At 42.8% G+C, this 137,159-nt stretch overlaps 7 protein-coding genes across 21 annotated transcripts in view; 3 read left to right on the plus strand and 4 right to left on the minus strand.

Moving 5' to 3' along the window:
• The window catches only part of cd99 (CD99 molecule), a 14,341-nt gene extending 9,863 nt beyond the window's left edge, over window positions 1-4,478 (minus strand). For 2 of the 10 annotated variants that reach the window (XM_041878666.2, XM_041878665.2), the window contains exons 1-2: window positions 4,198-4,458; window positions 1-20 (exon numbers count right to left, since the gene is read on the minus strand). The exon at window positions 1-20 is cut by the window's left edge and continues 10 nt beyond it. In XM_041878666.2, coding sequence (XP_041734600.1) covers window positions 1-20; window positions 4,198-4,258 — 81 coding nt within the window. In that variant the 5' untranslated portion in view covers window positions 4,259-4,458. Of the gene's footprint in view, window positions 21-4,197 lie in introns of all 10 variants that reach the window. The other 8 variants (XM_041878668.2, XM_041878667.2, XM_041878671.2 and 5 more) reach the window with 6 other exon arrangements.
• Window positions 4,479-6,788: 2,310 nt separating this feature from the next.
• Window positions 6,789-42,234, plus strand: dhrsx (dehydrogenase/reductase (SDR family) X-linked). 3 transcript variants are annotated; one of them, XM_041878660.2, is made up of 7 exons: window positions 6,789-7,098; window positions 25,141-25,248; window positions 25,673-25,741; window positions 32,511-32,612; window positions 34,189-34,396; window positions 35,431-35,638; window positions 40,107-42,234. In XM_041878660.2, exons 2-7 carry the CDS (start codon window positions 25,194-25,196, stop codon window positions 40,287-40,289), a joined length of 825 nt encoding a protein of 274 aa, XP_041734594.2. In that variant the 5' UTR covers window positions 6,789-7,098; window positions 25,141-25,193; the 3' UTR covers window positions 40,290-42,234. The 3 variants fall into 3 exon arrangements, with proteins under 3 accessions (XP_041734594.2, XP_041734593.2, XP_041734592.2); XM_041878659.2 differs by having other exon boundaries at window positions 6,789-7,053; XM_041878658.2 differs by lacking the exon at window positions 6,789-7,098 and adding an exon at window positions 20,431-20,642.
• On the plus strand, window positions 20,556-24,425 carry LOC121568080 (E3 SUMO-protein ligase ZBED1-like). The gene is made up of 2 exons (XM_041878657.2): window positions 20,556-20,642; window positions 21,959-24,425. Exon 2 carries the CDS (start codon window positions 22,011-22,013, stop codon window positions 24,090-24,092), a length of 2,082 nt encoding a protein of 693 aa, XP_041734591.2. The 5' UTR covers window positions 20,556-20,642; window positions 21,959-22,010; the 3' UTR covers window positions 24,093-24,425.
• A 14,009-nt stretch (window positions 42,235-56,243) lies between the features above and the next one.
• Window positions 56,244-58,776, minus strand: LOC121568079 (ankyrin repeat domain-containing protein SOWAHC-like). The gene has a single exon (XM_041878656.2). The coding sequence runs from the start codon at window positions 58,382-58,384 to the stop codon at window positions 56,654-56,656; it is 1,731 nt and encodes a 576-aa protein (XP_041734590.1). The 5' UTR covers window positions 58,385-58,776; the 3' UTR covers window positions 56,244-56,653.
• Window positions 58,777-60,168: 1,392 nt separating this feature from the next.
• On the plus strand, window positions 60,169-67,658 carry sept10 (septin 10). 2 transcript variants are annotated; one of them, XM_041878653.2, is made up of 11 exons: window positions 60,169-60,321; window positions 60,604-60,660; window positions 60,866-60,980; window positions 61,248-61,443; window positions 61,730-61,916; window positions 62,424-62,585; window positions 64,712-64,808; window positions 64,932-65,100; window positions 65,246-65,378; window positions 65,637-65,821; window positions 66,461-67,658. In XM_041878653.2, exons 1-11 carry the CDS (start codon window positions 60,295-60,297, stop codon window positions 66,474-66,476), a joined length of 1,344 nt encoding a protein of 447 aa, XP_041734587.1. In that variant the 5' UTR covers window positions 60,169-60,294; the 3' UTR covers window positions 66,477-67,658. The 2 variants fall into 2 exon arrangements, with proteins under 2 accessions (XP_041734587.1, XP_041734588.1); XM_041878654.2 differs by lacking the exon at window positions 60,604-60,660.
• Window positions 67,659-67,713: 55 nt separating this feature from the next.
• cep70 (centrosomal protein 70) lies at window positions 67,714-75,485 on the minus strand. Of its 3 annotated transcripts, XM_041878651.2 has the most exons (16): window positions 75,395-75,485; window positions 74,809-75,185; window positions 74,580-74,679; window positions 73,989-74,112; window positions 71,231-71,411; window positions 70,793-70,968; window positions 70,617-70,676; window positions 70,388-70,490; window positions 70,085-70,248; window positions 69,850-69,940; window positions 69,571-69,741; window positions 69,174-69,323; window positions 68,810-68,978; window positions 68,181-68,295; window positions 67,993-68,072; window positions 67,714-67,900 (listed from the first exon to the last, which is right to left on the minus strand). In XM_041878651.2, exons 2-16 carry the CDS (start codon window positions 74,887-74,889, stop codon window positions 67,839-67,841), a joined length of 1,827 nt encoding a protein of 608 aa, XP_041734585.2. In that variant the 5' UTR covers window positions 74,890-75,185; window positions 75,395-75,485; the 3' UTR covers window positions 67,714-67,838. The 3 variants fall into 3 exon arrangements, with proteins under 3 accessions (XP_041734585.2, XP_041734586.2, XP_045076853.1); XM_041878652.2 differs by lacking the exon at window positions 74,809-75,185; XM_045220918.1 differs by lacking the exon at window positions 74,809-75,185 and having other exon boundaries at window positions 74,580-74,682.
• Window positions 75,486-81,869: 6,384 nt separating this feature from the next.
• Window positions 81,870-105,655, minus strand: LOC121568076 (double-stranded RNA-specific editase 1). The gene is given in 12 exon segments (XM_041878650.2): window positions 81,870-84,085; window positions 84,272-84,450; window positions 84,573-84,754; window positions 85,660-85,828; window positions 85,938-86,092; window positions 86,254-86,422; window positions 86,738-86,852; window positions 88,002-88,543; window positions 88,546-88,974; window positions 91,081-91,155; window positions 98,432-98,458; window positions 105,278-105,655. Coding segments are annotated over 12 exon segments (2,328 nt in total). The 5' UTR covers window positions 105,387-105,655; the 3' UTR covers window positions 81,870-83,908.
• Between the last annotated feature and the right edge of the window lie 31,504 nt (window positions 105,656-137,159).

A 137,159-nucleotide genomic window follows, 5' to 3' on the forward strand; every position in this document is an offset into this window, starting at 1 on the left:
GGCATCAGAAAGATCAAAGTCTGTGGGACAAAGATGAATTACTATTGGTCAGCCACAATGTCCAAGACAATGCCAACACACCCACAACAATAGCTGTCAACCCATCTTAATTAGCACCACCTTGTACTCAACTTTAACTGTGTGCTAAAAAAGTTCAATGGAACCACCAGTTGCTATGTGTGTGACTTTGATATTGTGATAGTGTTTGTGCTACTTGACAGCAGGTAGTACATCCTGTATTGGTTGCCTGGTGAGGTTTTGTTATGAGGGAACTGGCCTTGCCTGGCATGCAGTCTGGTGCCACTGCAGACAGTTGCGGTTTGAAGGTTTGAATGACTCATAGGCAGCTGAAACCGGAGAGCTGTCTCCTAGAACACTCTACTTTCTCTACTCTGCCTTTGCTGTAGTTAAACCGTTGGGAATTAACCAAGCTAAGACTGAACTAGCACACTAACTAATTAACTAATTACCTAATTATTCAACCCACTTAAAATAGAGGCCTCCCAGTTTGAATACATTTGCTTACTGCGTCTGAACCTTTGACTGTATAAGAATAAGGTCTCAAGTGAAACTGAGCAGAAAACTCAGATAGTTGCTTATTACACTGTAAAACCAAGTGTTTAGGATCTGAACACATAACTAAACTAACACTTTTCTGAAAAACGTTTTAACACGCGTCAAGGCATTTAGACTTTCAATGAAAACACGTCACAGTGTTTAGATTGTAAATACCAGAACATGTTTATTCTTTGTAACACTTTTTAAACACATGAACACGTTTATTCAGCACAAGGCGTTTAGGTTTAAACACTAAACACTGGGGGTGTACGGAAAATGTATGCACTCACTAACTGTAAGTCGCTCTGGATCAGAGCGTCTGCTAAATGACTAAAATGTAAATGTCAAATGTGTTGTTTTAACACTAGGGAGTAAAGCTGTATTTGCATATTTCCCAGCATGCCTTTCGAGTGAATGTGAGAAATGCCCACCCATGACTGTGTTTGTTAGTGACAGAGACATAGTTGTTGCAATCATTTCTAATCCTGAAACCTTCACCAAGTGATTGCCTAAATTAATGCGTTTCAATTACAATTCAACCCTTTATGACCACATATTATACATTGAGTGTACAAAACATTAGGAACACCTGCTCTTTCCATGACATAGATTGACCAGGTGAATTCAGGTGAAAACTATGATCCCTTATTGATGTCACATATTCAATCCACTTCAATCAGTGTAGATGAAGGGGAGGAGAACTGTTAAAGAAGGGTTTTTAAGCCTTGAAACAATTGAGACATGGATTATGTATGTGTGCCATTCAGAGGGTGAAATGGCAAGACAAAATATTAAAGTGCCTTTGAACGGGGTATGGTAGTAGGTGAACTGCAACGCTGCTGGGTTTTTGACACGCAACAGTTTCCCGTGTGTATCAAGAATGGTCCACCACCTAAAGGACATCCAGTCAACTTGACACAACTGTGGGAAGCATTCGAGTCAACATGGGCCAGCATTCCTGTGGAATGCTTTTGAGACCTTGTAGACTCCATGCCCCAACAAATTGAGGCTGTTCTGAGGGCAAAAGGGGGTCCAACTCAATAGTACGAAGGTGCTCCTAATGTTTTGTACACTCAGTGTACATTTCATAAGACCTTTAGTTATGACCTAGTTATCTTCAACATTGTAGTCTGAAAATCTTGGCTTATGTGCCACATCAGACCTGCAAGGCACAATACGCTGGTTTGTAATGTGATTAGTAATTCCTATCAGAATCCAGCCAGAGGGAGGATATCCAAGAATTTGAATATTTTATCACCCACAACCTGCACTCAGAATGACTGCTACGGTGAAGGACTTCATAAACAAGACAACCTAAACCAGTGGTTCCCAACCAGGGGTACTAGGACCTACTTGGCCTATCCACAGGGGGTACTTGAGAAGACTCATGAGACCATCGGCCTACTGGTAAAATACTCTTGAGGGCTAATCAGGGCTACTCCTGGCAGAGCAAATTCTGTTGATGGTACAGTAACCAAAAATTACTGAGAACCACTGACCTAAACCATCTAAACTAGAACAACCATCTCAGTAACGGGTGGAATAAATCCAACCCCTCACAGATTGGATTAGTTATTTTTTTTATTAAGTTATTTATCTTTGTATAGTATAACAAAAATCAATGTGTATGAGGAAACAGATTTTTAAACAAACTATTCTAAAAATCAACCTGCAACAAAGCATGCTGGTAAATATGATAATGAGGCCCCTCCCATGTCTTTTTCACTCAGAGCAAGTTAACAGAAATGAACTCAACACAGTCAAGTAACAACAACACCACGTGATTGAAAAGATTTCTTGAATCAAATGTCCTGTCCAGTATGGTGAAAGACATTCCTAACACTGATCTGAATAAAAGGCATGGAAAGACACATCAATTTCTAATTACTAAATGCACTCTAAACAGGATGATGGGAAAGTAAACAGTAGTGTTTAAAATCAGAAGACTTAAGAGATTGATGCGTTCTCCTGGTTGGAAACTGACTGGAAAAAGCTGACTATCATGTTTAATCTTGCATTCTAAATGCCTTTGTTTAAGATGAGAAACCTTATTCGCTAATCTAAATGCCTAATGTTTAAGTTGTAAACACTGACATTTAGGTTATAAACGTGTCAAGGTTTTACAGTGTACTTTCAGAAGAAAGACCAACAAACTATTAACTGTATCAACTAAGTAAATATAACCCACTCGTACTAATTATTTTCACTGTGTACTGGGCACTTGAGGCAATGATGGGGTAGTATAAAACAGTCTTTCATCAGTTCAGTCTGGCTTTTAAATCTAGGCATCACATGTCATCATGAAGACAGCGTGCCCATCTGGGTAGGGGTTTGGGGCTGCATGCCTGTCTCAAAACAGGAAGCCAAGCGACACAGCCAGTCACAGGACTGGAAATATATTTAGAATGTTATGTTTATTGGGTGTTGAGTATAACTCACAGAGGAGCTATAAGGCTAAAAAGTGTTTCAAAGTCCAATATCTTATAGGCCTACATATGTATGATCTTAATTTGAGCCAGTTTTCTACAGCAGGAAAATAATCCTGCAGCAACAGGAAATTTGAATTATTATGTGGATTATCATTAATGGATATTTTTGTAGGGGTTTATACATTTTTCGTAAAGGAAAATAAAGTCTGAAATTTCAAAGTGGAAATTACAAACTTCAGAATACTTTTTTAAACCTTAAATACACTACAAGTTTAACATTTCCTGCATTGCAGTTGAGGTTTTAAAAGGCTTATTGGAGCTACTTTTTATCTGTATTATTTTTCAACTGACACACAACTACAGAGAGCCTACAAAGAAAATAAGGTTGGCAGAGGGGGCCTTGGCTTGAAAGTGTCTTTAAAGAAGAAAAACTTCAGCGAGAAGAGTTGTTAGTATGCAGTACAGGGAACTGTGTTCTGCAAACCACCCTTACCTTTCAGCAATTAAATCCTGCTAGAAAACAAAACACTCTCTCTGTGCCTTTCACACTTGCTTTTCAAAGTTGTGCCCAGTTGTGCCAGTTAGCATTGCATGCACATGTGCTTCCCTATGAGCCAAAGACACTACCCTGACTATAAAGGGCAGACTAGACACACCCTTGAGTCATATACTACCACACTAAGATGAGTCAGAACTCTTCTGAGAGCTGTGATTATAAAACTGTACAAGAAGTACACACGCGTTGTAGTAGCCTACACGTTTGTAACAGTGTTATACTGCCTTGCTGTTACGGTAACCGCATGTCATTCTCAGCTGTGCAACTAAAAACTGCACGGATGAGTGGGATGGGAAACAAATGCATGCAACAGGCACGTGCCCTAACCCAAATAGACATAGCACATAACATGGGGGAGGGGGGCGCTGACATGGGAGTTTCCCAGTCTATTTTCTTGTCTAAATCTATAAACGTATTACTACTACTTCTAGGCCAATCTTGTGTGTACCTTGTCCAAAGGATAGGCCTAAGCTAGACGTATAACTTTAAATAGGCCTACGTTAACATCAACATAACAACAACAAAAACAACAAGTAAACAACAACAATAGTCCTGATCGTTATTATCATCATATTATTATCATTATCATAATAGCTATTCATAATAGGCCTAATAATGGGTTAGTTATGTATCTTGAGTGGAAAAAAACCTTACCTTGTGTTTTCGTCCCTATAGCCAGAGTTACAAGCAAGGCAATCCATAAGCAAGATTTCATGTCTGCTGAATAGGAAAAAACAGTTTTCCTGAATTATCCGATGCTGGATCGATATGGCTATTTTGTCAAAATAAATCGGTAACTTTAGGGTGTGTCAATGTGCGGTGCTGTCCCGTCCTTCTTGCCTACCAGAACTCGAGTGTTCTCCAGTTACAAATTGGCAGTCAACTTTCCAACACGAATGAAAGAGCAGTCAGGGTGGGTGTGGTGTGGTAACTTCAAAAAATAAAGGCGTTACCCTGGCCGCTCATGAGGTCACATCCTCCATAACTTACTACATTCGCACACACTGTATATATATTTTCTGTTGTATTTTTGACTTTATGTTTTCTTTAGCCCATATGTAACTCTGTGTTGTTGTTTTTATCGCACTGCTTTGCTTTATCTTGGTCGCAGTTGTAAATGAGAACTTGTTCTCAACTGGTTTACCTGGTTAAATAAAGGAGAAATAAAAAATTTAAAAATACTTTCAAAATCTTAGCTAGCAGTCATCATCATGAATCAAGTTAACAATCTACTGGTAAATCCTTTTTAATCCTTGTCATATGAAGATAAATAATGAAGAGAATGTATAGATAAAACGTATCCGTGTTCATCGGCCAATGGACATAAACATTACACAACAAATTGGAAATCACAAATTCAACAGTGAGTGGTTTGGAAGGAATCAGTGGCTAACTGTAAGCATTGCAAAGCAATCACTAGCCTGCTATTCAGTGGAGTGGCTGCGTGGTCCCACATCTGGGATTAAGGGTCTCTTTTCCAAGTTTAAAATGATAAACATTCAACATTGGCCATGCTGTCAATGAAGCATGATTTGTGCCCCGCTCAAAACAACTATTAACTTGAAACTGTGGAGTCTTGAACTCACTAAAGTCAAGTTAACTGGGAACTCGGGAAAAACGAGCTCCGACTGGGAAAATACATTTTGAACAGTCATCCAACTCGGAATTGTAAATCTGGAACTCGGGCCTCTTTCTAGAGCTACTACCTGAAGATCACTGACCTCATCATGATTCGACCTTGTTTTTTCCGAGTTCCCAGTTGTCTTGAAAGCATCATAAATCCAGAGAACGCCAGACTTTGATGACTACATTTTCCCACGAAGGACCGCCACGCCACCTTCCTGTTCAAGTGAGCACAGCACAACAAGGTGAGTCCAAAAATGTATTGTATGCTGCTGCATAAATTATGTAATATGCCAGGGAGATACTGTAGCTAAGAAAGTATTACTAAGTGTATGTTGTGTAGTAAGCTGTTAGTAGCCCATGTGCCTCACCCTAATAATTTGGAATATTTTCCCCTCTTAATGTCGCCTACTCTTCTGACTTGGTGGTGCACATGTAGCCTATAACGTATTTTAGATAAATATAATCATCAAATATTGTAAGAGCTTTCATTGTCTGCTTATATGCCCCCTTTATTTATCCTACGGTTCTGGCTTGGTGTACAGGGATAACACTGTAAGAACGGCCCATGTTCTGAATTCTGTCACTGTACATTTCAAAAGTGCTAAACAAATAGTTATATTGATTACGTCCGTCTTAGCTCGCTCATTAATGTCTTAATCGAAATTATGGATTGCCTCTTATCCGCTTGTCGTCGCCTTATGCCATAGTTTGTACATCTCAGTTGTCATTAGAAACCACATTTGTTTAAGCAAGTCAGCCATATCAGCAAAAAAAAAATTAAAGGCAGTACATGAGGCTGAATGAATTGTTTCGCTGCCAGACAAGGCTCCGCTGATAGCCAGGCGTAGCAGTGGTAAAATGTTGGGACTGCTGTTGGGACTCTGCAGTAGGGACAGCTTTATGTAGGCCCTAACAGTTTGTGGGCACCGTTTGTCACCGTTATAGTGCAGTTCATGTATTGTTTAGTGTTGTGTTGTGTAGTGGCTTTGCTGGCATTCATCCCACATTTTTGTTTTTGTTTGCCCCAACAAGATTTACAAGCTAAAATAGCCACTGCTCTGATAACACCTTGGCTATTTGAACCGGGCGATTGTGCCATCTAGCGAGATGTCATGGGTTTCACTTGAATTTGTAAGGTGCCTTTCCATATTGTGCGGTGCGCGTAAAAGCGAAGAGAATGTGGCAACAAGCCATGGTGAAAATGGTATTGAGAAATAATGTAGTTGGCAGCTATACTACAACCTCTCATCTTGTGAAAGAGTGTGTAGTAGGCTATGGCCTAATCGATGTAATGCATAGTCTATAATAGGAAAATAACCAACATCGAATAACAGAGCACGATATTGAAATAATTGTTGCCTTATTATTTAAAAAATGAATGAGATTTGAAATCGTCTCAGTTTATCAACATCTGAGGATTATGGAATCATGGCCAGTGTAGTCTATCTATAATGATTTATAATCATATTTGTGTTGCTTCAGTGAATGTTGAGGTCTCTAAGGACAAATGTATAGGCCAGTGGATGCCTGCCAGTCTGACTCTTCAAGTTGGCACGCATCAATGCAGATGCCAAGGAGGACTAGGTCGGGTGCTGTAGAGTGCAGAGAACGTGTCCATCATTTCATTCATAAGAGCCGGAGCAACAGAGCCCGTTTATTCCCCCTCTCTTGCCTCGCTGCTGACATGCAGTCTTTCTTGTCTCCATTTAACAAGGCGATCTTAGTGGCTTTGTTTATTTTTGCCATCTTACTCATTCTTTATGTAATACTATGGTATATATGCCGAGACGTGGATTGCGACCACGGAATCTGACGCTTATCGTGAGAAAAGCAGACGATACCCCGACTTTAGCTTATACGGAGACGCGCCAGGGTGACCCTTTGGTAAGTCCAGCGGCGCGTCTTGAGTGCTCTGACCATAAGCTCAAGGTGCGTCATTTAACCAACCGTAACATGGAAATCGTTTGTATATATTGCTCATGTGGAGTAAAATATGTGCAGTTCCTTTTATGTGTATCGTGTAGGCTGAATAGCCTATTGCATTTTATCTCCAACGTGTTGCGCCACATTCGTGTTAGCATGAGGTAGGCTATTGCAAAGCAGGGGAAATGTTTCCCTTAATTTCTATTGGCATTCATTCTAGGAAATTGTCATAATAATATTTTATAATTCAGTAAAACGTATATTAGTGGGCAAGCTGCTATCGTGTGACAAAGAAGGCGGGAAGGAGGATCAGGCTACACGGTTTTGAAGCATCCTTGTCACCCTTATCCCCCTCGCAAATGTCCCGTTATTGGTCATCCAACAAAAAACACCGTTGACAATTCATAGAGACATGAGGAGGCATCGATAACATTTGAAATTCTATTTAATCCTTCTGGTTCTGATTCTGATTTTGGTTCATCCACAATTGGAAAGTGTGATGGGAATATATGGGACTGATTTTATTCTATGAATATTTCAATTCTGCGGAATGTCCTGTAAATTCTTACCTTTAAAACAGCTCTGCTTTGATATTTTAGTTCATTTGACCTTATACGGTGTCTTGTGTATCCAACATTAGATGTAATAACGCTGCAATAACAAAATCCCAACCGTCTCTATAAATATTTGCATTGAATTCAAAGAGAAAGCATTTTGATGCAGACACTCAGCATATAGCCTATTAATATTGTTGGATAATAATTTAGGCCTACTACCCCCAGTAGTCTATTCTACAATAAATAAAAAGTATCATTTAATAATTCCACGCAGTCTGAACTTCCCACCCACACTGAAAAAAAGAAGGTTCGTAAAAGGTTCTTCCTCAGCTCTTAAGGTTCCTTGGATAACTCTTGCCTGGATAAAGAACCGTTGACTTAAGTGTGGGGTTCTTGATGTGGATCTACTGTTCTTCAGAAGTCTAAAAGCTTCTTGAAATAAATGGAGGCCTGCATACATTTAAATTAGAGTTAAATGAACACTCAGCTGTGTAAAATAACCCCAATGTTGGTGTTAATAACCAGAGTTGAACCAAAACCATGCAATACAGGACCAGAAGTATGTGGACACCTTCTCGTCGAACATCTCATTCCAAAATCATGGGCATTAATATGGAGTTGGTCCCCCCTTTGCTGCTACAACAGCCTCCACTCTTCTGGGAAGGCTTTCCACTAGATGTTGGAAGATTGCTGCGGACACTTCCATTCAGCCACAAGAGCATTAGTGAGGTCGGGCACTGATGTTGGGCGATTAGGCCTGGCTCGCAGTTGGTGTTCCAATTCATCCCAAAGGTGTTCGATGGGGTTAAGGTCATGTCGGCAAGCTTTACACCACTCCAGCCAACGCTTGGCATTGCGCATGGTGATCTTAGGCTTGTGTGTGGCTGCTTGGCCATGGAAACCCATTTCATGTAGCTCCCGACTAACAGTTATTGTGCTGACGTTGCTTCCAGAGGCAGTTTGGAACTCGGTAGTGAGTGTTGCAACTGAGGACAGACGATTTTTACGCACTACGCGCTTCAGCACTCGGCGGTCCTGTTCTGTGAGCTTGTGTGGCCTACCACTTCGTGTCTGAACCGTTGTTGCTCCTAGACGTTTCCACTTCACAATAACAGCACTTACAGTTGACCGGGGCAGCTCTAGCAGGGCAGAAATTTGACGAGCGGACTTGTTGGAAAGTTGGCATCCTATGACGGTGCCACATTGAAAGTGACTGAGCTCTTCTGTTTCCTATGGAGATTGCATGGCTGTCTGCTTGATTTTATACACCTGTCAGCAACAGGTGTGGCTGAAATAGCCGAATCCACTAATTTGAAGGGGTGCCCACATACTTTTGTATATATAGTGTATTTCCCAGCATGCTCTATTGCTGGTTGAGTTTTAGAATTGTTTGTTTCAATATCTATGTTCTTGCATGTATGTTGATAACTAGTTAATCTTATGCTACTCAAATATAAATAACATACATTTTTCGAAACTATTCCAATATGTTACTTGGACTTATCGCACCCTTTACTGAAATGGTTGTTCCAGTTTAGATGCTTTAGGTAGTCTCATATGTTATTCTTCCCAACCCTCGCAGTCATTCTGAATGCAGGTTACGGGTGAATAAAAATTCAAAATGTTGGATATCCCCACTCTGGCTGGATTCCAATAGGAATTTATACATAACTTTGCAAGCCAGCATAATGTGACTTGAAAGCCTGATGTGGCCTGTAAACTATGAGTTTCAGGCCACTGTATTTGGGTAAAACTAGGCCCTCAAAAGAAGGCCTAATGAAATATGTATTGTATCGTCTTAAAGCTGCAATATATAACTATTTGGGCGACCTGACCAAATTCACATAGAAATCTGAGTTACAGATCTGTAATTCTCATTGAAAGCAAGTCTAAGAAGTGGTTGATCTGTTCTATGTGCACTATTTCTTTGCTTCCCGTTCTTAAGTTTAGTTTTTGCAGATTTTACATTCAGTTATGTACACCAGCTTCAAACAGCTGAAAATACAATATTTTTGGTTATGGAAAATATATTTCACAGCGATTTAGATGGTACAATGATTCTCTACAATATACTTGCTTGTTTTGTCACATAAACTGAAATTAGGCTAATTATTCCAATTTTATCAACCTGGAAATGGCGAAGCGATTTCTGCATAGTGCATCTTTAAAGTATTTAATTGTAATGACAAGATATTCACTTAGGATCTCACTTTGTGAAGGCCACATGACTTAATATGAAAGAATGCAACAACTATGTCTCTGTCACTAGCAAAAAAAAATCACTGGAAAGGCACCCTGGGAAATATGTAGATCTGCATATTTCCCAGGGTGCCTTTCGAGTTATTTTTTTGTTTCTTAAAACCATACAGCAGCGCTATTCAATTCTGGTCCTGGAGGGCCGAGTTCTTCAGAGACCCTACAATGGTTCCCCTATGGCATCGCTCTCAAGAACCTTATTTGGTTCCAACTTGCACCTTTATTTTTAAGAGTGCAGTCTGAACTGACTTTCTGCATCCAAAATGGCACCCTATTCCCTATGTAGACGCAGTTGATACTCCTCACAGGAGACCTCTAAATAGAGAGAAATGTGTTTACATAACACTTTAAAGGGGGAGCTTACCCACCTGCTCTGCTCTAGCCTACCGCTCTATTAATTCCAGCAAAGGTAAACCTGAAGTTTGTCAATCCCTCAGGGGGCCTTCATGGAATGAGCTCCCTGCTGTTTGACAGACCACAAAGACAGTGCACTTTCCTGACAGTGGAAGCAACATCATCGAAACACACAACAATGGGTTGACTTGACAGACTATGTCTGTCATTGATGCTGTCTTGTAACTTTTCAAGGACAGTCTTTAATAACCAACATCTGAGTCATTCTATCACTATGAGGCCAGTGAGTCAGTCACACTACAATGCTATTTGGAGAACAGCAAAAACATGCAAAAATGACCCAAGCCATTATCACCTTGGCTGCTGTAGCTTCATGTAGCCGATCTACAAATACATAGCTTATTAGCTATACAATTAGCCCCTACACATTAACTCACATTAACTCAGCACCGGGATTAAAAACTATAATTTAATATAGAAGGATTTGTTAGCAAAACAAGTATTTTATAAACAAAAGGTAAACAAATATGTTTCCTTTACAGAAAAAATAGTTTGTGCAGTTGTACAGCTAATTTCCTGCAATTCACATTTTGCCAGTACTTATGCCATGTTAATATGATATCTGAGTGAAAGTGACTAACAAAATCAATGGGGGTCCCCTGGAGGTCAGAGCCCCTGGGTAATTTGGCCATAATTACTACAAGTCTAGATAGCTGGCTAGACTAACTATACTAATTAACCAATCAAAAACAATGACTGGCATTGGCTAATTGAGTGACTGTCAGTGAGTAACAAGAAGAAACTGCTAATGCACAATCAATTTTCGAAATTGCACCTTGTGTATTCTACTATTCTAACTCTCAACACTAAGACCCCGAGTGAGTCCTAAAATTCAAAACCTCGGTGTCCTCTTATATAGCTTCGGCCATGGTTCTGGGACTTTAATGAGCTGGCTAGCCAGCTAACGGTAGATAGCTAAAAAGCTAGCAACAAACCAAAACATTGTCTTGAAAGTAGATTTTAGTTGCCTGGCTTGCTATTGATATATCCTAAATACATTTTGAAACGCATGTTTTTTTTTGGTGCAAAAAAATTTGCAGGTAACATTGCTATTTGGACCAGATTGTTGCGATGTCATGCAGACTGCCGTTTTTGTGTTTATGCTTTTTCATAATGACAAGGACAAGTTTGATGTCGGACAACAACAATAGAAAGTTCATGATTGAATGCATCTTGCCAAAGACGGTAAGATGAAAGGTGATGTTTATACTGAGGACTTTTAAATATATTACCGCAATCCAGTAGCGGTGCATGGGTAAAATCACCGGGGACGCCAATCCAGAAGAAAAAGCCATATTACAACCTATGTGTTGTGATAATTGCAATGGTTGCTCTATAACCTGTTAGTTTATATGCCTTGACACTGTGATATATAGACCTAAGGCCGAGACAATAAGAAGACACAGTGGCAAAATAAATTCAACCACACATTTGTTTTATTAGAAAACTGGAGAGCAACATCTGTCCGTTGAAGTCCACAAAACATATTGCATGTAACAAACCTACATGACCTTGTCAGCTTCCTGCCTCCTGTTTGTCTCCGGGCCTCTAGAGGTCATCTGTGTTCCCCTCTGCCTTAGTTCTTCCTCATGTGTCCTAATTAGCTTGATCCAGGTCACCTGTGCCTTGTTTCCCCTTGTGTATTTTAGCTGTGTGTTTTCCCCTTGTTTCTCACTTGGTTATTGCGTCCTGACTATGTGTCTCCTGCTGTGTCCCACCGTGTCTGTCCTAGTAAGTTGTTCAAAGTTATCTTTAGTTTGTTTTTTCTCCCTCGTGGAGTTGTTTTGTTTTGCCTCCTGTTTTGGAACATTAAATCTACTTGCCTGGAGTATTGCCTTGGGTGTTTCATTTGGGTCCTACAACACCTCCTCTGTGGCTAAGGGGTAGTACCCCCAGCTCTCCACATCTGAGACCGGAGTTTCTAGCCCGGCTTGTGACAGAATAACCAAGTCAATCATGGACCCAGAAACACTCAGTTCCCCGGACCTGTTGGCGGTGATCACTCGACATGAGGCTTCTTTCCAGCGCCATGAAGCCGTTCTCAGCCGACAAGAGGAGCTGATGGCTAGTCATTCTCAACTCCTGGCCGAAATGATGAGTTCCCTCCGCCAGCTCTTTGAACGCCTCCCTGGTCCTCTCCCTTCCCCCAGGTCACCCCCAGTGACGACAGGTCGTCTCAGTTGGCGGAGCCCCGACTACCACCTCCCAAGCCCTTTTCTGGGGATCCAAGCTCTTGCCAGGGTTTCCTCACCCAATGCTCCCTCACCTTCGAGCTCCAACCCTCAAGTTTTCCCACAGACCGTTCCAAGATTGCCTACATCATTACCCTTCTTTCAGACAAGGCGCTCGCCTGGGCTTCTGCGGTGTGGCAGTCCCAGGAGGCCTGTTGTGACTCCCACGCTGCATTTGTAGAAGAGTTCAAGCGGGTGTTCGATCATCCTGTCAGTGGGCGGGAGGCTTCCAAGCGCCTACTGTCTCTCCGTCAGGGGCCCCGAAGCACGGCAGATTTTGCCATTGATTTCCGGACCATAGCAGCAAGGAGCGGATGGAATGATGAAGCGCTGAGGGTCTGCTTTCAGGGAGGGTTATCTGAGCCCCTTCAAGATGAGTTAGCCACCCGAGAACCAGCTGGTGATCTCGAGTCCCTCATAGCCTTGGCCATCCGCCTGGACAATCGTCTAAGAGAGCGGAGAACGGCTCGCCGTCAGGTGTCTCATTCCCAAGTTCCTCTGAGCAGCTCTGTTTCTCCTGTTTGGACTCCGTCATTCAGAGCTTCCCCGGCTCCTGAACTGCTCCAGGATTCCCCGGAGAGCATGCAGTTAGGCCGTTCCAGGCTATCTCCCAACGAAAGGGAACGTCGCATGAGGGAACGTCGGTGCCTCTACTGCGGGGTTGCCGGCCACTTCCGCTCCACTTGCCCCGAGCTTTCGGGAAACGCCTGTCCCCGCCCAGCTACAGGAGGGCTGTGATGGGGAGAGTTAGAGCGCCTCCTACTAACGCTGTCCTGGCTATTCCAGCCACTCTGTCCTGGGGGGGCCACCAGCATCGGGTCCAGGCTATGATCGATTCCGGTGCCGCAGGTGATTTCCTGGATGTAACCTTGGCTAAGGAACTTAAGATCCCTACCCAACTACTTCCTCAACCCCAGGCAGTTACAGCCTTAGATGGCAGACCTCTGGAACCAGGAAAGGTTACCGAGGCGACTCAGTCCCTGCGACTTACCATCTCTCAACACCAGCAGGAGGAGACCTTCTATCTCATTGACTCTCCCGAGTATCCTATTATCCTGGGTCACCCTTGGCTATGCAGACATAATCCCCAGATCGACTGGCCTACGGGCACCATTCTTAGCTGGGGTCCCGCCTGCCAACTCACCTGCATGCTTCAGAGTCCCTCAGCCCCTAGTACCCAGTTTCAAGAGTCTGTTGACGTCTCCCGAGTCCCCAGTGTTTACCATCGGTTCAAGGCAGTGTTCAGCAAGGCCCGGGCTACTTCCTTACCGCCTCATCGCACGTATGACTGTGCCATTGATCTACTCCCTGGGTGCTGCCCTCCTAGAGGTTGGATCTTTTCCTTGTCCTCCCCCGAGCACGCAGCTATGGACACCTACATTAAGGAGTCCTTGGCAGCCGGCCTCATCTATGCCTCTACTTCCCCGGCTGGGGCGGGCTTCTTTTTTGTTGAAAAGAAGGACGGGGGTCTTAGGCCTTGTATTGATTACCGGGGACTCAACAAGATCACGGTTCGGAATCGATACCCCCTTCCTCTCATGGCCACTGCTTTTGAGCTGCTTCAAGGGGCTTCCATTTTTACTAAGCTGGATCTCCGCAATGCTTACCATCTCGTGCGGATCCGGCAAGGAGACGAATGGAAGACGGCGTTCAACACGCCCACGGGGCACTATGAATATCGGGTGATGCCGTTCGGGCTCACCAATGCCCCCGCAGTATTCCAAGCCCTGATTAATGATGTTCTCCGGGATATGCTTAATCTGTTCGTCTTCGTGTACCTGGACGATATCCTCATCTTCTCGAGGTCACTGAAGGAGCATGAGGGGCATGTTAGCAGGGTTCTCCAGAGGCTCCTTGACAATCACCTCTACGTTAAGCCTGAGAAGTGTGAATTTCATGTTTCTCAGACTCAGTTTCTCGGGTTTATTGTCACTCCCGGGCACCTAGAGATGGATCCCAAGAAGGTCAAGGCGGTCCACGATTGGCCCGCACCTGCCACGGTCAAGGAGGTTCAACGGTTCATTGGCTTTTCTAACTTCTATCGGAAGTTCATTAAGAATTTCAGCTCGGTGGTAGCCCCCTTGACGACGCTTACCAAGGGAGGAGGGACCAAGATTCACTGGGGTCCGGAAGCAGCAGGGGCCTTCGAGGATCTCAAGCGCCGCTTCACGTCTGCTCCGATTCTGGTGACCCCTGACCCAGAGAGACCTTTCGTGGTGGAGGTGGACGCCTCAGAGGTGGGGGTGGGAGCCGTCCTGTCACAGAGGGGTGCGGATGGGAGATTACACCCTTGTGCCTTCATGTCTCGCCGCCTGTCTGAGGCCGAGCGCAACTACCACGTGGGGGATCTAGAGTTGCTTGCGGTAAAACTGGCATTGGAAGAGTGGCGCCATTGGCTTGAGGGGGCTCAGCACCCTTTCCAGGTTCTCACAGACCACAAGAACCTGGAATATCTCCAACAGGCTAAGCGGATGAACCCTCGGCAAGCACGATGGTCCCTTTTCTTTAATCGATTCCAGTTCCTCCTGACTTACCGACCTGGCACCAAGAACGTCAAGCCGGATGCTCTGTCTCGAGTCTATTCTCCCGAGTTACAAGAGAAGCCCTTGGCATCGATTATTCCGAGGTCTAGGATCGTCGCACCTCTTCAGTGGGAACTAGAAAGAGGGGTACGAGAAGCTCTTGTCCAGGAGCCCGATCCAGGCGGTGGTCCTGCCGGTCGCCTGTACGTTCCTCTCTCTGTTCGGGGCCGCGTCTTGCAGTGGGGTCATGAGTCGCCCTTGACATGCCATCCAGGCAGTGCTCGCACACTGGAGTTCCTCCGACGGCGGTTTTGGTGGCCGTCCATCAAGAAGGACGTGCAGGTCTATGTTGAGGCCTGCCCTGTGTGCAACCAGGGAAAGTCGACACGCCAGCGACCCCAGGGACTGCTCCATCCCTTACCTGTTCCTCGAAGGCCATGGTCACACCTTTCTCTGGACTTTGTTACGGGACTTCCTCTATCCCAGGGCAACACCGTCATCCTAGTGGTGGTAGACCGGTTCTCTAAGGCTGCCCGGTTTATTCCCCTGCCCAAGCTGCCCTCGGCTAAGGAGACTGCTGAGCTCCTCATGAACCATGTCTTCCGGATATTTGGTATTCCCCTGGACGTGGTCTCTGACCGAGGTCCCCAATTCTCGTCCCGGTTTTGGGGGCCTTCTGCAGGCTTGTTGGGGCCACAGCCAGCCTATCGTCGGGGTTCCATCCAGAGTCTAATGGCCAAACGGAACGGATTAATCAGGATCTGGAGACCACCCTGCGGTGTATGGCGGCCAGTAATCCCACGTCTTGGGCCACCTATATCATTTGGGCTGAATATGCCCACAACACCCTCCAGTCCTCAGCCACCGGATTGTCCCCCTTCGAATGCCAGTTCGGTTACAACCCTCCATTGTTTCCAGAGGAGGAGGCGCAAGTTGGTGTTCCCTCGGCCCAGCGCTTTGTCCAACGCTGTAGGCGGACCTGGAAGAAGGCCAGGCGTGCCCTCCTTCGGACCTCCCAGAGATACCAAAGTCAGGCTAATCGCCACCGCCGGACGGCCCCTAGTTTCCGAGCTGGTCAGAGAGTTTGGTTGGCCACTAAGAACCTGCCCCTCCGGGTCGAATCCAGGAAGCTTTCCCAGAGATACATCGGGCCTTTCCGCATTGCTAGAAAGGTTAACCCTGTGTCGTATCGTTTGGTTCTCCCTCGCTCCCTTAGAGTTAACCCCACTTTCCATGTTTCACTCCTTAAACCTGTCTTGTCTTCTCCCTTTGCCCCCCCACGCAGACCCCCGCCACCTCCCAGGATCATTGACGGCCAGCCAGCCTACACAGTCCGCCGGATACTGGACTCCCGGAGGGTCCAGAACTCTCTGCAGTATCTGGTGGACTGGGAGGGCTACGGGCCGGAGGAGCGCTCCTGGGTTCCAGCCAGGGACATCCTGGACCCAGGTTTGATCCGAGATTTTCGCACCCTGGGGCCAGGGTGTTCTGGAAGGAACGTCAGGAGTCGTTCCTAGAGGAGGGGTCCTGTCAGCTTCCTGCCTCCTGTTTGTCTCCGGGCCTCTAGAGGTCATCTGTGTTCCCCTCTGCCTTAGTTCTTCCTCATGTGTCCTAATTAGCTTGATCCAGGTCACCTGTGCCTTGTTTCCCCTTGTGTATTTTAGCTGTGTGTTTTCCCCTTGTTTCTCACTTGGTTATTGCGTCCTGACTATGTGTCTCCTGCTGTGTCCCACCGTGTCTGTCCTAGTAAGTTGTTCAAAGTTATCTTTAGTTTGTTTTTCTCCCCTCGTGGAGTTGTTTTGTTTTGCCTCCTGTTTTGGAACATTAAATCTACTTGCCTGGAGTATTGCCTTGGGTGTTTCATTTGGGTCCTACAACACCTCCTCTGTGGCTAAGGGGTAGTACCCCCAGCTCTCCACATCTGAGACCGGAGTTTCTAGCCCGGCTTGTGACAGACCTACAGCAAGGTCAAGCAAGGTAATGTTTCCAACATTTTCAGACTACTAAACAACTGTTGATTTAGAAACGGAAGTTACCGCAAGTCGCAAAGAAAACAGGAGCTGCCTTCACTATTCCAGCACCATTTCAATATTTCAACATCATCTAATCACATATGCTTAGTCTAATACAGTGACAACTAAAAGATACCAAAAGCAATTTAGTCCAATCAACGTATGCTAAATTTGATGTGGCTGTCCATGGAACTAATTTCTGTGTGTGTGTGTGTGCCTGCATGTAGAAAAACATGTTGACTCACCCTACTTGTAGAGAAATGGCAATGCCATCCTCCTCTTTCATGATGCCTAAACGGTGTATGACTCTGTTATACAGTACACGCTTCTAGTTTTTGTTGTCCTAGGCTACCTGGCTAAAATACCAGCTCACTAGCCTAACTTCCTTTCATGGGCAACGATACGCCAGGCCAGCTAGTTAACATTAGCATACTACATCTAGCTTCATGTTGAACTTCCATCCTCTTAGGCCAGGGGCACAATGTATGAATTTATGTTTGGACCAGAATCGCTGTTATAATCATTGACCAGTAAAGAGAATTAAGTAAAACCACAAGTCCAAATCTCTATCTCCATCCTTGGCTAATTTAACCCTCCCGTTGTCCTAGGGTCAAAATGACCCGCCACTGTGTTGAACCAACTTTATTTAATTTTTATATTTTTTGGATCATTTGTGAGAAGGAGGCAGTGATACTTTCTTTGAAGTCACCGCCTTGATGTTAGCGGAGAACGACAGGGTGTTGTCCAGGGTCACGCCAAGGCTCTTCGCACTCTGGGAGGAGGACACAATGGAGTTGTCAACCGTGATGGCAAGATCATGGAACGGGCAGTCCTTCCCCGGGAGGAAGAGCAGCTCCGTCTTGCCGAGGTTCAGCTTGAGGTGGTGATCCGTCATCCACACTGATATGTCTGCCAGACATGCAGAGATGCGATTCGCCACCTGGTAATCAGAAGGGGGAAAGGAGAAGATTAGTTGTGTGTCGTCTGCGTAGCAATGATAGGAGAGGCCATGTGAGGATATGACAGAGCCAAGTGACTTGGTGTATAGCGAATAGGAGAGGGCCTAGAACTGAGCCCTGGGGGACACCAGTGGTGAGAGCATGTGGTGCGGAGACAGATTCTCGCCACGCCACTTGGTAGGAGCGACCGGTCAGGTAGGACGCAATCCAAGAGTGAGCCGCGCCGGAGATGCCCAGCTCGGAGAGGGTCGAGAGGATAATCTGAAGGTTCACAGTATCAAAGGCAGCAGACAGGTCTAGAAGGACAAGAGCAGAGGAGAGAGAGTTAGCTTTAGCAGTGCGGAGAGCCTCCGTGACACAGAGAAGAGCAGTCTCAGTTGAATGACCAGTCTTGAAACCTGACTGGTTTGGATCAAGAAGGTCATTCTGAGAGAGATAGCAAGAGAGTTGGCTAAAGACGGCACGCTCAAGAGTTTTGGAGAGAAAAGAAAGAAGGGATACTGGTCTGTAGTTGTTGACATCAGAGGGATCGAGGGTTGGTTTTTTGAGAAGGGGTGCAACTCTCGCTCTCTTGAAGACGGAAAGGACATAGCCAGCGGTCAAGGATGAGTTGATGAGCGAGGTGAGGTAAGGGAGAAGGTCACCGGAGATGGTCTGGAGAAGAGAGGAGGGGATAGGGTCAAGCGGGCAGTTTGTTGGGCGGCCGGCCGTCACAAGTCGCAAGATTTTATCTGGAGAGAGAGGGGAGAAAGATATCAAAATGTTTTCACGACCCACCATGTAAAAAAGTGATGTAATCAACAGCCAATGTTAACTTTTTAAATTGGGGCTATGACAGTCTATTATAAATCAGTCTGACTATACTTTTGACAGTATTTAAATCTGAAGGAAATATGGAAGTATGGGTTGAAGTGACTGAAATCACAAAGGTTTTGGGAAGTTCAGAAGATCATCGTAGGCCGTCATTGTTAATAAGAATTTGTTCTTAACTGACTTGCCTAGTTAAATAACGGTTGAATAAAAAATAAAATAAAACAAATCAGGCAATAATTTTGTATGAACTTCTTTGTAGAAATGGACATCATTTATTTCACCCAGTCTGATTTGGTGCCTGGTCTTGTCCACTCTGTTCTAATGAGGCCTGCTCGGCTTGTGGGCATTGTAGAGGGAAACAGAAGACACATCAGATAGAGCGAAGAAAACAGAAACCGCTCTGTTTATTACAACTGCATCTAGCGGCTACCGGAGGTTACTAACGTAACCGCGGTTCTACAAACCATGCGCGATTTTTTGTACTTTTCTTTCAGAGTTTCTCTCACGACCCCATTTTAAAATCAGGCTACCCCACATGGGGTCGCGACCCTTAGTTAGGGAAACGCTTGGATAAACTGATAGACTCCTGTGTGATCTCAGCACCAATGTAAGCAAACCGACAAGGTCTATCAGTCCGGGTCGTTTGCTTGACTCAAGACTGTGTTGCACTGAGCAAAAGCCTAACTTGGAGTTACCACAACTCCTTGGGCCTTAGGCAATATTATGTATATTCATCCCTCCTTAGGGGATAGTACGGTAAATTGAGCCATTTTTTGCATTCAGCATCACTCCGCCAAGGGAAATATAGTATTCTTTCTAACAAATATATCTACATATATTTCAGGATATTATGTATCACTGGAAATCCATGTAAAATTTACAGTTTTGAAATCATTGCTTGTACAAAAAAAAGTGGTCTCTTGGCACAATTTACCCTGGGTATGGGGTAAATTGAGGTTCGGGACAGGGTAAGTTAAGCCGCCTACAAATTTCTGTACTGAATGAAATATTACCACTACCTTTTCATGCTAGATTTAGGACCTCACATTGAAGTTTATAGAGACCCCAACTGATATATAGAACAATCTTTAAATTATCTAATTTGGTTTAGATACAAACATCATGAAACCTCTAACACAATACATTCATTTGACTTGGTGAAAATTCGTTTTTTTTTCCATGTGGTTTCTTCCTTTGCAGACTCCATGAAATGATGACCTCTTCCTGAATATTTGGTCAAATGATTAATTTTGTGTATGGTTTCCTAGAAACAACGGTGGCTCAACTTACCCCACTCTCCCCTATAAGAGAAGTGAACCTCAACTATTTTCAACTAGTGAAAGCCTGATAATCAAAGCCAATGCTTCATGTATAATTTATACAAATGTATCTGGCTTATATAAGTAAGAGATCTAAATGAAAAAAATGCTGATGTTATTATATTTGATGCACTGTACAGATCGTGAAATGAGATTGATGATTTATTTTTTCCTCCTTACATCTCAACGCCTCCAGCCAGTTGCGTGCCCTACTCGTGATACAGCTTTGAGGGGGCAGAACTAATGTCAAGCGGCGGTGCGCGCTTCAGCGCACTCACAGAGCAAGAGGAGGAACTCAGCGAAGCACCAGTGTGCGGAGTAGCACGGAATCCAAAGACTGAAACACACGGAGAGACCTGGCACAGAGATGTGGCTACTGTCTTTCATTTTACCAATTTTGAGGCTGTATTTAGTCGGAATTAAAGTTATTCTGTATCAACTGTTCAACAAGTCTTTTACGTTACCAGGTTAGAATTTTCTGTTCATCCCCGTATTCATTGAAGTTATTGAATGCAGCTGTGATGATCACTTCTCCTAGCCTATAACGTTAGCTGCTGTCTAGAGCTGTCAGCTAACGTTAGCTAAATAGCTAGTTTAGCTAGTGAAGGCTTTCAACAACAATAGCCAATTTGACAGAGAAATTGACTAGCTAGCGAATTAATATCAAAATGCAAACACTGTTTAACAAATTGTCGAGGAATTGATATAACTGGCTGTCATAAATGAGGCTGCAAGTGTGATGTGATAGATCTGCTTTACATAACCGGTCATTTCAAGAACAAAATATTAAGGTCAGCATTCCATTCTACAAAATACACGCAACCCCATACCCAGACCTAGGCTAGTTTAACCCTACATTTGAGTATAGTGTTTGTATGCTCACTGAGTGAGTACAGTACAGTAGCTACATTCTACAAAAATAGTAGCCTAGGTCTGTAATGGGGAAGGGTTTTTGATATATTCCTATGCACATTTTCAGTATTCATAAATGCATAGTATGCCATAATACCATGCCTTGTAAGGTGAATCACATGTCATGGTAATTTCACTACATATCTTCAGCGCCTTGTGTGAACTATAGTGCTTTTGGGAGGATGGGGTAATCAATGACCTTTAGCCCAGATTCCCCTTTGTTCACATCAGATCTGAATGTCGAAATCCTCATGTGGATTTGTAATCTAGCCTACTTACTGACACAATAGCAGTGTTGTATTCGGTCTCCTTATAGAAAAGGCCAATTAGCCTAAACCCCTCAAACATACCTAAGCATGCAAAGAATTCAGTTGTGTCATTTTGGGCCTAAGCTGTACTGATGTTAGTTTTAGCCTTGGCAAAATATGCTTGTGTAATTGGGCCCTAGGCTTTATGATGAGTGATAGGGTTAGGCAATTTTTTGTTTCCCAATCAAGATAAGACAGGCTAGTAATTAGAGAAATGATTGGATAAACAAAATTGTCAATACTCAAAGCAGATTGCATTGTGTCCCCTAGATTTATGTTTAAATTGACGCAATGTCCTCCACAGCAGGGGAGAGGCAAGCTGAAGGGGCATCTTGGGACCGAGCCATCTAATAGTCCTGCTGTTTCACTCTCTGTCTCATTCTGTACTGGCTCTTAAAATATTTTATTTAGAGAATAGGTTGAATTACAAATAAGAAAAAATGTAGTTATAGCATATTAATTATTGCGTTAAAAGCCCGTATCTGACGTTTTATTTTCCTATTGTTAACCGGTTGTTGACCTTTTGTTATCTCACACTACCTTTATCTCACTGCCTTTGTTAGGTACTCAGTAATGAGTGAAGGCACCTAAAAGGATCATTGTCAAAGGAACAAAATGGAGGCCAAAAGTGCTTCCTCATCTAATCTCCAGCTTGTTGCACATCCAAGGGCAAAAAGTAAAGTATGGAGGTATTTCGGCTTTGACACCGATGCAGACGGGTGTATACTACACTGGAGGAGGATTTACTGTCGCATATGTATGACTCAAATAGCATATTCCGGCAACACCTCCAATCTCTCGTACCACCTGGAGAAGAACCACCCAGTTGAGTTCTGTGAGTTTGTGAAGAGCAACACGGAGCAGATGCGTGAGGCGGTCGCAACGGCCTACTCCAAGATAAAGACTGAACCTATGCAGCAGCAATGTCAGGAAGCCATCCTGAAGCAGAGTCCAGCGTTTGAAAATATCAACCGACGGCATAATGATCTGACATCTGCGGTCATCAGCTTTGTCTGTGAAGGGATGTACCCTGTGTCTGTGGTGGAAGAACCCACCTTTCAGGCCCTTTTAAGGACTGCAGATCCAAGGTACTTGCCCCCTAGCAAAATCGACGTGGCAATGAAGGCCCTACCACAGAGGTACAATCAGATCCGAGATGCAGTGCTGGGTGAGGTGGCAGGGGTGGTGAACTGCGGTGTCTCAACTGACCTTTGGCAAAGCCAAACCCAGAACAGGACCTACATCTCCCTGTCCATGCACTCCCTGAACCAAAACGGACTAGGTTCCGGTTTCTCCATGAGTTCCAAGTGCCTGAAAACCTTTGAAGTTCCAGAGGACAATACAGCTGAGAATATTACCAGAGCGTTGTACGAAGCTTTTGTCGAATGGGGGATAACTCACAAAGTCAACGGTGCCACCACTAACGGTTCATTGGACATTGTCAAAGCTTGCTCTCTTCTGGATCTATCCGTGCAGATGCCTTGCCTTGGCCACACTATAAATCGAGGGATGGATGAGGCCTTTCAGCTGCCCAGAATTGACAGCTTTTTGGGACGTTGCCGTAAACTTGTTGATTATTTCCAACAGTCTGTGATGGCGATGTATCTGCTGCGAGAGAAGCAGAGGCAACAAGGCCTTGCCCAGTGTGTCCTCATCAGAGACAGGGTCCGATCCTGGGGGACCACGCTGACTATGCTCCAGCGCCTGAAAGAGCAGCAGGCCGTTATCAGTGTGGTACTCATGGAGGACAGTGACAACCATCAGCTGAGTTTCAAGGACAGTGAATGGAACATGGTTGAGGGCTTGATTGGAGTTCTGCAACCTTTCAAACTGGTAGCTGACATGATAACAGACTGTAGGTATCCGACCATTAGTATGGTGAGGCCTGTCCTTCACATGCTACTGAACACAACCCTCAAGGCCAAAGAAGGGGACGCAAAAGAGGTCGGCATGGCCAAAGAGGTCATCTCCAAAGTGTTGTCCAGCACATACCCGCAGACGTCCGAGATTGCAACGTTTCTCAACGTCGCCACTTTCCTGGATCCCCGTTACAAGAGGCTTCCTTTCCTGTCCCCCCACGACCGCTCCCAAGTGGAGAGTAAAGTCGTTGAAGAGGCCAAAGCCATTCTTGAGAAACAGAGGAATGAGAATGTGGTTACAGATGAATTGGCTCCTCTTTCTGATGAGCCACCCAACAAAAAACAGACTCTTGACAAACAGTTTCCTTCATGTAGCAATGCAGGCAACCCTTTGGCCGTGATATTTTGCCAGTCAGGCACTGACGAGAACCAAGAGGAGCTACATGCTCAGGTCGTAGAAGAGCTGAGCAACTTCAAATCTCAGAAGATCCTGGGTCTCAACGAAGACCCTCTCCATTGGTGGTCGGACCGCATGGGCTTATTCCCTACTCTCCCCAAGGTGCTCCAGAAGTACTGGTGTGTCCCCGCCACTAGTGTCCCCTCCCACAGACTGTTCAGCTCCTCAGGGACTTTCTTCTGTGGCAAGAGGAACCGCCTCACCCCGGCACATGTAGACCAACAGGTGTTTCTCTATGAAAACTTGCGGAGCTGCAATGAGGCTGAACCTATTGAGGATGACTCAGGGGAATGGGGCTTCGGACAGGAGCAGGACTCTGGGTCAGGCCATGGAATAACTGGGCAGTCCACTGCCCAGTACCAAACAGTCACAATACCCTAATCCTAAAGGAAATACTTAACATAAGACTATATACTGATGACATTTAGTTGTCTACTAGTAAAAAGGATTTATGTGAGTGTAACATTCGGCGAATGTTCTATTTCTGATGATGCTATAATTTTATTTGATTAACTATTTGATGTAGGGCTAAATGTATTTTATTGTCCCAATGTTCAAGTTATTTCTGAGTCATTGTTCGCTTTGCTCTTTGAAGTCCTTAGACTGTTTAAGCTGTCCTTACAGTACGTTTGAGATTAGCTTTGATGTGCCAAGCTTTGTTATGTGTATACTGAACTCGCAGAAGTACATAAAGTATATCCTATATCATTTGAATCTCTGCTTGCTCGTGTTCATTTTGTGTTCAATGTGTCCAATACAATTTCCTCAGATGAGTCCCGATGGGACTATTAAGGTATCAAATTGCGTTTATAGGCTTCAGAAACTAAATGAGCAACAAACTGCCCATTTAACTAACCACCAGCCGCCACTGCAAATGTGATGCAAATCTGTTGGGGAGAAATGTAATAGAGTTCAAATTTTAACAATCCTGATTACCATCAGTGCATAGATAAGCACTGCGGCTCTAATTTTAGTAATGTTAAACTGTCTGGCCGCGTGCAGGCTGTCCTTTGTGTGCTTGTCGCACAAGGTAATTGTATCTTCAGGTGCAGGAACTGTTGTTGTCAAGCAAAATGGATCCATATGGCATCGATAATAAAGGGCTAGAGGTCGTTACAGACACATTGACCTGTGACTCACTTGTCTTCAGTCCAACTCCACACTGGACACTTCAATAACTGCAGATTATAACCCAATGTAATCTCTGACACAACACAAATTGCCCCAAAATGGAAGTACTGTACTGTGTGTTTTATAATGGGCAAAACAAAATTAAGTCAGTTAGCGGAATGATGTTTGAGTTGTACTCAGTGATAGGTTGGACTGGATGGAAGAAATACGGCTGTTTGTATTAACCCATAGATGTTCCATTGTATTGCAAGGTAATGGCAACGTATGGAACTTAGTTTTCTTTTTCTTCCTCACACAGTTTTGCCCAAACAAAATGGAAGGGTTGCCATAGTGACGGGGGGTGCCCGAGGAATGGGTTATGAGACTGCAAGACACCTGGCAAGCCTTGGCATGCATGTGGTTATAGGTATTGTACACACACCCTTTGGTCATAACTCAGTAATCTCCCAAATCATTCTAAAATGCTCAATCCAACGTAGTTGAAGCCTGTGTGCTAAGATCCTTAGGTTCATGTTTTGTTGAATTGTAGCCTAAATGATGTTGTTGCACTGATTTTCACTTAAGTACATAAGGAATCTAATGGAATCTTTGATACTGTACATTACTAACACATCCCTGCCTAAGGCAGTTATTTCCTAACCTAATCAAATTTGACTCATCAATTAAATTTAATAGGGTATTGCAAGGAAATCAATGAAACCCAAATCAGAAGTGTAGGTTTAGTCTTTCACTTGGCTCTCCCTGGTCTCTATGATGAGGGGAGGATACCTGCTGCTCCAGAGTACCCCATTCATCCCTCCATCCATCCTCTTTGTTCCCCTCTCCTCCAGCTGGGAACGCTGAAGAGGAAGGCCTGCAAGCTGTGAAGAAGATCCACGAAGAGGGGAGCGAGGGGAAAGGTAATTTCCTCATGACTATTTCCCTTATAGCCTCTCTCTCCCTCTGTATCTCTCTCTCTCCCTCTGTCTCTCTCTCTCTCTCTCTCCTACTCTCTCTCTCTCTCTCTCTCCCGCTCTCTCCATCAATCGTTTCCACACAGCCATTACAGTGGCCTGGCTTTTAGCTGTGTTTCCCGGGGTAAAAATGTGGGTACATGCTGGTAAGAGTAAACCACTTCTCCTGCTTTGTAACCGAGGGAGGATGTATGTCCACCTGCACCTTGTCAGAGGCGGCTTGGACGCCAGAGTCCATTCCAAAGGCAATTATCTAAAGGCAGCAGGTTTTCTCTTCAATTCCCTTTTTTCCCCCGGTCCCTCCTTCCCTTTAATTTACTTTTTCCATTTATTTTGATAAAAGCAAAGGTCACACGAGTGGGAGCAGGGGAGTGGCGAGGGAGATGTGTTTGTCGGTGCTTGTGTTTGATCAGTACGAGGAGGAAAGCGAACTGCTGCCAACCAGTCTCAGTTTCATTGTCATGCAGATGTGATTTAAAGAGGCTGTTTGGAAAGGAGAGGGAAGACAGCATCTTTTGATCCCAAGCAGGCAGCTTCTCTCTTCCCTTCCTCTCTGGTGCTGAGATGACAATGATCATTGCACAGCTCCAGTCAGCCAGGTTTACATCATTGTCATGTACGCCCTGCGCCACAGAGTAATAATGACAGATGTGGAAATGAGAAATGGGCTAGTTTGTATTAAAAACAAGAGATGTCCCCCTGGTGCCTGGTATCCCCTTCCTCTCCCCATCTCCGCCCAGCCCTGGCATGCACTGTCAGGCAAGCAGTGTTTAGCAAGCCTCTAACAAGTTGTGTGGGAGGCAGAACAGTAAGAGTTCCTACATGAACAGGGATATCTGATTGTCTTAAATAGTGTGTACTGGTAGGCCTGAGAGCCAATAATAATGTCTGCCACATAGATGCATTTCTGAGCTCATTTTTGTATAGGTGTATTAGCTCTATATGTTGGAGTTTGTCCTTGTCACCCAACATATAATCAATCAATTTCACTGTGTTTGTTTGCTGTGTTAAGATTGGATAGTTGAGGAGATTTTTGTGTGGCATGTCACCAGGAATTCTCCTCTAACCTTTGTAGGGCCTGAATGTCTAACCTTGCTTCATCAGCAGCATACGGAGACAATAGAACAGAGTTGTGTGTTGTCAGAATGTGTTTGCTAAGTCACCAGCCAGGCAAGACAATGCTTAGAGACAGTAGCTTCAGGTCCTAGTAAGCCTCGTTCATTCTGCCCCCTCCACAGTTTAACCCTGTTCCTTATTCAAGACGTCTCTACATAAGAGGGGAAACATACGAGGGCCCGGTTTCCCATAGCGATAGAACGTAGGCTTATGGGTGTGTTTTAACGATGAGTCTTGTCTTTACGACAACGGCCAAAGATGTAACATGCGTTTCCCAAAACCCCACGCAGAGAGAACGGTCGCTAAGTGCGTCGTTGAGGTATGTGTCGATACTAATAGGATGAAAGAAAGGCAGCGCTGCTCTCGGATCAGCTTTCTCCCTTTCAAACCTTACCTTAACATTAGAATTATTCCAAAATACTGACAACGGATCAAAGCCTATGAGATATCACCTATAGCATGGTTCCGCAACTGGCATTCTCCAGTTTAATTCCCACCAAAATAAATAAATGACTGTAAAAACACCAGGAAATCAGCGATCAAGTGATTTTAATTTAGGAAAAAGTATTCCCACGCATAATAGAGAGACACGTGATCGTATACAAATGTAAGCAAGGTTTGAAATTATTATGTTTAGTCAAATCTATCTATTTGGGCTTCTTGCGGTCAATTTGCAGCCTTCAAATTATTTGTAATTATGTTCTGGCCCCCCGACCATCTGCTCAAGAAGAAATCGGACAGTATCGTAGCCTACAAATAGCTTAATAAAACTCAATTGAATGAACATTACATTTATATCAATATTATTTAAATATAGACCTATATATAGTCTATACTGTATGTATATTTCGGTTTTCATTTGAAGCATCTTTATATCCTAAGCTTGTTTGTAACAATTGCAAAGACATTGGCAACTTTGTATTTGTAGTCACATTCGTTCTGACGTTGTCTGCGGTCACAGAAAGACAGATAAACAAGTTGATTTTGTGTTAGCTGAGATCTTCTGTGTATAAAGTGACGCGGAAGGGCAAAAAATGACGCACTTATCTGTTCTACGAGTGGTCTGAGGCAGTCATTAAATAACAAGAGTTTTCAAGGGCAAATGTGGTGACGATGGTTTTGTGAACCAGTGCCGAGATTTAAAGATGCTCCTACAAAGTTCTAACGATGAATTTAGCCTCAAAATGGTTGTGGGAAGCCGGGGCCAGAACTATGGACGGCCGCGTGCCTCTGACCAGAATATCAGCAGTCAATTTCCCGATGATTCTACATATTGAAACGGCAAAAACATCCATAGCTCGTTGGTGGACGCTATAACACACCGCGACGTGGGCAAAATAGAGGACGGCCACCGCAGCTTTTAGCAGTTTGTTGTCGCGGTGTCTGAGCCTTTAGTCCATCTGGCACATTTTGGTGTGATACTGTTGGACCGCAACCGCTGTACTACTGTACAGTCAACCTGTTATTTACGATCATCTAGAAACGTACAGTATCTGCTGGTATTTTATGATCATTGCGGTGTCTCAGCAATAAAAGTTGGTGAATTGTCAGAAAGCCCACCTTTTTAGTTTGCGACACCAGTGGCTACATCCATCTCCTTAAACTACTTCCTGATTTTCATACCTCCTTTTTGCAACGGAGAGTGAGAGATGAATCTCATGCCAATAGACATCCTGCTGATTTACCATCCAATCTGTCCTCTCCTCCTCCTTTTTCTGAGCAGCATCAATCTATCCTATAAACTCTTATCCCGAGTTGCAGCTGGACGGTCAAACTAGCTGCCAGCCTGTTGCCAGTCCTCTGTCCTGTCATTGGACAGCAGCTGGTCAGTTTGTCTATGTACAGCAGTAGTCGGAACTGGTCAGAGAGAGAATGTACTTCTGGAAGATGGCAGTATTTCAACTCGTCTTTGGATGACACATCTTTGTTGATATTCCAGATGGCACAACGCCTTCTAGTCTGTGTCCTCCAGCTGGCTCTTTTGCACTGTGACTAGTCTGGAGGATACCCTTCATTCCTTCATGACAGATCTGGCACCATGACAAAGCTCTGGCACTAGAGATGGATTGGAATAATATTTACTACAGCATGGATATTTTTTCCAAATAATAATTGTAATCAATGCAAATATTGGTCAATATTGGACCGTGATTAGAATAGAGATCGCTTATTGGGAACACACATTCTCAGTTGCTAAGTTTTTTAAATTATTTTTTTATGGGTATGTTCATTACTGGAGGATGAATTCATGGTAAAATCCTAAGAGCTTGATATTTACGAGAGTTTAAGTGTTCTAGAGGAAGAAAGGAAGAAGGAGAAAGATAATAAATATGCATTAGTTTGGATATTTTTATGCTATTAGATTATTTCCACTGCAATGATTTCTGAAGCATATAACCACCATATACAGTTGAAGTCGGAAGTTTAAAACAACAATTGTTTACAGACAGATTATTTCACTTATAATTCACTGTATCACAATTCCAGTGGATCAGAAGTTTACATACACTAAGTTGACTGCCTTTAAACAAACTGGAAAATCCAGAAAATTATGTCATGGCTTTAGAATCTTCTGATAGGCTAATTGACACCATGTGAGTCAATTGGAGGTGTACCTGTGGATGTATTTCAAGGCCTACCTTCAAACTCAGTGCCTCTTTGCTTGACATCATGGGAAAATCTAAAGAAATCAGCCAAGACCTCAGAAAAAAAATTGTAGACCTCCACAAGTCTGGTTCATCCTTGGGAGCAATTTCCAAATGCCTGAAGGTACCACGTTCATCTGTACAAACAATAGTACGCAAGTATAAACACCATGGGACCATGCAGCCGTCATACCGCTCAGGAGGGAGACGCGTTCTGTCTCCTAGAGATTAACGTACTTTGGTCAAAAAGTGCAAATCAATCCCAGAACAACAGCAAAGGACCTTGTGAAGATGCTGGAGGAAACAGGTACAAAAGTATCTATATCCACAGTAAAACGAGTCCTAAATTGACATAACCTGAAAGGCCGCTCAGCAAGGATGAAGCCACTGCTCCAAAACCACCATAAAAAAGCCAGACTACGGTTTGCAACTGCACATGGGGACAAAGATTGTACTTTTTGGAGAAATGTCCTCTGGTCTGATGAAACAAAAATATAACTGTTTAGCCATAATGACCATCGTTATGTTTGGAGGAAAAAGGGGGACGCTTGCAAGCCGAAGAACACGGGGGTGGCAGCACAGGGGTGGCAGCATCATGCTGTGGAGGTGCTTTGCTGCAGGAGGGACTGGTGCACTTCACAAAATAGATGGCATCATGAGGAAGGAAAATGATGTGGATATATTGAAGCAACATCTGAAGACATCAGTCAGGAAGTTAAAGCTTGGTCGCAAATGGGTCTTCCAAATGGACAATGATCCCAAGCATAATTCCAAAGTTGTGCCAAAATGGCTTAAGGACAACAAAGTCAAGGTATTGGAGTGGCCATCACAAAGCCCTGACCTCAATCCTATAGAAAATTTGTGGCCAGAACTGAATAAGTGTGTGCGAGCAAGGAGGCCTACAAACCTGACTCAGTTACACCAGCTCTGTCAGGAAGAATGGGCCAAAATTCACCCAACTAATTGTGGAAAGGTTGTTGGAGGCTACCCGAAACATTTGACCCAAGTCAAACAATTTATAAAGGCAATGCTACCAAATACTAATTGAGTGTATGTAAACTTCTGACCCACTGGGAATGTGATGAAAGAAATAAAAGCTGAAATATATCATTCTCTCTACTATTATTCTGACATTTCACATTCTTAAAATAAAGTGGTGATCCTAACTGACCTAAGACAGGGAATCTTTACTAGGATTAACTGTCAGGAATTGTGAAAAACTGAGTTTAAATGTATTTGGCTAAGGTGTATGTAAACTTCCGACTTCAACTGTAGTTAGCTTACTCATACAAGGGACAAAGAACAGCCTCTCACCACTTTCTATCCTTTGTAAATCACGGTCTCTTGGGATGACCTTATACAAGCCATTAGCCGGGGGCATGTTTTGTTATCTCCCACTTAAGATACGAGATTGTTAGCTTGCAAGGCCTTTGTTGACTCACTGTGACTCACACAACACTGATCATTACAGAGCGATGTCCTCTGTCCTCTCCTCTCTACAGGGCTGTCAATTGACCTCTTTGACCCCTCTCTTTACACAAATATGTACAGTACAGTTATGGGTCGTTAGTATACAAACACACATCCCCTATGGGTCTTTCCTAGTACCCTTATGAAGGCATTTACAGAATGGTTTTAACAATAAAAGGCCGATTTTTGAAGCAAACATCCATTTTCCTACCAAGAGTTGCTGCATATCTTTTCATCTGTAGTACTCATTCCCAACAGAAGATCTACATTTATCGCGGATTTCTCTAGCTTTCTCTACTCTTATTTTATGGAACCATTTATACGGCAGCTCAACAATGCTTGAAACACTGTTCACTCTTCACACTCAGTGGGGAAGAGTCCCGTGATTAGTGTAATGCAGAGTAATTTACCTAATTATAGGACAATAATTTGTTTAATTATGTGCTTGAGTACTCGGTTCGGGGGCGCCACAAGCTGTGCCAAGTGGTTCAGAGATATGACATTCTGATTCTGCTGTGGTGTGTGTGTGTGGGGGGGGTAATGTTGTAGAACTACCCATAGAACTAGCTTCAGTCATGACATTCTTGTTCCTGTCTCCTTATAGCGTTGACTTTTAAAAGTTTTGACTTCATTTAATTACGATTTAACGTGGCCCTTTTTATGTTCGAGCAGTGATCAAGAAAAAAAAAAAACGTTATTTCTTTCCCTTGCACTGTTATGCAGATGAGTAAAGTTGAGTGAAGCACTCTGTCTCTTCCTGTGGTGATGGAAATAAGCACGCTATCATTTGGCCCATAAGAATTATTCCTGCATACACAATTACCTCTCCACCTTTTCTTGTAACAATGTTTTGTCGGTTATAGTTTCCATACCAGAGAATATTGGATATACATCTAAACGTGCTTTGTGCTCTTTTATTAAACTGCTGACGATATCATGTTTAATTCATGCCAGGTCACTGAGTGTATTGCCATAATGTAATCTACCTTGTGTTTAGTTTTAGTCTCACGGCTTATACTGTACTACTGAATGAGACCGTGGCTTATCATACAGCTGCTTTATCCTTCAGGGGGAAAGGAAATAAAAGATTAGGATTTGCATAATTAGGATTCCTGAGATGTTGAAAGCAAGGAGAGGACTTTATGCATATGAAATTTACTTTGAACATTCTACTCATTGAAAGCCTTTGCAATGATCTGTCTTGCTGTTTATGGACTGGTATGATCACTTTACTGTTTGTCAATGGTTGATGTAGAACTCAATTAAAGGATGATGTCCTGTCCTTTCCTGACCTGTGTTAGCAATTGGCGTTGCAATACAACTGACTACTACAGTACTACTGTAGCTAACCAGACATCTATGTATTATAGCATAGGACAATTGTAATGTTTGTTTGGGTTTGTTGATGCTATAAACTAGATGCCGGTATATTTAGGCATAGAAGAATGTTAATGTTGTTTGTGTGTTTTGTGTTCTGTTCACAGTGGAGTTTCTGTTCCTGGACCTGTGTTCCCTGAAGTCGGTACGGCAGTTTGTCCACAGGTTTAAAGCCAGGGCTCTACCACTTCACGTCCTTGTCAACAATGGTACTTATACACCTCTTTATTCAATACTCCACAATATTCACCTTTAAAGTAACTTCCTGTAGTTATTTCATCTGAAAATATAACAAACACAGGTTGTCGTCAACCCATGAAAATACAGTGTCTCCTGGTCCTAGGCGGCCTCCGAAATGGAACCCTATTCCCTATAGTGCACTGCTTTTGACCAGAGCACTATGAGGTAGTGCTCTGCTATAGGAATATGGTGCAATTTCAGGCAAAGCCCTTTTGTGTAGTCCTCCAGGGCAGTTTGTTTTAACAAAATAGCTTTTATTGAGAGAAGGTCTTTGGAGACTCCGGTACGGACTGGCTGGGGGGGGGCTCCATGCTGGGGTAACAGTCAGCCACTCTCTGCCTACAAACAGGCTGAATTAATAATTCACCAGTCTGCAAGATGCTCTCAGCAGCTAACGTCACATATCACACCTGGCTGATGGATAATGGATGATAGATGCCGAAGGAAGGACGTAGGGCAGACGTTAGTGCCACCCCATTGAGGGAGTAATGATAGGGAAAGGTCATCACTACACAGACCCCGGTTGCGTCCCAAATGGCACCTTATTCTCTATATAGTGCGCTACTTTTGACCAGGACCCATAGGGCTCTGGTAAAAAGTTCTGCACTAATTACGTAATAGGGTGCCATTTGGGACGCAGGCCCCTATAGCATTCCGATTTCCCTGAATTCCCCCCGTCAGTAGAGTTGTCGTCATGCCATGAGTTTTCTCTGTCTATGCCCTATGTTTTAGTAAGCTAAGCAAGGCCTGATGCCAACTTGGATTTCTTTGACTTTAGACATCTAATTGCATGTCCAATAGTGTTATTGACAAAGGCATTGTTGTAATCTCCATTACCATGTGGTCAATGGTATTTAATGAGCTGTTTCAATCTCCATTAGGGGATGGTGTGTGCTTGAGAGACCATAGACTGATAGACTGGTCCTCTGTAGCTCAGCTGGTAGAGCACGGCGCTTGTAACGCCAAGGTAGTGGGTTCGATCCCCGGGACCACCCATACACAAAAATGTATGCACACATGACTGTAAGTCGCTTTGGATAAAAGCGTCTGCTAAATGGCATATATAGACAGGTCTTGTTGACCATCGTCTGCGAGTCTTATAGCACACCTAGAGGTCAGGCATCTATTCAGAGGGAGTGTTTTTAATAATAATGTAATACGAATATATGCCACTTAGCAGACACTTCTATCCAAAGGAACTTAGGCCTACACAGACAAAAGATGTATGCACTCACTGTACTGTAAGTCTTCCAGTGAGTGCATACCTTTTTTGGCATGTGTACCGTATGTGATCCCTACGAGAATTGAACCCACGACCTTAGCAGTTCCATGTATTTCTCATTTAAAAATCACTCAACAGAAGTATCAGTTACTGTATATCTGCATAGACAGCTGTTATATCTTGTTGACATATTGATTGAATATTTCTAGGGAGTCTTTCCTAGCCACTGTGCTTCTGCCTCTGCATTGCTTGCTCTTTGGGGTTTTAGGCTGGGTATCTGTAAAGCACTTTGATTGAAATGTCATATTGCTTGTCCTTTATAGCCGGTATCATGCTGGTTCCCGAGGGAAAGACGGAGGACGGTTTTGAGCTGCACTTTGGTCTGAACTATCTGGGACACTTCCTGTTGACAAACCTCCTCGTGGACAAACTGAAGAGGTCTGGGAGACACGACGCCTGCTCCCGCGTCGTCACCATGTCCTCCGCCACACACTACGTTGGAAGACTCAATATGGAAGACCTACAGGGCAGGTAGGAACCAGGACCTGCGGCTGTATTCACAGAGCGTCTCAGAATGATCCCAGATCAGCACTCCTATGCTGAGGCGCTTTATGAATACGGACCCAGATTATTTGGGATATGGCTTCCAACATTGCTCGCAGGTGTCCAATTGATTGCTGAAATTGAATCAATCGCTCTAAATCAAAATCCCAACATGGTATTGTAATCTCTTTGGTATTAGTCATGGTTGATGGACAATGAAGTAGCACATTTAAAACACTTATCACTGTGGCAGTAGTATTTATCTGTTGGCTATGGGTGAATGTCATTCTCACTTCAAGATACAAGCTATATCCAATGAATCTAATTGACCGACAAAGCTCCTTGATTCCCATGAGTTCCCTTCTAGATACTCTTTAAAATATTTACCTCAATAAAAACACTAAAATGTTCTAAAATGTTCTTACCAGGACAACATTATTAGTTTTGATGACAGATAGTGTTGCGTGATAAACCATTATTATCAGTCTGTATTGAGAGGCTCCTTGCCTCAAGGGCAGAACAGCGGTGTCTCTCTTTCTCGCCTGTGATGTGATAGATGGCATCGTCACATCTGGGAGAAATGAGTGGATGCTGCTGCTGGCTACAAGGGCTAGGCACAACGGTGCTACCTAGAAACAATCTAACGGTGTAAGAAAAAGAAACGGGGGGAAACACTCTCTCTCTCTCTCTCTCTCTCTCTCTCTCTCGCCCTCTCCCTCTTTCTCCATTCCTCCCTCTCTCTCTCTCTCTCTCTCTCTCTCTCTCTCTCTCTCTCTCTCGCCCTCTACCTCTTTCTCCATTCCTCCCTCTCTCTCTCACCCTCTCTCTCTCTCTCTCTCTCTCTCTCTCTCTCTCTCTCTCTCTCTCTCTCTCTCTCTCTCTCTCTCTCTCTCTCTCTCTCTCTCTCTCTCTCTCTCTCTCTCTCTCTCTCTCTCTCTCTCTCTCTCTCTCTCTCTCTCTCTCTCTCTCTCTCTCTCTCTCTCTCTCTCTCTCTCTCTCTCTCTCTCTCTCTCTCTCTCCAGGTCCTGCTACAGTGCGCATGGTGCCTACTCTCAGAGTAAACTGGCTCTAGTTCTCTTCACATACCACCTGCAGGAGAAGCTAACAGCAGGAGGGTTCCCAGTAACATCCAACGCAGTAGACCCAGGCATGGTGGACACTGACCTGTACAACAACCTCTGTATTCCAGCCCAGGCAGCCAAGAAACCTGTGGCTAAAATGCTGTTCAGGGTAAAGTAGAATCTTAATCTAGATGACCATTCAAATATTTAAAGCCCAGTTTATTGGGGTTAGGAACCTGAGACAAAATGCATCAAATATAGATGTGGGCCACATGATGTGTCAATGTTAAAGTTTAGGTTGCGTGTTATTCCTTCACAAAACTAACAACAGTGTCATAGTATTTCACCTAACAGTCTTTTACTTCACTATAGGATAACATAAACTATGCTGAAAGTTCTGTAAGACTGTTCAAGGTACGGTAAACGACCTTCTACAAATACTTAGGAATTTGGCATACTTGAGGGAGAAATGGACCAAAGATAGATATGGTAATAGGAAAAGCTTCTACGCTTGACCAAAGCTTAACAGCGGTGATTGATTAGAATACTAATAAGGTGCAACACATGTGGAATGGTCCAACCTCTTACTATTTAGCCTTCATGCTGTATTTGCTGTTTATCATATTGCTGTAGAATCCCTGTGTTTTAAAAATGATTATAATTGCTATGTTGGGGTTCTGAGATAATATAATAATGTAAATTATAGTTACATCAAAGGGTGCGTTAAATGGGGTGGTTATCAATTAATTTATAACCACAGGTGAGTGAGAGGCACAGGAGGTTGGTGGTACCTTAATTGGGGAGGACGGGCTCGTGGGAATGGCTGGAGCGGATTGATATCAAATTCATCAAACATGGTTTCCAGGTGTTTGATGCCATTCCATTCGCTCTGTTCCAGCCATTATTATGAGCCGTCCTCCCCTCAGCAGCCTCCACTAGTGAGAGGGTGTGTGTATTTATGAAAACTCCATCACAATTTGTGAGAAGCCTGTGCAAACGGCACAGAATAATTCCCATTATAATTAGCAGGTTGGCATTTTTCGTCATGAATCATGCCCTGGAGGCAGCTCTGCAGAGTGGTCACTAGCTAGCACAGCCACAAAGTCATCAAATCATTTAAAACCTAACCCTAACCTTAACCACACTGCTAACCCTAATGCCCAGACCTTAAATTAAGAACAAAAAAGCAACTTTTTGTTTTCAGGAATTTTTACAATATAGCCAATTTTGAATTTGCAACTGTTCTGCCTTAAAGACAAGACTAGTCCCAAAAAACATCAACCTGCTTACAATTTTGCCGCATACAACAATTTAGCTGCAAATAATGCAGTAATGGCAATTTTGTTTATTTCTTAATGATTTAAATCGCCCTTAAATCTGCATCTAAAATGTCACATTCTGTATTAGTGTAGTCTAATAGGGACAGTGTAGCCAATTAGCTTGTTTGCCTGAATAGTTTTAGATGACTGTGTACTTTTTAACACAGAGAACTGTGCTGGGAAATTAAGCCTTACCTAGTTGGGCTTTAAGAGTAAAAAGTATATACAGTATTTCGAGGGTGACAAAGATAATGATAGCCTGAAAAAGAGCTGGGTTTCATTTCCTCGATACTCATATTCCACAAAGATAATGAGAGTTGATATTGTCAGATATTGTTATCTATCTCCATCATAATTTCCTTTTGGAGGCTGTTGTCTTGGAACTGGGGTCTAGTGGTGAATCATATTTCATTATCTGATGGTTCGGGTTTTGTGTGTTTGGAAATATGTCTCATATCCACTGAGGTTTGGATTGCCAAGTATTGCAGCATTTGTATTGCTGCATTTGTTTTGCAGCATTTGTATTGCCAACTAACTGCAATATGGAGGGCAGCTATGTGATGCCCACTGGCCACAGAAGGTTGCTCAATCCTATGTCCATATTACAAGTGATGATCACCCTAAGAAATATGGACATGCATGAAATATTGTTTTGTTCAATGTTCATCACGTTTCCTTTCTCTATGAGTATTTATTTTATAAGTGAGACATCTATTATTTTATTTGTATTTGTGCTCTCTAAGACGTGTATACTAATTTCTGGACTGGTGGTCTTGTCTTGTGGCCCATCTGTTGAATAATTTCATTATGGGCTATTTCACATCTACTGTTTGGAAATCAAGCCGGCCTGTCTGTCGGTGTCTTCATTCACATTTTCCACTCAAGGTGTTAATCACATTGTCTCTGTTTTTGGCCATACAACAATTGGGATTACTAAAACCTCATCTCTAGTCCAAATATATTGTGGGGAGCAAATTCTTCTTGACTCTTTGAAGTTCCCACCGGCAAAGACATTCACTCTCTATGTGTTGTTGATTGTGTTTGTGTGGTTAAATGAGGGACGTGAATACAGATTCCCACGGGCAGCGAGTGTAGTGTTTAAAATGCTCTGTGTTGACGTTTGTTTCTCCTCCAGTGCAGTGGGCCCATTTAGGAGCCGCCATATGCCCCTTATATAAGCTCCAGGCGTTCCAGAGCAGTAGACATGGCCTGCAATAGATCAGTCTGGCTCTGCTTCCTCCTCTCTAACCTCTTCCACTTAACCTGCCTGCTGCTGCCCGGCCTGCTGCACATCACTCACCACAGGCTGCTGCTGCCAGACAGACGTGTTAGTTCACCTGAGAGCTCACAGACCCCTTAGATTGCTGTAACAACTGTTTGTCGTATATCTAAATAGCCTAACTCTAATCTCGTCTGCCCAGCTGCCGCTCTAGCGATTGAGCCTGGGGACAAGGTGTAACTAACTGAAGCTGCTTAGCAATTCAGTTGTGAAATGTATTTAACATTTTGAAAATGGAACAGAGGACTACAGTGAGGGAAAAAAGTATTTGATCCGCTGCTGATTTTGTACGTTTGCCCACTGACAAAGACATGATCAGTCTATAATTTTAATGGTAGGTTTATTTAAACAGTGAGAGACAGAATAACAACAAAAAAATCCAGAAAAACGCATGACAAACATTTTATATACGTTTATTTGCATTTTAATGAGGGAAATAAGTATTTGACCCCTCTGCAAAACATGACTTAGTACTTGGTGGCAAAACCCTTGTTGGCAATCACAGAGGTCAGACGTTTCTTGTAGTTGGCCACCAGGTTTGCACACATCTCAGGAGGGATTTTGTTCCACTCATCTTTGCAGATCTTCTTCAAGTCTTTAAGGTTTCAAGGCTGACGTTTGGCAACTCGAACCTTCTGCTCCCTCCACAGATTTTCTATGGGATTAAGGTCTGGAGACTGGCTGGGCCACTCCAGGACCTTAATGTGCTTCTTCTTGAGCCACTCCTTTGTTGCCTTGGCCGTGTGTTTTTGGTCATTGTCATGCTGGAATACCCATCCACGACCCATTTTCAATGCCCTGGCTGAAGGAAGGAGGTTCTCACCCAAGATTTGAATGTACATGGCCCCGTCCATCGTCCCTTTGATGCGGTGAAGTTGTCCTGTCCCCTTAGCAGAAAAACACCCCCAAAGCATAATGTTTCCACCACCATGTTTGACGGTGGGGATGGTGTTCTTGGGGTCATAGGCAGCATTCCTCCTCTTCCAAACACGGCGAGTTGAGTTGATGCCAAAGAGCTCGATTTTGGTCTCATCTGACCACAACACTTTCACCCAGTTCTCCTCTGAATCATTCAGTTGTTCATTGGCAAACTTCAGATGGCCCTGTATATGTGCTTTCTTGAGCAGGGGGACTTTGCGGGCGTTGCAGGAGTTCAGTCCTTCACGGCGTAGTGTGTTACCAATTATTTTCTTGGTGACTATGGTCCCAGCTGCCTTGAGATCATTGACAAGATCCTCCCGTGTAGTTCTGGGCTGATTACTCACCGTTCTCATGATCATTGCAACTCCATGAGTTGAGATCTTGCATGGAGCCCCAGGCCGAGGGAGATTGACAATTATTTTGTGTTTCTTCATTTGCGAATAATCGCACCAACTGTTGTCACCTTCTCACCAAGCTGCTTGGTGATGGTCTTGTAGCCCATTCCAGCCTTGTGTAGGTCTACCATCTTGTCCCTGACATCCTTGGAGAGCTCTTTGGTCTTGGCCATGGTGGAGAGTTTGGAATCTGATTGATTGATTGCTTCTGTGTACAGTTGTCTTTTATACAGGTAACAAACTGAGATTAGGAGCACTCCCTTTAAGAGTGTGCTCCTAATCTCAGCTCGTTACCTGTATAAAAGACACCTGGGAGGCAAAAATCTTTCTGATTGAGAGGGGGTCAATTACTTATTTCCCTCATTAAAATGCAAATCAATTTATAACGTTTTTTGACATGTGTTTTTCTGGATTTTTTGTTGTTATTCTGTATCTCACTATTCAAATAAACCTACCATTAAAATTATAGACTGATAATTTCTTTGTCAGTGGGCAAACGTACAAAATCAGCAAGGGATCAAATACTTTTTTCCCTCACTGTACATCCTGTTTATGAAAGCATTAATGTTGCAGGTTCGAATGATTGATAGAACTGGGCTTCAGTTTACAATTTTGTTTCAGTTTACAATTTTGAAAACAGAACAGAGGACCACTATATCGTGTTTATGAAGAACATGCCTGTCCCGCCATAAAAAAAAGAAGTTATTTCTGTGTCATCTCCAGACCCCAGCCGAGGGAGCGTCTACAGCTATCCTGGCTGCTTCTGCGTCTCAGCTGGAGGGGGTCGGAGGCTGCTACTTCTATAACGGGGAGAAAGCCGAATCCGCTGACATTACTTACGATCACAACGTGAGGGCTGAGCTGTGGAAACAGAGCTGTGCGCTGGTTGGTCTTCAGGAGGCCTAGAGGAGGAACCAGGAACCATGACCTTAGAAATATGCCAAGATCAGCGGCATGACACCTCCCTCCAGCATCAACAAAAACTAAGCTGCGTCCCAATTCTCAACCCTTCCCTTTGGCCCTAAGTGTGCACTTGTTCCCTTCCCTTCATGGATTTAAAAGCACTGGTATAGGAAATATGGTAGCAACTCCCTCTAGCCTAGGCTGACACCAATCCAATGCTTTTAAATTCATGGGGAGGAGAGCATACTTTAGGAGTATTGGGATACAGCCCATGTCAACCCCAGCCAGCACTGCATAAAGCGACAGCCTGTGGACTCCTGATTACTTAGCAACATCTAGCTACAGCACAAACTTTGGTTGTTGCCTCTACTGTAACTGTCCTCTCTTGACCTCTGTCCTCATAGCACTGCATAACACATCAGCAATGGAATCGACTCTTCAGCATATCATATCTTCTAACATATCTTATCCTCTGCAAAGACAGTTCTGAAGACACTCATTCTATCATGCGCCAAGTACTATTAAACACATGCTGAACTGCACATTGAGTGATGGAATTTATGTTTTTGATATTGCAATACAAGTTCTGCTGCCAAATTTATGCCAAAAAATTAGCCGTTGTGTTAGAAAATGTCAGAGCCAATTTCTGGTCCCAGTCCGCCCCTGACTCCCATCAAGGACTGGACCATATATCTGTAGATGTACCGCCTCATAGCTGTGATCAAAAATGTAATGTAAAATATGCTTTGGTGAAGGGCTAACAATGAAACAACCATGAGACTCGAACTTGGTTAGCCTTATTCCCGCTTAATTTACACTTGCCTCGTTTAATGCGTGTCCAATCCTTGTTGTTGTCATCATCCAGGAAAAGAACTAACAGCGAGCTTCCTCATAGTACAGTAGATGCCTTTGCCTTGTTTGACTTACTGTGCCCAGAGGGGATATTCCGCCCTGCTATCTCCACTTCACTGTGACTGATGTGAAATGTTGTAGTGATTTTTGATGTCTCTGTGCCATACTGTGATAACAAAATGATGCTCATCTTTAAATGTTCTGAAACAGTAGTAACATGTTAATGGTTGGTGGATCATATTTTCAGACATGTTTTTTGCCATTTTCATCTGACTAGAAGATTCTGAATCTTTAAATTACTGTAAGTGGTTCTCGTGATAAGAGGTTTCTAGTGTGGAGAGTTCTAACTTGGATGCTGCCTGCAATTTGTGCTCAGGTTTGATGGCTGCTTGAATTACAAACACTTGCTATGACATCTTTTAATTAAGATGGGTAATAGGGACTGCACATTTTCATTATTTAACTATGCTTCTTCTAGGTGTCTCCAATCCATTTTAAGTATGCCTGTCGAAATGTTCATACAGGATATCGTCAATGTTTTGTCTAAGTGTTTTGTGTTCAAGTACTGTATGTGTATGTATGCCTAAGCAGTGTAAGGTTCAGTTCTGTACACATATGTGCGCATTGGATAAAGCCAAATACATGCCCCGGACAACTGTCATTCAATAACACCAGTGCCAATACTCACATGCTCTTTAGAATACTAATGAGGGAGGTTGAAGAGAAGAGGACTCTTCTCCAAGCTTCCATCTGCTTTTGTTACAATACAAAATGTGTTATGAGTCTAATGCTGGATAAAGGAAGACATAAGAGATAGATAAACATTATAGATAAAATACATCCAAGATGTAAACATTTCAGTAGGACATTTTAATCTGAAGTAATTCTGTTATTAATTGTATTACCACAATCACTGTGAACAATGCCTTGTTTACCAAGTTTAATTTAGTTGTATTGTACTAATTAATTAAGTAGTTATTCATTTGAGTTTCAAGTCATTGAGTGATTCTTAGATGTTACTGTGTTGTCCTCACTCATCATAGAGAAGGATGTCCACATTGGACACAAATCAAAATAAAAATCTATTGTAAAGAAATTGCTATCCCAGCTTTGTTTTGCCTTGCATCTTAAATCTACTGTGTGCAGTAATGTGTAATGGTTGACAAAATTGTATTATCGTTTTCAACATATTGACAATAGAGTGTGGGGGGGAGGTCTTGTTGACGTCACACACAGGCACTGTCAGAATGATGGGAGATGATTCATTCAAGGACATTCATTCCGTGTGTAGACGTTTAGCTAAGTAAGAAGGATCCAGTAACTCTCATAACAATGGGCACACACTCACGGACAGGGCATGACATTTATTATGTTACTGTGTGAAAGTAATACCCCTATAGCTTGCAAGCAGGGCATCAGTCTTTTCAAAGCGTCTGACAAACCAATCTGTCATTCTTCAGGCTAGCGCGTCATACCTAATGTGTGTCAGAGGACAGCTTAGAACACTGTGCTCTTCAGGCACCATGAGTAGAGTAGGCCACACACACACACACACACACACACACACACACACACACACAGACACAGACACACACACACACACACACACACACAGACACACAGGGAAATCCAATGTTTTATTCATGAGTTACACAAGGATGTTTACCATGTCTCTGTTTCCATATTATTCCTGAGATTGGGTAAGGCTCTTGTATAAATCCACGCTGATTGAGGAGAGGCTTATATCAGTGTGAATCTATAAACTATACTGGGCCGGCCTCAGCAGCACAGCCACGTCTCAATGGCCAGAGGATAAAGAGTCAGTGATCTGGTCTTCATGTTTTTCTTTTTCTTCCTCTTTCTTCTTTTAAAGAAAAAAGAATTGCATCAGGTCTGAAAGTAATTGTGATCCCATGCATGTGTTATGGAGACAACGTTTCGACCCTTAGCTCTGCATCAGGTTGTATCATCAGGTTGCATCTTTTCCTATCGCTTTTATTTTGCATCGATGCAATTTATTACAGTCTCAAACAGATAGCTAAAGCTTTAGAGCCGCAAGTTCACTAACCCCATGTTCAAGCTTCAGATGTGTTTCTATGTTTATGTGTGCTGTGTGATATATAGTGAGTACTGAATACTATTTCATTGACTGTAGTGATTTGTGGGAAGACAGCCATCTCTAGTTATATATGTACAGGACATCCTCTTGTTCTATCACAGGGTGGTGCAGGGGAGCTGTAAGCTAGCACTTATCGCCTTGTTCCCTGCGGTCGTTCCAGCAGACCTTAGTCAGCGTAGATAAGACCGGGTCCTGGGGCACCTCAGCTAGGTAATAGCTCCATGTGGTCCCGTGTGGCTCAGTTAGAGTGTGGCTCATTAGAAACGCAAAGGTTGTGGGTTCAAGTCCTTTAGGGATTATACACACGTGGCCATATGAAACTAATTCACAGAGACCAATCGTTTGACCCTAAAGAGTGGTCTTCTGTATACCCCCCCCACACCTTGTCACAACACAACTGATTGGCTCAAACGCATTAAGAAGGAATGAAATTCCACAAATTAACTTTTAAGAAGGCTCACCTGTTATTTGAAATGCATTCCACCTCATGAAGCTGGTTGAGAGAATGCCAAGAGTGTGCAAAGCTGTCATCAAGGCAAATATATTTTGATTTGTTTAACACTTTTTTGGTTACTACATGATTCCATGTGTTATTTCATAGTTTTGATGTCTTCACTATTATTCTACAATATAGAAAATAGTAAAAATAAAGCAAAACCATTGAATGAGTAGGTGTGTCCAAACTTTTGACTGATAGTGTACATCACAGAAGACTGAAATATAACAAAACCATTTGACATAGACACACTGGATTTGGTGTGTTTTCGTTAAATAATGTTTATTAATTATGAAATTATGAAAAATATTAATAACATTCCACCCATTAGGCCACTAGGTAATTTGACTGCAGTACTGATGTACTGTGTGGCTGTTGGATTAATGATGATTAATATGGCTGTTGTGTATGAGTGGATGTTTCCATGTTGGCGATTTGGCGATTTGCTCCGATTAACATTTTTAATTACAAAACAGCAAGAGCCAGGCTGAATTTGAACCCTAGTGAGAGTATAGGGCTGATTAAACCCTGTGCTATTCCTTCAGGCTTTATATTGATTAATTCCTCGTATTTGTGCAAGAGTGAGATAGAAATCAAGCAGAAAATTAAGCACAGTTGGGAGAAAGATCCCTGTGTGTTTTGAAGCTACCTTACCAATATGATTATTCAAAAGAGCTCATGCTAAATGCTTCAATGAGTATATTAGTATTTTCTGTCATGGAAAAACACCAGAGAATGCACCATCTGCTAGCTGCCTTGCTGGCATTACCCTAACTTATTTTAGGGCTGGATTCAATCAGTATCGCTCGATTGAAATTTAAAGGCAATGTTCCCGCGTTCGCGGAGACTGAATTCAAGGTAAATGCTGCATAGTAAACGCTTCATCGGAAATTACCTTTACATTTTAAAGCGGATCTTCCGCAATACTTCGCGATACAGATGGACTCCAGCCCTTAGTGTGAGTCACGGGTACAATCAATTGATGACTGAACCTTTAATTTATCTATATTACGATTAATCTCCTTTTAAAAAGGGCAACTGAGTACATTCTTGTGTTGGAGACAGCCTATAGTAATGGGAACAGAATACAGGCCCTTTGGAACAGGCTGTGAATGCTAAATTCCACAATAATGAAAGCTGAAGTGTACCAAAACCCTCTTCCTCCCTGTGGTGTCTTAGATGTTGACATTTACATTTAGCAGACGTTCTTATCCAGAGCGACTTACAGGAGCAATTAGGGTTAAGTGCCTTGCTCAAGGGCACATCGACAGATTTTTCACCTAGTCAGCTCGGGGATTAGAACCAGCGACCATTCGGTTACTGGCACAACGCTCTTAACCACTAAGCTACCTGCCGCATTGACAAATGCTGTTAGATGTAGTATGTTTTGTGTGTGTGCGTGCGTGCGTGCGTGCGTGCGTGCGTGCGTGCGTGGAGAGAATGATTTATTTCAGCTATTATTTATTTCATAACATTCCCAGTGGGTCAGAAGTTTACATACACTCAATTACTATTTGGTAGCATTGCCTTTAAATTGTTTAATTTTGGCCCATTCCTCCTGACAGAGCTGGTGTAACTGAGTCAGGTTTGTAGGCCTCCTTGCTCACACACGCTTTTTTAGTTCTGCCCACAAATGTTCTATAGGGTGAGGTCAGGGCTTTGTGATGGCCACTCCAATACCTTGACTTTGTTGTCCTTAAGCCATTTTGCCACAACTTTGGAAGTATGCTTGGGGTCATTGTCCATTTGGAAGACCCATTTGCGACCAAGCTTTAACTTCCTGACTGATGTCTTGAGATGTTGCTTCAATATATCCACATCATTTTCCTTCCTCATGATGCCATCTATTTTGTGAAGTGCACCAGTCCCTCCTGCAGCAAAGCACCCCCACAGCATGATGCTGCCACCCCCATGCTTCACGGTTGGGATGGTGTGCAAGCGTCCTCCTTTTTCCTCCAAACATAACGATGGTCATTATGGCTAAACAGTTATATTTTTGTTTCATCAGACCAGAGGACATTTCTCCAAAAAGTACAATCTTTGTCCCCATGTGCAGTTGCAAACCGTAGTCTGGCTTTTTTATGGCGGTTTTGGAGCAGTGGCTTCATCCTTGCTGAGCGGCCTTTCAGGTTATGTCAATATAGGACTCGTTTTACTGTGGATATAGATACTTTTGTACCTGTTTCCTCCAGCATCTTCACAAGGTCCTTTGCTGTTGTTCTGGGATTGATTTGCACTTTTCGCACCAAAGTACGTTAATCTCTAGGAGACAGAAAGCGTCTCCCTCCTGAGCGGTATGACGGCTGCATGGTCCCATGGTGTTTATACTTGCGTACTATTGTTTGTACAGATGAACGTGGTACCTTCAGGCATTTGAAAATTGCTCCCAAGGATGAACCAGACTTGTGGAGGTCTACAATTTCTTTTCTGAGGTCTTGGCTGATTTCTTTTGATTTTCCCATGATGTCAAGCAAAGAGGCACTGAGTTTGAAGGTAGGCCTTGAAATACATCCACAGGTACACCTCCAATTGACTCAAATAGCCTATGAGAAGCTTCTAAAGCCATGACATCATTTTCTGGAATTTTCCAAGCTGTTCAAAGGCACAGTCAACTTAGTGTATGTAAACTTCTGACCCACTGGAATTGTGATACAGTGAATTATAAGTGAAATAATTTGTCTGTAAACAATTGTTGGACAAATTACTTGTGTCATGCACAAAGTAGATGTCCTAACCGACTTGGCAAAACTATAGTTTGTTAACAAGAAATTTGTGGAGTGGTTGAAAAACGAGTTTTAATGACTCCAACCTAAGTGTATGTAAACTTCCGACTTCAACTGTAGGTGTTTATTTTCAAACAGAAAACTCTGTCATATTTGTACATGTACACTCACACAAACAGAATTCTTGTCTCACTAATTACATCAACTATACATTGTTTCCTATTGCAATTACTTACACACACTCTACCATAATTACAAAAATTCAGACACAGCCATTCATGTGCATCCTCTTTCCCATTTATGCAATGTTCTCTTGAACCACTGGAGATTTAACCATGTCAGCTCAGGATTCAATTTAGCATACTTAGTCTGTGTAATAAATAAATCTAAGATGATCCATCATCCATCTGAGTAGAGGGTCTATTTAAAGTTAATTAGATGTATAATGCAACAATGAATAGCAGTATAATGGGTCTGCTCATGTAAATAACGGGTCTAGTCTATTCTGTGGCTGAAAGACTGTTCTTGGAAATCCCCACCACACACACACCACTCTCCCTTGTGATGCCTTTTCAGAGGAAATGGATTGTGTCTCGGCAGATATTTCAATACGGCATGGCCAGACGGTAAAATAGGATTTGTCGTTGTCCAAGGAATAGATGTACACATCATCTGTGACAGCCACAGCACTGTCTGTTAGTGAACATGCAGTACAGGCACATCGGGGGCTATATATGTTAAGTCAGCCTTAGGACCAGCCTCAGAACCTTCTCAAGCCTAGAGGAATGGAGCATCAGTCCTTCTCATAGTCAGGGTCAGAGAACATTTCACAGATAATCCAATATGTTTATTATGTTCACGACTAAGATTAAGGGAAGGTCATGGTAAGGTAAATGGTAGATGTACATTTACATTTACATTTTAGTCATTTAGCAGACGCTCTTATCCAGAGCGACTTACAGTTAGTGAATACATTTTTGTATTTTGTATTTTTTATACTGGCCCCCCGTGGGAATCGAACCCACAACCCTGGCGTTGCAAACGCCATGCTCTATCAACTGAGCTACATCCCTGCCGGCCATTCCCTCCCCTACCCTGGACGACGCTGGGCCAATTGTGCGCCGCCCATGAGTCTCCCGGTCGCGGCCAGCTGCGACAGAGCCTGGATTCGAACCAGGATCTCTAGTGGCACAGTTAGCACTGCATCGCAGACCACTGCGCCACTCAGGAGACTGTACAGAAGTACAGAAGTCTGTGCCAACGAATTATGCCTCTGATGATACAGGATAATTAATGAACATGGCCAGGCCTGAACACAGAATTGGTCTCATTGTGGATTTCATATGGTATTGTGAATTTCTGGTTTGAGCAGGGTGGACATACACAGAGCCTAGATTAGACATTTATGGCCCCCATTGACACTATAATGAATGGGCAGGGGTGGACTTAGTGATTTGGAGGCCCAGGCAGAGGCCAGTCTGAGCCCCCCCCTAAACAAAAACTTTAAAAAGGTATTACCTTTTAATGTACCATGAACACAACCAGTCATTATGTTTTCATCTGATTGTCAAACAAATCACTTCAAAAAGTAGGTTACCTTCACGCGTTCATCCAAAATAATTCCAGCATCTGAACAGTGCACTGTGCACCCGCCAACTTTCTGTCAATTAGCAAGTGGCTGAAACTACACCACCGGAGAAAGCATCCGAGCAAGCGATGCTGTCTCTCTATTAGGCGTGGGAATTAAAATCACTTGGAGCTGATTTGCTGGTATTTTTACAGTCTTATGTCCAACAAAAAAAAGAACAAATAAAAAGTATATATATATATATATATTCAGTATATATATAATTGTATTATGTATATTTTTTGGGCTCAGAAAACTTGGGGGTCCAAATAAAATCACCTGCCCTAGAGAATAATGGCCCGAGGCTGGGTTTCTACTAAGCTAGCCTCGTCGAGAACAATAATAATATAATATAATAATAATATACTATAATAATAATATAATATAATAATATAATAATAATAATAATAATAATAATAATAATATAAGAAGACTTCCCTAATACAGGTAAACCTGGAGAAGTTGGCAAAAAAAAAAGCTAAATAGAGGTGGACACCCGGTGTAAATCAGTGACGCCTCGCTACACGTCAAACCAATCAAATGCCTTGCTTGGCCGGCGCTCCAATAGTGCTCACTAGATTAGTGTCGTAGGTGCAACAGTGCGTGGCGATTCATTTTACAGTCTATGTTGAGGATGGCCGGGAAATCGCTGATTAAAATCCCATCAAAAAATGTTGATGTACAGTATGTCGATTGTGTGTATAGAGCACACTTCTGACAAAACATAATTAAGATTTTCCTCCAGGTTTTCTTCCATTTTCTGCAATGTTGCAGACTAGCATATGGAACAACTCTCTGCAAAATGTGTCCTTCCCAGTCTGAAAACAATGACGAACATAACACGTAGCACCAATGGGCATGTGGGGGGAAGGTTCTTGAAATGTAACATCCAATCATAATCTTGCTGCTGGGAGCCAGTGTACCATTCAAAAATAATTTGCAATACAAAATTCTCCAGACGTCCACGGGAGGCGTGAGAGCGACGTGATTTTGGAGGTATGGCAATGTGAGACTACTACTAAGCTAACATATGGAATTGTTTTAAGATGCTTATACCAAGGATAATTTAGCTATTTGATTTAGAATTTTAGGACCCCTGTAGATATAAATAAAATACGGCTAAGGGTGGCTATTTGAAGAATCTCCAATATAAAATATATTTTGATTTGTTTAACACTTTTTTGGTTACTACATGATTCCATATGTGTTATTTCATAGTTTTGATGTCTTCACTATTATTCTACAATGTAGAAAATAGTAAAAATAAAGAAAAAATCTTGAGTGAGTAGGTGTGTCCAAACTTTTGACTGGTACTGCACGTATATAAAAATTATTGGATGATACATTGAATTTGGCCTTTCTGCTATTAGCCCATAGAAACACATTGAATAACAGATTCATACATGGAAAAACAGATAGTCAAACATGTAATCAAAAGGAAGTATGTTTTGAAGTGTCTGTCCTATATCTGAGAGATATAAGCACACTCAGAAAATAATTATAATAATTTTACAGTGAAATTACCTGTATACCTTTGACTTGGAAATACCCTATTCACATCCATTAATTTTTCGGCCAAGTACCGGGTTACCTTGACACTTGTGGGGGTCGTAGAGGAAAACGGAGAACACCGATGTTAGAGATGTCTCCTCGTCTGACAATCACCTCTGTAGCTCTGCCACCTTCCACCGCAGATGCAGAAAGCCGACATCGGCGGATGCTGAAAATTGAGATGCAGCCCATGCTAAAATATCTCTATCTTAAACAGAAAATATTTTGATGGGGATTTTTTATTATTTATTTATAATGCCTCGAGTGGAGCATGGGGGAGCCTCAAGCGGAGAAATTATTATTTTTATAATTATTATTTTTTATGCCCAGCTCATGAGGCCCCTTGATGATGTGAGGCCTGAGGCAATTTCCTCATCTGCCTAATGGTAAGTCTGCCAGTGTGAATGGGACACATTGGTAGAAGGCAACAAATTAAATTGTATTTTTACTTTAGATCAGAGAGACTTGAATCTGACTAAATCGAATAAGGGCCCTATTCCCTACAGTGCACTACAGAGCCCTCAAAAGTAGTGCAGTATATAGAGGATAGGGATTTGGGATGCACAGAGTCATCTAGTCAGAGTAGTTGATTCATGTAGCCCACATCCCATTTCAATCCCCAGCAGTGTCAGATTAAGTGTCCTCATTAACACAGCTAGCGACTGTCCGTGACAATGTGAAGGCTAAGCCACATAGGATTTATTACACCTCCCGCTGAATTTATGATACACTCCCATCTCATCTATGATATTAACCAGTGAGAAAGAGGGGAGAGAGACAGATAGAAAGAGGGAGAGAAAGAGAGAGAGGGGGAATAGAGATAGGGGGAAGAGAGAGAGAGAGGAAAGATGGGGTAGGGAGAAAGAGACCGAGAAGGGATAGAGAGCGCAGGAGATGCAGAGAGAGTGAGAGAGAGAATGGCTTTGCCACACAGTGTCATCTAGTGGACTTGCTAGGGCAGTTCAGTGTCTTACTCAGAAAGTACCAACTCAAGGTGGCATTTATATCTCACTGTAAAATAGGTCACAAAAACTTCTGAGCATATTAACCTTGGATTGTGCAAAACGAAGGCCATGAGGTCTTATGAACCACTTTATATGGTAAGGAGTGTTTCAGGGGTACGACAAACTAGATGGAAGTCTATTTGGAGGTAACCAAAACACATGGTTTGAGTCATATAGGTGGAGTAGACTATTAAGGTAACGCCCAAACAGAATATTGAACGCATTAGACTGGTAAGGTCAAAGGAGATGTGCAGGCTGAGGCTTGAACAGAGGTCAAATGTAAAATGACGTTCAACATATCAAGGACTCAGGCAGACCGTCTGCCACTCAGTCTTCTTATCAGTCTGACAGGATCCATTGGAAGAGGTTAGACATGGCTTAAAACCTGAATCATAAACAGATACGTGGAGAGAGACTGTGTCACTCTGAACCTGTTGGTTGGCCTGTGTGAGATAATCAGCCTTGAGCTAGGTAAACATCCTTTGACAGACAGGCATAGATAGTGAGAGAGAAAGAGACAGACAGAAAGAGAGAGAGAGAGGGATATATATATATATATAGAGAGAGAGAGAGAGAGAGAGAGAGAGAGAGAGAGAGAGAGAGAGAGAGAGAGAGAGAGAGAGAGAGAGAGAGAGAGAGAGAGAGAGAGAGAGAGAGAGGAATACAGAGTTAGCATGGGAGCAGTGCCTCTAGTGACTCATTCTGATCCACATTCCACGTCAGCCGTTTCAACTTCAAACTCCCACTGTGTGCAATTCCACAAAGCCCTGTGTTCTCTGATGTCCTCTCACTCTATCTCTACCGTCTGGGCTCTATTGCCTGGGATACGTCCCAAATGGCACCTTACTCCCTACATAGTGCACTACTTTTGACCAGGGCCCATAGTGCTCTGGTTAGAAGTAGTGCACTATGTAAGGAATAGGGTGCCATTTGGGATGCAACCGTAGGTTCTACTGCCTGTCTTTTAAGGGATGAGCAGTACCTATTGGATAGGAGCTTTAGGTTGTCAGGCTGCCCTATATACTGTAAGCCCTAAAGTACAAGGCTATGAGCCCTGGCGGAGTGGTGCCAGGAAAATAACCTCTCCTTCAATGTCAACAAAACGTGCTGATTGTGAACTACAGGAGACAGCAGAGAGAGCACGCCCCCATCCACATCGACGGGGCCTCAGTGGAGAGCGTCAAAAGCTTCAACTTCCTCGACGTACACATCACTGATGGCCTGAAATTGTTTATATATATATGAGTGCATTCGGAAAGTATTCAGACCCCTTGACTTTTTCTACATTTTGTTCGTTACAGCCTTATTCTAAAATGGATTAAATAGTTCCCCCCCCCCCCTCATCAATCTACACACAATACCCCATAATGACAAAGCAAAAACAGGTTTTTAGAAATGTTTGTAAATGTTTTACAAATAATAAACTGAAATATCACATTTACATAAGTATTCAGACCCTTTACTCAGTACTTTGTTGAAGCACCTTTGGCAGAGATTTCAGCCTCGTGTCTTGGGTATGACGCTACAAGCTTGGCACACCTGTATTTGGGGAGTTTCTCCCATTCTTCTCTGCAGATCCTCTCAAGCTCTGTCAGGTTGGATAGGGCGTGTCGCTGCACAGCTATTTTCAGGTCTCTCCAGAGATGTTCGATCGGGTTCAAGTCCAGGCTCTGGCTGGGCCACTCAAGGACATTCAGAGACTTGTCCCGAAGCCACTCCTGTGTTGTCTTGGCTGTGTGCTTAGGGTCGTTGTCCTGTTGGAAGGTGAACCTTCACCCCAGTCTGAGGTCCTGAGCGCTCTTGAGCAGGTTTTCAACAAGGATCTCTCTGTACTTTGCTTCGTCCATCTTTCCCTCGATCCTGATTAGTCTCCCAGTCCCTGCCGCTGAAAAACATCCCCACAGCATGATGCTACCACCACCATTCTTCACCGTAGGGATGGTATTGGCCAGGTGATGAGCGGTGCCTGGTTTCCTGTAGACGTGACGCTTGGCATTCAGGCCAAAGAGTTCAATCTTGGTTTCATCAGACCAGAGAATCTTGTTTCTCATGGTATGAGAGTCCTTTAGGTGCCTTTTGGCAAACTCCAAGTGGGCTGTCATGTGCCTTTTACTGAGGAGTGGCTTCCTTCTGGCCACTCTACCGTAAAGGCCTGATTGGTGGAGTGCTGCAGAGATGGTTGTCCTTCTGGAAGGTTCTCCCATCTCCACAGAGGAACTTTGGAGCTCTGTCAGAGTGACCATCGGGTTCTTGGTCACCTACCTGACCAAGGCCCTTCTCCCCCGATTGCTCAGTTTGGCTGGGGCGGCCAGATCTAGGAAGAGTCTTGGTGGTTCCAAACGTATTCCATTTAAGAATGATGGAGGCCACTGTGTTCTTGGGGACCTTCAATGCTGCAGAAATGTTTTGGTACCCTTTCCCAGATCTGTGCCTCGACAATATCCTGTCTGGGAGCTCTACGGACAATACCTTCGACCTCATGGCTTGGTTTTTGCTGACATGCTCTGTCAACTGTGGGACCTTATATAGACAGGTGTGTGCCTTTCCAAATCATGTCCAATCAATTGAATTTACCACAGGTGGACTCCAATCAAGTTGTAAAAACATCTCAAGGATGATCAATGGAAACAGGATACACCTATGCTCAATTTCGAGTCTCATAGAAAAGGGTCTTATCAGGTATTTCTGTTTTTTATTTTTAATAAATGTGCAACATTTTCTAAAAACCTGTTTTCACTTTGTCATTATGGGGTATTGTGTGTAGATTGAGGGGGGAAATGATTTAATCAATTTTAGAATAAGGCTGTAACGTAACAAAATGTGGAAAAAGTCAAGGGCTCTGAATACTTTCCGAATGCACTGTATATATATTATATAGTTATATCATTTCAATCCATCTGTCCCAGACTGTAATGTATAGCCCCGGTCAAGGACAAACACATATCTCTCTGTAGAGTGGAGCTAAGGTGGTCAATATCTAATTTCACTGAATGATTTACAAAAAAAAATTGGTGTGTCAATGCTATTCCACTCCATCATTACTCAATGGAGGAATAAAATAAAGTACCTGCTGAGATTTGCCTAAGATCAGTCATACAGTAATTACCATTGAAAACGTGGCATACTCATTTCCCACAATGAACCCTCAGTGTAATTTTGCATACTATTTTGGGGCAAAGAAATTCACAGGCAATAAAAGCAATGTTTGTTTGAGAGCCCTTTAGAGAACATAAAAGCCATCTTTCACACAGTATAAATAAATGTGTGCACTACTGGGTAAGCAGAAATGTTCCTAACTATGGACACAGTGTATTAGTTACTACTGACAGACAGACTGCTGCATTAAACAGAACAAGACAGATCTCAATAGTGACTTTATGACAGTTTATTTCGCAGGTTGTGTAAAGGCAGAGTTAACAGTAGTTTGATATTTCTGTTAAGCAACACAAACATGTAGGTCTACGTTTCCAAATTATGAAAATGCAAACTACACAATCTTTAGCTTTGCATACATTATTGAAGACAGAGAGTATTGAACATGGATCTTAAACGATTGCAGACAGTGAGGTGTCAGATTTTGAATGTTAACATTATTTTGTTTGATAATCAAAAAGAGGACTATAAAATAATATAATTTAATGTACAGACAGAAAAGAGAAATACGGATCCAGCCCTTTGAATATCATAATTAGCAGCAGGTGGTTGATAAAAATTAAATAAAAATACATTGCATAATAAAAAGGTAAGAGCAAATTTTGCAAGAATACAAAACTATACAATAAAATCAAGTAGCAAAATCAAAAACTATGTAGCATTACTGTAGACTATTCAGCGATAAAAAACATTGACTGAGAAAACATTACATTCCTCCAAAACAGTTAATGCTATAAGTACTAGGCCCTAAATATAATCTCGACAAACAATTAGACTAGTACATGTGAGACATAATGATTTGCTAAATATGTGAAAATATACACTCTATTAGCAAAAAACATTTTTAAGAGATTATAAAAATTACAAAAAGTGCAGTCAAAATAAGTGTTAGAATTCAGTGCAACATTGCACAAAAACAAGTATTTTTGCCTGCACTGGCGCTGCAGAATGCTAACACATGACTATTAAAGTCCCAGTGCACCACCTTTCAAAAAAGTATACATATTTTTTATTAATATATAGTTTTTTTATTGATTTTTCAGGGGGTGCTGCAGCACTCAGCACCCTTACTTCCCGCGGATATGAGGGCACCTACTGGTAGATGGGTAAAAATAAAAAAAGCAGACATTGAATATCCCTTTGATAATTACACTTTGGATGGTGTATCAATACACTCAGTCCCTACAAAGATACAGGCGTCCTTCCTAACTCAGTTGCCAGAGAGGAAGGAAACCGCTCAGGGATTTCACCATGAGGCCAATGGTGACTTTAAAACAGTTAAAGAGTTTAATGGCTGTAACGCAACAAAATGTGGAATTTATTTTACCTTTATTTAACTAGGAAAGTCAGTTAAGAACAAATTCTTATTTACAATGACGCCCTACACCGGCCAAACCCGGACGACGCTGGGCCAATTGTGCACCGCCCTATGGGACTCCCAATCAAGGCCAGTTGTGATACAGCCTGGAATCGAACCAGGGGGTCTGTAGTGACACCTCAAGCACTGAGATGCAGTGTCTTAGACCGCTGCGCCACTCGGAATAAGTCAAGGGGTATGAATACTTTCTGAAGGCACTATATGTACACTACAGTCTCTCTCGCTCGCTCTCAGCTGAGCTAGGCTCTCCTGGGTCAGCAAGCTGGAGCTTGTTGATATATAACCACTGGAGCATAACAGATCAGAGTGTAGCCTACAACATGATACCAGACAACTGCAACCTTAGACAACTCAAAATAAGTAGCTATGATCAGAAGGTCATAAAGTGAGTATAACTGCATAGTATAATTCAAGGTGACCAAAAATGTACCAGTTTAAATGTGAATAGTTATGAAACCTGATCTTTCATCATAGCACTACACACAGTAGGCCTACCATGCACTCAACAACAGCGTACCTTGTGGCACAAAGCTCCTCTACTGATCCTGATTACAGACTTAAAGGACCAGAGGACTTTTCATTGGCCTCCAATCCTCCACTTGAACACAAAGTGGAAGTAAATTCCCATCTCAAGTCTTTCAGGTGGACTGAATGGCATCCACCGTAGGAAAGCTGGATCAATAATGATTTAAAATCTAAGTGCTTAAAGCAACTTAAATATAAAGGGAAAATAAATTCATAGCATCACTAACAGTCTGACATTAATAAGATATAATTGTTCCCAAGCATTGTGAAATCAATTACATTGTTTCTACCATGTGGTCAAATAACTTGGAAGTTTTAACACTTCCCACTGGGCAAAAACTGTTTGAGTCAACCTTGTTTCTATGTAATTTTAACCCAAACAGGTAATATGAAGACATTTAATCAATGTGGAAAACAGATTGGATTTGAAAAAAAGTCATCAACATAAGAGAATTTAATCTTTTTTTCACCCAACTTTTAACCTAAATCCAATGACATGGTGACATTTTTTGTTGATTTCACATTGAATTCACACTAGTTGACAACTCAACAAAATGTAAATCAAAACTAGACGTTGAACTGACATCTGTGCCCAGTGGGTTGCAGGCAGCTTTACATCTATGTTAAGGGTTGAAGCAGACGTACTGTAAAACCTACTTGGCCACTTGGGAATGATAAGACGATTAAGACAGAAATATTTAGCTTAAACATGGGTGGCAATCTGGCCAGTTACTCAATAGATCATGTAAGACCGTATTCTGTTAGTTCAGTATATTCATATAATGCCTGGGGGGAAAACCCTTAAGTATGTGTAACACCAGACTAGGCCTATGCCACACACAAAAAGACTTGTAACATCAGACTATGCAGTATTGTGCCAGTCATCCTGCACTGTAGTGGTTTATTTGCTCTTTGTCGAGAGCACTTAGGGTCTTTTCTTCAGCCAAACAGATTTGACATGGGTCTGGATTTAAATGAGCCTTTCCTGGACCCGTTAAACTCCTCTGTCTCACAATGTGCTGGGAACGATGTGCTGTGAACTATCTGTGAAGATCTGAAGCGGATCTTCTGAAGTTTGGGCTTCATCTTGCTAAGGGATGATTTCCTTTGCAAGGGTTTCTGTCTGGCCTGGCCTGCTCCATCACCGGTGTCCTCCTCACTGTGATTGAGCAGTTTGAGGGGCATCAGATTAGACTGGAGAACTTTAGACAACCTCCAACGCCCCCCATCCCCATAGTCTGTGTTCTCTGAGTCCGAGTCGCCGCCACCACCCGCCCCGATGATGTCACGGATATCAATGGCCACACTGTTTGTAAGGTACTGACATGCCTTTTTCCCATTGTAATCTCTGGCCTCTATGTCTGCGTCATAGGCTCCTACCAGTAACTTCACCACCTCAACATGGTTGTGCATTGCTGCTAAGTGTAGTGGCGTGTAGCCGGCACTTGACCGGGCGTTGATGTTGATGGGCACTGTGTGTTGATTGGCAAAGTTCACGATAAGCGCCAGCAGTTCTTGTTTGCCCTGCTTAGCGGCCCAGTGCAGGCAGGTGAACCCAGTCACAAAATCCTTCTTCATGGCAAGGTTCGGTTCACAGGAAAGGAGGCGGTGGAGACTCTCCCATTGGCCGTCGGATGCACACATCATCCATTCGTGTTCCAACGGGTCCAGAGTGACTGAAGCACTGTCTTCGTCTGTAGTAGAGGAAACCACAGAGGCGGAGTCACTGTCGCTCCGGGCACAGTCCCTGTACTTTGCAGACAGGTAGACTGAGTTCCTCAACACCATGCTGCGTCGCTCCTGGGGGGAGCTATTCATCATGAGCTCAATAAAGTTATTACGGCTACCTTTAGGCGTGTTGCTGTCACTACCAGATACGCTCAGTTGTGAATCATAATACTGGCCTTCGTCTGCCCCGTCCTGTGATGAAGGTTGACTGGACAGCAGGCTGTCCTGTGCATTAGTTGGGAATGGACGTCCGGGTAAGTGGAACATAGAGCCATCTGCGGCTGTAGGTAAAGGTGACGCCTCAATCACTGCAATTTGCGGTATGCCGTGCGGTTGCAATGTCTGAATGTCCTCCTTGGTCAATTTTTGCTCTCCATTGCCACCAAGGCCTAACGCATTTCCCATATTGTCTGATAAACTATTATTCTGAACTACAGACCATGTTGACGCAGCTCTTTCTCCAATGTTACCTTCCAAAATAATTCCTGGGGCATTGTCAGTTCCGTAACCTGAGCCAGGTGAAGTTTCTTGTTGTGCCTCCTCGTTTGCAGTGGTTTCACAAGAGCGCACATCCCCATCAGAAGATACTGACAGATGCAGTTGTGGTGCACAATCTTCTATCAAGTTCTTATATGATTTTGATAGGACAGGGGTGCTGATATCTTGTTCCAATAAGGTGCCTGTCCCGTTGCCTTTTTCCACTGTATACTTCAATGAAAACCGATACTTCTTTTTTAAACATACACATTTCCCTCCATTCTCCAACTTTACAAATGCGACGTTGTCCACGTATCCCTTGAATTTATCCCGAACAATTGCTTTCTGGTCAGGGTCGTCGGGGAAAAAAGCTTTGAAATAGTCAATTAATTCCTGGTTTTTCGCTCTCCCTCCTCGCTCCGTTAGAAATTGTACGACAGCTTCTTGGGTGCACTCGGTCGCCATTACATTAGATTAGCTGGTAAAAATAATAATAAATACAAGTAGGCTTCGGTAAACCACTTATAGATCTAAAAAATAATCTTTCCGTTCTTTTTTATGTTTATAAATTAGCTAGTTGAATCAACCTATACAATTACGGTTTTCACCTGCCCTGCTTGGTGTTGTCCCATCACATCATCCTCACAGACCTTGTTGTGCTTCTTCGATACAGAATATAAATTAATAGAACTAGCTGTCAACCCACCCAGAGTTGAGTCGGGAGGACCCTCTTTTGCAAGCAGACCTGTCTATCCCTTTTATTTCTATGGTCACAGCGATCCAGATATTTAAGAAAGGAGGAGATAGAAATCCCATTGGGCAATGAATGGAGGAATGTATAACCCAAAATAGACCAGAGCCTGTAGTTTCCAATGGGAGCAAATTAATCATGGTGGGCAGAACAAGCAAGGAGGTGGGCAGAGCCAAGCACGATCTAGCGAGATCCTATTGGCGTGTTATAGCATTTATTTGCATATTTTCGTTAGGGAACGCCTGCTCTGAAGTGCGCGTGTGCATTAACTCGATTCGCCCTTGCACTCCTTCTAAACAACGCAAATTTTGTACAACTCTGGCCAAGGGTAAAGTCTACAAAACGCAGTCAACTCTGTTTGTTACAGATTATTGTTTTGGTATCATAAAAATGTTTGCTTAAATCCAAGATTCGTTTTGCAACCACGTGACGCAGCATGACACGTGAACGCGATCGTTTGACAGTCTGCTGTTTGTGGCGTTATGCCGCGTTCAATACAACTGGGAACTCGGAATTGGAAACTCGGATCAAATCATGAAGTCAGTGATCTTAAGGTCGGAAAGTCGGAGCACTAGAAAGAGGCCCGAGTTCCCGATTTGGAATTCCGAGTTGGATGCTGTTCAAATCTATTCCCAAGTTCCAAATTGGTTTGGACGCACTCAAGTCGGAGATTTCCGAGTTTCCAATTCCGAGTTCCCAGTTGTATTGAAAGCGGCATAACGCCACAAACAGCAGACTGTCGAACGATCGCGTTCACGTGTCATGCTGCGTCACGTGGTTGCAAAACTAATCTTCTCGTAATCCCTTCTCACAATCAGGTTATGAGTCGAGAAACCTGCCTATTTTCCTCTAAAGTACGTAATGTCACGATTCAAAAGCTATACAATATTTCAGAGAACAAGTTAATTATCTCACATCTCGGAAAATATTAATAATGTTGTCCTTCTAGTTCACTAAATTCATGCTAATGTTGGGTTTTTGAGCTACCGCCCAATCGACTCCCATTCACTCCTTGTCCCATAATCACTTAGAATGCACCGCGCGGCCCATTGACGACGCATGGCAAACGTACACAATGGGCGTTAATACGATTTCAATGGCGTTTCCCATCTCCTCAAAAGTATCTCTGTCCACGCCTCCTAGCAACTACTACATTGGGAAACTGTGACCCTTGAAACGCCATTTTGGAGTCTATATTAGCGGTCGGTCAGTCTAAGTCGCACAATGTACCAAAATGTCTACTTAGTTTCACACTATGTATGGCCAACGAATTTCCGGAAAAGTGGTTTATACCATTAATTCTATGGGGGTCTCTATATAGTAGCAAACAACCTTGCAGTTCAAAATAACTACTCTGTACTCAGACTTGGATGGATACATTTCACAAAATCAGAAGATGTAATACTTCCATATGTTTATAAGATATATCGTTTATTTTGTTAAACACAAACAATAAAACTGTCACTCGTGTCTCCCCAGCCATTAAAAAGGGTTGCAAGCCTACATTCCTTTCATGGCTACGTAGGTAGTCGATTTTTCAAAGTTTTTAGTTGAGGCTATTTTGTTTACAGCCTGCTAGTATTTGTAGCTATTACTAATAGCCTATTAGCTACTGTATTCCGAGATGACTACGTCGGAAGTTGCTCAGGGGGTAATTGTTGTGTTTAATTGAATCGCTAAATAATGTATATTTACAGTTGTAAAACTTAAGGCACGTTTAGCTTGCTGGTTAGCATGGTTACGTTCCAGGTCGTCTTTGAGCAAGAATGAATGTATGAAGTGCATATAGAATAAAATTAGCCATGATCTGTCTAGTTAGTTTGCCAACGCATGGGTTAGTTTGCCGATGTGGCAGCCAGTGAAAGTTAACTTTGTGTGCTAGCTACAACATCTAGCCAAATGTATGCTGCTGAAACGGATCTGCCATCTCCAGCCTTTCCAGGTCTATCCACAATCTCCTGCAGTGTCAGTAAAGAAAGGGACAGGTCAGGTAGGGTGTCATTCATAGAAATAGATAAACGTTTCAGTGTGTACTGTAGACAAATGAACATGTAGCCTTGTATGGGTAAGTAGTGTACACACAATGAAAACATAGGAATAGAAGATGATTTACCTACGTTAACCAGTCCAAGCTGTAGTCAGATATTGTCATATACTGAGTTGGCTTAATGTTAGGGTATGTCTCCCTATAACAGGACAAAAATGCCCGGCCCCTGTCCTTGTCTGGCCATGTTGGCTTCGACAGCCTACCTCACCAGCTGGTCAACAAATCAACATGTCAAGGTTTCTGCTTCAATATCCTCTGTATTGGTGAGTAACGTTGTGATGTTACATTAAAAGTTCAGCCACCAGACCAGTATCCCCTTTTTAGATGGAAAGAAATGTAGGCACATTTCCTGTAAGTTCATTTCCTCGATACATTATCCCAACATTTATTCTGGACTTGAGCCCAGAATCCTCAATGTCATTCTTTGGAACTGTCTAAAATGGTTTGTTCATTTTCCTCAAGTTTGACCCTAATTTTACAAGGAAATGTTATCACTAAGATTAGCAAACAGTATTTCCCTCACTATCCAGGCGAAACGGGTATTGGCAAATCCACCCTAATGGACACACTGTTCAACACTAACTTTGAGAACTTTGAGTCGTCTCACTTCGAGCCCAAGGTGAAGCTGCGAGCGCAGACCTATGACCTGCAGGAGAGCAACGTGCGACTCAAGCTGACCATCGTCAACACCGTGGGCTTTGGGGACCAGATGAACAAGCAGGAGAGGTGAGAGAAGTGCAGCCATGATATACCTGGGTCATATTCATTAGGCACCAAACCTAACAGCCTATCTGAACTTGTCAATAACTTAAGAAACCCTTGTTTTAGTGTTCCGTTGCAAAACGTTTTTCTACGGTAGCCTATGCCCTAATGAATATGACCCTGATAACCCCCATTATTTATGCTCAATGACAAAACAAAGCATTTCTATCCACCACAAATCACTTGTTTTACCACATACGCTACACAACTTCTGATGGAATATCTCCTCTCTGAATGTTTCCTTTGGCAGCTACCAGCATGTTGTGGACTACATTGACACCCAGTTTGAGTCGTATCTACAGGAGGAGTTGAAGATCAAGCGGTCCCTTCACAACTACCACGACTCCCGTATCCATGCCTGTCTCTACTTCATCGCCCCTTCAGGACACTCTCTCAAGTCCCTGGACCTGGTCACCATGAAGAAACTGGACAGCAAGGTGAGGTCCTAAAACTAAAAGGAGCTGTCGCTCTTGCATTTTTTTTCTTCTCTCTCCTTTGAGTTTGTTTCTGGCACAGTTATACAGCATTAGTCTATAAATATTAACTGTTTTTTCATAATTGTTGTTGTTTTTAAATGTAGAATTGAGGGTGTGTTTTTTCATTTTATTTAGTGTTGTGGAGTATTTGGGCAGTTTAGGAAGTTTTTCATGGTGGTTGGTAAAAACTGGGAGTTGCATGATGAGTAATTACTACTGTGTTACTGTGACAGGACTAAACAAGTCTGACAAAGCAGAATGTTGACTTAGTTCAGCCATTGGGCAATCACAGAAGTCTGTCCTGACTGAGCTTTAGTTGTATGTTTTACAGTACTGTTCTTTCACAAAAGGGAATTTGTTTCTGCTTGTAAAATGAACGATATGTCCTGTTTTGATTCTTGAGGGAATAATGTCAATTCAGAAAGAAAATGTATTATTTATAAGACAAACTATGTGTATTTTTTGTAGGTCAACATCATTCCTGTCATCGCCAAAGCAGACACCATCTCCAAGAGCGAGCTCCACAAGTTTAAGATCAAGATCATGAGTGAGTTGGTCAGTAACGGTGTCCAGATCTACCAGTTCCCTACTGACGACGAGACAGTCTCCACGATCAACACTGCCATGAATGTGAGTTGTAGAACACTCCCTTGGTTCCAGCCAACACAGTCAGTGCACTCACTTGGCATCTTTCAGGATCTCTGCCCAATTCCATTCCTCACAGTGGTGAATTGACTGTGCTAGACAGTGCACCTCAGTGAGTATGGCTACATGCACACAGTAACACGATTATTGTAGATAGTCAGATTAATATAATAGTTTGATGAAAAAATGTACATGCTTTGCAAGAAGAATGATTTCCCTAATAATCCTGTTTACATAGACACATCAGAAATCAGGCTACCTGATGGAACTTTGATAAATGCAGAAAATCTGCAATAAAAAGAAATGTTCTACCACAGCAACCACATTATTTTTTAGAAAGAGTTCGGACATCAAAAGTTTGTATGAGAACTACTTATAATATTCCTACTTTCATTGTTACCGAACTCACTTCACTCACGCTAAAGAGGGAGGCTCGCTCGGCTGGTGCTAGCACATGCACAGATAACATATTAATGCTTCGCCTATTCCTCTCTGATTTAGAAGATACTGTTGCACAAACAACATGCTGATTTAGGCTTACAACAGCACTGGTATCAGGGTGTATTAGCTAGATATGTTTGCTCTGACTCAGTACATTTATTAGCTAGCCAGCTAACTAGCGGTTAGCGGCTAACAAGAAAAACATTTGCTAAGTAAAGACAAACTATCTGTTGCAGACAGTAATATACAGAAAATAGCTCTCATGAGGACCGCCACAGGAAAGGAAGACCCAGAGTTACCTCTGCTGCAGAGGATAAGTTCATTATAGTTAACTGCACCTCAGATTGCAGCCCAAATAAATGCTTCAGAGTTCAAGTAACAGACATATCTCAACATCAACTATTCAGAGGAGACTGCGTGAATCAGGCTTCATGGTCGAATTGCTGCAAAGAAACCACTACTAAAGGACACCAATAAGAAGAAGAGACTTGCTTGGGCCAAGAAACACGAGCAATGGACATTAGACCGGTGGAAATCTGTCCTTTGGTGTGACGAGACCAAATTTGAGATTTTTGGATCCAACCGCTGTGTCTTTGTGAGACGCAGAGTAGGTGAACGGATTATCTCCGCATGTGTGGTTCCCACCGTGATGCATGGAGGAGGAGGTGTGATGGTGTGGGGACACTGTGTGATTTATTTAGAATTCAAGGCACACTTAACCAGCATGGCTACCACAGCATTCTGCAGCGATACGCCATCCCATCTGGTTTGCGCTTAGTGGGACTATCATTTGTTATTCAACAGGACAATGACCCAAAACACACCTCCAGGCTGTGTAAGGGCTATTTGACCAAGAAGGAGAGTGATGGAGTGCTGCATCAGATGACCTGGCCTCCACAATCACCGACCCCAATTGAGATGGTTTGGGATGAGTTGGACTGCAGAGTGACGGAAAAGCAGCCAACAAGTGCTCCGCATATGTGGGAACTCCTTCAAAGCTGTTGGAAAAGCATTCCTCATGAAGCTGGTTGAGAGAATGCCAAGTGTGTGCAAAGCTGTCATCAAGGCAAAGGGTGGCTACTTTGAAGAATCTCAAATCTAAAATATATATTGATTTGTTTAACACTTTTTTTGGTTACTACATGATTCCATATGTGTTATTTCATAGTTTTGTCTTCACTATTATTCTACAATGTAGAAAAAATAAAAAAAATAATGAAAACCCCTTGAATGAGTAGGTGTGTCCAAACTTTTGACTGGTACTGTACACAAACTAATAGTGTCATTATAGAACGCTTGTGGATTTATATTAAGAAGCAAAGTGGAAAGCAGCATCGTTGTCATCAACATATTGGTGGGAGGGAGAGAGACGAGTGGAATATCACATTTAACAAACCAAACATTTAAAATACCGTTATAGAAGGTAAAGAAAAAACCCAAACCGGTCCGTGCATCAATACCGGTATATAGTAAATTACGACATACTGCCCAACCGTAGCGTATGCTTACTTCGATTATGACCGTACACCCGATTTGAAGATAAGAAGAGTTCGGTGTTTACATGACTGATGCCATACTCTGCCTACTTAATCATTCTAATATTGACTTATTAGTGTGCATGTAAATGTACTCTGTGTCTCATATGCCTATGATCTATTTGCTATTGTCAGGGTATCCTGCCTTTTGCTGTTGTGGGGAGCTCAGAGGAGGTAAAGATTGGAAACAAAATGGTGAAAGCTCGGCAGTATCCCTGGGGCGTGGTGCAAGGTAGGTCAACCTGTTTTACCATGTAGACTTCAGGCTTACAGCTTGCTTTCTTTGAAGTGAAGTGTCTATGGCTCTGCAGTACAAATGCCAGGAGGTAAAAGGTGTCTGTCTGTCTTGTTTCAGTGGAGAATGAGAACCACTGTGACTTTGTGAAGCTGAGGGAGATGCTGATCTGTGTGAACATGGAGGACCTGAGGGAGCAGACCCACACGCGCCACTACGAGCTCTACCGCCGCTGCAAACTGGAGGAGATGGGCTTCACAGACACAAACCCAGAGAGCAAGCCAGTCAGGTAGGGAGAGAGCAGTGTGCGCACACACAGTTATCATCATTTTGGGCCTGTGATAAGTAGGTTGCATAGATGAAGAGATCTGTGAAAAAAACATTGAACAGCGAGAGGAGGCTGTATATTTGTATGAAACCGTGTGTGTCTGTAGCCTGCAGGAGACCTATGAAGCCAAGCGTCACGAGTTCCTGGGAGATTTGCAGCGGAGAGAGGAGGAGATGAGGCAGATGTTTGTCCAGAGAGTCAAGGAGAAGGAGACTGAGCTGAAGGAAGCTGAGAGAGAGGTACTGGACACACACACACCGTGTCCTACTGAGACAGCATGCTATACAGGTCAGGAAGAGATATATGTAGGCATAGACGGGGCCGAAACAAAAAATTAGTAGGTGAAATCATCACAGAAAACCCATCTTCAATGATCTTTCATATAAAATGAATGTATTTTTGGTTGAAGAGATCAATGTGAGAAGCGTCTTTGGGTTTTAGAAAAGCACTAGAAATGCTATGTATTAAAAACACTGACGTGTGATGTTTTCCCTCAGTTGCAAGGTAAGTTTGAGCAGCTGAAGAGACTGCACTCTGAGGAGAAGAGCAAGCTGGATGAGAAGAGAAGGTCTCTGGAGGACGAGATCAACACCTTTAGCAAGAAGAAAGCAGCTACCGAGCTGCTCCAAGGGCAGTCCTTCAACACTAACGCCAACCTCAAGAAGGACAAAGACCGTAAAAAGTGAGATACAAGTTTTGATACTTAATTACATAGGCCTAAATGGTTGCAAAAAGGACGAAGACCGCAAAAAGTATGATGCATGTTATTGTAAAATAAGTTTCAGGACAGCCGCTTAATTCCCTTCAGGACATGTTTTGGACAGCTCAAAGCTCTATTACACATTATTAATCACATTAATCTATCCTAGTTCTATCATAACTTATTTCCCCTATTCAAACTTTATTTCCCCTCTCAATTTCATGATGCATGTGCAGAGACTAACAAAAAGATATGTACCCCAGAATTACATGTTTTGTGTGTGGACTGCAGGCATTATACAGTCATTTGAGTTCATCACAGTGTGATGATTGCATTTCTGATTGACAGGAGCCTAGAGATGGAAGCTAAGGATGTTAACTTGACTTGTGATGAGGCTACTAACCAAAATCACAACTGTTGCTTCAGAAACCTGTGAAGTCAGTGAGATGATAGTGAGGGAAGCAGGGTCAGTTTGTGTTTTTAGATGAGAGGAAACTATTGATTTTGATAGTTGATAGGAAAGCTTAGTTAATATAAGTATATATGTGTTTTGATGTATTGACACAGATTTCTCAAAATGATTGATTTTGTATTTCCTCTTTTTCGTTGGGTCTTCTTTAGCTCTGGGTTCATGTGAAGAAATAAATGGACAAAGACCACCTCCCATCAGTCAGAGAGAAGACAAATAAATACAAAATGGAATACATTTATCGATATTCATCATTGTTTGCCTTATTAGTCTAAAACCAGAGTATTGATAACGTTCTCTTTTTAATACTGGTTACACTTTGTATTACTTTACTTTTAACTTCTACAGCTTATAATACTGGTCACCCTTTGTATTACTTTACTTTTAACTTCTACAGCTAGAGGGCGCCAAATTATCAAGGTCTGGATAGGGTTATCATTGAAAATACTGTACTTCACAATAAACAGAAAAACAATTTGTTTGATGGTCAACAGTACAGTGACATTCAAGATGTATTTAATTGTCCAAACTGAATTAGTTTTCTTACTGGGTTGCCTTTAGAGTATTCACATAATGTGTGTAAACCTTCACTTGAACTTGTTCAACTTTAATTCTGTAGATAGCAGAATATATATGTGCATGTCTTTTTAAATATGCTATTCACCACTAGTGTGTATTATATAGCTTGATATTTATTCTATGCATTATTATTGTAGACTCATGGGTTTCTGGATGGATTCCATGTATAGTAATACCTAGCTCTGGTCCAGGACATTAGTGCACGTTCCTCACCTCATGTTACATTAGCGGAGGAACGCGCACCAACGAGCTGGACCAGAGCTAAGTTCTACCCACCGCATGTGTTACATTCCAATCACTGAGGTATTATTGAAATGAGTTTTTAAAAACACTTATTGTATGCCTTTTATATACCTTACTGCCACAGATGTCTTCCTTGTATTTTATTCAAACGCTAAAGAATGAAGCAGCTGCTGAAATGGGAATTCATTTCTGAAGAGTGAAACCATGTTTTTTTGCTCAATGAGTTTTCTGAATAGAATGCTACGTCAAATGGTTTTGATATTGCAAAGAACTGTCATGCATCTAACCAGCAATATAGTATGTTTTGTGTGTGGAATGATTGACGTGATAATTGCCAGACATTTTTTCCCTCTCAGAGGGGATAGCTTTGAAAGTAACTCTTACCTGTATAATATGTAAGCATTTTTCTGCAATATTTTTGTACACAGCTTTTTTTCTTAACTCTCAAATATGAACTGAGGTTTGTTCTTAGGTGTGGAGGAGGAAGGGTTTATATCACCAAAAATAAAACATGATATGTTTCATACATACCGCTAACACATGTCGTTATTTCACTGTACTAATGAATTGGAAGAGATATATATTGTTGTTGGAAGAGGTATTAATTCATGTTGTTTATTTACATATCAAAAGTAGAACTCCATAAAATCACTCCAGCAAATACACAAAACATACAAAGGCATTGTTACATAATTAAAGCACCAGTGTTTATTCTGCTCTTGACTTTAGTGACCTCAGAACGGGCATGATGTCATCCAGACAGTCAACATCTGAAAGATCAACCAAAATAGACTTACTAACCACATGATCAGTTAAAGATTTCAAACAAATGCATTATTGGATGGCAATAACGTCTCCTTACCTAGAGTCTGCAGCAGCTCCTGCACCAAAGAGTAGAATGCAGGAAAGAACTCCTCATGTTCCTTTACCTTCAAAATAATACTGACAAGCACACATATATTTAACCCCAGGCAGTAGGCTAATTTTATAACATTAACACAACGTTACACAGAATAAAACAAAATGAATTCTGGTGATTGCTGCTGGTACCTGTCAATATCACTGGTTCCCAGGAGGTCGTGGAGCTCGTGGCCAACCATGGCCTCTGGGGAGTTGACCAGACTGGCTACCTGGTTTACCACCTCACTAGGGGGCGCTCTGTCATCTGAAATTAAATGTTGTTAGAAGTGGGAAAGGAATTGCATCCCTCAACCAAGTACACTGAACATAAATATAAATGCAACATGTCAAGTGTTGGTCTCATGTTTGATGAGCTGAAATAAAAGATCCCAGAAATGTTCCATATGCACAAAAAGCTTGTTTACATCCCTTTTAGTGAGCATTTCTCCTTTGCCAAGATAATCTTTCTACCTGACTGGTGTGGCATATCAAGAAGCTGATTAAACAGCATGATCATTACACAGGTGCACCTTGTGCTGGGGACAATAAAAGGCCACTCTAAAATGTGCAGTTTTAAGGTATCTGTGACCAACAGATGCATATCTATATTCCCAGTCATGTGAAATCCATAGATTAAGGCCTAATGAATTTATTTCAATTGACTGATTTCCTTATATGAACTGTTCAGTGTATGTTCTGGAGAACATGAATTGACCAGTACAGTATGCACTAATGGTGCTGTAGAATAGCTAAAATGGGTTGTAGACAGACAGTCGTACCCAGAGCCAGGACGTCCCTGAGGTTCCTCATAGCGTTGGTCATCTCCCCTAGCCTGGTGTAGACCTCGTTCATACGTGGATACACCCCACTGAGGGAGGTTATATCAAACAGCTTCTGGAAGTGGGATACCATGGACTGAAGAGTGTTCTTAGTGGGGCTCCTCAGCACCTGGTTAGAGTTAGTTTCACATAAAGAGTCAGCTTTCACCTAAACACATAACATAACTTTTCATTTGGAGAATATTGCTGTATCACAAACATTGTACATGAGAAATGATCCGAGGTATAATGTTTTGCTTTATCTAAAGTTGAGATGTAATTTCCATGGTTACTCCATCCACTGCTGTAAGCCAGGACTACCAACCTTATCCTCCCCAGAGTTGGTCTCCTCTAGCAGAGTGTCCACCAGTAGCATAAGGTCCTCTACTCTAACGCTTTCCATAAGACTATTAGCGCCTGCTGGCTGCCATGGTAACAGTCTCAGCATCAACTTACTCAGGGCACAGTGCAGGTCCTAAGCACACAGAGAGAGAGAGAGAGAGAGAGAGAGATACGTAAAGACATGGGTCTCTAGACTAGAGACAATGGTAAACAGACACTGTTAAGGTAGCCTATTCTAGCCATACATATCACAGAAAACTGAGATGTTGTAGATATGAAGAGTTCCTAAACTCTCTGGCTTTCAGTGACAGGGCAAGTGGACACTGGACCTGGCTGCATACATGTTAGATGCGCTTTATAGACAGTTAGTCAGCTCTTACCTTCAGTGAAGCCAGTTGTTCAGCCCACATCTCCAGAGTGGAGAAGAGTTCATCAAACTCTACCATCTCGGAGGCCCCGTTGGACAGCTGATGGCTGGTTGTTGGCCTCGGTCTATGGAGCCTCAGTGGAGCCCCGGAGGTGGTCAAAACCGCTCTGATGTCATTCAGAACCTGAAAGTCAGGCAAGGCAAATAGTCCAGCAAAGTCTGAATTAAAAACATATAGTAAAGTGAGTTGATCCTCGCTCCCGCTTTAGTCAAGGGGAGATAGACGGAGTACCTTCTCATGTCTGGCAGCCAAGGCCCTTGCCTTCACCACCTGCTGGTTACTCAGAGCAGCACTCTCCTCTTCTTTAGACTCCTGAGCAGACCTGTAGTGGAGGTAAAGGAGATTATATGACTACTAACAGGACAGGCAGCACTCTAGGTCAAGGTAAGGAAGGGGTTAACTATGAGGTTAAGCTGTGGTGCTTGTCATATCCAAGAAGAATGACAGTTGCGTAATGTTTTCCCACCTCATGTTATGTTGAATAAGTCTGTCCATGCGTCTCAGCTGTACTTTGTAGGACTTCAGCTCTTTCACTGTGGGCCTAGATTCCAAGTCTCGCTTCAACTGCTGAATTTCATTCCTAAGCTCCTCCCGCTGAGCTTTGGTCTCCTTTAACTGTTCCTGATATGACTATTGGGGAGAAGTAAGATTCAGAACTAAGATCATGGACTGTAGGGAAGAGGAACAATCGTTACACTTTTCAAGACAAGTAATCCAGAACCATGAAGAGTTCTGATGTTCATCATGTTAAAAAAGTACAGGAAGTCACCTTCAGGAGAGCTTTGTGATTGGGGGAGACCCCGGTGGTGCCTCTCATGCTGCTCTGCGATTGGTCAGATGCTTGTGATCCCCCAGAATCTCCTTTAAGGGACCTGAGGGAAGAAGTAAAGGTTGGTTAGTGACAAGCGTCTACTTTTCTTTAGTCTTACAGTGAAAAGGGGGGTTGTCATAAAAATGAAGCATAACATTGAAAATAAGATTGTCTATACAATATTTACTTGATCTCATTGCGGAGCTGTTCCATTTGGGCCTCATAGATGTCAATTACATCCAACACCCTGATGGAAAAGAAAAGTAATTGAAAAAAATCTGTCATAATTTAGTTAAGCAAGGGTAAGATGTTGTATTATGAATCCTAATCTATTGTCTTAACGACAGCAGCGGTTTGTCTTACTGCTGGTCCACTGGTGAGTTTGGCCGAGCTGATCTCTTGTGGATCTGTTGAAACACCTGGTTCTGCCTATCTACCCGCCTCTCTTCCTCTGTCACAGTGAAGTAGAGCTTCCTCTGCAGCTGGGAAACCACATCTTTCTCCTCAGACAGCTTCTGCTCCAGGCCCTGGCAGCATTTCTACCAGCGGCAACGCAGACAAACAAAACAACAAGAAAATACCAAAAATAAAGTTACAGTATAATCAGGGGATACCATGTGCTGTTCATTTTTTTTTTTATTGATGCCCAACTCGTGGCCAGTTTCCAAGACACAGATTAAGCCTCGTCCTGGACTGAAAAGCATGATCAGTAGAGAATCTCCATTGAAAGTGCTTTTTAGTCAAGGCTTAATCTGTGTCTGCCGGTAAACCAGCCCTTGGTATTTCCAGGGCACCACCTACCTGTGCATCTCTCTTGTCCTGCTGAAGTTGGTACACTTTGCTGTGCTGCTGCGCGGCCTTGCCAATGTAACGGTCTTCCAGGTCCTGCACCTTGCCCTTCACTCCGTCCAGAACTCCCTCCAGCTCTGTCGCCCTCTGGGACTGACGGGCAGCGCGGCTAATGTGCTGCTGAGCCTCCTCTCTGGAACAAACATCGGTAACACTTTACTTAAAGCTGGCAGGTATAATGGATTATGATAAAATACAGATAATTGTAAAGCAACACAAAGACTGAAATGTCACACTTTGAAGCAGTGCTGCTACTCCTTTGGGACACACAATTAACCCTTACTAAATGCTAGATAATAGTCCATTTGAAGATTGGGATAAGTACATATCAAACATTAGATATTTCGCAGGAAATAATGGTTAAGAGGATATACATAATCATTCAAGTGATCAACTGGGCAATATGAAATATAAAATCCAACTTTCAATCATATATTGATTAATCAGATACAGTGGGGGAAGTATTTAGTCAGCCACCAATTGTGCATGTTCTCCCACTTAAAAAGATGAGAGAGGCCTGTAATTTTCATCATAGGTACACGTCAACTATGACAGACAAATTGAGATTTTTGCCCCCAGAAAATCACATTGTAGGATTTTTAATGAATTTATTTGCAAATTATGGTGGAAAATAAGTATTTGGTCACCTACAAACAAGCAAGATTTCTGGCTCTCACAGACCTTTAACTTCTTCTTTAAGAGGCTCCTCTGTCCTCCACTCGTTACCTGTATTAATGGCACCTGTTTGAACTTGTTATCAGTATAAAAGACACCTGTCCACAACCTCAAACAGTCACACTCCAAACTCCACTATGGCCAAGACCAAAGAGCTGTCAAAGGACACCAGAAACAAAATTGTAGACCTGCACCAGGCTGGGAAGACTGAATCTGCAATAGGTAAGCAGCTTGGTTTGAAGAAATCAACTGTGGGAGCAATTATTAGGAAATGGAAGACATACAAGACCACTGATAATCTCCCTCGATCTGGGGGCTCCACGCAAGATCTCACCCCGTGGGGTCAAAATGATCACAAGAACGGTGAGCAAAAATCCCAGAACCACACGGGGGGACCTAGTGAATGACCTGCAGAGAGCTGGGACCAAAGTAACAAAGCCTACCATCAGTAACACACTACGCCGCCAGGACTAAATCCTGCAGTGCAGACGTGTCCCCCTGCTTAAGCCAGTACATGTCCAGGCCCGTCTGAAGTTTGCTAGAGTGCATTTGGATGATCCAGAAGAGGATTGGGAGCATGTCATATGGTCAGATGAAACCAAAATAGAACTTTTTGGTAAAAACTCAACTCGTCGTGTTTGGAGAACAAAGAATGCTGAGTTGCATCCAAAGAACACCATACCTACTGTGAAGCATGGGGGGTGGAAACATCATGCTTTGGGGCTGTTTTCTGCAAAGGGACCAGGACGACTGATCCGTGTAAAGGAAAGAATGAATGGGGCCATGTATCGTGAGATTTTGAGTGAAAACCTCCTTCCATCAGCAAGGGCATTGAAGATGAAACGTGGCTGGGTCTTTCAGCATGACAATGATCCCAAACACACCGCCCGGGCAACGAAGGAGTGGCTTCGTAAGAAGCATTTCAAGGTCCTGGAGTGGCCTAGCCAGTCTCCAGATCTCAACCCCATAGAAAATCTTTGGAGGGAGTTGAAAGTCCGTGTTGCCCAGCGACAGCCCCAAAACATCACTGCTCTAGAGGAGATCTGCATGGAGGAATGGGCCAAAATACCAGCAACAGTGTGTGAAAACCTTGTGAAGACTTACAGAAAACGTTTGACCTGTGTCATTGCCAACAAAGGGTATATAACAAAGTATTGAGAAACTTTTGTTATTGACCAAATACTTATTTTCCACCATAATTTGCAAATACATTCATAAAAAATCCTACAATGTGATTTTCAGGATTTTTTTCCCTCTTTTTGTCTGTCATAGTTCACGTGTACCTATGATGAAAATTACAGGCCTCTCTCATCTTTTTAAGTGGGAGAACTTGCACAATTGGTGGCTGACTAAATACTTTTTTCCCCCACTGTACATCAATAACCTGTCCTAAAAAACATAGTCAAAAACCGTCAATTATCTTTCCAGGAGAGAAGCTAAAGTGAGGTAGCCTGGAATCCGAACTGATGTTTTGGAAAAAAAAGACCATATCAGATTGAATTCCAGGCTAAAGAGAGAGTCTCTGACAGACAGGTTTAACATGGGGATAGATTGATGTTCAGGCCAGGTGATCTCCCTCTGTCACGCCCCAGTGGTTAACACTTGCTGGCTGAGCAGCTGGTGTAAGCCGGCCCCATGTCTACCTCTTACCCCTCTCTGTCTCACTGTATTAGGCTTACTACTCATATCCACCAAGACTATTGTGTGACAACAGCTGGCTGGTACATGATCATGGATCTACATTATTAAGTAGATGGATGAACCACAGACCTGCCAAAAACCTATTTCTTTCTGACATTGAGATTATTCTAATAATCATTTAAGGTGATGGAGGAATGTTTTGAGAGGTTAGAAACAGGTTCAAATAATTGGGGGTTCAAGAATATTAGGCTTCAAGAAGTGAGGTTTCCTACATACTGGAAAAGCAATGTTCTGCATGTCCGTGAGTGTCTAAAATGATAAGGGGGGTTTATGATAGTGGATCAGTAAAAATATAACTATTTAATATTAATTTTATAACTCTATAACTATTAACTTAAGTTGGTTGTTGGACTGGATGAGCTCCTGAATCAAGGTCTGTCTCCTCTCCGAGTCTGTGAGCATCGTCCGCAGCATAGTCCTGATGTCACAGGCCGACTTCTTCTCCAGAAGAACCAAGTCTATGAGCAAGATGACACACATTAAAGTAGAATATCTTATTCTCCATTTTCCTTCCAGTTCTTTTTACTTATAGGCCTATATTGTTTGGGTACCATGACCACTGCCTCACTAAATAACATTGAGAAAACTAGCCAGAAACATTGAGACCCTGGCTGGCAGCCTACTGGAAATAGAAGAGCCAGTAAGTGAAACAGGAGCAATGCATGCGCCAAATGGTTTCCCTTTGGGAGAGTTTAGGTGCTCACTTAGATGAGACAATGCACACCTAGATCCAATAATTATTAATAATTTGCACACACAGAAACACAAGACAAACAGTAGCATGTTGAGCAGTCTAAAGCATTAACACTCCTCCTTATAGACTTGTTCAACATTATCCAAGAAGTGAGTCAAGACATTTAGCTAAGATATGACAGTTCAGAATGTTACAGCAAGAAGATACTACAAAAACATACTAAACCATTACCTGTAAGGTTCTTATTCTCGACGGGATCAGCAAAGTGAACCGGCTTGAACCCATGGTGCTGAAGGAGTCTGTTTACAGCATCCCACTCTGTCTGCTCCTGCTGCTAGGTCCAAACACACAGCAAAACCACCACATCACAAAGTCCATTACAATACAACACACAATGTAGTCTGACAGTTTGTTCCCAATTATAAAAAATGCATACAATGCTTAATGAGCTCTGCTCTACCTGAAACTGGCTGTAGGTCCACAGAAACACATATGTCTTGTCTCTTGACTGAAACACAGCATTTGTGTTCTTCCTATCCATCTCCTCTCTGGCTAAAGCAGACTCTCCTCTACTCAGTAGGCTATACACTTTAGGCTATACACACCACCCTGTCTGTTCCTGATGAGATATATAAACTTATATTCTAAGCGTTCCTCTTGCTCCATCTTCTATTTGACAGGAGGCTGTCAGTGTGTGAGTGTGTCAGCCTCCTACTGTACCCTCCCCCCAGTCAACACCTATAAGGGGTTATCAAATTACTTGGTCCCCCTTTGAGACCACCATGACAACACACAAACACACACATTGTAACAATATCTGTTCCATCTCTTCTCCACCTGCAGGGGTGAAAATAGGTTAGTTTACTAGCTAGCTGAGATAGCAGTGATGTTGACCACATATAGGCTAGCTAGCTAGCAAGCTAACTGCTAGCCTACGTTGCTAGCTAGTTAGCCAATTCTTGCATGTTTCACAAAACAAATATATAATTCATAAAACATTCTGAATACTCATTTCCTACAATAACGTTTGGACATAACATATTCACCATGTATGTGCTTATTGTGATGATTGATTTCTCCAAAAATGTCAGTTTTCAAGTTCAAACAAACAGCGCGGAAGTAAAGTAGGATATAGTGTGGTCCGTTTCAACCAATAAGATAAAGCAAAATGTAGGGGAAGTTCATTTAGGATTTTGATTGGTGCATCCTGAGTTTTTCCAGACATGGGCGAGTTTGGTTTCTGCGTTCCACTAACCTAACATAGCAACCGTAAAAAGACATTCCAGTTCGTTTTATTGCAGGTAATTACTGATGTCTAATATAACAGAATAGTTTGGGAATTTATAGCTACATAATTATATTATGATTACTGCACTGTTTACTCTTGAAAGCTACTTGCAATGAGCATCTCGACCCACAAGATGGCAAAGTTGCTTCAGTTGAATATAGCCATCTGCTATGAATCTCAAAATAATTTCTAGCACAGGAGGTTGGTTGCACCTTAATTGGGGAGGATGAGCTTGTGGTAATTCCTGGAGCGGTATTAGTGAATGGTATCAAATATACTGAACAAAAATCTAAACACAACATGCAATGGGGGGTGACAGGTAGCTTAGTGGGTAAGAGCGTTGTGCCAGTAACCGAAAGGTCGCTGGTTCTAATCCCCGAGCCGACTAGGTGAAAAATCTGTCGATGTGCCCTTAAGCAAGGCACTTAACCCTAATTGCTCCTGTAAGTCGCTCTGGATAAGAGCGTCTGCTAAATGACGTAAATGTAATGCAACAATTTCAAAGATTTTACTGAGTTGCAGTTCATACAAGGAAATCAGTTAATTGAAATAAATTCATTAGGCCCCAATCTAAGGATTTCACATGACTGGGAATACAGATATGCATCTGTTGGTCACAGATACCTTTAAAAAAAGGTAGGGGCGTGGATCAGAAAATCGGTCAGTATACCAGTCAGTATCTGGTGTGACCACTATTTGCCTCATGCAACACAACACATCTCCTTCGCATAGAGTTGATCAGGCTGTTGATTGTGACCTATGGAATGTTGTCCCATTCCTCTTCAATGGCTGTGCGATGTTGCTGGATATTGGCGGGAACTGGAACACACTGTCGTACACGTCGATCCAGTGCATCCCAAACATGCTCAATCGGTGACATGTCTGGTGAGTATGCAGGCCATGGAAGAACTGGGACATTTTCAGCTTCCAGGATTGTGTACAGATCTTTGCGACATGAGGCCGTGTATTATCATGTTGAAACATGAGGTGATGGCAGTGGGTGAATGGCGCGATAATGGGCCTCAGGATCTTGTCATGGTATCTCTGTGCCTTCAAATTGCCATCGATAAAATGCAATTGTGTTCGTTGTCCGTAGTTTATGCCTGCCCATACCATAACCCCACCTCCACCATGGGGCACTCTGTTCTCAATGTTGACATCAGCGAACCACTCACCCACACGACACCATACACATGGTCTGCGGTTGTGAGGCCGGTTGGACGTACTGCCAAATTCTCTAAAACGACGTTGGAGGAGGCTTATGGTAGAGAAATTAACATTAGATTATCTGGCAACAGCTCTGGTGGACATTCCTGCAGTCAGCACGCCAATTGCACGCTTCCTCAAATCTTGAGACATCTGTGGCATGGTGTTGTGTGACAAAACTGCACATTTTAAAGTAGCCTTTTATTGGGATATAAACACATTTGTGCACACAATTTGAGAGAAATAAGCTTTTTGTGCATATGGAACATTTCTGGGATCTTTTATTTCAGCTCATGAAACATGGGACCAACACTTTACATGTAGCATTTATATTTTTGTTCAGTGTACATCAAACACATGGTTTGATGCCATTCCATTCGCTCCTTTCCAGCCATTATTATGAGCTATCCTCCCCTCAGCAGCCTCCACTGACTTCTAGGTGTGAATTTTACCCATCACTTCATTTTGAAAATCACTCTGCCCTAAGATAATAATGTCAGTAAGAAAGAGACTAAAAGGATATCTGTCAACCTCTTACACACGAGCTGGTGCAAGCTGGTGGCATTTGATGTCTTTCTCCCACTACTGGACAGCCACACTGGAGAAAGGGCAAACCTGTAATTGTCTCAAGAAGGTCAAATGCAAATCTTAACCGCCACACTATCACCCATACAGTATACCCGTGAATAAATAGAGGGTCTGTTTTTTAATTAGTCTGTCTGCTTCTTTTCAGACTTTTGGCCAGGCATATTGTACATTACCTGATGTCTCCCTTATTGACCAATGTGGTGTTGAGAAAAACAGTGGTCAGATAGAGTAAACAACCACTTGAGACTACTGGATAGAGCTGAACCATCTAAGAAATCCCATATTTTATCCCTAGAGTATGTGTGAAAGCTGTGTGGCTTTCAAATTCAGCTAGATAATTTCTATAGGCCTTATTCGTTCTAGGCATCACCTGCATCCCAGTGGAAGGTAGACTGGAGTTCATACAGGCAATATGGAAAGGTAATTCCTTCCCTATAACATATGGAAATACATAGTGTTGGAATAGAACCGTCCGAAGAGCCTCCATGGCTACTCACTGTGACCCCACAAACTGTACATCAAGTCCACCAAGCAGAACATTTTAATTGAAATGTAAGCCTTGAACTAGTGTGAATCATTTTGACATAAGGCTGTTTACACAGGCAGCCCAATTATGGGCAAAAGAGCTGATCTGATTGATCAAAAGACAAATTAGTGAAAGAAATCGGAATTAGATCCGAATTGGGCTGTCTGTGTAAATGCAGCCTTATGTCAACATGATTTATGGTAGATGGGTGGTCCCTACAGAATAATACCTGTGAGCAAAGTGGATACTGGATATTGGATAACCACCATTACTTCCACCCATATAAGAAGACATTGGGCTATATAAATACGTCTTCCAATTTTGAGGAAAACAATGTTGTCTCATTAAATATTTACTTTTACACTTCTAAAAGTGTAAGATGTTTTGCAAAAACCTAGTTAATTAACCTCATGTTGTTATCTGAAGTGTTGTTAAATGCCACATAATGTCGCCAAATTGCCTTCTGATTGCAAATGCCAAGAGTTGACATTCACATCACCTCATGCCAGGGCCAGCTCTGCAATGTAGATTTTGGCATCCTTCTTTGTAAAAATTGCATAATATTTTTTGAAATGTTGCAGGTTTTTATTGTAGTTTGTTGTTTCTCCTGCAAGTCGCCTTTCTTCAGTTTGTGTAAATGAATTAAATGTAAAGAGCTTTTAATGCTGTCCTTGTATTTTAAAGTAAACAGTTTAGTAGCATCTGTTTCATGTGGCCTGATGGTAGAAATGCGTTTCTTTCTGCAGCCTCAGCAGAAAGCCTGGCATTAGCTTCTGTTCTGTGGTTCTTCAAGTCTCAGGAGACTTATTCCATGAAATAAACAACTAAGCAACTTGTAATGTGCCATCTGATATCTATTCTAAGGCTATTTGCATGGCACACTGGTTCATTCTGTTGTAGCTTTCTCTTTTGCTGACCAATGACCAATGTACTGTATAGAAGTCAGCAGTGTATCATCACTATTTGGGATTGAGAATGAGATGCTCTCAAAACGAACATTAGGCCAACACAGCAGCATGGTTATAGGGTGGGTGGTATACTTCTGATGAGGATGTCCTTCTGCTGTTAGGAATGCTGCTATAGGAACTGAATGTTGTTAGGAACTCAAGTTTAGTCTTATTGTGCAGTGCATGGGGCTGGGCCTAGGAGGGGAGGATAAACACTGCTGATGTAGAGTTCTGTCTGTTTCCTTACCATCTGTTAAGGACTTGTACTGGATGTACGTTGGGTCCACCGCTCCATTAGGTGGGTAATGGAGGTTGATCGTCGTCGTCAGGGCAAACGAGCCGTGACAAATGAAAATATGTCCAAAAGGATGGACCACTACTATATCCATGTCAGGAGGTGGGAAATAAAGGGTGTGGGGGGATGTTCCAAAAGTGTACACAAGGTATAACAAAAATAAATTGCAGCTATTTAAAAGTATGTTTATGTCCATGTTGTATTATCAATGCCATGCAATTTAATAAACACAATATTATTGGAAACCAAGAAAATAGCTTCCATTTTGACCGTATTCTACAAACAAATAATACTGTATATTTACAATTGTTAACTTAAGAGCATTGTCTTTTACAATAATAGAACTTGATGTATCGTTTTGGACTTTGGAGAATTGTCTCTACAATTCCATGAACTGAATTAGACAGGAGAGGGCTACAACAAATATCCCAGCAGCCACATTGGTCAAGGTCATGGAGAGGGAGAACTGTTTTATTTTTCACCTTAACTTCCTGAAACATAATTTGCAGATAAAACATTAAAGTGGGGAAAGCATGAAGTGCTCTCTCCACTAATCCCACTTCACCTTAACACACAGCCACTTCCCAGCATCATTCTTTCATTTGTCAATTTTCATTCATTCATGAACTTCTTACAACTGTAATGGGCGAAAAGCCATATTTGCCACATTTGCAACAAACTCATTTTTATTTTTTGTTTTTTTGGTCCAAAAATTGAGAAAGCTGTCATCAATCGGAATTGGCATGGAAACAGCCTGATTATTGAGAAGGTCTCTCTCGCTCTATTTTCTGTTTGTTTTGCTCCCTGTTGAGGCAGAAAGGACAGGTAATCCATGCAGAGATTATCTGGCTCTCATGTAGCACAGGTGCTAGAGACTGATATGACACAAAATAATATCCCTGCACCACCTCATGTGGAGATAGTGGCAGGGATTGTCCAGATAACATTTAAAGTCTCCGTCCTCTGTTCCAGATTTCTATAAAATATTTACCTAAAATTAAAGGTAGACTCAGCGAAATGACATTGCCATGAGCAGCACTGGAGATATTGAGATGAGCGAGATGCAACACTTCGCTCTCACACAGTCACACACAGTATCTGCGCTTGTGCATGGGTTCGCTTCACGCTGTGTACAGCGTGGTAGCCACAGGACCAAAACAGCAGAGAAATTGACCCACTATGCTGTTTACTTTCTGCAGCTATGTCATATTGCTGAGTCTACCTTTAATTAAATATTAATTAAATAGATGTCCTTACAAAAAATGATAATTAAGGATGTTAAAAAGCAGCTTTTCTATGTGCCCCTGCTTGGCCTGAGTGGAAACAACAGAGTGGTTTGGGCATATACCGGTCAAAATAAACTGTTTTGCCAGCTCAGCCAATGAGACACGCATACACTTGGATATAAAAATTAGCTACCGACTCCACATGGGGCAGGGCAGGGCTGCACACAGCCTAGCAGGGCTAACCCTTTTTTTCTTTTTTACCAATACCGAAGGATACTGCCTGTACCTAGTCAAATAGCTAGTATGGATGTTCAGGATTTGGAAACATGATGGAACTACTAGGGCACTTTACTATAACAGCAATAAATGCAGACTGATTATTTTACAAGCGTGAGTTGTTTCTGTCCATTGCTTTGTCACTATTCCTGTATTTTTGTTTGTGGTTTCTAGGAGCTAAGCTAGCTAACTGCTGCTACATATATCAGTCAACCACAGCAAACTAGGTTTCCTCTTGACATCCAACTTTTAGCTACAAACCACAGGATTTAAAATAGAAGGGAATGGCGAGATGGTTGTTGTGTGGAGGATCTGCTTTGGCTTGCTTTCTTGTTGGCTAGCCAGTTAGTTAAGTTAGTCTTGATAGCTAACGTTAGCATGCTAGCTTACTGCTTCTAAACAGTCAGCAAGCCAACTCTTACAAACTACAAAATCTGAAGAAGAAGTGACTGGTGAGATAGTTGTTGTATAGGCTTTGTCCTGTTTGCTAACACTAGCTGCTTGTGCGCCCTCCTGAGCCTGTCTCCCTTAGACTCCTTCTCCCCACCAAAGAATTTGGCGGGGGAAAGGAAAAAGTTGCTGGACCAATCACTGACAGGCCTGTCCGGCCAAGGAGGAGGATGTCATTCTCCAAGCAAATTTCAAGCATTTTTTGACATGGGGTTTAACTGAGTGGGTTTTCTCTAATTTATTATTTGGCCACAACTACAAGTAAAGGACGAGTCAACAACATTATTTGGGTATGAGAAAACAGAATATAAGCTTTAAAAAATTAGATTTTCACTGGATAGTTCATTCTCTTTGCTTATTTGAACTGTTCTTGCCATAATATGGACTATTTGGTAAAATACGAAAAATTTGGCCAGTACGAAAAATCTATGCAATCACTAACTGTAAGTCGCTCTGGATAAGAGCGTCTGCTAAATGACTAAAATGTAAAAAAAATGTAATGCAAACAGAGCAGCTGCCTAGCATTGTGTTAACACCATTGCTATTATGCTATTTTCTATAAAATCATCATAGTGTCACTTTTTACTTTTCATACATTTCTGTCACATGTTTTGAAATATTGTATTGTCAATATACTATCTTTGTGTATAAAATTAGCAATTACTTAATGCAGTGAACTTGGCAGCAAATAGTGTATGAAATAAAGAAAGACAACTATATACAACATCTAACTATGTTACCATTTATTATATTTCTCATTTATAGGTCTTTTCTCATTTTCTACATGTATGATTTTTATTTATCTGGTTTGTTTTATTACATTTTTTCCTCATGCTTAATAGCGAGAACTCATGCATTAAGGCCCTTATTCTAGAGACTACAGTGGACTGGGCACATCAATCAAACGGTGCATGAACCATTACAGGACGGCAAAAGACCCGGTCAAAGTTCACAGTCAACGCTCAAAACTTGGTCAGAGAAAGCAGACATACGTAGAGAAGACCCCTCATAATAACCAAAGGTTGGGACGGAGTGATCAAAGGTTATTCACAATGGTTAACCAGCCATTCACTACTGATGCAGTTAAAGTTTTTTTAAAACAACACAAGTTGTGCTTGGTCCCCTTTCAAAAACTGCAATTGCCTTGATTCTTGTGGATTCTTACAACTATTCAAAATAAACAAATAAGAAAACATGCCAAGTCCAGATGAGAGGTGTGACAATACAGATGGGGGAAAATTACAAAATGGGCTTGTTCACGAGTGAAGTTCGATTCCAATGAGTATACTTGGATAAAGTACTGTACATTAACATTTCCGAGCCTGTTAGAAATATATTTTGGGTATATTTTCTTTTTTTGGTAACATGTTAATTGTTAAAAACGACACAGAACAGGTCAAAATGATCTACAGTTTCATACTTTTAAATTGCTACATTAACACAGGGATCAAATTCAATTCATTTAAAATAAATAGTCCAAAGAGATGACATTGAGCAGTATAAAACACAGTAATCAAAATTAAGTGACCAGATACTTTGTACAAACAAACATTACAAAGAAACAAAAAGCAAATAAAAATCATCTTTGGTGAGGTAAGAAGGCTTATGATGACAGACAAGGAAAATTAGCTCAAGTTACCTCAACACTCATGGCTAAATATGAGCTAAAATAATTTCAGTTGTTTTTTGTCAAGCTCTCAACAAATGGTACATGATGATAGCAAAATGTTGTGTGTGTTCAAATAAAAAGCAGTACATGAAGTCCACTGCATCTGACTGGCAACCACAAGAGTGTGAGCCATCCTGCAATTGCATAGCAAATAACCGCGCTCCAAGAATATCTTTCCATAGAAATGTACGTTTCAAAGGCCATATGTACTTTAGTATAATTTATGTAATTGACTGTAAAGGGAAAAAGGAATCAAATCTTTGTCAGAAGTTAAGTAGGCCTACTTCAGATAGACTTAGATAAAACATGTCATTACCAGTATAGAAAGCATTCTCAATCAAATTTTCGGAATCAAAAAACACACGTATCTATCACTATTCAAAAACAAACAAACATATCGTCCTCAGACAGTGCAATGCTTTACATCTCACAGCAAAAACAAAGAAAAGACTGCACATGAAAAGTGCAAGAGAGGACATCAGCCTTCAAGACAAGAGGAACGGCCACAACACTAATACTTAGGAAGAAGACAGAAAAATAGCTATTGTTATGACCACTACTGGGAGGTAAGCTTGAAAGCTTTCTATATATTTGGCATAATCATACAGTGAGTGTAGACAAGGTTTGTCTGTAGATAGCCAACTGATTTCAGTTGATTTTTGCATGTATTGATTTATAAAATGTATCAACAAAATCCATTTAAAAATCCCAGGTTTCCAGTTTTACAGCTGTCATATTTCACGTGTTAGGTTACTAATGTAAGTGAAATAAACATCATGAAACTAATGAAACATCAATAACAATCATAATTATTTTGACACAAACAATAATGAAAACAAGCCTTTACAGTGAGTCATTGAGAAAAACAATAAGACAAAATTCAACCAAATTCAATGTCTTATGGTCAAAAGTGGAGTGATCAGGAGAGGGAACAAGGGTTGTGTGAGTGTCATCCACACACAGAACAAATGACGTCTAAACAGTTGGTAGGAGTAGTATCTTCATCTGAGCCTCCTCTTCCTCCCATGATAACAACCCATACACATTTTTGAATAACATAGTCATTCTATTTCTATGAAAACAATCCACTCAGGACTGGAGTGAGAACTGGTCCTGTTCGATAGGTTTCTTGACCCAGGCTCCCAGTCCTGCCTTGTGGAATTCCTTGGTCAGAGTCTGCTTGGCAGCATGGTACTCCAACGCTGCCTGTTTGGCGTCATGGTACAAGCTGGGTTTGGCACCTTTGATTCTCAGAGTCTGTGAAAGCTAAAGTCAGGAAGAGAGAGGTTTTAATTGGACAAGAATAAAACACGGTAAGAAATTATTCAACAATCAAGTGAAAAAACACGAAAACATTTACGTTGGTAAATTGAGTTCTTGGAACATACCCAGACACACACAGCAAAAGCCACCTGAGAGTATATAAGGTGTTGTGCGGGTTAAGTAGCCTACCTTGCAGTATAGGCGCACCCAGCGGCTGTAGAGGGCGTGCTTGCAGAGCCTCGAGGGCCGTCCCAAGTCGTCCTTGCCTGTCATGGCGTTGATGACCTCTAACCCCTGGTCTCCCACAGCCCAGTTCACACTGAAGTTAGGAGCTTTCCCCGGCTGCCGTGCTTCTGCGTTGCTTATTCCTGCAGAGAAGAGAAAGTGACTTAAAAAGATTCCTTTGTGAGATATATTTTTTCAGGACAATCCAGGGGCTGTGTCTGACATAAACTAAGTAGGAGTAGGATGTAGGATGAGTAGGACGAACCGCTCAGAAGTGGCCGGTTGAGATTGAACGTCTGAGGCAGGTCCTCAATGTCAGCGATCCTCTGGTACATGGCTCTGGAGAGGTGGTCTGCGTGGTACAGACTGCCCAGGATAATGCTGGAGAAGTAGATGGGCTCCGTGAAGTAACACATCAGAGAGCCCTGGATCCCTACTACGTTCCACCTGAGAGAAGGGCGTAGTGAGAAGTGCTGATCATAGGGATGCACTGCTTTTGAGTCACACAACCTTTTGAGTCTTACCACCACAAAACACAGACATTTCTGAGTGTAAGGTATGGATAAGACCCAAGTCTAAGTTAAAAACTATTTTGAGTTTTCGGATTTTACCCTGAACATTTCGATCAGTCTGAACGCAGAGGTTGAATTGGAAAATGTCTTCTTGTACCCTGTTTTTCTCCACCTAATAATGCAACCTGAGTTGAAGAAAATAATATGTAATAGCCTCTCAGTTGGACATTTCCTATTTTTTGAAAATTAAGCTCCACTTTTAGTGATGAAGGGTGTTTATTGCCTGGAGTCAGATGCTATTCAAATGATTCTGATTAGTGCATTCCTCAGGCTAGCTAACCTCTCTCTCTCTCAAGTCCCAATCACTTGTGTAACACTCTGCCAACAGAGCAGTGCTACAGGTATGATTATGCTAGAGCCGTGATTAGGCCTTTGATTAATCTCCACGGAAATGGCATCCCTGCTGGGTGTGCCCTAGGAACTGCAACAGCTCCTCAAACTGCAGGTGTGTAATCATGAACAATATTGTTGATTTATTCACTTTAGATCTCAGTAAAGTTTGTTAGATTGTTTCTTCAAGGCTTGTTCTCTGGGCTTTTGCTGTCCATGTGATTTCCTCAAGCAAAAGCCTTTGCGGCTATCTCTGACTTGTGAAAAGTCGGACAAAGTTCACAATAGTGGCATAAATAGTAGATTTACATTGTTGGTGTTTTTATGAAAGTCATATTTAAATCTTCATTCCATGAAAATGACTGGACACCTTCTGAATGGTTACAGTTTGACTGGTTGTTAAAACATACAACCTAGTAAAAAGGAGTGGTGTCAAAGATAGACACAGACCTGGCGATCTTGTCACTGCAGGACATGGTGAGCAGCCTCTCTCCCTGCAGTACCCCGTCCCAGGTCTGGATGGTGTTACTGACTTTCACAGGGATGGTCCCCTCTCCAGACTCTATCTTGGTCCTCAGCTGACCACGGGCTTTCCTGTTAGGATGCTTGTCTCCCTGATCTGTGGATGAAATGGAAAGGAAATAAGCCTTTAAAATGATGAAGAAGAAGCATTTTAAAATGAAGAAGAAGAAGCATAAGAAGAAGAGCCACCCAGGGCAAAGTCTCACCCTCAAAGGCAGCCTCATGGGGTGAGAAGATACGTGCGTCTCCGCAGGGCGACGTGCTGATGTACAGGTGGAACTGCACATTTTCCTTCAGACGAAAGCCCTGCTTGTTCTCACACCTCGTGAATATCGACTTCTGCTGCTCCTCTCTGTTGTTGCTATGGCAGACGGACACACGGAAAGACGGAGAGACAGGCGGACGCTGGGTAAGACAAGGGTAACGTTGGCATTTGTTTCTTCCGGTAAAATGAAATTGTTTATGATTGTTGTTGACCAGTCGGTCTCTACTAACCCAGTCTCCGTGTTTACAGTGACTTACCCGAGGAAGTGTTCCAGCTGTGCATACATGTACCTAAGGAGGGAACGCCGAGCAATGATCTCAGCATGGCAGTCGTTCAAAGCCAGGCCGCGGTCGCTCATGTACTCGCCGTTTATACACTTGGTCCCCGTGGAAACACAGATCACTTGTGCCTCCTTGACATCGGTGCCTGGGCGGGACGTGTGGATTGTGAGACGAAAATAGTTTAAAATGGTATATAAACTACATCTACTGAATACAGTATATCATTTGTTTCTCTTGTTTCATGATGCAGTGATAAAATCAACTAGGAAATGTAAAGTGATACCTAATATACAATGTAAATTAGGCAAACATATTTTTTTCGTGATTAGTTTCTAATGAAACCCCCAGTTGTGATCCATGCAGCACCAGTGGGGCTCTCTCCATTTGACAGAGAGTCAGAGATTAACAATCAACTTAAAGTCAAATTTCCTTTGGGAAAATAAAATTATTCTAACAGTACCTGTTGTCATGACAATGCCTGCTAGGACCTTCCGGCGTGCGTGCGGGGATGTGAAGTTATCCGTCAACTCACTGAACTTGTCAACTACCAGACCGGACACAGCATCAGCTAGAACCTGAGATAACCACCAAGCAGAGCATGAGATACCGGGTTTCGGCATCATAACATCAGAAGAAAAACCGAGGCCTTAAACCAGAGACTAAACCCAGACAGAATAGAAGGCAAGACACAGAGAAGGGGAGGGAGGAGAGGGGTAAGTTCCTGGAGAAGATTAAACATTATGAGGACCACCTTTCTGACTTATCATATAGCTCTGATGAAACATCTATGATCAATTGAAAATCTAACCAAAACCTCCACATGAATGTGTACATTAGAAATCATCGAGGCAATGACAATCCAGGGTACCCCCTATGAGACACTGCTTTCTCAAACTGAAGCTCAGGTAACAGAACAGAAGACAGGCTAGTGCAGTATAATAGATTAGAGGTGCCTACTTCTTCAGGGATCAGACATACTAACTGCAAATAAAAGGGTTTAGATAGGGATGAGTGACAGACAAGACACCAGGGAGCTTAAACGCTGCAACGCAAATCATCCATCCGCTTCATTGACTGATCTGTTCTAAAGCAGGCCAACGGAGCAGGCAGCTTGTCTAATCAATAGGTATGTTTGAATAGCATTCAGGAGCTGATGTTAATTAAGATTACAGTTTAAATTACCTTGCCTCGTCAGTCGTTATCTCAGGCAGGAGGGATTAGGGGTACGGGATTAAGTGATGTGTAAATAGATTTGAGTGTACACAAAGCAACGTGGAACGTTCAAGGCTGTAATGCACCACTGTCTCTCAAAGCTTCGTCTCCTTTTCAATTAAGCCCTGTCAGAGGCTTATAATGAGCTGGTTAGACCATCAAGTCAATTAAACTGAGAATAGTTAATAGGAAGTGAACGTTGAATACTGCCTGCAATGGAGGATGAACCAAACTGACATATCTGACCATTGCTCTCTTATTTCTTGGGGTTAAACCACCCAGATAGAGTTAAGAAGAGTCTCTGCATACTACTACAATTTTTCTATTGCTCCACAAGATTTCCGATGGGGAGAGGGGGGGGGGGGTGTGGGGGGGTTGTCCTGCATTATAAGGTTACTATGTGCTATTCTGTGCCTTACATTCAAAGTAAAGCTTTTCAAATAACCATATGAAACTAGCATGTCATCCAACAGTATCTTAGTGAACGTGGTGTGGGCAGTAGTAGTTCTTACCTGTGGCAGGTGCAGTTGCAGGCCCTCTCTGGGTATAGGCTGTCTGGACGGTGTCTGGTCCAGTTGCATGTTAAAGAGGGCAGAGAGAGCAGCCTGCGCCGCCCGGGCCTTGGCCAGCTTCTTATTGCGGCCTGAGCCTTGGAACGTCTGTGTGTCAACCACCACGGACATGGCAAAGTTCTTGGCGTGGCTCTCTCCACTCTCTGACACAAAGTCGTACTTTAGCCCGGGTCGTAGTTCGTTGAGGATCATGACAGGGTTCTTGGCAATAGCGGGGGAGACGAAGGCTGGGACGAACGGGGTGGGTGGTAGGCCTAACGAGGACTGACTCAGGGCGGTAGTACCTGAGTTCGCCAGCAGGGGGTACTCTACTAGTCCCAGGGAGCTGAAGGAGCCATTGGTACCATTTGAGCCCAGGTAGAAGGACTCTTCCGGAGGGGCCGGGGTCTCAAACCCATTAAACAACATGTCCGGGAAGTCAGCCTGGTCGGAGGTAAAGTCTGTGTTGACCGTTAGCGTCCGGCCCATTGCCATGTGCGCCCGGAGGCGTTGGGGAACTGAACGAACGACCGCAGAGCCTTCTCAGCCGAGTTGAGCTTAGCCTTCTTCTTGGTGGGGCCGGAGCCCTCGAACAGCTGCCCATTGACCTCGACGGTCATGACGAACACGGGTGCGTGGACCGGACCGGTCTGAGACAGCAGCTTGTACTGCAGCCCAGGCTTGATCTCATTCAGCTGCATCAGGGCATTTTTGGGCAGAATGGGCCCGGGCATTTTCTTACGCTTCTTGGGCCTGTACTTGCTGTTGTGATGCCCGTTATTACCCTCTTCTAAGGGACGCTTCCTGCCCCCTCCACACCCTGCACTGCCCCCATTAGGGAGGTGAGCTGCCCCCTCACCCCCCAACCCCTCCTTGGAGGAGGAGACCACGTTGTCCAGGTTGCGGTTTTCCTTAACATCGGTGCTGCTCGAACCTGCGGTGCCCAGAAAGAGTAACTTACAACGCCTTCGTTGCAGGATCTTGTAAATGTAAAATTTATAGATTCCTTTATCTCTCTTTGTAACTGGACAAGTGATGTGTGTTCCTATGTATGATAGATTCATAAGTAGTCATTATAGAAAACATTGTATGTTAAATACATAGTAATATTAGTATCAACATTAACCTTCAATACAATCAAAGGGGGCCTGAAAAAAACTTGATGAAAGGACAGATTTCTGAGGAAAATCTTTATATTTTATTTATTTATATATTTTTCAGAATAAGCACTACCAAAGACATAGGCAGTGTAAATACAAAAGTAACCCCACCAAAATGTCTAAACATTTCAGTGTTGTCATCTGGCTCCTGATTATCTATTCATCTGTGTTATTGAAGAACTGGCTCTCAAAACTTCTAGAAATGTCCTGTGAAGGACTACATGACCAATTTAACTGTAAGGGTTGTATTTATCATGGTATTAATAAATTAGGTGTAGCTGTGGTTGGAGGAACACATATCGCCACGTCCTGATTACAAAGCTGATGGAACTTGGTGTAAATTTTCATTTATAACATCCTCCAGCAAAAGCTCGATAGGTTACTCCTTTCGGCGCTCAGGGATCAAATACATCCTTGTATAAAATGCAGGAGGAGAGAAGAAGGTAGTGAAAAGGGGCTTGGAGAGAAGAGGGACAAAATAAGGATATCGCCACCTCCCAAAATGGAGGTGCTAGAGACAAACAAACAAGTGTTTTCTGGGATTTTCATGCACCACTGCAGTCAAAAATGTATTCAAATAATAGTTTTCTTTTCATTATAATTTAGCTCTGGACCAAGCTGTATATCATCATTTTCTAAAACAAAGTGTACAGAGTATATATCAGATTTTTTTTGTGACTAGGCTGGTAGTTGTGGTAATGTAAATAACAGGCATGCAAGAGAAAATATAAACAGTGTAAAAAACACAATGCTGCTAGCGCCCAGCTCAACAGGAGGGGAGTAGTGATTACAACCCTGTTGGGAAAGAGAGATTATTTAACAACAGAGCATTGTGATTGACCACGCCACGACAACACTGTCCGCCGCCAACCATGCTCAGTTCTGACCCTGACACACACACACACACACACACACACACACACACACACACACACACACACACACACACACACACACACACACACACACACACACACACACACATTAACCAGAAAGCCCTTGAGTAACCTTGGTAATGTATACCCATCGGCCTGCCAACAACCCTCAACTGTGTGTTGTGCAGCAAGGACGTCCCTGACCGACACAGTAATCCAAGTGAGCTCCCATGTGGGTTGGGCTTGGTGTAACAGGGAAGCAGGAGGATTAGGGCTGTCCTAACATACAACATGTCCTAACATCATAACTGTCAAGTGTGTAATGGGATCTATGTGATGGTCCTGGGGCAAAGCACTGCGCTGAATGAATTCAACATCTGCTCCATAGATACATACAGCCCCTCTCTCTCTCTCTGCACCTTACAACATGAGACAGCCCCATTGGGCTTGGAATTGTTTGTTGTTGTTGACAAACCCTGTATTTTGACTATAGAAAGAGCTTCCTTTCCTCAATAACCCTCCCAGGCTTGTTACAGGCAGTTTAAGGCTGAACTATAACTGCTCTCAGAACCTAGAGGAGGTACTCTGTGGGGTTTTAGAAGCTTTTCGAGAAGAGCAGGGGGTCAAGCTTAGAATCCGTCTCTTAAAACGGTCTGAAATAACGCAGGACATATCCCCTCATCTCCCCCTGAACGGGAGATTAAACTCTGATCCTACCCTCCTGAGCCAGGAAACACAGTCTGATGACACTTTCTCAAGGTCAATCCTACACAAACAAATCAGGGAGAGGAGATTTAATACATTATAGGCCTACAATTCTCCTCACTGGATTCCTTCCAATAATGTTGTGTTATTGATAGCAGTATTCAACTTGAAAACATATAACCGAGTAAATCGTTTTGCACTACTAGGGATATTATATTATTAGTGTGTGTAAGCACTTCACAAGCATAACAACATGACAGCAAGTATAGGGACCAGTGTGGTGAAATGGAGGGGACTCACTCATGCTCTCTTCTTCATCTCCCTCCATGGTGAAGAACCTCGGCTGGTTACGGGGCTGCTTCACACCGGCTCGACCTGTAGGACAGACAGTCAGAGACACGCATACACACCCACATACATCCATCAAAAAGGCATCATGAGATATCTTGCTATGAATATAATTTATTCCACTGTAAATACTACTGCTTGCTTTTGGAAAAGATATCATGTCACACAGCAAAATTAAAAAAAACATAAGATGCTACTAGAGGAAATTGACTCTTCCTTTAAGGTTAATCTTAGAGTATATATTATACATATATATTCAGCATCTGGACTAATCCTGTCAATGCCGACAGACCATAAAGGTCTGGGCAGTCTTTTGTGACTTTAATATCGGTCCCATTATCCCTCGGTTTCAACTAGCTCAGCGTTTCCCAAACTGAAATAAAATAAATTAAATCGTGCTTGGTTCATAGAACCAGGGTTACGTCAATAACCTCCGGTAGCCGCTAGATGCAGTTGTAATAAACAGAGCGGTTTCGGTTTTTTTCCTACAAATGTGGCTCTATCGTTTAAGTTAGAAAATATGACCCCATCACTGAAAGATAAGACTCTCAGGAACACGTATGTGTCTTCTGTTTCCCTCTACAAGCCGTACAGGACTCAGAATGGACATGACTAGACCCTAAATCAGACTGGGGTAAAAAGAAAGATGCATTCTTTTCTACACAGAAGATCATACAAAATCATTGCCTGATGATCTTCTGAACTTTCCAATACATTTCTGATGCATTTCAGTCATTTGAAACTATACAGTGCCTTCGGAAAGTATTCAGACCCCTTGACTTTTTCCACATTTGTTACGTTTCAGCCTTATTCTAAAATGGATTAAATAAAAAAAATCCTCAACAATCTACACACAATACCCCATAATGACAAAGCGATTGTATTAAAAATAAAAAACAGAAATGCCTTATTTACATAAGTATTCAGACCCTTTGCTATAAGACTTGAATTTGAGCTCAGGTGCATCATGTTTCCTTTGATCATCCTTGAGATGTTTCTACAACTTGATTGAAGTCCACCTGTGGTAAATTCAATTGATTGGACATGATTTGGAAAGGCAGACACCTGTATATATAAGGTCCCACAGTTGACAGTGCATGTCAGAGCAAACACCAACCCATGAGGTCGAAGGAATTGTCCATAGAGCTCCAAGACAGGATTGTGTCGAGGCACAGATCTGGGGAAAATAACCAAAACATTTCTGCAGCATTGAAGGTCCCCAAGAACACAGTGGCCTCCATCATTCTTAAATGAAGGAAGTTTGGAACCTCCAAGACTCTTCCTTGAGCTGACCGCCCGGCCAAACTGAGCAATCAGGGAAGAAGGGCTTTGGTCAGGGAAGTAACCAAGAACCTGATGGTCACTCTGGCAGAGCTCTAGAGTTCCTCTGTGGAGATGGGAGAACCTTCCAGAAGGACAACCATCTCTGCAGCACTCCACCAATCAGGCCTTTATGGTAGAGTGGCCAGATGGAAGACATTCCTCAGTAAAAGGCACATGACAGCCAGCTTGGAGTTTGCCAAAAGGCACCTAAAGACTCTCAGACCATGAGAAACAAGATTCTCTGGTCTGATGAAATCAAGATTGAACTCTTTGGCCTGAATGCCAAGCGTCATGTCTGGAGGAAACCTGGCACCATCCCTACAGTGAAGCATGGTGTTGGCAGCATCATGCTGTTGGGATGTGTTCAGCGGCAGGGACTAGGAGACTAGTCAGGATCGAGGCAAAGATGAACGGAGCAAAGTACAGAGAGATCCTTGATGAAAACCTGCTTCAGAGTACTCAGGACCTCAGACTGAGGCGAAGGTTCACCTTCCAACAGGACAACGACCCTAAGCACACAGTCAAGACAACGCAGAAGTGGCTTTGGGACAAGTCTCTGAATGTCCTTGAGTGGCCCAGCCAGAGCCCGATCGAACATCTCTGGAGAGACCTGAAAATAGCTGTGCAGCAACGCTCCCCATCCAACCTGACAGAGCTTGAGAGGATCTGCAGAGAAAAATGGGAGAAATTCCCCAAATACAGGTGTGCCAAGCTTGTAGCGCCATACCCAAGAAGACTCAAGGCTGTAATTGCTGCCAAAGGTGCTTCAACAAAGTACTGAGTAAAGGGTCTGAATAATTATGTAAATGTGTTATTTCAGTTATTGTAAAAACATTTTTTGCTGAAATTTCAAAAACCCGTTTTGGCTTTGTCAATATGGGGTATTGTGTGTAGATTGATGAGGGGAAAAAACGATTTAATCAATTTTAGAATAAGGCTTTAACGTAACAAAATGTGGAAAAAGTCAAGGGGTCTGAATACTTTCCGAATGCACTGTACTTCCTTCAGATTTAAATACTGTCAAAAGTACAGTCAGACTGATTTGTAATAAACTATCATAGCCCAAATAAAGAAAGTGAACATTGGCCGTTGATTACATTACTTGGTGGGGTCGCGAAAACATTTTGATATGAAAATGGGGTCTCGGGCCAAAAACATTTGGGAACCCCTAAACTAGATCTTCTGTAAAATGCTGCAGTTCACACACTATACAGTACAGTAGCCTATGTGGTTCATTTGAGAAAGCACAGGAAGTCTCCAGATATATAATACCTAAATTATATTTCCCCAGACAGTCATGAAAAAACGTTCATGTTAAACATACAGTATCAATGCTATAGTATATAAGATTGAAACACACTGATGGAATAGAGTATCGGATGTCTGAAAATAGCTTACCGAGCGTAAAGTTAAGTGTAACCAGAACAAACAAATGTGCATGACAGTGATAGCAACTGTAGGAAGCAATGGGCCGAGCGATATACCCTTGCCATCGGGAGGAAACTACCGTTCATGGAGTTAATCTCAGATACTATATCAACCCACAAACAGACAGAGCGAAAAGTCAGGGAGAGAGGGAGGAGAAGAGGAGGAGAAAGGAGAGAGAGTAAATCAATATAATAATTGTAAAACAGAAAAATGGCCTTAAGTTAATCTAACTCTACTGTTCAATTTTATACAGGACATTTCTCCAGCCAATCCACCCTACAGTCACAGGGCATTAAGGAAGCTGTTGCATATATTAATTAGCCGCGGATATCATTGTGATGAGTGTGATAGAAGGAGTCAGGCGCAGGAGGGTAATCACCGAATGCAGAGTTTATTCCGTCGTACACAAATAGCGCTGGATAGCGACAAACGAAACAGGCACAGGGGAAAATCTACCCTGGCAATACAAGGTTACGGTAGCTCCAACAATAACAGGCACAGGGGAAATATCTACCCCGGCAATAACAAGGTACGAGTAGCTCCACCGAGCTACACTACTCTCACAATTAAACAATCACCCACAAGGACAAGGGGGGCAGAGGGAACACTTATACACGGACTAATGAGGGGATAAGAACCAGGTGTGTGTAATTGACAAGACAAGACAAATGGAATGATGATATATGGAGCGGCAGTGGCTAGTAAGCCGGTGACGACGAACGCCGAAGCCTGCCTGAACAAGGAGGGGAGGCAGCCTCGGCGGAAGTCGTGACAATCATATAATTAAATAGTGATTGAATCTACAGTTTATACATCAGTCAATACAAGCTGTATTGTATCGGGCATGCTGTCGTTTTTCCCAATACTCATCTCCACAATCTATCTTGACCAAAGCCAAGACGTGGGAAAATAGTAGCCTGTTCTCTCTTTTCCTCCCTATAGGATGAAATAGGGTGTTAGGTTTGTATTCTGTCCCCCCGTGGTCTGTGGTGTGTCGATAACAACATAGCACTTCTGTATGGGGAAGAGTAGTCAACAGAATGAGATGCAGTAACTTCATAGGAACACTAAGGGGGTTACATAAATTCTCTGTGTTGTCCACAGAGTTGTTCTTCAGAAGAGAGGGGAGAAACCCTTGAAGGACAATTGCAAATAGGCCCAAAAAGAAGCTGAGATTTCTAGGGCACATTTTCAGTGTTTCAGAGAGTGGATATATCCAACTAGGACCACAGCAGCACCTATTGCTCAAACATACCATTTCAAAACACTATTGGAGTAATCTAGACACACTAAATGACTGAGGGTTTCAAATCGAAACAATAAATATTTTGATAGAAATACTTCATATAGACTGGGACAGTATAATTGGTGTCCTCTCTCTCAAAAGCAACCAAATGCAAAGTTCTCCTGCAGATGAGAGAAAATGGAGGCAATGGAATGGAGATGATCTGTGATTGTCGCAGCAGCATTTCTTTGGTGCCGTTGCTTTGAAGCGGATGCATTTGATAAGCATTCCCACAGAAAAGCAGCCTGCTGAATCTATCCAATCAGGCCAGCCACTACAGACAGACTGATTGAGGAATACAGACTCCATTTCACTTCAGTAATGACACTTTCAAGAAGGAGAGTGTGCAGACACAATTACATATAGAACCCATAAAAATGTCAAACTGAAAAGTTTGAGCTTTTTTACAACTTTTCTCATTCAATGACAATGAGAAAATACAATAATATTTGGGAGCAAACGACACGTTTGTTGATGTAGTCAACATGAAAAGCAGAGTAGATAATAGAAACTATTCATTTAGTCAGTGCTTCTGCAACTGCCACCTTATTAAGTCTAAGCTATTAAATGACATCGCTCACATTTCTTCCTACACCCCTTTTGCCTCCCCCTTCCTGTCTGCCTGTCAGAGAGCCGTCACCTCCCCTAGCATCCCCCCGTCTTAAGCTGTAGCTCTCACCGTGAGACAGCGGCGCTCGCCTTCCAGGACGATAAGAGACGCGACGCTGCTGTTATTCACGTTAGGTTAATCAGCAAACTGCCACTCTACATGTCATCCACCAGGCAGGAAATTAATGAGTTAATGAATGACCAGATAATTATCATCACTGCTTTCTGGGCTGAAACGAATGTTGACGGGGATGGTTTTTACTGTGACACTCTTAGCTAGGGATTAGGGACCTTGCTTTCCTGGCTGTGGGGGCCGGTGACTGTCAGTCTTTAGCAGGGGACCTTCGCAGTGAACGGTCACTTCCTGGAGAGTGGCCTTGTGGGTAATTGCTGGTGTTTCCATGACAGGGGTCAGAGGTGAAGGGAGAGGAAGCGTCATATTTGCATCACTGAAGATTCATATGGTCTGGGTTAAGTTACAGTCTTACTCATTACTTTGTCTAAATGTCATCTTTGTTTGGTTCGCTCTCACTTTCAAGTGGACAAATGCTGAATGAAGTACCAGGTCTATGATGGTTCATATTGCCTTGGACCTGCATGAACATATCAGTTTAGCTGAGTGATGAAGCATATGTCAGCGCCAAAATGAGCTCTCACTGAACCAAGGTGTCTGTAGCTAGTGATAGCCAACCTTGCTATAATGGCATCATCCATCCAGATCCCTTACAGCCACCCAGCTGCACCACATCCTATTCCACTAACATGGTGCTGGAGGCAACTGCGTGGCTGTTGGCTCAAAATGTGTCAGAGTCATAATGGCCAGGCGCAGGGAGCCAGATGGGTATTAATGAAAGGGCAGCGGCCATAGCCGCCATAGCCTCCAAAATAGGTTTCATTAGGAATATAGTAGCTCTTTGTCAGCAGTCCGCACCATGGACAGCGCTAGCGCTGCACAGCTCTCAGCACAGCAGGCCACTGAAATGGCCACAACCATAGCAATAAGCATTTGGTGTGGTAATGCGCCCATTGCTATATTTCCCCTAGGCCACATACATGGCTGTAGACTGCTAGGCGCCATAGCTGAGCTAATATTCCCTGTAGGGGACCAACAACAACCAGAACCAGCATTGTGGTCAATGCACATTCCAGGAAGGGAAATGAGCAGGATATGAATGCTGCTCTTAGTGCTAGGACCTGGGGGACAGGGCTGAGAAGAGGGTCTTCACCTTCCTTTCTTTGACGCATATGGTATTGCACAGTGCTACATACAGAGTATTTTGTTAACCATATGCCTACTTTATTCATTTTTGGCAGTCAGCTTTCCCAGGGGTTTTCTAAGAGCCTGGTTTTAGACAGTCTTAGGAGGAGGACACACAATAATTATACACACAACAGTGGATGGGGCACAACATAGTAAGAGTACGTAAATCACAAGTAGAACCAAGAAAGCCTTGTTGTTAAGCTGCTTTGGTTGTTCGAAGATCAGAGCTGGCTTTTGTGTTAACTAACCAGCCTCTCTCTCAGCCTGAACAGTGTAATCTCGTCTCTCTGTGTGACAAGAAGTGGCCTTGTACCCCGCCGCCACTCAACTCCTTCCTCCCAAACATTAGCACTGACAATGTTATCAGGCTGCCGAGCCCTGGCGCCTCGCTGGAAATGCTGGCTGCTTGCTTTGTGTGTGCTGGATAGACGGAAACTGAGGCTTAGGTTGTCACTCGCTCACCAAGATAATGGGCGACAGAAATTAGCTGGGGCAGAATGAGAAAATGTCAACAAATGTAGTTATCTGTGAGTGAGTTTGTGTACACATGTTTGAAGAAAAAGGAAGTAGTGAGACAGACTTCAAGGTTTTGGAGTGGTATTCTGTTCACTGTCAAAGCTCACAGATATCAACATTGTATCGTATCCACAGCCTGTATAGCCTCTGTTAGCCATTCATGTTCAAAGGTTTCACATTAAAAACATGATTGAAGTTTTCTCGTAAGAACTTTAGCTAGCATATGTTTACAAGGATATGTAGCATCAACACATTTGAGCTTATTGTTATTCACAGTCACTATCCCCAAGTTATCAATGTTGGGAGTCTTAGGACTATGAATATCACACCACGATATTAGCAAATCAATGCGAGCAGACTACTTCATCCTAAGGACCAACACGTGAAAGTCATAAAGGATTGCTACAGCCATATTTACATTGCTGATCCACCATCAAATATGTGGTTCTACAGTACTGTATCTATAGCAGCATATGCTTTCTGTGTGGTGTAAAGATGCATTTAATAGGAAACCCACAAGAGTCTGGAGCTGTATGTCTGATACATAGATCTGTCTGAAGCCTGTCATGCACGTCCTATGGAGAAACAGACAGTATCTCACACAGCCTGGACCACAGAGACCAACACCTAGTTACACTGTCTGCCTGTGTTGTTCACCTTCAAATAATACACTCTTGTCTCAGACATACATAGACATTCATGCACCACTGCACACTGATACACAGGCAGAACATATCTTACACATCTTGTTATGTACTCACAGTATACTGTACACACAAGCAGGCTTGCACATGAGCACACACACATGCTGTGAAATGGAAGGACCGTATTAAAGTTGATTAAAGTGGCATAGAACTAGGCAATATGAGCACCCTACATACCTTCTGTCATTGCTTTGCTGATGACACCTATGAAAATAAGAGAAAATAAGAATATTATTATTATATCTTATGTAAAAATTATATTCCATAAAATCTGAGGTTTGTCCCCTGATAAGATAGGATAAACCCATTCCATGCTTTCTGGTGATGAAAAAGAACAATTCGAATTTTCAGGAGGGAAAATGTGGAAATATGAAATGTAATGTTATGATATACTAACATTACATTTACTGTGAAATTCACCACAATATGTATTTAGCCACCTGGTACCCTGCTCTCAATCAGCAGTGAATCATCATCAACCCTTGTCAAGAGCTGGTAATACCCTCAATAAACCACTGACTCAAATCCCATCAGAGAGGAAAACAATGGTGAACTCATGATGATGATGGGAGATGCTGTGAGGGAGACACCAGCCAGAGGTGTCAGAGCTAACCAGACAACCCATGAGGAGACATTGATGAATGGAAGTTGGAGAAAGTTCTGGTTCTAGAAGTGGAATAGTACTACAGCTGGAGGGGAATTCTGAAACCAACTGTCAGAGCCATCCCTCAGTGGTCTAATGCAGATGGATCGATCCACTGGGTTTGGGCGGACTGGGGAGAAATAAGGTGTCGGTGCCTTCCGGCACAAAAAGCTTCCTTGAACATTGCCGGTAGCAGCAGCGGCGGCGTATATTTCTCTCTCAAACCCTTCATTTTCTCGCCGTGAAATGTCATTTTTAGACACGCAGGATAGGACCCTCGACCAGGCCCCGTCAAGCCACAGGCGTGACTTATCGATGTGCCGTGGAGAGGTGATGAGATGGTGGACGGAGGAATGTGAGAGCTGAAAGGAACAGACAGAGGGAGTAGACTGTCTGTACCTCACTACTTTTTATTTGCTTTCCTATAACAGTTTGCAAGAGAGAATCCAAACATAAGATGTATCAAACTAGAAGACCAAACCAACCAAATCAACAGAGTACCTACTGTACATAGTACCTCATTGGTTATAGAATGAATCACAATCAACTACTAGATTGAGAGGGAACTCAGCAGTAGGCTAGTTCATAGCTTTTCCTTTTATTTTCTTCTGAAGCAATATTGTACCAGCTGAGGGAGCTAATTGAAGATTTAACAATGACATGTTATTAAAATCCCACAATTGTTGACCTTATAATGCAATCTGGAAAATCATATTGGAACATAATATTGCCTTGAAATCTCACCAAGCAAATTCAACCAAATCTTATTGATTGACCTTTTTCAGTTTGTCAGATACAAATTGTGTGGCTATTAGCCTGAAAGTTCCAAGAGAAAGAATCCTTGAATTGTTGCAGTAGTCGATGGAAATGTGACATTTAGGGCGAAATCACATGAAAATCTAAACCCTGAAATGGGCTGAAACTGAACTGCAATAAATCAAAAAGCATTACAGTATATATAAATCTGTCTGATATAGGAAAAAGGACCTTCTTAGTAAGGGTGAGTCCTGTCCATTTTATTGTAAATGGTAGCCCTGGGTAATATAGGTCAGTGCTCCCATTGCTGCACAGCTAATAAAATCTCCCCTGGTCTTCAAGGCCATTAAGTGGCTGCAGTCCCCTGTGAAATCTTTATGACGGCGCAGGGGGCGACAGGGACGCTGTATATATTCTACACGCTAATCAGTGTCACTTAACGGGCTAGGATCGCGGGTCAGCCCCCCTGTGGGTCTTCTCCGATGGGAGTGAAGTCTCCAGATCTATGCTGATGACAGCCTGGCATTCATACACACTATTCAGTCACCTCTCTCTCTAACTCACGCACGCACAAACACACACACACACACAAACACATACTATTCTGTCACCTCAGAGTCCCCTCTACGGGGCTAGGCAGAGCAGAGGGGTCTGTCACTGTAATGTTAAAATGTAAACTAGTTCTAATGCTTATCTCTCTCAGCCTCTGGTCTGCAGGTATGATGAAGACAAAAGCTGAACATACAATCATAATCACAAGTTGATATTATTTGATCTTTCTGGGAATACCAAGTCGGACTGGAAGCCAATATTCCTGTTAAATTCTTCTAGCCGCCGCAAGTCCTGAAACCTTGACGCAACCCACCCAAGCAGCCCTCTTCCTTCCTATCCAGCTGGATGACAGGCAGTCGGATCAAATCCATTTAACGCCATCACAGGTTGCCCTGTGGTCCCTGGCCTCCAGTGCTGAAAATTGCTACTGTGTAAACGCCCTGCATGTGACAGTCCAACTGTTTCACATGTAGTCAGTTACCTTCCTAGACTCAGGCAGGGGATTTTGCACTCTCTCCCACACCGTACATTCAGGAGGCACACTATTTCCAGCTGCTCAGCAGGCAGGTATACGACAGATGAGAGATTCCAGGTTCCTAGCTCTGCCTAGCTCTGCAGCTCTCTTCCCATCCCCAGCTATTCTCTCCGCACCACTACCCCCGTAGCTCACAACAGATGACTATCGTTGTCTTCAGCCGCTGCCGCTGCCGCCAAGGCCAGGCCAGGTGCTCCTCTATCTCTGGGTGAGAAGGGAGGGAATGGAGGAAGGGAAAGGGAAGATGTTGAATTTCACACTTCACGGCTCCTGGATTAACCAGGTCTGGAGGTAATGTTGACAGACAGGCCGACTAGCCAGGAGAGGGGTGAGGAGGGGGATGGGGAGGCAGAGGTGGCCCCTGTTTGAGGGGGTCATCTGGATGTAACATTATAGTCAGTGGTGTAGTGGAGGGTATATGCAGGTATACGCCATATACCCACTTATTTTTCAGTGGGCATTCCGTATACTCACTTCTTAATCCCCTCGATGCATATCAAAGTAGTGTAGTGGAGGTATACGCCATGTCAATTAATAAGGCTGACGCAACAGATCAGAATGTTTAGCTTAAAATGTTGATAAACTATTATTTATTCACATTTTCAGCGCAGCAATGTGCACACGGCAGTAGGCCTCGAATGTTACAAAATGCAATTTGCAGAAAAAACATGTTCTAAAATGTTCACCGCACATGCAAGTGGTTTCATGGACAGAGATGGAAATATCCATTAGATATGTAGAAAGAGGGGAGATCTAAAGATGCAACAACTATCATGGGATGCTAATATGACTAGGATAATGCCTGCTAGACAATGAAAGAAAGTTGAAAACCAATAGAACAGGAGAATGCAAATGAGGAAGTCTTTATAAAATAATTGCAATGGTGGGATTTTGGCTATAGGCTACTTTGACGCAAGGTAAGACGTCTTTATAAAATAATTGGAATTTAAACGTCCAGGTTTCAAACAATTAAAGAACAGGAAAAATAGCAACGCTAATGATAGGCCTAACAGTCTTCTGGTAGATTAAAATGCTTTCCCAAAAACCTTCTAAATGAAATGTTAACTACAAAGTAGCCTATGCCTACCTGGCAGAATGATTTCATGATTATTTGCATTAATCCAGTGGCCATTTGTTTTGCAAACTCGATCTCATGGCCAACAGTGTTTCCGCTAACCAAACAGTGCTAGGTGCCTGCACACTTCAATTAAAGCGTAACTACACAAAAAAAATCTAAATTTCATAGATTTTTCCCAGACCTCAATGGTGGTCTCCTGATGTGGTTTAAGCATTGTTGTGGACTTAGAACATCCGATTGTGTTGTTTTTCTGTTTAAAAAGTGTGAAACCTGTGTATTTCTGACTCAATTGACAGCCTCATTTATCTATTTCAATAGTAGACCTACTATTAGCCTACTGCACAGTACAGCTTGGGTTGGTCTGACTGTTAGAGACCAATATGGGATTTATCATTTTAGGTCATTTAGTGTGTCACTGTTTCTCATAGAATTTTTCACACAGGGTGCCTTTCCTCACCGGGTGTTGCAAAATTGGAGTATACCTACTTCTCCAGGTACCACTGCACCACTGATTATAGTGGCGGTGGTACCAAAGCCAAAGCTACAACACAACCTAGGTTCATTTAATCATATACCTAGAACAACCTAGAACAGAACACAGCTATCTTAGGGTTCACTGGAGACCAGGAATATCTGGATACAGCAGAGCCACTATCAAGTATCACTATCAACTCCACCTATCAGAGAAGAGGATACTGTTATGTCTGACAGACAGACTGACAGAGATTCACGACGTACGGCTCAGGCAGACTAGACAGACACATCCCATAGCATCACAGAGTAGCCAGGTACGTCTCACAGAGCAGCCAGGTACGTCTCACAGAGCAGCCAGGTACGTCTCACAGAGCAGCCAGGTGCGTCTCACAGAACAGCCAGATACGGCTCACAGAGCAGCCAGGTACGCCTCACTGAGCAGCCGTGTACGCCTCACAGAGCAGCCAGATACGGCTCACAGAGCAGCCAGGTACGCCTCACAGAGCAGCCGTGTACGCCTCACAGAGCAGCCGTGTACGCCTCACAGAGCAGCCGTGTACGCCTCACAGAGCAGCCGTGTACGCCTCACAGAGCAGCCGTGTACGCCTCACAGAGCAGCCGTGTACGCCTCACAGCGCAGCCGTGTACGCCTCACAGAGCAGCCAGGTACGCCTCACAGAGCAGCCGTGTACGCCTCACAGAGCAGCCGTGTACGCCTCACAGCGCACATCCATCCTCTTACCTTGTCTGGAATTCACTTTTCTCCCCAGTAGATTAAACTCACACTTCACCTCACCTCGCAGCACACCAGTTAGCATAAAGGTACAGTGGAAATGATGGTATGTATAGCTTCCCAGTGTGCAGGGTGTAAACACTGGAAAACTCTTAGCAATACTTTTGAACTATTTACCTTGTTTTTACAATGGATTACAGCTAAATTAATGTATTTTATACGTGGGAAAGAATGAGACAAAAGTCATTACTGCGTTGCCTTTTGAGTGTTTCATGAAAACAGGGAATCTGCATTTAAATATTATGTGAGGGGTGGGCCGAGTAAGCTTCAGAGTTATTTAGCCACTGAAATATTAGCAGCCATTGACAATCATGTCTAAACCCAACAAAGCGAGAATATTACAAAAATGACTTCAGCAGGCAGCACATTACAGATAATGCTCTGAGAGACAACAATATCTTCAGTCCCAAATATCCTTACTAAATGTTCCACTACAATAGATTTGATTTAGTCATTCAGTCACGGGAGGCTGTTTTATGCCAGAATATTAAACGTGTCTAATAATTAAAAGGTTCTGCTGAACTTCCCTTTGATTAATTCATATGATTAATATGCCAAGGTGGCAGCTCATTGTTTAGCTCTTGACAGACTATTATAGCAACAAAGCAATAATCCCTACAATAATCCTTCCTCCTAATGCATGAACAGATAGATTATTATGTAGCTCTGAGGATTCCTCTTGTTTCTTATAAAGTTAGACATTGTCTATAGAGCTCACCAGCTTGTAGTCCTAAAAATCAGAAATGAGTTACCTCTGGTTCATTCAGCCATTTCTATGTGGAAAATTAATGGAGAAAGAATGGGGTTTTGGGATAAACGCCAAAAATAAGGTCTGTGGTAAACACAGGCTTAGGAGATCTTATACGTTTTGTTCTGTGAGATAATATCTGTCAGTTAACATGACCTTTATGAATTATGAAGCCTTTATGTGCTTTGTGCTTTTAAATTATATAAACGCTTAAAAATTCACAAAAAGTGACGTTAACTGATGAAGATGATCTCATAGAACAAAACATATAAGATCTCCTAAGCCTGTGTTTAACATAGACCTTATTTTCGGCATTTATCCAAAAACCCTCAAAAAAAAAACATTCATTTCCCCATAGGCTTTGACCAACGAGGCATTGGCGGAGAGACGCTATTGCTATTTCTCTCTATACCTTCCAGACTCTATATAGGGGGGGGGGGGAACTGAAGAAACAAGTACACAAGAGTCCATCCACTTCAGGAATATTATTTTATTTGTATTTTTATAAATCAACATATCAGATAATTTCTTCCTTAACCATTACATTCCTAATCCCCTTTCAGATTCCCCTTTCTCTAGTAGAACTTTGAATCTCAAAGACCGTGTATGATCGGGATACTTTACAGTATGCAAAGAGACAAAACTGCCTATCACCATGCTGTATCCACGCTCCAGAGATTAAAACCCAGGAGTGGAAGGAGGGTTTATACTTTCCGCATGGACACCTCTCTGAATTGAAACTCCTATCTGCTCACCTTGCAATAGACTACAGGTTACCCCATCGCTGCAGAAAGTTAATTTGAAAGTTAATATATCTGCCTATTGCCATTACCCAAAGCAACGGGCGTGGAACTGAGCCTGTATCCTGTCACAGAAAATGGCAGAATACGTCATGCATACTGTATATAGTGTGTGAAGTCTGAGTGGCACTGACAGTACGGTTCAGAGTTAAATGTATGATAACTATAGCGCTGTTTAACGGGAAAAACCCTTGGAAGATGAAATGTGATATAAACACAGTTCTTGATCCTTCTAACACAAATACGACAACACAAATAGATGTTTCTGTTTCTGTGGGAAGTAAACTAGTACTATTCTACCTCAAAAACGTTTCAAATGCATTCGAGGCACTCAACCACAACACTGTACATTTCTATGCCTGAATTCTCCATCATATTGTTATCACAAACTCAATGACATATTTCCAATATCTGAAAACTGCCTGCATCATTCTCAGACGCAACATATGCAGTATTAACGCTCATAACTCCGTAAATACCAAATACACAAGCACAATCCTTGCATTAGTCAGTCAACCAATACATCAATGTTACATACAGTGACACAAAAATCACAGACCTACAGATACACACACAAGCCCACACAAGCACTCCCCTCCACACACACAAAGACTATCCCTCAGAGCTATCCTGGAGTGGAGTACCTTTGCGCTCGGAGCGTTTCTTGCGCCTCCTCTTGAACCTCCTCCGGATCAAGCAGTAATAGGCCCCCACGGTCCCCGTGGCCTGGGAGCCATCCAGAAACACAGCCATGCCTAACAGGGTTGTTCTGTTGCCCCTAGGCAGTCCTTTTGCCCCTTAGGCTGCCCTGTTGCCCCTAGGCTCTCTTTAGCCTGGAGAGTCTAGGAGGCACTGCACTTCCCCTCCCTCTCTCACTCTGCTAAGTACTGTACAGGCACTAGGCGCAGACCCTCCCTCCTTCCCTCACATTCAACTTTGGGAGGATGAGCAGGGGAGAGGGATACGTGGAGGAGGGGCAGTCAGGCTATGACAGAGGAGGAGGAGGAGGAGGGTGATGTCTGGCATGTTGATCCAGCATGGTAAACAGTTGTCAAATGAATATAGAAAAATATGCCTCTCTCTCTCTCTCTCTCTCTCTCTCTCTCTCTCTCTCTCTCTCTCTCTCTCTCTCTCTCTCTCTCTCTCTCTCTCTCTCTCTCTCTCTCTCTCTCTCTCTCTCTCTCTCTCTCTCTCTCTCTCTCTCTCTCTCTCTCTCTCTCTCTCTCTCTCTCTCTCTCTCTCTCTCTCTCTCTCTCTCTCTCTCTCTCTCTCTCTCTCTCTCTCTCTCTCTCCAGCCAGTACTTTTATATGAATGCTAAAAACGAACAAACGTCACTCCAGCGGTAGCCAATCTCACCCTCTCCTTGGGACCCTCATGATCTGTGGAGACACACACACACACACACATGCGTGCACACACACACACACACACACACACACACACACACACACCAAATGACCATCACCTTGGCCAACAAATGCCATCTAAGAAACAGAAACATACCCGATTCACACTAATTTAAAGGATCTATATTGTCCCATTGCTGTGATGGTGCCACAGTTACCCCAGTGTCACATTCAGGTAAACTAATTTCCACAGGCACACTAGCTGGCTCTCAGAGTGTGTTTCCCTGTGTCAGCAGCCCAAGACTCCATTCCACCAGTCCCCCATCCAGACCTCTCTAATCCTGGGGGTAATTATTGTCCTGACATGCACCAGTGGCTCCCCGGCTGGGGGACTTAGCACTCCGTACTGTAGAAGCGCCACAGCACTTAGTGTCCATGTCTACTATCATTCAGGCATCAGCTAAATCTGGCCGGGGTTATTATGAAACTCCACACCTTCATAAAGAGAGGGAGATTAACTGTAATTGTATATTCATTATACATACGGTAAGAAAATGCATACAGTAAGAAAAGTAGTGCATCGTGGGTCTCGTGAAAACACAAACCAGACGGTATAACTTACTAGTGGACCTCTGTCTCCCCCCAGTGAACAGTGAACGCAATCCAGATATTTTCAAACCAAAACCTGACAGATAGTATCACTGAGTTTCTAAACCCAGAGGCACAACATCGTGAGACTTCCGGGAACGCTTGCGAAACAGACCAAACAGACCAGGCCGGAGTTTGGGGTTTGAGAAGTCAATGAGAGAAGTGAAAAAATCTTCCTTAGTTGTTAATTTTCTCGAAATCTAAAGACACAACATAGATTCGAGTCAATGTCTTAAGTAGTTGAACATGTTATTCCTCCAACCTCATGAAAGTGACAAACTGACACATTTTCATTTTCGTCAAAAACAATTTGATATCGAAGGAGTGCCTTTGATTTGACAGCCTGCAGATGCGCAGTTCGGCGCGAGACGACCGTTAGACCCAATTACATGTTTCTACACATGAGCTTAGTTAGCCAACGTCGCCATGACATCGCCTATAAGTGTGATCTGGGATTTCAATTGGAGAAGCAGTTTTAGCCTATCTTCATACTGTACTGTCTTTGATAGTATGCTGTAGTAGAACAACGCCAGATGAGAAACCGGTTCTTAGGCCTATACTGCCCCCTGTGGCATGTATGGGGGTGGTGGTTCACCTCAAATGAACCAAGCCCATCTGAACTACATATATAGACCCATTTCCCGGACGAGTCATGAAAAGTTGCACTCAGTTTCGAATCAGAAAGGGGTTTGTTTACAATGAAGTGAATATGAACACATCCAACTTCAGATGCAGCTCATGTAAGTTAGCCCTTTACATTCGTACCTGTATACGGGTTGACAATGGCAGATTTGGGCACTAATAAGCGCCTAAATTGGGACACAGTGGCTGTACAGTAACATTCTATCAATGACATCAGAGCTCAGGCTCTGCGATTCAGAGCTCTGTATGGGTTTTGACTGACAGACGTTCTGAACTTGAGCACCGCGCGCAACAAGAAGTTGAGAGTATCCTGTCGGGCTGTATCACCGCCTGGTACGGCAACTGCACCGCCCACAATTGCAGGGCTCTCCAGAGGGTGGTGCGTTCTGCCCAACGCATCACCGGGGGCAAACTACCTGCCCTCCAGGACACCTACAGCACCCGATGTCACAGGAACGCCCAAAAAATCATCAAGGACAACAACCACCCGAGCTACTGCCTGTTCACCCCGCTATCATCCAGAAGGCGAGGTCAGTACAGGTGCATCAAAGCTGGGACCGAGAGACTGAAAAACAGCTTCTATCTCAAGGCCATCAGACTGTTAAATAGCTGGCTTCCACCCGGTTACATAACCCTGCACCTTAGAGGCTGCTGTCCTATATACATAGACTTGGAATCACTGGCCACTTTAATAATGGAACACTACTCATACTACATATTTTTGCTTTACTCATCTCATATGTATATATACTGTATTCTATTCTACTGTATTTTAGTCTATGCCACTCCGACATTGCTCGTCCTAATATTTATATATTTCTTAATTCCATTATTTTACTTTTAGATTTGTGTGTATTGTTGTGAATTGTTAGATATTACTGATTTGATTTGAAGTTAGCCCCCATCCTTCCTGCTAATTGAGCAACTTTTGCTAATGTTTTGTTGTCTGAGTGAGTGAAATGCTGTAAATTAAGAGGACTCTATGTAATTTGACAGATGAGACATTGAGGATTATAATAAATACTGCTTTGATGTCATACAAGCAAACCACACACCCATCCAAATGTGTAGGCTACTTCACATTTCCATATCATAAAACTCATGTCATATACAGTGTCAACGTTTATGATCGGTATGTTTGATGTACAAGATGACATGGTGTCATACCCTGGGTTGTTCTGAACAGAATGAGCCTATGTTTGTCTATTGTGAAGAAAATTAGCCGCTGAAAACCTAACACTGTAAGATTATATTTTATAATTTAGCTAGTCATGTTGGCAATAGAACAAGATTTCAAATTACTCCCACTTGACCCAGATTGCGATTTACAATGGGCCGTTTTTTGTATTGCGTAAACAACAGTAATTGTGTGATGGCGGGGATGCAGGGCCATGTTCCAAACAAAACAACTACAATTGTGCTTGCTCTAGTTCCTCAACGGCACAGCTAGGAGAGCTCAGAAAAGCACCTGAAGATTACATATGAACTGTGCACACTTTGGAGAGGTGTGTGGCCACCTCTCAATCAAACCCTTAGTCCTCTCACTCAAACCCTTATCATTTTTTTGTCTTATGTTGCACCTACCCCACATTTTCCAGGAATATTCTTAACATGTTACTGAATGTATCCAGAGTATTTTCAGATTTCGTTATCAACAAATGCGGCAGAAAGTACAGTAAATATAAAATGCACATCAAATCAACAGTGTAATGTTTGGATTTAGTCTTGTGTCAGGTGAACTGTTGTGTCCTCAACTTTGGTCTAATACTTTTCCCATAATCTCCAAACTGTTCCCTTTTAATTGCTACCATGCTTATGCATTTCATATTTCTTTTGTAAGAAACATTTCAATTTAGCCCTATCCATTTAGGCCAATTCCCACAAGTCTAAAGGTTTAACAAACACGTAATAAGATAGTTATCCTCTACATCATTGCAGATGTACACGGATGATTGATTACCTAGCAAGCTAGCAAGCCAGCGAGGCAAGCTAAAATATCACAAATAGAGATAGATAAAGCCAAAAGAAGAATATACTCGTTGAGCATAGCTAATCAGTCTTGTGTGTTTACATGGCCATCACTCACCCGACATCAGTGTATAGCTATTCTGCTACAGGGCTTTTTGATGCAAGCATGCGCGTATGTATCGCTTAACATGACATTTGCTTGTAAACAAAACATGTCTCTATATAGGTAGGCTATACAATCCCAAAGTCAGGACACAAATACTTTTTTTATTATCCATTTTTGATGGATAATGCTATTGTGTTATTCCATAGCGAAAATGTCAACAGATGTGTGGCCTGAGCAGGGCCTATGATCAGCTCGTAAAAGATTTATGGATACAAACTTGAAACCATTTAGCCTACGGGGTGAAACTCCTGGACAGCAGTTGTGACTAGCCTGATAGTCCATTCCATATTGTCCATTTAACTTTGACCTGTCCTGTTTTTAGGATATACTGTTTGTTAACATGTCAGCACATTATTTTATTTGATTGGGCGCCATTTAGGTTAGGCAATTTGATCTGAGAAACCTGCATGATGTAAAAAGTTTCCATCTCATTACATTGTCATACATTTTATCTCCAGCCTGTAGGCTACAGAAAAGGCCACATACTCTTTCTACCATGCTATATTTGCTACATATACGGAATGTAGGTGGAGCGCCGCAGCGATGCATCTCTCCAACAGCATCCTGGAGAGGCGCGCTGGGAATGGACAAGATAAATATTTTGCATCCCTGACTTTGACAAAGTGGGCACTGCTTATCACGGGGCGGCATCAGCGCTCACCTAAAAAGCCCATATGCCACTGGTTGAGAGAAATTGTCATTGTTTTGGGGCAGAATTATGTGAGGTTTTATGTGTTGTTGGAGGTACATTCTGGTCAGTTTAGCTCAGAAAATGCCGCTATTGGCAGTCGCCTAATCCTGCCTAATGAGCGGGCCGGCCCTGGGCCTGAGAATGAAAGAAAAAGTAAATCAAATTAGAAAATGGGTCACTCACCTGGTTTATACCTGCTGAGGGCTCTGTGTGTACTTGGTGGATCCAGTGATCTGAAAAAATAATAATAACAGTATGTAAACCTCCTGTACAGATCAAACTGCCAAGCCTTTGCAGTACTCTGGCTGTGGTAACAGTGGACACATCAACAGATCATGTAGTAGCGTCAAACACCCACTAGATGGAACTCTTGAACTACTCACATTTTAGCAAGTAAGCACTTTCTATTACATTTTGGTATAACATTGCAATGCAGTGGTGTGGTGTCTGGAAGCCACACAGGGCATTCATTAATCATGCTCCTTGGTCAGCTGCAGTATGAAGCTGAATCACACCATTAATGCAGAGGTGGGGGGGGCACTGAATAGGCCCACAGCACTGAATAGGCCCACACGACAGTAGGATAATTCAGTAAGTGCTCGATCCTGTTGAGAATGCACTGTAACCACCAGAGTTCACATAAGGGGTGTGATGATGATCAGATCAGAAGTGGACACACTAGTAGGGAGAGTCTATGGACTCTGCTCACTGCTTGGTTTGTCAGTGTGCCACAGGGTCTGTCTGACTGACAGTGGAGCTGCCTCTAACCTCAACCTGAAACTACAGGCCAGAATGAACTAAGGACTGGACAGAATTACACTCTCCCCTAATCCAATATCAACACAGTTACAGCCTACTCTGGCAGTCCACAGAACTCAAAGTCAAAGTAACAATTGTAGGTGTAGGAAGACAGGGACAGCCATATTCATCAGAAAACTTGAACATAACAGGGGAATCGTAGGTCCCTCCCTCGTGTTCTGTGAAGAAGTCGAACGTAGTGTGCGCTCAGGTTAAGTAGCTAATCAAGCAAAATAAGTGTGTAGGCTAAGTGTGTGTGCATCTTATTCACAACAGCTGAATTTAATTCAAGGGCACAGATGCTGCCTGCTGGACAACACAGAGATGCACTTCCTTTGACACATCACAACTTCCTCTACAGACAGCTGTAGGCATTCACGTCTCCAGAATACTGCTAACGAGTTCCTCCATTCCAATATACATCTACTGCATGCTCCATTCCAACACCGCAGCTCGACTTACAGCACAATGGTTTGTGCCATGGTTCAGATGTTTAAGCAGAACGCACTCTCGTGTCCATTTGCCCTTGTCAACATCAAAATGTATGAATTGCTTTACTTAAACAGTTCTGAATCTCTTGTCTGCCTCGATTCATCATAGATCGATTCAAATCCAGGTCATTCCTCAAAACATGTATTCATTACAAAGCCATAGAAACATTCTTGCATGCATCACGCAGATAGTAATCTGCAGATAAGTGATGAGGAAGAAAAGGCACTCTATAGCAAACTGCCTGCTCTTTCCCCTCCTTCACTATCCTATCTGCATTCAGGTCTCATCAATACTTTGGCTGCTTAATCAGTTACTGGTGTCAGCTGCATCATTTCTATCCTCCTGCACATCATAATGCTAGGGATGGGGGAGAGGGGAGTAATCAGCCCATCCAACATCCAACCCGCTCCGAGGCTCCGGGGCTGCGTCAGAAACGGCACCCACCCTACTCCCTACCTAGTGCACTACTTTTGACCAGGGGACCCATAGGGTTCTGGTCACTGGCGTAACGCAGTTTCTCTGGAACCACCGCAAGGTCAGAGTTTTTGAATGCGTCAGCCACTTACATCAATGATAGGCTTTCTGTGGTGCTAGCTTTGCTTTAGCTAATGGATAAATGTTTCTTGGTAGGCCTATTTGGTCCTTATTTTCTCATGTTAAGCCTAACATTTCACGAAGCTATACACGGTGTCGCAAGGCTGCCATGATTTCATGAAATTACTTGTTCAGTAATTAAAGTGGAAATTCAAACATTGCAGATTGTAAAATAGATTTTCAATACAACGGCATACTAAATCAGCAACCAATAGATTGTCCAGTATCCAGATGACCTTTTCCAGAGCTTCCTATACGGTTAATCGCTTTCCGTAACGTGTTGAGGCCGGCAAATAAGGAGAATGAGAGGCTCAATTCAAGATGTTACAGAACTGCTGTATTTGAAGCACCACTCCCTTCTGCCCAGTTTCCCTGATGTTGCTACGGCAATCAAGCTGTTTTCACCATTCTGTCACTTCTGTGGAGAGATCGTTTTCTAAACTAAAACTCTACCTAAGAACAAAGCATTAAGCTCTTGGTCTGATATGTGCTTTTGAACACCTGAGTAAGCTCCACTCATTTTACATTTTAGTCATTTAGCAGACGCTCTTATCCAGAGCGACTTACAGTTAGTGAGTGCATACATTATTTTTTTCATACCCCCCGTGGGAAACGAACCCACAACCCTGGCGTTGCAAACGCCATGCTCTACCAACTGAGCTACATCCCTGCCAGCCATTCCCTCCCCTACCCTGGACGACACTGGGCCAATTGTGCACCGCCCCCATGGGTCTCCCGGTCACGGCCGGCTACGACAGAGCCTGGATTCGAACCAGGATCTCTAGTGGCACAGCTAGCACTGCAATGCAGTGCCTTAGACCACTGCGCCACTTGGGAGGTAGGACTCATAGCACTGGCGCCGTCGTAGCCTTGACCACGGCATTTGTTCACCGATATCCCCTTACTTTCAATCAATTATTTATATTTCAAGGCCTGAGGCACTTTGATCAGTCACATTCTTGAAGCCCAAGAAACAAATACAGTTGAAGTCGGAAGTTTACATACAACTTAGCCAAATACATTTAAACTCAGTTTTTCACAATTCCTGACATTTAATCCTAGTAAAAATTCCCTGTCTTAGGTCAGTTAGGATCACCACTTTATTTTAAGAATGTGAAATGTCAGAATAATAGTAGAGAGAATGATTTCTTTCAGCTTTTATTTCTTTCATCCACATTCCCAGTGGGTCAGAAGTTTACATACACTAATTAGTATTTGGTAGCATTGCCTTTAAATTGTTTAACTTGGTCAAATGTTTTGGTAGCCTTCCACAAGCTTCCCACAATAAGTTGGGTGAATTTTGGCCCATTCCTCCCTGACAGAGCTGGTGTAACTGAGTCAGGTTTGTAGGCCTCCTTGCTCTCACACGCTTTTTTCAGTTCTGCCCACACATTTTCTATAGGATTGAGGTCAGGGCTTTGTGATGGCCACTCCAATACCTTGACTTTGTTGTCCTTAGCCATTTTGCCACAACTTTGGAAGTATGCTTGGGGTCATTGTCCATTTGGAAGACCCATTTGCGAACAAGCTTTAACTTCCTGACTGATGTCTTGAGATGTTGCTTCAATATATCCACATAATTTTCCTTCCTCATGATGCCATCTATTTTCTGAAGTGCACCAGTCCCTCCTGCAGCAAAGCAACCCCACAGCATGATGCTGCCACCCCCGCCGCTTCACGGTTGGGATGGTGTTCTTTGGCTTGCAAGCATCCCCCCTTTTCCTCCAAACATAATGATGGTCATTATGGCCAAACAGTTCTATTTTTGTTTCATCAGACCAGAGGACATTTCTCCAAAAGTACTATCTTTGTCCCCATGTGCAGTTGCAAACCGTAGTCTGGCTTCTTTATGGCGGTTTTGGAGCAGTGGCTTCTTCCTTCGGAGCGGTCTTTCAGGTTATGTCGATATAGGACTCGTTTTACTGTGGATATAGATACTTTTGTACCTATTTCCTCCAGCATCTTCAATAATTATATAATAATATGCCATTTAGACGTTTTTATCCAAAGCGACTTACAGTCATCGTGCATACATTTTTTTGTGTATGGGTGGTCCCGGGATCAAACCCACTACCCTGGCGTTAAAAGCGCCGTACTCTACAGCTGAGCTACAGAGGACCCAAGGTCCTTTGCTGTTGTTCTGGGATTGATTTGCACTTTTCCTGCACCACAAGTATGTTCCTCTTGGAGACAGAACCGTCTCCTTCCTGATCGTATGACGGCTGCGTGGTCCCATGGTGTTTATACTTGCGTACTATTGTTTGTACAGATGAACGTGGTACCTTCAGGCGTTTGGAAATTGCTCCCAAGGATGAACCAGACTTGTGGAGGTCTACAATGGTTTTCTGAGGTCTTGGCTGATTTCTTTCGATTTTTCCCATGATGTCATGCAAAGAGGCACTGAGTTTGAAGGTAGGCCTTGAAATACATCCACAGGTACACCTCAATTGACTCAAATGATGGCAATTCGACTATCAGAAGCTTCTAAAGCCATGACATAATTTTCTGGAATTTTCCAAGCTGTTTAAAGGCACAGTCAACTTAGTGTATGTAAACTTGACCCACTGGAATTGTGATACAGTGAATTATAAGTGAAATAATCTGTCTGTAAACAATTGTTGTCATGCACAAAGTAGATGTCCTAACCGACTTGCCAAAACTATAGTTTGTTAACAAGAAATGTGTGGAGTGGTTGAAAAAACGAGTTTTAATGACTCCAACCTAAGTGTATGTAAACTTCCGACTTCAACTGTACTTAGCTTCCTAGTGCATATGGAAATTAAAAAGGTATTTTAATGACTTTTTGGAGGATACAAAAAAAGAAGACATCGATGACAGGGGGTGTCCGGTACGCCAGTGGTCAAAAGTAGTGCACTACATAGGGAATAGGGTGCCATTTGGGACACAGCCACAGAGGGCTCCAGGGCTGTGGGGCAGGTTACTCAGGCAGAACCATATGTGCCAAGGGTAATATGGTACACTAGTGATTCCATTTGATGTTCTATGTTGTTTAGGGTCACTTCCCTGTGCATAGAGAGAGACTGTGGTCACGAGTGACAATGGTTTGAAAACCCAGTGTGTTAGAGTATTGGTACAGTTTACAGAGTCCATAGTGCTTCTAATTCCCAAGGAAATCTGACTTTTTAAATGTTTTATAAAAGCACATTTCGTGGGAGCCACATGCAAATAGCTACTGCACTAGCTCTATTTAAAAAAATACTGGATATCTCCTCACTGAACCATGCAGAGACATTCCCACAGTGTAAAGTTTGAGAGGAGCACACAGTCTCTTTCTGAGGATGGCCCTCGTAAAGGTCTGATAGAGCTATCATCGTCCCCAACCAGACCACAGAATGAGAGCGAATGAGAGGATGAATAACATTTTGGTGGGTCGAAGGTGCATATTGAATATTGTATTGTCTTGTGTGACGATGAGCCTATAGATTTTTCCCCTTCTTCCTGAGGGCAGTTCAGTTCCTCCCTCGTCTGTTCCGACCCCTTGGCCTGTACGCCTCCCTCCCGCTCCAGTACACTTGTCCAAACGCTTCCAGTTTTATGCCTCTTAAATGAGCAGTACTACCCCATCATCACATCAACACAACTCATGTATGGGAATCAAAACAAATTCCTGTAGTGCAATAGTGAGACAGAGCGTGAAGTACACAACCAGTGATGTTGACTCACTGTCAGAGTGCTTTGCTTTCGGATAGTCCTGATGATGAGCAGTCTGGGGTGGCTATTTTAAACATGTGGGATTTCGTGTAGGAAGCTATTTCATTACAGTTTCACTTAATGGAATTAACGTTACATTGTATTTGTTAAACCTCCCCGCTTGTTTTAAGCCTATATAGTGTTTGTTTTCAATTACACTGTTTACAAACAAAGGAGTAAAACAAGCTTATATTTTGAGTTCTGATTGGGTAAGACAACTGAACTAAGCTCATGAGGAATTTATAAGTTATATTCATCAAAAAATCTATTCTTCAAAAATATTGTGAATTTCAGTCCAAAGATTGATGCAGCAATCACAGATGACACCTTTAACAATCTGGTTTACGATATTGAGCTGATGCACAGGCCCCATTAAATCACAGAGGTGACAGTCTCTACAGAGAATGAGTCCCTTGTGACCATCAAACCAGTTTTACTGCACTCAGCAGTGAAACGTATGACTGAATATTATGGATTTATTTCATGCACAAGAGTAAAATCTCTATTCATCTGTTCACCTCTGGTAACATCCCTTTTAAATGATGATGGCACACTGATGGAGATATATGGCTATAGATTGTCTGCATAGCTATATCTGAAATACTGCATTGCTGCAACAGTAAAAAAACAAAATATATATATATGTTTTATTGTCACATACACTGGATAGGTGCCGTGAAATGTGTTGTTTCACAGGGTCAGCCATAGTAGTACAGCGCCCCTGGAGCAAATTAGGGTTAAGTGCCTTGCTCAAGGGCACATTGACCGATTTTTCACCATGTCGGCTCGGGTATTCGAACCAGCGACTTTTCGGTTACTAGCCCAACGCTCTAAAGCTTCTATAACACCATTATATTGTCATTGATAATACACTACCACTATGTCTGGTGGAATCATCATAGGATAGGCCTACATCCATATCCGACTGTACATACGATACATGCATAATCGATTGTTCATACACTGTAACGGAAAACTGTAATTTTATAGTGAGAATGCTGTACCAATTTAACTCCTATGTGGTTATAGTGCCCCATCAATTTGTATACTGTAGGGGACAGAATGGAGTGGCAGCAAGTCTTAAACCTTAAATGGTTGAGCATTTTGCTGTGTCCTTTTGTTCTGTTTTGCCCTGTAGTTGCTGTCAGTTTGGAAGCCTTCGTTAAGGCCTCTAGAAGTGCCACCAAATATTCATTAATATGGTGTAATGTGTAAACACTTTACCTAGCGGCCAACCTGCTTGCACCAATCCCTTGTAATTACAGTCAAATACTGTGAAATACAAACCCCTCCCCTCAATGAATTTCATCCATCCATTCATTCATTCATTCTGATTACGGTAGCATTTACTTTTTTATAGTATAATACAGTCAATTTTACAGTATTGTACTGTGTGTCAATACACAGTACTTGCTTTGATACCGTATTTATATTACAGTAGGTGTACTGTAATATGAAATACAAATTTTACTTGCCACGAGCTGCCTGTAAGCTACTGTGAAAATCATGTTAACCCCTTTAGTGTAGGATACATGCATAACCGATTCAAGGCAACACAGTAAGGGCGATGCCTGCCCTGCACACTATATCTCACTAGTGCACAGATCAGCATGTTCCTATCGGGGTGGGGGAGGGGGGGCCCACAGGGCCAGATGGTGCTTTTCCTGCATTTAATCTGTTTTCCAAAATAATTTCCAAGAGAGGAGATTAAGATTTGGTGGATTATACTACTAGGCCTACTGTATGAAGGATGAACACCTGCAGTGGGGGATGGCAGAATAAATTAATCCACACAGAAATAAATAATCTGCCATGAAGAAATAATAGAGAGATCCAGGAGGATGCTCGCCGCACTGCATCAGAATGCCTTAACATCCTGGTTGCTCATTTATAAATGATTAGGTGGAAAACGGTGTAGCCAACAGCCATCACTCCTAATCTGTGATACCAGGAATAATGAATACAGTGGGAACTGAATCATGGTAAAAAATAGGAAGGAATACCACAGCATTAAACCTTTTTATTTAACTTCTTAGGCCTCTTTTACACAACACCAGAATAACCTCACAGAGAAGCCTCTGAATTTATGTTAATGTCATCTTTCTGTGTTATTTCCTTTCTGTGTTCTTGTGATCTTTCCTCTCTGAGTTCACTAACCATCAGGGGAAAAACAAGTCCTGCAGGGTCAGGGAGTACAGTACACATTCTTCTTCACTTCACAGGTGGTGGAGATTTTCTACCTTTGTCCTTTTACTGCAGTGTGCTAAATCAGGGTCACACAGATTGTTTCTTGGTAGTCTTAAACAAATACTTTGAAACAAAAGTATACACCTCACACACATGGTTATGGGCCTAAAAGCCTGTACTTGATATAGAGTTGAAATGTATAACATTTTGAGTTTGCATTGCAATATCACACTTTATATACATCACAGAAAACAGAAATATAACAAAACTGTTTGACATAGAAACACCAGATTTTTTGCGAAAAAAATATATGTGTTTATTAATTATGAAATTATGAAAAATATAAATTACATTCCACCTATGAGGCCACTAGAGGGCGATTTGGACATTTGACTGCAGGAAAGGGCTACTTGTGGAGACAAGGTACTGCTATTGACCTGACTGGCGGGTAGGAGCGTTGGGCCAGTAACCGAAAGGTTGCTGGATCGAATCCCCGAGCTGACAAGGTAAAAAATCTGTCGTTCTGCCCCTGAGCAAGGCAGTTAACCCACTGTTCCCCGGGCGCCCTTGACGTGGATGTCGATTAAGGCAGTCCCCCGCACCTCTCTGATTCAGAGGGGTTGGGTTAAATGCAGAAGACACATTCAGTTCAATGCATTCAGTTGTACAACTGACTAGGTATCCCACTTTCCCCCATTTCCCCCTTGCCTCTTGACAATCGTCTTCTGACAAATATCATGTAGTATGGGAGGTCTGAGTTCTTGGTCTGTATTCACAGTGTCTAAGGCTGCGTTTACACAGGCAGCCCAATTCTGATATTCTTTTTCACTAATTGGTCTTTTGACCAATCAGATCAGCTCTAAAAAAGATCTGATGTGAAAAGATCTGATGTGATTGGTCAAAAGACCAGTTAGTGGGAAAAAAATCAGAATTGGGCTGCCTTTGTAAATGCAGCCTAAGAGTATTGCTGATCTAGGTCGTCTTCCCTTCCAGATAATCTTATTCATTATGATCTAAAAAGGCACCACTCCTACTCTGAGACACTTTAAAAATACCTTCTGACGTGTGCTCCTTCTCAAAACCAAAATCAAAAGGCAGCAAAGTGTCCCTTTGGAGTCATTTTACTCACTTCTGTCAATACAAACAACAGTGCTTCCATCGAGACAGATGGTTTCTAATGCAGTAAGAAACACTGCATCGAGCGGTCCCGGTCTCCATGTAACTCTACCGTACTCTGGGGACTCATTCACTGTAGTGGCCGTAAAGAGAAAAGCTCAGAGAAATGAAAGGGAGGTTTCACCCCGTCTGAGACCATGAAGAGCCAGGCCATGAAATCTGCTTTGCTACAGATGTAGGATCTTAATTTGAGCCAGTTTGCTACAGCAGGAAAATAATCCTGCAGGAACAGGAAATGTGAATTATTACGTGGATTATAATTAATGGACATTTTTGTAGTGGGTTAATAAATGTTTAGTTAGGGCAAATCAAATCAGAAATTTCAAAGTGGAAATTACAAACTTTAGAAGCTTTTTAAAAACTCAAATACACTACAAATGTGCATTTCCTGCTATGCATGAAAATTCTCAGCAACAAAAGAGTGATCATATTAAGGATACAAACAAATAGAGCCTTAAAAATGTACGCAACTTAGCAGACACTTTTTTAAAATCCAAAGCGACATACAATAGAATATGATCCTAGAAAAGGATGTGCTCCCATTGATGGGAGTGTTAAGCAATCATGCAAACAGGGCCCTGGACCAAGGCCCATAAAACATAAAGACCCTATCCCTTTTTGATGTCGCTTTTCTAGCAGGCGGAATTCAATGTTCTTCTGGACAGACTTAAAAGCTGCTAAACACTCTCTCAAGGGCACGCCTGTAGAAGCAGGCAGTACATTAGGCTACCAAGCAGGTCAGGAAAAGACCCCAGGTTGACACCACCACATTTCCAAGGGTCTCCTGGAGTTCAACATGACCTACAGCTGTGCAAATAGCACTTAATACATATACACACCATGCAGAAACATAAAGAGTGAGTGTAAAATCATGCTGAACAGATACCATGTGTGGTGTGTTATAAATCAGAAAGGGGGGGTGAATGGAGCAGCAGAGTCCCTGGCGGACAGACAGATGTCTGGACAACATACACACCCGACACGGAGCAGCTCAGGCTGGAAGAAGAGGCTAACATCCGCTAACGTACTGCTCTAGACACCATTGACTCTTTATGTCCTCTGCCATGGCCCACATCTGCACTGTAATTTCACACACAGACACACGTACGCACACACACACTGGGCTGATCGTGATCGATAGGGCAGCAGTGTGATGCAGTGGCTCACACCCTCGGAAACTCTCCGGTCGGAGGCCTGTCTAGTCCACATTGCCTGCAGTCATTTGCCAATGGAGGCTGCAGACAGACAGGCCTCTGACACACTGACAGGGAGGGAGGGGAGCGAGATGGAGAATGGCTCTCCGCTCGGGTGGTGCAGTGAAGTAGAACCACCGTCAATCCCTGAGGGACAGGAGAGTGAGGTAGAGCGTGTTATGTTTGTGAGGATTCAATCTGTTCTGTCAAAGCAGTCCAGCCATGTCCAGTCCAGCGTGCTACTGGACAAATGAAAGCCGACAGAGAGCAGTAAAGAAAACGCTGAAAAAGTGTTATTTGTCACATGCACAAGTACAGTAAAATGCCTAACTTGCAAGCCATACCCAACAGTGCAGTATTCAATATCCAAAAAGCATAACTAATAAGAAAATGTAAATAAATAAAAAACACGAGAAATACACTATAAAGTATATACAAAAGTATGTGGACACCCCTTCAAATTAGTGGATTTGGCTATATCAGCCATGCAATCTCCATAGACAAACATTGGCAGTAGAATGGCCTTACTGAAGAGCTCAGTGACTTTCAACGTGACACCGTCATAGGATGCCACCTTTCCAACAAGTCAGTTAATCAAATTTCTGCCCTGCTAGAGCTGCGCCGGTCAACTGTAAGTGCTGTTATTGTGAAGTGGAAACGTCTAGGAGCGACAACGACTCTGCCGCGAAGTGGTAGGCCACACAAGCTCACAGAACGGGACCGCCGAGTGCTGAAGCGCATAAAAATCGTCTGTCCTCTGTTGCAACACTCACTACCGAGTTCCAAACAGACTCTGGAAGCAACGTCAGCCCAAGAACCGTTCGTCGGGAGCTTAATGAAATGGCTTTCCATGGCCGAGCAGTCGCGCAAAAGCCTAAGATCACCAATGCCAAGCGTCGGCTGGAGTGGTGTAAAGCTCGCCACCATTGGACTCTGGAGCAGTGGAAACGCGTTCTCTGGAGTGATGAATCACGCTTCACCATCTGGCAGTTGCGTTTATATTTTTGTTCAGTATATATACAGGGTCAATTCCAATACAATATTTACAACGTGCAGGGATACTGGATCGATAGAGGTAGATATGTATAGAAAAAGGTGACTAGGCAACAGGATATTAGATAAATAGAGTGGCAGCAGCTTGTATGTGAGTGGGCGTGCGTGTGTGTGGAGTCAGTATAAATGTATGTGCATATTATGTGTGAGTGAGAAGGTGATGGAATGAGTGAGGGTGTACGCGTGTAGGCCCTGTGAGTGTGCATAGAGACAAATAAAAGGTCAATAAAGATACAAGGTTAACTCAGATAGTCAGTGTAGCTATTTTGTTAGCTATTTATCTGTTTTATTGCTTGGGGATAGAAGCTGTTCAACAGCCTGTTTGTGTCAGACTTGATGCACCGGTACAGCTTGCCGTGCGGAAGCAGAGAGAATAGTCTATGGCTTGGGTGGTTGGAGTCTTTAACCATTTTCTGGGCCTTCCTACCTGTCCTGGATGGCAGGGAGCTCGGCCCCAGTGATATACTGGCTCCAGTGAAATAAGAGAGGAAGTATTTGATGTAGATATGTACATGTAGGCAGGAATTAGGAGAAAGTGACTGGTAGCAGAATAAATAATAATAATAATAATAACATTTATTATAATAATAATAGTAAACAGTATGGCAGCAGCATAAGTGGTGGGTGGGTGGGTGTGTGCGTGGTGGATGTTAGCAAAGATTTGTATAACTAAACCAAGATAGACCACAGCCTATCGTTTTAAATGGGAACAAATGAGCCATAGTGGGCAGAACAAGCAAAGAGATGGGTAGAGCCAAGCACGCGCTAGCAAGATCCTATTGGCGCGTTCTAGCATGTATTTGCATATTTCCGTTGGGGAATGCCTACTCTGGGAAGTGCACGTGTGCAATAACTCAATTCGCCTTTGCACTCCTTCTAAACAACGCCATTTTTTGAAACTTTGGCAAAGGGTAAGGCTACAAAACTTAGTACACTCTGTTCATAACAGATTGTAGTTGTGGGAACAGAAAACTGTATTGAGATCAAATGTTTCATCGATGAGTAAATTAGCAGAATGTCGGCCAAAATCCATCTCGTTCCATCTTCTCCCACTGCCGGACACTGGGCTTCCTCTCACTACCATATTTGGTAGTGAGTGAAAACGCCAACCGGATGCTTCACATTTATACATCCAGTGAAATATCTGTCTCATTGTTCTATCTGTGGTGTGTGTGTGTGTGTGTGTGTGTGTGTGTGTGTGTGTGTGTGTGTGTGTGTGTGTGTGTGTGTGTGTGTGTGTGTGTGTGTGTGTGTGTGTGTGTGTGTGCAAGAATGTCAGTGTAGGCGTGATAGGCGGATATACATGTAAACAGGGCTGAAAAGTGACTGGTAGCAGGAATATATAAATACTGATGGTAATATATTAATGGTAATATATACATGTAAACAGGAGTAATAGTGACCAGTAGCAGGATAAATAGATAGATACTAATGGTAATCAATAATCATTTTAGCAGCAGCGTAGGTGTGAGCAGGAGCAGTAGTTGTTAGCCATTTAACAGTCTTATGGCCAGGGTATAGAAGCTGTTTAGGAGTCTGTTGGTCGGAGCCTTGATGCACCTGTAACGCCTGCCGGACAGGAGCATGGAGAACAGTCCATGTCTCTGGTGGCTGGAGTCTTTGGCAATTGTTCAGGCCTATCTCAGACACCGCCTGACATGTACGTCCTGGATGGCTGGGAGCTCACCCCCAGTGATGCGCTGGGCCGTCCGCACCACCCTCTGTAGGGCCTTTCGGTCGAGGGCGGTGCAGTTGCCATACGAGACGGTGATATAACCAGTCAGGATGCTCTCGATGGTGCAGCTGTAAAAGTTCCTAAGGATCTGAGGGAGAAGAGGCACTGCCGTGCCTTCTTCACAACTGTGCTGATGTGAGAGGGCTTGGATTTATTGATCCCTGTTCTGTGTTGGTTTACCTGGAAAAGGGCTTTATTTGTGTATAACTGTAAAAAGGGCCCTTCCTTTCAGCCAATCAGAGTGCTTGAATGGACATTTGGACTCTGGCTTCGCCCACTCTAGCTCAGAGTGTTTAGTGTTGTTCCAAGAAGAAGACGCAAGTTTTGGCTGACGACCAAGTTTACTGCTTTCTCTAGGAACATGGTGAGTCAATCCAAGAAAAACCACAAGACATTCTGAGTATCACAAGTCGATTCCTAAATAACTAAAGAGTGTGTGTGTGTGTTAATACTATGTGTCGTGGCGCCGAAGATACAACTGAGAAGCTTCCGTACTGTTCTTGCCGGACAGCCTGTAGTGAGTCAGAACCTTTACAATCAGCATTAAGTACTAGCGGGTGAGGGCATCCAAAGCCAACCGCTCAGATGAGCTCCAGCTAGCCGTTTTTTCAATAACCAACTTGAATAGAACGTTCAATTAATGATAGTAGACAGTAGAGAGCTTTATTACTAATGACTGTGTAGGCCTATATTACACAGAGAGGGATATTAGTCAGCCAATCGGTGGCTTTGACACAAGGATGCCTGAGGCACTTCCTGTTCTTACATCCAATAGCCTTGAGTTATCTGGCAGTAGCCTAATTAAAATGAGAATCCAACCCTCAGAAGATGAAATACGTTTCATAGGCAGTTAAGCACAGCACTTAAGCTGTCAAGGTGTTACACACTCATCACAATTCTCACCAGGAAGGAAGAAAAACGTACAGTCAAGCAAAATCTGGTTTGGATGGGTGCTGACTTGCTTAGATTTGTAGCCTTACACAGTAAAAGAAGGCCATCAATACTCTTAGAGGATGATTGTAAGGGACACTGAAATGTGCGGTAAGCAAATTGCTACTCCTGTAAACAGTCTGTCTTGGCAACTTTGATTACATTACTGCACTCTAGAATTAGGTTATTCGTTTTAGCTAGATGCTTTACCCGAAATGACATTCAGAGGACTGATAACTCACAACCACATCATTAGGCTAGGTCCCTTTGTTGTACTGCAATGTTTTCAGCTGGAGGACAGAGCCAGCGAGAGAATGTGATTGGTCAGGTTAGCGTGTTGGTGGAGAATAATGACTTTACCCAGACCACCACTAAGTAACACCACACAGCACACACACACGAAAACTCAGTTCCTCCCTTCTTTTCTCCTTCCCTCCCTCCCACCATAGGGCTAGGGGTGCGGCGCAATGACTCAGCGCCATCCAAATCGGGGCAGGGAGGTAGAGGACACTGGGACGGGGTTTGACTCAGCAAATCTAGCCTTCTCCCACAGGGCAGAGCAGCGCTACACACTACCCTGTCATGTGTCCTATGCCCCCCTCTCATCTGAGTCCCACTGGTCTGACTAAGGGGACAGGGATACAAGGCTGCTCTGGCCACTGGTAGCCCACAAGGCCCCTGTGTGTGAGTAGAGGAACCCTGGTCCATGGGGGACCTCGTGGGGCCTTCAGCCTGGTACTGAACCATAGTGATACCAGGTAAACGGCTCACCTATAGGAGGGTACAGAGCCACCTGAAGCTTTACTTAGAGGTATAAACACTGAGAAACAGGGCATTTAGACTCTTCCAAATGTGCCACGTCTAAGGGGGCAAAGACAACATCGGATTTGTCTAAATAATCCATAATCAAAGTAACCCCTGTGTGACAGCATATTCTCATAAACCAAAAAGCAGGGATTTCTTCACTTCACCACAGGAAATAGATCTCTTCAACAGATCCTCAACAATTATTCAGCAAGCTTTCAATTAAAATGGAATTACAGAACTCCATTCTGAAATGTATGCATTTGCCGCAGACATTATGTAACTATAACTAAGCAGCTCCAAGCAACCCCAGTTCCATCTTACTGCTACAGTATCTTACTCTCAGGCTCTCACAGTCTGAATCAGAGAAATATCATTCTATTTCTATGGTCTGAAAAGCCATTATAAAGCCACAGATGATATCTTAGTTACTCACAGTATCTTGGAGAAGAGAAGCCGGGAGAAGATCAGGGTCAAGGATCGTCAGTCAGTTTACACACTGTTCTTCCAGTTCAGTTCATCCCTGTAAAAGAGCAACACAGCAATGTTAAGTAAACGGCATGAGTAGCCAGTTAAACTAGAGCCTCTAACCTATACAAATGTAGGATCTTAATTTGAGCCAGTTTGCTACAGCAGGAAAATAATCCTACAGCAACAGGAAATGTGAATTACTATGTGAATTATAATGACTGGACATTTATTGTAGGGGTTGATACATTTTTCGTTAGGGCAAGTTTGCATTTCCTGCTGCAGGAAAATAATTCTCAGCAACAAAAGAGTGCTCAAACAGATCCTACATCTGTATATGAGAACTCAGAGAACAATGGGGTTGCTGGTATAACCTCTGTTGTCTGTAACGCCCTGAAGAACGGTGGCCAGGCTCACTCAGCTCAGTTTGTCAAAGAGGGTTTTAATACAGATTGGTAAAGTGGGGCATGGTAATGAGGGAATAGTGCCAGGCTAATACTCTGATAACTCTGCTGGCCACTTCACGTCCCCCTCAAGGGAGGGACTAGGGAGAGTGCAGGTCTGTAGAGAGGGACTAAAATAACCACTTTGGACAGGACTGACACTCTCATGACCAATGTTCCCTCTAATATTTTCCGGCACTGAGCATATTTCAGGTCTGCTGAGTGCAAACTTGAACGTTGTGAAAATTCTGTGCAAATTCCAGTGAGCGTTTACTGTGAACACTTAGGCTGTACCCGCATTAAGTTACAGTTTTGACAGTGGCCAAGTAGGCTACTGTGGCTATTTGATCATAATGTAGGCCTACCAGAGTGGCCTACCATCAAAAACAATGAAAATGCATCCCATAACATTTTAACATGGAGGCATACATTCCATGAGGCTTTTGAAAAAAAACATGCAGGGCTTGACATTAACTTGTTTATCCACTTGTCCTTCAGAGAAGGAGGTGACTGAAAATGTTGTTGTTTTGTTTGATGCAAGAAACCACTTTACAAAATAAAATGTATTATTATTCCCATACCATTATCACAGAGAATCAGACAAAGTATGTTACCCTCTTAGCTTATTATAGCCTGCCTCAAAATACAACACTGCCCCTTTAAGACAAAAAAAAAACTCTTTACCTGACTCGCTTTTCAAAGATGTCTAGAAATGTAGTGGTTTTGTGCTCCTGTAGGAAGCAATCACTCCCCTATTGCTGACTACAAATGATCTATAACTGGGCTAATAACTCACTAACTAGAAAGGGATATGAACAAAATGTGCACAGGTGGCTACATGTAGCTCTCGCTTTGATCTCAAAACAAGCGCGTCTACTAACGACCGCTCATGCTGTAAACACAGTTCAGTTCAAAGTGAATGGCACAGATCCATATATGGCAATGGTCTATTTGCATATCGGCCTACTGCAGCTCTGATTGGTTATGGCACACCAGTCTGTGTAGAGTACGGGCCTGAGTCGAGCTTGTCAATGTAATAGAATCCTACTTTGATGCATTCTGCCTATGACAAAATCTCTTGCATAGTTAGATTTGTTTCGGTATGTTGCATTGAAAGTGGCTGATATTGTGTTATTTCGACCACAATTGCCACAGCAAAGGGAAACGTTGATAGTGTTAACTAACAGGGAAAACTCTAGAAAGTTGTGTGAAGTTCAATCTCGTGCTGCTGATATTTCTTCTGCTCGGCAGTCTCGGGGCTACTGAGCGCACCCGCCCAGTTTAGAGGGAACATTGCTCATGACCACATATAGGCTGTGACAAGACCTATAGCAGGTGTATTCAAATCGTACCCTGGAGGTCCGAAGTACGGCTGGTTTTCTGTTCTACCTGATAATTAATAGCATCCACCTGGTGTCCCAGGTCTAAATGAGTCCCTGATTAGAGTGGAAGAATGAAAAATGCATTGGAACTGGCTTCGAGGTCCAGATTAGAATTTGAGGGGCATAAAGCAACCACAAAGACAGTCACACAATCACCAAGTCCAGTGGGTCTACTGCTCTCTTTGCCGACGTGATGCCCAGCACCAATACAACACTGACAGGTCAGACTAGAGGCAAACAAAAGACAAATGTTCTACCTTGTTGAGCAGCAAGCCCAATCAGAGACATATATGGCTGGTAAAGTGACCGTGCTGAAACCCTGATGAAGGCAGCTTAGCCGTCAAAATGTCGATTGTTATTTTTTCACATGTATTGCATTGGAGCCAATGAGAGGGTGTTGCTACTGTGTCAGTCAGTCTCCCTCTGTGGCTCTATGGTGGAGGTAGGGGTTCCTGGCTGATTCCCTCCCAGAAAACAGAAGCGCCAGCTGAGCACTCAACCTGAACTGGCTCTCACTGCACTGCACCTGACCTGCAGTGGTGACGACACTGCACCAGTCCCACGGTGCAGTCCTGGTCATAGTGACCTACATCTCTCCACCGCTCTCTAACTGGGTTACCAGGCCCTCACTATTACAGCTCTGTTCTATGAGCATGATGGATGTAGCCCTGCGTTAGCACAGTGGCAAGGAAGAACTCCCTTGAAGGAAGAAACCCTGAGCAGAACCAAACTCAGAGGTACACTCTTAGAAAGAAAGGTGCTATCTGGAACCTATAAGGGTTCTTCGGCTGTCCCCATAGGATAACCATTTGAAGAGCCCTTTTGGTTCCAGGTAGAACCCTTTTGGTTCCAGGCAGAACCGTTTTGGGGATCCATGTAGGACCCTTTGAACAGAGGAACCAAAAAGGGTTTTCCTATGGGGACAGCATAAGAACCCTTTTGGAACCCTTTTTTCTAAGAGTGTAGACAGTGGTGTCTTATCAGCCATTCGTCTCCCTGTAATGGGGATTCACTGTAAGACATCAACCAACATATCCTCTGATACCATACACTGTCTGTTTGAAACAGGAGGGCCAGACAAGCTGCCTGCCACAGACTCAAAGGCCTTATTAATACCAGCCCAACATAATATATAATTCATTGAGGCTGAATGGCTACAAATGCAGGGGCGGCTGTGAGGGATCTGTACAGAACAGGGGGCCATCGCTCTCCCTGTGTCACAGAGGATCCGGCTGGGCTAGCCTATAATACTTAATCTTCTCAGTCAGCGCTGTGGAGAGGTAAAGAGAGACAGAGAGAGAGAGAGAGAGAGAGAGAGAGAGAGAGAGAGAGGAGAGAGAGAGAGAGAGAGAGAGAGAGAGAGAGAGAGAGAGAGAGAGAGAGAGAGAGAGAAAGAGAGAGAGGGAGGGAGAGAGAGAGATAAAGAGATAGGGATGGAGAGCGAGAGCGAGAAAGAGAAAAAAGAGAGAGAGAGAGAGAGAGAGAGGCCAGATCAGACTGCTGAGACTGAATTGCAGGGAGACCATACTGAGGATCATTTGTTAACAGCTTTACACCACACTTGATATACAGCATACAGATAGCAGGAATCTTCACATGCATGTCTAGCATTGTTTATTCTTATTCACACTCACATCACAAACAAACACAATAGCATGCACGCACATACACACACAGTGTGAGGAACACCTGCTGAGATGCTAGGGAATCACTCAGACTGTTGATCTGAGCAGTGTGTGTAGGATCTGTTTAATGAGCACTGTGTCTCCTGGCCTGTTCACCACGCACGCACGCACGCATGCATGCACGTCACACACACACACACACACACACACACACACACACACACACACACACACACACACACACACACACACACACACACACACACACACACACACACACACAGTCACACACACACAGTCACACAGTCTTCCGGCCTGTTCACTATCTCTATTAAAGAGACCGGTTATGAATCATTAAAGGACCACAGCACCATATTACAGATGCTGACAGGACCCCTGTGTTAGAATAATAACACAGGGGGACAGACGGGAACTGAACAGCACTGGCTCCGTGTTGCAGGGGGAGAAGGGAAGGGGTGACGCAGGACACTCATTTGGACACTCACTTGCTTGTCTCATTATCTGAAGGAGGTCTAATTATGCAGGCATGATATCGAAACTGAACATATTAGTTCCCCTTCCCAAAATGTACAAAGACGTGAAAGGAATAATTCTAGTCTCCTGAGTGGCGCAGTGGTCTAAGGCACTGCATCGCAGTGCTAACTGTGCCACTAGAGATCCTGGTTCGAATCCAGGCTCTGTCGCAGCTGGCCGCGACCGGGAGACTCATGGGCGGCGCACAATTGGCCCAGCGTCGTCCAGGGTAGGGGAGGGAATGGCCGGCAGGGATGTAGCTCAGTTGATAGAGCATGGCGTTTGCAATGCCAGGGTTGTGGGTTCGATTCCCACAGGGGGCCAGTATAAAAAATAAAAATAAAAAATATGTATTCACTAACTGTAAGTCGCTCTGGATAAGAGCGTCTGCTAAATGACTTAAATGTAAATGAATAATGTCTAGCCTATGTTTACCCACTGAACGACTGTAATGACGTACTGATGGCATGATATTTGTCGTCTGTAGCTGGTGCTGGTTTGGTAATAACCGTGGTGGTCAAATGAGCGATACAGTGAGATCCTGTCTATTGAAACAGTATAAGAGGCATCCTGTGGTTTTCTGGCTCTGGCCTAGCATCGCCAGCAGGCAGGGACAAGATTTAGGAGTCTAGTAATGAACCAGGGTCCTTTGTATCCCAGTTGATTAGAGTGGTGGAGAGAGATGAAGGTGGGATGGAGAGATGGAGAGGGAGGGAAGAGTGGGACAACAACCAGCCTTCGGAGAGAGGCCTCTCAAACCCAAATGAGCTTGTTACTGTCTGCAGAACTCCAGTCCTCAACCAAGTGGAGAACAGTGGGAACAACGTACTACACAGTGACTTCTATTATTCAACTTTTACTCTGACTGGGAGTTCTCACCAGGAACTCACATGATGAACAATACCCCTTGTGGTTCAAAGAGTTTTTCAGTCATTTCCAGTGTAAAATTTTTAAGGTTACTTGACATTCAACGTCTTTTTAAAAAGACCCACAGGCTGTGTAGCCTGGCAGAGAATTACTGTTTCAACTCAGCCGTCACTCAGTCATTCGGTAGCTCTGCGCCTGCATCGTTCCTCTGTGTGTTACTACAGAGAGCTAATATTAGCCTATGTGATTGCCTCAAATAGAGGAGAGCCCTCTCTCGCTCTCTCCCTATTAGCAAGTTAATGAAGTTAATGGTACCGGAATAGCAAAACAGTTTGTATGGAATATAAACTGAATAATGCAAACAGGCACGTTTGCATATTGGTTTAATCTAGCCTTTCAGTAATCTAGACAGTATGAAAAAACAAAACATTTAGCAAATATGTGTATGTGACCAATAAAATGTGATTTGATTTGAAAGGTTTTGCTCTATCGCGCACCCGTAGCTAGTACCCATAGCTAGTACCCATAGCTAGGCCTACATGTATGTGAAAAGGGACTTGAGTTAAACTAGAAAGGTGAGAGAGGTCACTGGAGAGAAGCTCAGGGAGGGATAAAAGTGAGAGGCTGCGTTATATTGATTACAGGGCTGAGAGTCCAAGGGCTGGGACGGGACAAAAGCACAGCTCTTATCGCTAATGCAGTGAGGAGAAACCTTCTGGTGAAGGGCAAGAGGCTGGGAGGCTGAGACTGGGAGGTCTACACTGCTCCTGTCCTGAGAGGGTTACGTGATCACACTGTCTTAAGCTCTGTCTAGTCCACCCTCCACAGCACTGGTGATACTATGTTATACTAGCCAGTTGGCCATTTTAGAAAAACCCTATTAAAATGTCACAGACCAATGGACATCTGTCAAATAAATTGTATTTGCCATTTGTTTACCCAGCAATGTTGGTGTGCCTTCCTCTCATAACCTGTTAACATGACAGCCATATACGATCATATATATTCCACAGATAGCAATAGAGCAAAGTGGCCACTATCACTATTAATAAGTGAAGTGATGGCATTCTCTCTTTGCAGTGGCAGTGATGGTGCTTATCTGAGAAAAAGGAGGATAGATAGCGAGAGAGGGGAGGATAGATAGATAGAGAAGAGAGAGAGAGAGAGAGAGAGAGGAGAGAGAGAGAAAGAGAAGAGAGAGAGAGAGAGAGGGAGAGGGGATGACAGATAGAGAGAGAGAGAGAGAGAGAGAGAGAGAGAAGAGAGGGGATGACAGATAAAGAAGAGAGAGAGAGAGAGAGAGAGAGAGAGAGAGAGAGAGAGAGAGAGAGAGAGAGGGGGGGAGAGAGGGGATGACAGATAAAGAGAGAGAGAGAGAGAGAGAGAGAGAGGGAGTAGATAGAGAGAGGGATAGATACAGTTGAAGTCGGAGTTTACATACACTTAGGTTGGAGTCATTAAAACTTGTTTTCAACCACTCCACAAATGTCTTGTTAACAGACTATAGTTTTGGCAAGTCGGTTAGGACATCTACTTTGTGCATGACACAAGTAATTATTCCAACAATTGTTTACAGACAGATTATTTCCCTCATAATTCACTGTATCACAATTCCAGTGGGTCAGAAGTTTAAATACACTAAGTTGACTGTGCTTTTAAACAGCTTGTAAAATTCCAGAAAATTATGTCATGGCTTTAGAAGCTTCTGGTAGGCTAATTGACATCATTTGAGTCAATTGGAGGTGTACAAGTGGATATATTTCAAGGCCTACCTTCAAACTCAGTGCCTCTTTGCTTGACATCATGGGAAAATCAAAATAAATCAGCCAAGACCTCAGAAAAAGAATTGTAGACCTCCACAAGTCTGGTTCATCCTTGGGAGCAATTTCCAAGCGCCTGAAGGTACCACGTTCATCTGTACAAACAACAGTACGCAAGTATAAACACCATGGGACCACGCAGCCGTCATACCGCTCAGGAAGGGAGATGTGTTCTGTCTCCTAGAGATGAACGTACTTTGGTGCGAAAAGTGCAAATCAATACCAGAACAACAGCAAAGGACCTTGTGAAGATGCTGAAGGAAACAGGTACAAAAGTATCTATTTCCACAGTAAAACGAGTCCTATATCGACATAACCTGAAAGGCCGCTCAGCAAGGAAGAAGCCATTGCTCCAAAACCGCCATAAAAAAGCCAGACTACGGTTTGCAACTTCACATGGGGACAAAGATTGTACTTTTTGGAGAAATTTCCTCTGGTCTGATAAAAAAATATATATATATTTGGCATAATGACCACCGTTAAGTTTGGAGGAAAAAGGGGATGCTTGCAAGCCGAAGAACACCATCCCAACCGTGAAGCACGGGGGTGGCAGCATCATGCTGTGGGGATGCTTTGCTGCAGGAGGGACTGGTGCACTTCACAAAATAGATGGCATCATAAGGAAAGAAAATGATGTGGATATATTGAAGCAACATCTCAAGACATCAGTCAAGAAGTTAAAGCTTGGTCGCAAATGGGTCTTCCAAATGGACAATGACCCCAAGCATACTTCCAAAGTTGTGGCAAAACGGCTTAAGGACAACAAATTCAAGGTATTGGAGTGGCCATCACAAAGCCATGACCTCAATCCTATAGAAAATGTGTGGGCAGAACTGAAAAAGCGTGTGAGAGCAAGGAGGCCTACAAACCTGACTCAGTTACACCAGCTCTGTCAGGAGGAATGGGCCAGAATTCACCCAACTTATTGTGGGAAGCTTGTGGAAGGCTACCCGAAACGTTTGACCCAAGTTAAACAAAGGCAATGCTACCAAATACTAATTGAGTGTATGTAAACTTCTGACCCACTGGGAATGTGATGAAAGAAATAAAAGCTGAAATAAATCATTCTCTCTACTATTATTCTGACATTTCACATTCTTAAAATAAAGTGGTGATCCTAACTGACCTTAGACAGGGAATATTTACTAGGATTAAATGTCAGGAATTGTGAAAAACTGAGTTTAAATGTAGTTGGCTAAGGTGTATGTAAGCTTCCGACTTCAACTGTATAGCATACAAAACTGTAGACAGAGGATAGAGAGAGAGAGAGAGGGGGGGGGATAGATAGAGAGAGAGTAGAGGAGAGAAAGAGTGAGAGAGAGATGGGGAGAGAGAGAGAGAGAGAGAGAGAGAGAGAGAGAGAGAGAGAGAGAGAGAGAGGAGAGAAGGAAGAGAGAGAGAGAGAGAGAGGGAGAGAGGGGATGACAGATAAAGAGAGAGAGAGAGAGAGAGAGAGAGAGGGAGTAGATAGAGAGGGATAGATACAGTTGAAGTCGGAAGTTTACATACACTTAGGTTGGAGTCATTAAAACTTGTTTTTCAACCACTCCACAAATGTCTTGTTAACAGACTATAGTTTTGGCAAGTCGGTTAGGACATCTACTTTGTGCATGACACAAGTAATTATTCCAACAATTGTTTACAGACAGATTATTTCCCTCATAATTCACTGTATCCACAATTCCAGTGGGTCAGAAGTTTAAATACACTAAGTTGACTGTGCTTTTAAACAGCTTGTAAAATTCCAGAAAATTATGTCATGGCTTTAGAAGCTTCTGGTAGGCTAATTGACATCATTTGAGTCAATTGGAGGTGTACAAGTGGATATATTTCAAGGCCTACCTTCAAACTCAGTGCCTCTTTGCTTGACATCATGGGAAAATCAAAATAAATCAGCCAAGACCTCAGAAAAGAATTGTAGACCTCCACAAGTCTGGTTCATCCTTGGGAGCAATTTCCAAGCGCCTGAAGGTACCACGTTCATCTGTACAAACAACAGTACGCAAGTATAAACACCATGGGACCACGCAGCCGTCATACCGCTCAGGAAGGAGATGTGTTCTGTCTCCTAGAGATGAACGTACTTTGGTGCGAAAAGTGCAAATCAATACCAGAACAACAGCGAAGGACCTTGTGAAGATGCTGAAGGAAACAGGTACAAAAGTATCTATTTCCACAGTAAAAGCGAGTCCTATATCGACATAACCTGAAAGGCCGCTCAGCAAGGAAGAAGCCACTGCTCCAAAACCGCCATAAAAAAGCCAGACTACGGTTTGCAACCTCACATGGGGACAAAGATTGTACTTTTTGGAGAAATTTCCTCTGGTCTGATGAAAAAAAAATAGAACTGTTTGGCATAATGACCACGTTAAGTTTGGAGGAAAAAGGGGGATGCTTGCAAGCCGAAGAACACCATCCCAACCGTGAAGCACGGGGGTGGCAGCATCATGCTGTGGGGATGCTTTGCTGCAGGAGGGACTGGTGCCCTTCACAAAATAGATGGCATCATAAGGAAGGAAAATTATGTGGATATAATGAAGCAACATCTCAAGACATCAGTCAGGAAGTTAAAGCTTGGTCGCAAATGGGTCTTCCAAATGGACAATGACCCCAAGCATACTTCCAAAGTTGTGGCAAAATGGCTTAAGGACAACAAAGTCAAGGTATTGGAGTGGCCATCACAAAGCCCTGACCTCAATCCTATAGAAAATGTGTGGGCAGAACTGAAAAAGCGTGTGAGAGCAAGGAGGCCTACAAACCTGACTCAGTTACACCAGCTCTGTCAGGAGGAATGGGCCAGAATTCACCCAACTTATTGTGGGAAGCTTGTGGAAGGCTACCCGAAACGTTTGACCCAAGTTAAACAAAGGCAATGCTACCAAATACTAATTGAGTGTATGTAAACTTCTGACCCACTGGGAATGTGATGAAAGAAATAAAAGCTGAAATAAATCATTCTCTCTACTATTATTCTGACATTTCACATTCTTAAAATAAAGTGGTGATCCTAACTGACCTTAGACAGGGAATATTTACTAGGATTAAATGTCAGGAATTGTGAAAAACTGAGTTTAAATGTAGTTGGCTAAGGTGTATGTAAGCTTCCGACTTCAACTGTATAGCATACAAAACTGTAGACAGAGGATAGAGAGAGAGAGAGGGGGGGGGGATAGATAGAGAGAGGCGTAGAGGGAGAGAAAGAGTGAGAGAGAGATGGGGAGAGAGAGAGAGAGAGAGAGAGAGAGAGAGAGAGAGAGAGAGAGAGAGAGAGAGAGAGAGAGAGAGAGAGAGAGAAGAGGGGATGACAGATAAAGAGAGAGAGAGAGAGAGAGAGAGAGAAGGGAGTAGATAGAGAGAGGGATAGATACAGTTGAAGTCGGAAGTTTACATACACTTAGGTTGGAGTCATTAAAACTTGTTTTTCAACCACTCCACAAATGTCTTGTTAACAGACTATAGTTTTGGCAAGTCGGTTAGGACATCTACTTTGTGCATGACACAAGTAATTATTCCAACAATTGTTTACAGACAGATTATTTCCCTCATAATTCACTGTATCACAATTCCAGTGGGTCAGAAGTTTAAATACACTAAGTTGACTGTGCTTTTAAACAGCTTGTAAAATTCCAGAAAATTATGTCATGGCTTTAGAAGCTTCTGGTAGGCTAATTGACATCATTTGAGTCAATTGGAGGTGTACAAGTGGATATATTTCAAGGCCTACCTTCAAACTCAGTGCCTCTTTGCTTGACATCATGGGAAAATCAAAATAAATCAGCCAAGACCTCAGAAAAAGAATTGTAGACCTCCACAAGTCTGGTTCATCCTTGGGAGCAATTTCCAAGCGCCTGAAGGTACCACGTTCATCTGTACAAACAACAGTACGCAAGTATAAACACCATGGGACCACGCAGCCGTCATACCGCTCAGGAAGGAGATGTGTTCTGTCTCCTAGAGATGAACGTACTTTGGTGCGAAAAGTGCAAATCAATACCAGAACAACAGCGAAGGACCTTGTGAAGATGCTGAAGGAAACAGGTACAAAAGTATCTATTTCCACAGTAAAACGAGTCCTATATCGACATAACCTGAAAGGCCGCTCAGCAAGGAAGAAGCCACTGCTCCAAAACCGCCATAAAAAAGCCAGACTACGGTTTGCAACCTCACATGGGGACAAAGATTGTACTTTTTGGAGAAATTTCCTCTGGTCTGATGAAAAAAAAATAGAACTGTTTGGCATAATGACCACGTTAAGTTTGGAGGAAAAAGGGGGATGCTTGCAAGCCGAAGAACACCATCCCAACCGGAGCACGGGGGTGGCAGCATCATGCTGTGGGGATGCTTTGCTGCAGGGGGACTGGTGCCCTTCACAAAATAGATGGCATCATAAGGAAGGAAAATTATGTGGATATAATGAAGCAACATCTCAAGACATCAGTCAGGAAGTTAAAGCTTGGTCGCAAATGGGTCTTCCAAATGGACAATGACCCCAAGCATACTTCCAAAGTTGTGGCAAAATGGCTTAAGGACAACAAAGTCAAGGTATTGGAGTGGCCATCACAAAGCCCTGACCTCAATCCTATAGAAAATGTGTGGGCAGAACTGAAAAAGCGTGTGAGAGCAAGGAGGCCTACAAACCTGACTCAGTTACACCAGCTCTGTCCAGGAGGAATGGGCCAGAATTCACCCAACTTATTGTGGGAAGCTTGTGGAAGGCTACCCGAAACGTTTGACCCAAGTTAAACAAAGGCAATGCTACCAAATACTAATTGAGTGTATGTAAACTTCTGACCCACTGGGAATGTGATGAAAGAAATAAAAGCTTAAATAAATCATTCTCTCTACTATTATTCTGACATTTCACGTTCTTAAAATAAAGTGGTGATCCTAACTGACCTAAGACAGGGAATATTTACTAGGATTAAATGTCAGGAATCGTGAAAAACTGAGTTGAAATGTATTTGGCTAAGGTGTATGTAAACTTCCGACTTCAACTGTATAGCATACAAAACTGTAGACAGAGGATAGAGAGAGAGAGAGAGAGAGGGGGGGGTAGATAGAGAGAGAGAGAGAGTAGAGGATAGAGAGAGAGAGAGAGAGGGGGAGAGAGAGAGAGAGAGAGAGAGAGAGAGAGAGAGAGAGAGAGAGAGAGAGAGAAGGATAGAGAGAGAGAGAGAGAGAGAGAGAGAGAGAGAGAGGGGATAGACAGATAAAGAGAGAGAGAGAGAGAGAGAGAGAGAGGGAGTAGATAG

The sequence above is a fragment of the Coregonus clupeaformis genome, chromosome 6 (assembly GCF_020615455.1).
Source record: "Coregonus clupeaformis isolate EN_2021a chromosome 6, ASM2061545v1, whole genome shotgun sequence".
In the NCBI taxonomy this organism is placed as follows: domain Eukaryota; kingdom Metazoa; phylum Chordata; class Actinopteri; order Salmoniformes; family Salmonidae; genus Coregonus; species Coregonus clupeaformis.

Excerpts from the sequence above, each read along its gene's own strand:
- dhrsx (XM_041878658.2), top strand. The coding sequence starts at position 20,543 with ATGTGGCTACTGTCTTTCATTTTACCAATTTTGAGGCTGTATTTAGTC. Across the intron at positions 20,643-25,140 it reads CAAGTCTTTTACGTTACCAG|TTTTGCCCAAACAAAATGGA; the intron begins GTTAGAATTTTC and ends TTCCTCACACAG. Across the intron at positions 25,742-32,510 it reads AGAGGGGAGCGAGGGGAAAG|TGGAGTTTCTGTTCCTGGAC; the intron begins GTAATTTCCTCA and ends TTCTGTTCACAG.
- LOC121568080 (XM_041878657.2), top strand. The coding sequence starts at position 22,011 with ATGGAGGCCAAAAGTGCTTCCTCATCTAATCTCCAGCTTGTTGCACAT.
- LOC121568079 (XM_041878656.2), bottom strand. The coding sequence starts at position 58,384 with ATGGCGACCGAGTGCACCCAAGAAGCTGTCGTACAATTTCTAACGGAG.
- sept10 (XM_041878653.2), top strand. The coding sequence starts at position 60,295 with ATGACTACGTCGGAAGTTGCTCAGGGG. Across the intron at positions 64,809-64,931 it reads TCCCTGGGGCGTGGTGCAAG|TGGAGAATGAGAACCACTGT; the intron begins GTAGGTCAACCT and ends GTCTTGTTTCAG. Across the intron at positions 65,379-65,636 it reads TGAAGGAAGCTGAGAGAGAG|TTGCAAGGTAAGTTTGAGCA; the intron begins GTACTGGACACA and ends GTTTTCCCTCAG.
- cep70 (XM_041878651.2), bottom strand. The coding sequence starts at position 74,889 with ATGGATAGGAAGAACACAAATGCTGTGTTTCAGTCAAGAGACAAGACA. Across the intron at positions 68,979-69,173 it reads CCAACTCTGGGGAGGATAAG|GTGCTGAGGAGCCCCACTAA; the intron begins GTTGGTAGTCCT and ends AACTCTAACCAG. Across the intron at positions 68,296-68,809 it reads CAGGGACGTCCTGGCTCTGG|ATGACAGAGCGCCCCCTAGT; the intron begins GTACGACTGTCT and ends ATTTAATTTCAG.